General features: G+C 45.0%; 2 protein-coding genes across 4 annotated transcripts; both read right to left on the bottom strand.

The window, feature by feature from the left end:
* Nucleotides 1–2,953: 2,953 nt before the first annotated feature.
* On the bottom strand, nt 2,954–8,444 carry LOC141089253 (leukotriene B4 receptor 1-like). The gene is made up of 2 exons (XM_073575560.1): nt 8,374–8,444; nt 2,954–5,535 (listed from the first exon to the last, which is right to left on the bottom strand). The coding sequence occupies exons 1-2, from the start codon at nt 8,386–8,388 to the stop codon at nt 4,474–4,476; spliced, it is 1,077 nt and encodes a 358-aa protein (XP_073431661.1). The 5' UTR covers nt 8,389–8,444; the 3' UTR covers nt 2,954–4,473.
* A 41,642-nt stretch (nt 8,445–50,086) lies between these two features.
* Nucleotides 50,087–116,940, bottom strand: LOC141089174 (leukotriene B4 receptor 1-like). Of its 3 annotated transcripts, none has more exons than XM_073575499.1 (3): nt 116,760–116,940; nt 57,099–57,147; nt 50,087–52,940 (listed from the first exon to the last, which is right to left on the bottom strand). In XM_073575499.1, exons 2-3 carry the CDS (start codon nt 57,108–57,110, stop codon nt 51,918–51,920), a joined length of 1,035 nt encoding a protein of 344 aa, XP_073431600.1. In that variant the 5' UTR covers nt 57,111–57,147; nt 116,760–116,940; the 3' UTR covers nt 50,087–51,917. The 3 variants fall into 3 exon arrangements, with proteins under 3 accessions (XP_073431600.1, XP_073431601.1, XP_073431602.1); XM_073575500.1 differs by lacking the exon at nt 116,760–116,940 and adding an exon at nt 76,284–76,348; XM_073575501.1 differs by lacking the exons at nt 57,099–57,147; nt 116,760–116,940 and adding an exon at nt 55,058–55,168.
* Between the last annotated feature and the right edge of the window lie 27,239 nt (nt 116,941–144,179).

Here is a 144,179-nt window from a genome sequence, read left to right as displayed (position 1 = left end):
CCTTTACACAGTATGATTTGACTACAACTACCCCTAAACAGAATATAATAGACCCACATCTCCCCAACATCTGTAGGGAAGTGGACTGACCTATGGACCTGCCTGCAGCAGGAAGGTGAATACAAAATGTGCCGTAAAAGTAATTGACGTGAACTGGTGTAGATGTATGTGGGGAGACAGCTAGAGACAGTGGAAGATGGTAAAGTACTGGGTTTTGACCACTAGGGGGAGACCATGAACAGCAGGAGAAAGAGACGGTGCAGTACTAAAGTTTGGCCACAAGATGGAGGCAGAGAACAGTGAGGAAAGGGCTTAAGAGCAGCTTAAGGCTAGGAAACCGCATCGTCATGGTGGGCGGAGTTACGGGGACTCTAGAGGGGAATTCCCAGGGAGGGGAATATAAAAACAGAGAGAGAGTTCAAGAAGGGAGCCAGTCAAGGAGGAAGAGTTCAGGAGAGGAGGAGACTGAAGGAGGAAGAGACAGAGAGGAAGAACTCCGGGAGTAACTGGAAGGAGAAACAGTCAGGGAGGTGGACCTGACAGGAGAGCCGCAGGACAGAGGAAGTCCAGGGGTACCAGATGGACGAACTCGGACAGGTGAAGCACTATGGTGGTGGGCCTAAGGCAGCCACAGTGAAAGAGCCATGAGGGACATCACTGTGAAGGACAGAGAAGAAGGTGAAAGGTACCTAGGCCTATGTGTAGGAGCTGTCGTGTTGCTGTTGTGCTGCTGTGGCCGACGGGAAGACAGCCAATAAAGAGGACCTGTTGAATGCACATCGGTTTCTGTCTCCAGTCTGTTTGCGGCGAAAAAGGGACCACCCCCCAGTTGGCACATGTACCTACACATAAACACCAAAAAACAAGGAGTAACAAACCTTTCAAAAATTATTACAAAGTTTATTAAAAAAAAAATACATATATAGACAATAAATAACATATACATTACATTTGAAGGCAAGGAAATAATGAAGTTCTCAGTGGGAACAGGATGACTAGCTCATCCTAAAAATGCAAAGTAGACATGTAGGCTAGATAATGAAAAAAAGTTCTTCCATATAGTGCAAGTAATACTACTCATAAAGTGCCTGTGCCTCAATGTTTCAGAAACATCAAATATACCCAGAGATATTGCTGGTAAAAAGCTGTAGCCCCCCGAGGAAGCCCACACAAAACGCGTGTTGGTGCTGCTGACTGCCTCATCCTAGTAGGACAACATGGGTACGGATATGGACTAATTGATATGTCATCTCCATATATGCATGGGTCTGCTGTTTGGGATTATGTTCATTTTCCCAGTGTACTTCAACTCAATTAATATGATTGACTTTGATGAATTATCATTTTACCAGCAATATCTCTGGGTGTATTTGGAGTTTCTGAAACCTTGAAGCACTGGCACTTTATGAGTAGTATTACTTGCACTATTTGGAAAAACTTTTTTCATTATCCAACCCCTATGTCAACTTTACATTTTTAGGATGAGCTAGTCGTCCTGTTCCCACTGAGCCCTTCATTATTTCCTTGCCTTCATATGTAATGTACATGTTTTTTATTGTCTATATATATGTAATTTTATTTAATAAACTTTGCAATAATTTTTGAAAGGATTGTTATTCCTTGTTTTCTGGTGTTGAATTGTTATGAGTGTCCTTAATACAATTGTCTTATCTGAGACAGCAGGCCTCAACATTGATGTTTTCATACCATTATGATATCTGTTTTAGTGTTATTGTTTTCAGTAGGCCTCACACTTTTCAATGACACTCACACTGTATAATGGCCCCACAGTAGGTCAAACACTGTTCCACACAGTAGCCCTCACTGTATAATTGCCCCCACACTGTATAATGGACCTCACTCTGTACAATGGCTCCCATAGTAGCCCCCACACTGTATAATTTCCCCACACTGCAAAATGGCTCCCACAGTAGCCCTCAAACTGCATAATGCCCCCCACAGTAGTCCTGAAACTGGATAATGGCATCTGTATTAGGTCTTACAATGTATAATGTCTCCCACAGCAGTCCCCATACTGTATGATGGTCCCCACGGTAGGCCCCAAACTTTTTAATTGGCCCCCTTGCTGTATAATGGCCACCCTACACTTTATGGAGGTCTCACACTGAATGATGGCCCTCACAGTAGTCCCAATGTATGAAGGGCCTTCACACTTTATGATGAACTCAGTTACACCACACATTTTAATTAAAATAAAAAACATCATATACTCATATACTCCAGGATCCTGACGAGTCTACCTGCAAAGCGCCGCTGCATGCACTGAATATCAAGGTCAGCGATGCTGTCACCACGCATGGACTCTGACATCCTGTTTGTGTGCCACAGCTTGTATTACACTACCGCTCTGCATAAAGTGACCTATGGTTTACAGAACAGAGAGCGGTAATGCAGGATGAATCATGTCTCCATGCTCTACCGCAGAGCTCAACTATATCATCGTGCTGCCCATGCCGGTATACTTAAAAGTAGCGTTAGCCCAGGGTAGGCCCCCTATAAGTGTAAGGCCAAGGCAACCACCCAATTTGGTCCCCAGCTGGTTTTTCCAAGAGTGTGAAACAGACACTGCTGCAATATAGCCGCAGGTTTTATTCATGCAGCCCATGGCCCACCATAGTAATTGCTGCTTTGCTGCTTTTTTCAAGGATGCTCAGTCATTGTCCCCTATAAGCTAATAAGTTTTGTGCTCTGTAAATTACTAAAAATTTCACACCGCGCAGACAAGTTAGATAAGTTGTTATGAGGCTGCTTGAACTCATTAGGTGCTCATTCATCAAAATGAGATATTTCATACACAATATTGTTTATCACAAAGAATTGTATGGTTATTTGCATAGTTTTCACATTTCATCTGACTTAACAATACAATATTATATATTTCTTGACTTTTTCCTTACTGGTAACTCATTTTTGACTTATATAAAAGAAAAACAAATAAAAAATCATGAAAATATAGCCAGTTGACAAAAAAGAATTAAAGTGTTAGTCTAAAGTTTAGTCTAAAGTTTTGTGCTGAGCAGCGCATAGCTTTCAAGTCTCCTTACTTTCTTGTTGTTGGAGGGCAGGTACTCTTCTTTAAGTAACAGTTCTCATTCAGTAGCTTTGTCCTACTGCTAGGATAATGGTCTGTCATTGCTTGCTTTGGAATTTAGGTACTGCACACACTTTGCCAGGTTCTCGTGGCCGATCTCCTTGGCAACAAGCTGAACATTATGTAGGATAAAAGCTCTCACTAATTATACCAATTTCATACTATGAGAATACCCTTTTAAAGATGAAGACCCTTAAAATTGTTTAGGATTGTGCTACATGTAGATCCATACCTACATGTCTTCAGTAATGCCTTGCAGCTAACTATATGAATCCATTGCTTTTTAAACCATGACTAAGAGTAGACGATTACAACAAACCTCACCATAGCAAGAAGAATATTATGGTGATCTCCTTGTAATCTTAATAATAATTATGACAGTTAAAAGGCTAAACATTAAATGTTATCGGGAGAAATGTTTACATGGTTCTATAGAAGTTGGTGATATAATAATCCTCTTTAGTTGTTCTATATGTGGTAGTGCTGGTTAAAAGATAGGGAAAACCTGAAGTGCCATCAATATTATATGTGCCAATTTGAAGCTGGTGAGCCTAAAATAATAAGTGTGAGAAGCCATGGCAGAAAAATGCAGAGTGATATAATGAAATCTGATGTGTAGTGTTCGATGGAAAGGTAGCATTTTATACTGAGTTCCTTAACCCGATGTAATTAGCAGATGAGAGAGGCAGTATAGCTTAAACATGTGAAGACACGTGGATTAGAACTTAGATTACTTATTAGTGTAGTAATCATCTAATTGCTGCAGGTCTAACTCTCAGCAGCCCTAGCAAAGAACTGATGATGCCAATCAGGGCCGGATTGGCCATCTGGCAATTCTGGCAAATGTCCAAAGGGCCTGTCTGGTTGTGGGCTGCCTTGTCTGCTACGTTGTTAACAGAATCGGTGTTTTCAAGACACCCATACTGTTAAGAGTTGTGACGGAGCGCAAAGTTGCTGACTCCGTCACTTGCCCCAGCAGGCCTCTGGTATCATTAGAAATATGGGTCTTCTAGTAAATCCTGCTTTCCTCCATCCATGGTAATATTAGTAATATATTCCATCTGGTGCTTGGCGACTGTTACAGCATGGGCCTGTGTGATTTCAAATGCCGTACCTGATGCCAGTGAATTTTGTGGGCAGCCAGGTATTTCTGCGTGTATATGGATAGAACAAGTTTAGCAGAATGGGAGCTTTTCTTCTATTGCATCTCTGTTATTGTTCATATAAGGGCTTCTGAGTCTGACCTTCTCACCTGGAGAGCTATAGACCCACAATTTGCTTATGTTATGAGGAGGTGGCACATCTAAATTTTTAGCTCTTTATATTTTTGCTTCTCTTTTACTTCATGTCTTATTTAGGGTTCACTCTTCTATCGGCTTGTTTAATTTCCCCTGCTCCAATGAATGGTTTCGGCTTCTTTGCTGGAAAACTTGTGAAACCTTTCGTAAACTTCCAGCCTCAGAACCAGTTGCTTCAAATAGTTTGGCCATGAATCCCACCCCAGCAGTCCGAATGAAGTTGCCGCCAGCAAACGCATATAGAATAGGATTAATGCTGCTACTGAGGAATACAAGGGCTGTAGCATTAGGCCTGAGGAAGTTGGTGGCCTCTTTGAGTTTTCTTGAAGAGGATAGTTCTCCTACAACCTGAACTATATTCACCACATGGTATGGGATCCAGAAGAAAGCAAAAGTTACTATTATCATGATGACCAGTCGACTTGTCTTGTGTTTGGTCTGAAACTTTACAGTCCTCAACCTTAGCCCAATGAAGACATAGCAAAACACTATGATGGTGAAAGGTATAACAAATCCCATTATAGTTTCAAAAGTGTATTGGAAGACGATGGGCTGGGAATTCCCATCTACTGCTTCAATGGTAATACATTTTATTACATCACCACTACTTACTGTGCGATTAATTGCTATGGGAATTGCAAGCAACGATGCTACTACCCATACTGCAAGAACTATAATCCTGGCTGCCAGCTTTGTCCTGATTTTCTGAGACATGTAGGGTTTAGCAACAGCTAGGAAACGGTCCATGCTCATGAAGGTAATTAGGAATATACTGGCATACATACTTAAACAGCCAATGTAATGACACAATTTACACATTAAGTTCCCAAAATTCCAGCTTCCACAGGAAAGTAGATGGAGGAAAAACGGGGCTGTGAGAAGGACAATGATGTCTGCCATGGCCAGATGTAAAATAAGGATGCAAGTCACTGTGCGTTTCTTCATTCTTGTCAATATTGTCCAAATGACAAAGGCATTTCCCGGGAATCCAAGGATGAAGGCAAATGAAAGAATTGCAATGCCAAGACTGGCGGATGATTTAGGTGTTGGTGAACTGGAATTTGTAGAGGCAGTAGAGGTAATAATGGAAACATTGAACGTGGTCATCTGTTCTGCCACAGTGTGCTAGAAGAGAAAGAAGCAAAGAACTGTAATAATTATATTAATTGTGACCTTACTTAAAGTAGGCAGGGAAGAGCATACTATAGCTAGAACCTGTGCAGCTGCCTAGGGGCTCGGCAGGCAAAGGGTCCACTGAGGCTGAATGGGAGCCTCAGATAGTGATGAGCGAGCACACTTGAGTGCTAACAGAATATCTTCGGTGTGCTCTAACACTATTTTCGAGGCGCCACGGCTGACTGTCTTGCGGCTGTTAGACAGATGCAACACATACAAGGATTTCCTTTTTGTTAGACAATCCATTTAGATGTGGCGACTCGAAAATAGTGTTAGAGCATGTCGAAGTTATTCTGTTAGCACTCAAGCATTCTTGGAAAACACCTTATCTGAGCACACTCATTCATCACCATCACTACAAACCTGTCATCTCGCTTATGCTGCACTATTGGGGGGCAATGTAACATTCTAATTCAATTTCTGGGTCCCTTACATTTTCTTGTAGTACTTTTCATGAAATCACTTTATATTAGCTGGATAGTTCTCCTTACTAGTGAGCAACAAGTTAGCTCCAGTTTCCTGATGCCGATAGACAGCTTTCTCCTAATATGTGCTGATGGATGGGAGAGCCAGCAACTCGTGAATATCGGGGGCCCCTTCATGATTTTATGAAAAGTACTGCCAGAAACAATGTAAGTGACCCAGCAATGGAGCCAATGTCTCTGCCACCACTTTATGCTTCCCGCAGATAAACAAAGCAGGCTAAACATGGTGAAACATTCCCACTAAGAATCCACACGTTGCATCTGTGATCTGAGCTTCATGTTGGGATTTTATTCTGAAAACTCTTCTGGTACAAAAAATGTTACATTATACACTTTACAACCCCCTAAATAAAGAGTTAAGGTATATTATGCCAATGGAGAATCCAACACTTCTTTGCTGTAGGATCCATGCAGTTTGATGTCTCACAGATTGACATTCAGTGGGGCGAACCCACTGCCTTGCTGTTTGTGCAATTTGCAAAAATGAGCCGCATGCTACTTATTCTGTTGGATTTTTTTCCACATAGTTTTTCCCAAATGACAAAAACACTGTTCACGTGCATTGGCTGCATAGTGTAACCTTTCCATTCTTTTATATAATAAATATCGGTACATGGCTAATATTGACTCTGTGGGTAGAGACTCCTAAATCTAAATATTTCATTTCTGTCTTCATTCCAGCTCTTTTTTGTGTTTTATTTTCCAGTTTATTAATCCTCTGCGAACTGTAGAAAAAAATTGTTGCTGTCTGAAAACTGTTCACATGCTGCGACTGTAAACTTTGTTAAAGGGAATCTGCCCCCCCTTTTTTGAGATGTCATATAATGATATCATTCAATTGTGTGTCACATAAGGATTCTCTTAGTACTTTTGCTTCCCCCTGACTCCGCACCTTTCATGCATAAATACCTTTTTTTATATCGGTTCAGATGTATGTAAACTGCCGCTGTCCGGTCCGCTGGGCGGGGCTTATTCAACTGCTTCCCCCTCCCTGTCTTGCTCTACGCATTTCTTCTTGTGCAGAGTAAGACAGGGAGGGGGGAGCAGTTGAATAAGCCCCGCCCATCGGACCGGACAGCGGCAGTTTACATACATCTGAACCGATATAAAAAAGGTATTTATGCATGAAAGGTGCGGGGTCAGGGGGAACCAAAAGTACTAAGAGAATCCTTATGTGACACACAATTGAATGATATCATTATATGATATCTCAAAAAAGAGGTGACAGATTCCCTTTAAGGCTTTTCTTTCTTTTATTTCATTTATATGACATGGCTACTTTATGCAAACCAGATAAGTAACATATAATCATCCAAGCAACTTAATTAAGCAGTATTGCACATGATGTGATTATTGGTCCATTATATGGAGAGCAGTAATAATGCTCCCAAAGAGGTGTATTGGTCTTCTACTCTGCTTCCATATGCCAATGATTTCCTACCAAATACTGGGATATTGCTACGGTAGAATAGCTCTGTACATAGTACTAGCTGGTGCCCATGTGGCAGCACAGGGAGGCATTGCGGTATAAGTGTCACACATTGGCTCTGCTATGTGCATGGGCTCTTACCGATTATAATATAAACTTGCATTGTGTATGTATGTGCTTCATGCAGGGATATAGGGGGCTTACCAGCTGCTCAGACCCACAGTTTAATTGTATATGGGCTTGCTTACAGTCTGTAGATTCTCTCATCCAAGAAAATCAGGTCAATCATGCTAATAACACTCTTGTAAACTCATATCAGAGATTGATCTGAGTGTCAGTATATGATATGATTCTCTTGGACGAGACAACTGGAACACCGTATGACGAGATGATGGAGAGCAAAATTTCTCCATCTTCTCAATTGTGTGAGTCTACGGAAATCAAACCGCACTCATATGTCACCAGAGTGCAGTCCGATGGTTTACACGCGCCCATAGACTTGAATGGGTGAGTGACATTCAATTTTCAAAGTGAAATTGCAGTGTTCTGTGACTGTCTTCATTGACAGATTCTGTAAGTGAAAAAAAAATCATACATCAGACCTGCCCTATTGATGCGTGTCCTATCTGATAAAAAAATGGGATAGCGCTCGTCTGATGTATATGCTCGTGTGAGCGAGCCCTATGAGACATAAAATAACACATCCATCAACAACAACTTGTTTCCATTTAGTGCATTTTTCTATAATATAAAAATTAAAATCAACTACATATAAGTGAAACATCGAGCAAATAGCTATATTCCAAATATGTTTACTTGATAACTAAATAGTCAAAGTCATCTTTAGCAATCAAAAATTCATGTTGTACTTACATTTTCAGCCATCATGCAGAATTCTTTAAGAGACGACGTTGATGAGTTCAAGTAAAAGGCTGCAGACACCACTTCTCCAAAGTGTGCAGATGAGGATCTATGTGGTGTATTTCAACTGCATCCTTCAAGTATTGCGAGTAAAGCTTCCTGCTGTCACAATCTGCTAGAATAGCATAGTGCCACCTAGTACAGGTAGCATTTCTGACAAACTAGAATCTATATGCATAGTGAGACACTTCCTATAGATGCGCTGATTATTATGTAAGCTCGTCTAGAAGCACTACTCATTGACATGTCCCTCAATAGTCCCTTCAGTGTTGGGCAAATTTGGGAATATATTGTAGGTAATTGATGAAGATCAAAATAATGTCATGAAATCAGCATTAACAATTATTTGTAATGAAAGAAGAACTTAAAGGGGTTGTCCATTACTTAAACTAAATGTTCGGCCCTGATAAAATAATAAATTCTATACTCGCCTCCTGTGGCGTTACCGTTCCCACGGTGTCGACACTCACTCTCCCCTGGGCTGTGATGCGGTACTGTGACACATGATACTGGTGCCCAATCACCTCTGGCGTCAAGGTCCCCACTTATGGACAAACTGAGCAAGAAGAGGAAGACAGAGATCAGCTGCAGCCCAGACTTCCGTCTCGTGTTTGATTTGTCCAAAGGTGGAGACATTGACACCAGCCTTGATTGGGCGCATCACAGCCGCGGGACTGTGAGTGCCGACACCGCTGGAATGTAGCTGGCACGGAAGGTGAGTATAGGCTTTATTATTTTATCGGGGCCAAACATTTAGTTTATGAAGGGGTTGTCGCAGTAGTGGACAACCACTTTAAATCAACCCTCCACCACCCATAATAAATGTGACTATTCGTTTCTAATGTTCACATTTAATATGGATGTGGAGGATTGCTTTCATGAAATAAGTCACAATCACAAGCGAAATAAGAACCAGGTATAATTTTTCACCAAAAAAACATTATTTTGGTAAAACCCAGTATCTGGGTATTAATTTGAATCAGATTAAAGGTCCTCATACAAATTAGATCAAAATCAGCCCAAACTGCCAGTTTCAGTAGGATTAGTCACCTTTTATTGTGTTTGGGGGCAATCTGATTGTCTTCCAACAGATTATTTCAAAGGATGTAAAAATCGGGTAGTTGGACTTCAGTCCTTTTGCTTGTCTTCAGTCCTTTTGCTTGTCTTCAGTCCTTTTGCTCGTCTTCAGTCCTTCTGGCATTGGCTTTCCCATAGACAACAAATGAGCTCCAGCCTGAGCCAAGCCCTTGTATGTATGTAGGAGTGGAGAAAAATAGCTGTCGGTCCAACTATGGAATGTGTATGGCCAATTTTAGATGCAATATGGAGAACAACCTTTGGACTGGCGCTGTCTTTAACCCCTTAATGACAGCCAATAAGTCTTTTTACTGACCTGAGATATAATAGACTAGCATCCCCAAACAGGTGACAATCCAGCTGGTATCGGCTGTACACTATAGCTGACAACTTGCTGTATCACAAACGATCAGTGTTGGCACCGTCCATATCTCTTTAATCCCTTAGATGCTGCTGTCAGTAGTGACTACATCATATAAATGGTTAACAGAGTGAGGGGGCTTCCTCTTTAGACTCATTGGCACCATGAGATCATGATTGTGAGATCCTGATGCTTTCCGTGACAATTCACAGCCAAATAGCGGCCTTAGAGTCTGCTGGCTACAGTGGCCTGTTCAGACGTTAGCGGCATTTAAGTGGTAAAAATACACCTTATCATTCCTATCATGCCACTTTGTATTAATTTCTGAAAAGCACTTGAAGGGTTAATAAAATACCTGACAGCAGTTTTCAATATGTGTGTGGGGGGGTGCTGTTTTTAAAAGGGTATAATTTTTGGAGGTTTTCCAATATCTAGGATCCCTAAAGTCATTTGAAACTTGGACAGGTCCCTAAAAAAAAGTTTTGTAAATTTTGTTGAAAAAATGAAAAATTGCTGCTATTAGAGATGAGCGACTTTGCCTTTTTTCGGGTCGAGTCGGGTTTCATGAAACCCAACTTTCTCAAAAGTCGGGTCGAACGAAATCGGCCGATTATCGTGAAAAGTCGAAGGCCGACTGAAACACAAAACCCAATGCAAGTCAATGGGGAACCAAGGACTTGAGAGCTGCATATGGTGGAACTTGCAGTGGACATGGCGAATTGAGAGAGGGTTGGTGATGGTGTTGGTGGTGTTGCTGATGGCCTAGATTCAGTCTTTCGTAGCAATAACATTTTGATTCCTTGACTGCTTTGCTCTTGCGACGACACCTCGACATTTGCTGCTGGTGGTGTGCTAACCGGTGGGCTTACAGTGGGGAAAGCGATGTAGCGTTGCTGACTACCTTCATTAGGAGCAGGTGCACATGTGGTACGTGAGGTTTGGTAGTCCGTCCACGCTTGCAAGTGCATGGTGGTTAAATGTCTAAGCATGCAACTGGTATTCAAATTTCTCAGATGTTTCCCTCGGCTAAAGGTCTTTGCGCACTTCTTACAGATAACTTTTGCCTGATCATTAGGATTTTGTTCAAAAAAGTGCCACACTGCACTCCTCCTACTATGGAAGACATTTTGAGACCTTGCACGCTGTACTAATTTGACTGTCTGGCCAAGCTGTCCTGCAACTTTTTTGGTTTTTGTAACACTTTTTGGATTGCTACGGTCCTGCCAGATAACAGCTGTGGCGATGTCGTTGCCTGCTGCTGATCCTCCTCCTACTCTTCTGAGCTATTGGCACCGGCACCCTCTTCCCCCAATGGATGCCAAACTGGGTCAACAACTGGGTCATCCATCACCTCCTCTTCAATTTCATGTGCACCTTCCTCTGTGTCACCGTATAAGGTGGTATAGTATGCGGGAAGGGGCACCTGAGTTTCATCAGGGTCTGATTCTGCCTCAGCACACTGCAAGGACAATGTAGTGCTCTGAGTGAATGTACCAGCAGAAAAATCTAGCAGTGGCTGTGCATCAGTGCACTCCATGTCAGATTCATCTTGGACTGGGAAATTCACGATTTGACTTGCTAACCCAGGCATGGTATGTGAAAAGAGCTCCATGGAGTAATCGGTAGTGTGGCCTGCCACATCCTTCACTTTTGGTAGGGGTGAAGGACACAAGGAAAGGTGTTGTTCCTGACCAGGAGCCTCCACTGACTACTCAGTGCTTTTATTTTTTGAAACTTCAGAAGAGGAGGTGAGAGAGCTGGAGGCTGTGTCAGCAATGTAAGCCAAAACTTGTTCCTGAAGCTCCGGCTTTAAAAGTGGTTTACCTACTCTCAGAAAAGAGAGCCTTCGAGGCCTTGTGGAGCCAGACGATGACGCAGGCTCAACACCTCCTGCTTTAGGTGCTATTGTGCTTTTGCCACTACCAACAGATGCAACACAACCACCACTACCATCGGGATCAGCTGGCAACCCCCACCCACTTCCGTGGCGTCTTCCACCATACTTCCTCACTTTTGTGAAAATGTACCCAAAATAACACCAGCTATATGGTACTGTAAAACAAGGTAGAAGGTGTATCTACTATTGGTGAGAATTTGAATCTCACTATAGATTTGAGGACGCAGAACTATTGTCTCAGGCCCAGTAGAGATTACACCTCAATGTAACAGGCTGAAATTGGATGGTGTATGACAAGGTGGAGTGTTGTGAGTTCATTTTCTGGTCTGCCAGTTGTGAGTTCTCCTTCCAGGCTCCCTCAGGTGGTAACAGGAGGTAGTGAGGCTGATTTAATCAGTGGAGATCTGCCACCTGATAAGGAGGATGACGATTGGACCTCAGGAATCTCAGACTGGATTTAAGACAGCCGACGCCCTATTCTGGTGCTGGTGATTCCTTCTGGCTTGTCAGGTCTTGGTTCTCAGCTCTGTTCCAGTCAGCTCAAGCTAAGTTTTTCTGCTAATGTTCACACTTGATTTTGTTGGTCTATTCAGTTTTTTGTGTGGTTAGCCAGCCCCGGCTGGGGCTGTGCTGAATTTCCACTCTTATTTATCTGTATTTGCCAATTTGCTTTTTGTCCCTTATTAGATTGGCCTCTTTTTGCTCTGTCTCAGAATATTTCAGAGTGCTGATATAGTGGGAGAAGTCTAGTGACTTCAGGGTTAATTTTGTTATCAGAAGTGTTGGACATTATTTTTGTAGAGTTTTTGGCAGATTGCAGACAGTGTCTTTCCTTTCCTATCCTTTCTAGTTAGTTTGGGCCCTATCGTTTGCTCAGCCTATTTTCCTGCCTGTGTTTGTGTTTTCATCTTGTTTCACTGTCAATACATGTGTGGGGGCTGTCTTTCCTTTGGGGTCTGCTCTGGGGCAGTTAGTTTTCCCCTTTTCTTGCTTTAGGCTTATTTAGTCCTCCGGCTGTGGCGAAGCGTCTAGGTTCATCGTAGGAACGCTCCACGGCTGCTGCTAGTTGTGTGGTTAGGATCAGGGATCTGCAATCTGCATAGTTACCAACCTCTCTGGTTTTTCTGTGACTTAGCTTGTTTTGTTTTTTCCTCCTCAGTGACCCTTTCATAACAGAATCACCAGCCATACCGCAGATTCTAGGGTACTCAAAAGCAGGAAAAAGATGTTAAAATAGAAGAAAAAAAAAGTGTCAGAATTTTTTTTTTTTTATGTATTTTTTCCTCTTTTTTTTTTTCTGGGGCCGTAGGATGATTTTTTTTTCCTAATGGAGATTAAGCAATTGTCTGATAGTGTGGAGCAACTTGCTGCTGAAGTGAAGGGAATTTCCACCTACCTCATTCAGTCACATGCTGCTGAACCCAAGATTCCTACTCCTGATGTGTTTTCTGGGGATCGGTCTAAATTTCTGAATTTTAAGAATAATTGTAAATTATTTCTTGCCTTGAAACCTAACTCATGGGGGAGCTCTGTGCAGCAGGTTAAAATTGTCATCTTCTTACTGCGCGGTGATCCCCAGGATTGGGCTTTTTCTCTGACACCTGTAAATCTTATTCTGACTAATGTGGATGCATTTTTTCAAGCCTTGGGGTTGTTGTATGATGAACCTAATGCTGCTGATCAAGCTGAGAGAACCCTGTTGGCATTAAACCAGGGTCAGGATTCTGCAGAGTTATACTGTCAAAAATTCTGAAAGTGGGCGGTCCTTACTACATGGAATGATAGTGCATTGGCAGCTCTCTTTCGGGAGGGTTTATCAGATACTGTAAAAGATGTTATGGTGGGATTTCCTGTTCCCTCTGGTCTGGATGATTCTATGTCATTAGCCATTCAAGTTGATCGGCGTTTATGTGAGCGTAAAACTACATGGGAGGTGCTGCCACCTTTTGAACAAACGTCTGAACCTATGCAATGTGATGGGGTTTTGTCTAGGGCGCAACGTCTGGAGTTTAGAAGGCGTAATAAGCTGTGTTTTTTCTGTGGAGACGCCTCTCATACTATTTCTGTCTGCCCTAAACGAGAGAAATGTTTTGCACACACATTTGCTGTGGGCAGTGTACAAACTAAGTTCCTTTTGGCAATTACTCTGATCTGCTCCTTATCCACGTTTTCCTCTAAGACTTTTGTGGATTCAGGAGCAGCGTTGAATCTGATGAATTTGGACTTTGCTAAACATTGTGGTTTTTCTATGACGCCTCTGTGGACGCCTATTCCTTTTAGGGGTATTGATGCTACTCCTTTGGCAGAGAATAAACCTCAGTTTTGGATCCAGGTGATAATGCGAGTTGCCCCAGACCACCAAGAAAATTGTAAATTTTTGGTGCTGCATAATTTGCATGATACTATTGTTCTGGGTTTTCCCTGGTTGCAAACTCATAATCCAGTTTTGGATTGGAAATCTGGGACTGTGATGGGTTGGGGTTGTCAGTGTGTTCTTAGGGACGCTCCTGTTTTCTCCACCTCCTCAGTCTCATGATATTCCTGATTATCTGGCCGATTTTTCTGATGTATTTAGTGAGAGTAAGTCCGCGTCTTTGCCCCCTCATAGGAGTTATGACTGTGCAATTGAGTTGATGCCTGTGTGTAAATTTCCCAAGGGTCAGTTTTTCAACTTATCAGTACCCGAACATGATGTTATGCGATCCTATATTAAGGAGTCGTTGGAGAAGGGTCATAATAGACCATCCTCGTCACCTTTAGGTCCTGGGTTTTATTTTGTGGCCAAGAAAGATGGTTCATTAAGATCGTGTATTGATTATCGTTCCCTTAATACGATGACGGTTAAATATCAGTACCCGTTATATCTGATGTCTGATTTATTCTCCAGCGTTAAGAGTGCCTGCTGGTTTACTAAGCTTGACCTCAGGGGGGCGTATAATCTTATTCGCTTCAAGCACGGGGATGAATGGAAGAAGGCCGTTTAATACTCCGGAGGGACATTTTGAGTACCTGGTGATGCCTTTTGGGCTCACTAATGCCCCTTCTGTCTTCCAGTCCTTTATGAATGATATTTTCCGTGACTTTGTGGATAAGTTTTTGATCATCTATCTGGATGATATTTTGATCTTTTCTAGTGATTGGGATTCTCATGTGGAACACGTCCGGACTGTGTTCCGGATTTTGAGGGAGAATGCCCTGTTTGTTAAGGGATAGAAATGCATCTTTGGTGTACAGAGGATTTCATTTTTGGGATTTATCTTGTCTCCGTCGACTATTGAAATGGACCCGGCCAAGGTACAGGCCATTTATGATTGGGTTCAGCCTACTTCTTTGAAGGCCCTCCAGAAGTTTTTGGGTTTTTCTAATTTCTATCGTAAATTTATAGGTAATTTTTCTAGTATTGTCAAACCACTGACTGATCTGACCAAGAAGGGAGCTCATGTGCTGAATTGGTCTCCTGAGGCTGTCTCAGTATTTCAGGAGCTTAAGCGGAGATTTACTTCAGCTCCAGTTTTATGGCAACCTGATGTCTCACTTCCATTTCAAGTGGAGGTAGATGCTTCTGAGATTGGTGCAGGAGCTGTTTTGTCCCCAAAAGACCCTGTGACTTCTAAAATGAATCCCTGTGCCTTCTTTTCTCGAAAGTTCTCCCCATCTGAACGCAACTATGACGTGGGGAATCGGGAATTGTTGGCCATGAAATGGGCATTTGAGGAGTGGAGACATTGGTTGGAGGGAGCTAGACATCAAGTTGTGGTCCTCACCGATCACAAGAACTTGATTTATCTGGAGTCGGCCAAATGCTTGAATCCTAGACAGGTTAGATGGGCCTTGTTTTGCATGCGTTTTAATTTTGTGGTCTCTTTTCTTCCGGGCACTAAGAATGTTAAGGCAGACGCCCTTTCTAGGAGTTTCTTTGCCGATTCTCTTAATGTGACCGAGCCTACTACCATCCTAGGTGAGGGGGTAGTTCTTTCTGCCATTTCGTCCGATTTGAGACGCGCCCTGGAGGAATTTCAGTAAGATAAACCTGAGCGTTGCCCTATGGGAAAATTGTATGCACCTGACCAGTGAAGAAAGAGAGTGATGTCTGAAATTCATTGCTCCGCATTGGCTGGTCATCCAGGTATTTTTGGTACCAGAGATTTGGTGAGTCGGTCTTTTTGGTGGCCTGACTTATCTCGTGATGTCAGGAATTTTGTACAGTCCTGTGGGACTTGTTATCGGTCTAAACCCTGGACTCGTTCTAGTGGGTTGCTGATGGCCCTGCCAGTGCCTAAGAGGCCATGGACCCATATCTCAATTGATTTTATTTCTGATCTTCCTGTCTCTCAGAGAATGACTGTTATCTAGGTGATTTGTGATAGATTTTCGAAGATGGTCCATCTTGTACCACTCCCAAAGTTGCCATCTTTCGCTGAGTTGGTACCCTTGTTTTTACAACAGGTGGTTCGGTTACATGGGATTCCTGAGAACATTGTGTCCGACAGAGGAGTCCAGTTTGTTTGCAGATTCTGGAAAGCCTTTTGTTCCAATCTGGGAATTCAGTTATCCTTCTCCTCCGCGTTTAATCCCCAGACCAATAGACAGACTGAGAGAACAAACCAGACCTTGTGTCTTATTTAAGATGTTTTATATCTGCTGATCAGTATGATTGGGTCTCATTTTTGCCCTTGGCCGATTTCGCGCTGAACAATAGAGCTAGTTCTGCCACTTTGATGTCACCCTTTTTCTGTAATTTTGGGTTTCATCCTCGATTCTCTTCAGGGCAAGTGGAATCTTCGTCCTGCCCAGGTGTGGACACTGTGGTTGAGAGAATGCAGCAGATATGGGACAAAGTGGTGGATAAGTTGTCACTCTCTCAGGAAAAGGCCCAGCGATTTTCCAACCGGCATAGGACCATTGGTCCCCGGTTTAAAGTGGGTGATATGGTTTGGTTGTCGTCTAAGAATATTCCTATGAAGGTTGCATCTCCAAAATTTAAGCCAAGATTTATTGGACCTTATAAGATGTTGGAGATTCTTAATCCTGTTTCGTTTCGATTGGCTCTTCCAGTTACGTTCAAGATCCATAATGTATTTCACAAATCTCTGTTGAAGAGGTTTGTTGAGCCAGTGGTTCCTATGGCAGCACCTCCTGACCCTGTGTTTGTTGAAGGCAATTTGGAATATGAAGTAGAGAAAATATTGGATTCTCGTTTGGTTAGATGGAGACTCCAGTATTTTGTCAAATGGAAGGGTTATGGCCAGGAGGATAATTCTTGGGTCTCTGCCTCTGATATTCATGCCAATAGATTGGTTTGTGCTTTTCACCGGGCCCATACTGATGGGCCTGGTGGCGTGGATGAGGGTTCGGTGACCCCTCCTCTAGAGGGGGGGTACTGTTGTGAGTTCGTTTTCTGGTCTGCCAGTTGTGAGTTCTCCTTCCAGGCTCCCTCTGGTGGTAACAGGAGGTAGTGAGGCTGATTTAATCAGTGGAGATCTGCCACCTGATAAGGAGGATGACGATTGGACCTCAGGAAACTCAGGCTGGATTTAAGACAGCCGACGCCCTATTCTGGTGCTGGTGATTCCTTCTGGCTTGTCAGGTCTTGGTTCTCAGCTCTGTTCCAGTCAGCTCAAGCTAAGTTTTTCTGCTAATGTTCACACTTGATTTTGTTGGTCTATTCAGTTTTTTGTGTGGTTAGCCAGCCCCGGCTGGGGCTGTGCTGAATTTCCACTCTTATTTATCTGTATTTGCCAATTTGCTTTTTGTCCCTTATTAGATTGGCCTCTTTTTGCTCTGTCTCAGAATATTTCAGAGTGCTGATATAGTGGGAGAAGTCTAGTGACTTCAGGGTTAATTTTGTTATCAGAAGTGTTGGACATTATTTTTGTAGAGTTTTTGGCAGATTGCAGACAGTGTCTTTCCTTTCCTATCCTTTCTAGTTAGTTTGGGCCCTATCGTTTGCTCAGCCTATTTTCCTGCCTGTGTTTGTGTTTTCATCTTGTTTCACTGTCAATACATGTGTGGGGGCTGTCTTTCCTTTGGGGTCTGCTCTGGGGCAGTTAGTTTTCCCCTTTTCTTGCTTTAGGCTTATTTAGTCCTCCGGCTGTGGCGAAGCGTCTAGGTTCATCGTAGGAACGCTCCACGGCTGCTGCTAGTTGTGTGGTTAGGATCAGGGATCTGCAATCTGCATAGTTACCAACCTCTCTGGTTTTTCTGTGACTTAGCTTGTTTTGTTTTTTCCTCCTCAGTGACCCTTTCATAACAGAATCACCAGCCATACCGCAGATTCTAGGGTACTCAAAAGCAGGAAAAAGATGTTAAAATAGAAGAAAAAAAAAGTGTCAGAATTTTTTTTTTTTTATGTATTTTTTCCTCTTTTTTTTTTTCTGGGGCCGTAGGATGATTTTTTTTTCCTAATGGAGATTAAGCAATTGTCTGATAGTGTGGAGCAACTTGCTGCTGAAGTGAAGGGAATTTCCACCTACCTCATTCAGTCACATGCTGCTGAACCCAAGATTCCTACTCCTGATGTGTTTTCTGGGGATCGGTCTAAATTTCTGAATTTTAAGAATAATTGTAAATTATTTCTTGCCTTGAAACCTAACTCATGGGGGAGCTCTGTGCAGCAGGTTAAAATTGTCATCTTCTTACTGCGCGGTGATCCCCAGGATTGGGCTTTTTCTCTGACACCTGTAAATCTTATTCTGACTAATGTGGATGCATTTTTTCAAGCCTTGGGGTTGTTGTATGATGAACCTAATGCTGCTGATCAAGCTGAGAGAACCCTGTTGGCATTAAACCAGGGTCAGGATTCTGCAGAGTTATACTGTCAAAAATTCTGAAAGTGGGCGGTCCTTACTACATGGAATGATAGTGCATTGGCAGCTCTCTTTCGGGAGGGTTTATCAGATACTGTAAAAGATGTTATGGTGGGATTTCCTGTTCCCTCTGGTCTGGATGATTCTATGTCATTAGCCATTCAAGTTGATCGGCGTTTATGTGAGCGTAAAACTACATGGGAGGTGCTGCCACCTTTTGAACAAACGTCTGAACCTATGCAATGTGATGGGGTTTTGTCTAGGGCGCAACGTCTGGAGTTTAGAAGGCGTAATAAGCTGTGTTTTTTCTGTGGAGACGCCTCTCATACTATTTCTGTCTGCCCTAAACGAGAGAAATGTTTTGCACACACATTTGCTGTGGGCAGTGTACAAACTAAGTTCCTTTTGGCAATTACTCTGATCTGCTCCTTATCCACGTTTTCCTCTAAGACTTTTGTGGATTCAGGAGCAGCGTTGAATCTGATGAATTTGGACTTTGCTAAACATTGTGGTTTTTCTATGACGCCTCTGTGGACGCCTATTCCTTTTAGGGGTATTGATGCTACTCCTTTGGCAGAGAATAAACCTCAGTTTTGGATCCAGGTGATAATGCGAGTTGCCCCAGACCACCAAGAAAATTGTAAATTTTTGGTGCTGCATAATTTGCATGATACTATTGTTCTGGGTTTTCCCTGGTTGCAAACTCATAATCCAGTTTTGGATTGGAAATCTGGGACTGTGATGGGTTGGGGTTGTCAGTGTGTTCTTAGGGACGCTCCTGTTTTCTCCACCTCCTCAGTCTCATGATATTCCTGATTATCTGGCCGATTTTTCTGATGTATTTAGTGAGAGTAAGTCCGCGTCTTTGCCCCCTCATAGGAGTTATGACTGTGCAATTGAGTTGATGCCTGTGTGTAAATTTCCCAAGGGTCAGTTTTTCAACTTATCAGTACCCGAACATGATGTTATGCGATCCTATATTAAGGAGTCGTTGGAGAAGGGTCATAATAGACCATCCTCGTCACCTTTAGGTCCTGGGTTTTATTTTGTGGCCAAGAAAGATGGTTCATTAAGATCGTGTATTGATTATCGTTCCCTTAATACGATGACGGTTAAATATCAGTACCCGTTATATCTGATGTCTGATTTATTCTCCAGCGTTAAGAGTGCCTGCTGGTTTACTAAGCTTGACCTCAGGGGGGCGTATAATCTTATTCGCTTCAAGCACGGGGATGAATGGAAGAAGGCCGTTTAATACTCCGGAGGGACATTTTGAGTACCTGGTGATGCCTTTTGGGCTCACTAATGCCCCTTCTGTCTTCCAGTCCTTTATGAATGATATTTTCCGTGACTTTGTGGATAAGTTTTTGATCATCTATCTGGATGATATTTTGATCTTTTCTAGTGATTGGGATTCTCATGTGGAACACGTCCGGACTGTGTTCCGGATTTTGAGGGAGAATGCCCTGTTTGTTAAGGGATAGAAATGCATCTTTGGTGTACAGAGGATTTCATTTTTGGGATTTATCTTGTCTCCGTCGACTATTGAAATGGACCCGGCCAAGGTACAGGCCATTTATGATTGGGTTCAGCCTACTTCTTTGAAGGCCCTCCAGAAGTTTTTGGGTTTTTCTAATTTCTATCGTAAATTTATAGGTAATTTTTCTAGTATTGTCAAACCACTGACTGATCTGACCAAGAAGGGAGCTCATGTGCTGAATTGGTCTCCTGAGGCTGTCTCAGTATTTCAGGAGCTTAAGCGGAGATTTACTTCAGCTCCAGTTTTATGGCAACCTGATGTCTCACTTCCATTTCAAGTGGAGGTAGATGCTTCTGAGATTGGTGCAGGAGCTGTTTTGTCCCCAAAAGACCCTGTGACTTCTAAAATGAATCCCTGTGCCTTCTTTTCTCGAAAGTTCTCCCCATCTGAACGCAACTATGACGTGGGGAATCGGGAATTGTTGGCCATGAAATGGGCATTTGAGGAGTGGAGACATTGGTTGGAGGGAGCTAGACATCAAGTTGTGGTCCTCACCGATCACAAGAACTTGATTTATCTGGAGTCGGCCAAATGCTTGAATCCTAGACAGGTTAGATGGGCCTTGTTTTGCATGCGTTTTAATTTTGTGGTCTCTTTTCTTCCGGGCACTAAGAATGTTAAGGCAGACGCCCTTTCTAGGAGTTTCTTTGCCGATTCTCTTAATGTGACCGAGCCTACTACCATCCTAGGTGAGGGGGTAGTTCTTTCTGCCATTTCGTCCGATTTGAGACGCGCCCTGGAGGAATTTCAGTAAGATAAACCTGAGCGTTGCCCTATGGGAAAATTGTATGCACCTGACCAGTGAAGAAAGAGAGTGATGTCTGAAATTCATTGCTCCGCATTGGCTGGTCATCCAGGTATTTTTGGTACCAGAGATTTGGTGAGTCGGTCTTTTTGGTGGCCTGACTTATCTCGTGATGTCAGGAATTTTGTACAGTCCTGTGGGACTTGTTATCGGTCTAAACCCTGGACTCGTTCTAGTGGGTTGCTGATGGCCCTGCCAGTGCCTAAGAGGCCATGGACCCATATCTCAATTGATTTTATTTCTGATCTTCCTGTCTCTCAGAGAATGACTGTTATCTAGGTGATTTGTGATAGATTTTCGAAGATGGTCCATCTTGTACCACTCCCAAAGTTGCCATCTTTCGCTGAGTTGGTACCCTTGTTTTTACAACAGGTGGTTCGGTTACATGGGATTCCTGAGAACATTGTGTCCGACAGAGGAGTCCAGTTTGTTTGCAGATTCTGGAAAGCCTTTTGTTCCAATCTGGGAATTCAGTTATCCTTCTCCTCCGCGTTTAATCCCCAGACCAATAGACAGACTGAGAGAACAAACCAGACCTTGTGTCTTATTTAAGATGTTTTATATCTGCTGATCAGTATGATTGGGTCTCATTTTTGCCCTTGGCCGATTTCGCGCTGAACAATAGAGCTAGTTCTGCCACTTTGATGTCACCCTTTTTCTGTAATTTTGGGTTTCATCCTCGATTCTCTTCAGGGCAAGTGGAATCTTCGTCCTGCCCAGGTGTGGACACTGTGGTTGAGAGAATGCAGCAGATATGGGACAAAGTGGTGGATAAGTTGTCACTCTCTCAGGAAAAGGCCCAGCGATTTTCCAACCGGCATAGGACCATTGGTCCCCGGTTTAAAGTGGGTGATATGGTTTGGTTGTCGTCTAAGAATATTCCTATGAAGGTTGCATCTCCAAAATTTAAGCCAAGATTTATTGGACCTTATAAGATGTTGGAGATTCTTAATCCTGTTTCGTTTCGATTGGCTCTTCCAGTTACGTTCAAGATCCATAATGTATTTCACAAATCTCTGTTGAAGAGGTTTGTTGAGCCAGTGGTTCCTATGGCAGCACCTCCTGACCCTGTGTTTGTTGAAGGCAATTTGGAATATGAAGTAGAGAAAATATTGGATTCTCGTTTGGTTAGATGGAGACTCCAGTATTTTGTCAAATGGAAGGGTTATGGCCAGGAGGATAATTCTTGGGTCTCTGCCTCTGATATTCATGCCAATAGATTGGTTTGTGCTTTTCACCGGGCCCATACTGATGGGCCTGGTGGCGTGGATGAGGGTTCGGTGACCCCTCCTCTAGAGGGGGGGTACTGTTGTGAGTTCGTTTTCTGGTCTGCCAGTTGTGAGTTCTCCTTCCAGGCTCCCTCTGGTGGTAACAGGAGGTAGTGAGGCTGATTTAATCAGTGGAGATCTGCCACCTGATAAGGAGGATGACGATTGGACCTCAGGAAACTCAGGCTGGATTTAAGACAGCCGACGCCCTATTCTGGTGCTGGTGATTCCTTCTGGCTTGTCAGGTCTTGGTTCTCAGCTCTGTTCCAGTCAGCTCAAGCTAAGTTTTTCTGCTAATGTTCACACTTGATTTTCTTTGTCTATTCAGTTTTTTCTGTGCTCAGCCAGCCCCGGCTGGGGCTGTGCTGAATTTCCACTCTTATTTATCTGTATTTGCCAATTTGCTTTGTGTCCCTCATTAGATTGGCCTCTTTTTACTCTGTCTCAGAATATTTCAGAGTGCTGATATAGTGGGAGAAGTCTAGTGACTTCAGGGTTAATTTTGTTATCAGAAGTGTTGGACATTATTTTTGTAGGGTTTTTGGCAGATTGCAGACAGTGTCTTTCCTTTCCTATCCTTTCTAGTTAGTTTGGGCCCCATTGTTTGCTCAGTCTATTTTCCTGCCTGTGTTTGTGTTTTCATCTTGTTTCACTGTCAATACATGTGTGGGGGCTGTCTTGCCTTTGGGGTCTGCTCTGGGGCAATTAGTTTTCCCCTTTTCTTGCTTTAGGCTTATTTAGTCCTCCGGCTGTGACGAAGCGTCTAGGTCCATCGTAGGAACGCTCCACCGCTGCTGCTAGTTGTGTGGTTAGGATCAGGGATCTGCATTCTGCATAGTTACAAACCTCTCTGGTTTTTCCGTGACTTAGCTTGTTTTGTTTTTTCCTCCTCGGTGACCCATTCATAACAGAGGAGGGTGTCTGTAGGATTGGTGAGAATTTGAATCTCACTATAGATTTGAGGACGCTGAACTATTGTCTCAGGCCCAGGAGAGATTACACCTCAATGTAACAGGCTGAAATTGGATGGTGTATGACAAGGTGGAGGGTGTCTATAGGATTGGTGAGAATTTGGATCTCACTAGAGATTTGAGGACACTGACAATGATGCTCTCAGTCCAAGTATGGATGCAGGCAGCCTAATAAGCAGGACTGCTGCACACACAAAAGAGTGGAAAAATGAACGCTTGGTAACTGTGCAGAAAAGAGGAAGAAAGTATTTTTGCTTTTAAAAAAGCAGTTTGCACAGCAGTGTGCAAACAGCAATGCAGCTATCAGGGAGCCTTATAAGGCAGCCTAATAACCAACAGAGCTGATGCACAAAAATAGAGCCTCCCCTGTCACTGCACACAAAGTTATAAGTGGAAATCGCTAACAGCAGAAGCAGTTTTTTTGTTCTTCTTCCCTGCCTAACGCTCTCCCTACAGAATCAGCAGCAGCAGCGGCTCTCCCTATGCTAAGATCGACATAAGTAAGATGGCGGTCGGCATTCACGCCCTTTTATAGCCCCTGTGACGCCACACCAAGCCAGCCAATCACTTGCATGCCCTTCTCAAAGATGGTGGTGACCAATGCCTATGTCATCGCGTTGCCCACAGTGTGCGTCCTCCATCATTGGCTGAAAAAGAGCGCTGGAAGCATCTTTTGAAACGCGACTTTAGCGCTCTGGTCACCGACCTCATGGCCGACCTCACGCTAAGGTCGGGTTTCATTTCATGAAACTCGACTTCAGCGAAAGTCGCCAACTTTTGAACATGACCGACCCGTTTCGCTCAACTCTAGCTGTTACATTTTAAAACCTTCTGAAAAGCTAACAAAAATATAATAACAATTTACAAATGATACTGATTTAAAGCAGACATGTGATAAATGTTATTTATGAATGTTTTATGTGGTATGGCTATCTGGATTAAAGGGATAATCATTCCAAGTTTGAAAATTGCAATTTTTTTTTTTTTACATTTCTGTCAAATTTCTGATATTTTTTATAAATAAGCACAAAACATATAGAAATAAATGTACCATTAACATAAAATACAACATGTCACAAAAAAACTACCTCAAAATCATTGGGATCTGTTGAAGTGTTCCAGAGTTATCACCATATAAAGGGACACTGGTCAGATTTCAAAAATGTGGCCCTGTCACTAAGTGGCTAAAAATATCTATGTAGAAGCAAGGTGACTACCATCTCTGTAGACACGGCTGCTCACTCACTAATTCACACAACACTATGGAAGGAAACGGTAACTTTGGAATGCTGCATATAAGAACAGGGCTTTGGTAATTTAAGTAGGGAATATCATTTTCTTTAGCTACAACGTTGGTGTGGCGCCCCCAGGAGTATGGCCGCCACAGTGTCTTTGTCTTCCTCCAGGGAGGGTAATGCCAGGCTTGGAAGCAGTGAAGGGTCTCTCTCGCAGTTAACCTATACATGCAACACAGTTCCACTCCAGGCCAGCAGGGGGGGACTCTGAACCGGAATTGAAGGGAGGAGTGCTCTCTGAGGGCCAAGAGGAAGGAGTGGTCAGTTAGTGTGAGGAGGGCCACGTGTGTAGACGTGTGGAGAGAAGCTGGAGGTTGAGCTGAGGAAAGAGAGCTCCCTCACAGTGAGAGCGCATGAACTGGAGCCTGGTCTCCACGGTTGTACGGACACTAATGGTCCTGCAACAGACACCAGAGGAGTAGGAGGTTGTAAATGCCTTACCCCCATCTAAGACTCGGAGGCACAACAGCACGGAGTGAGCCAAGAGAGGAATAGCGGCTACAGCTGTCTGCCATACGAGGAGTGCTAATAGAAGAGAATTAGGAGGAACTTCAGTGTAACTCAGTACTAGGAGTACTTCACTCAAATAAGCACTAGGGAAGGAGACTGCACAGCCCATCTGCTGAGAGAGAATCCTGAGCTGCTTCCAGGCTAGCCTGCTCCGGTACCATATGTAATCAGGACCCTGGACTGCATTTATCAAGTAAAGGTATAGAAATTGCACCCTGCTGTGTCTTTGTCTGCTTCCTACCCTTCCGGTACCATCCCCGTGCCAACCACATCTACACTGTCCTGGGACTACAGCTTCACCTGTGGGGAGCTTTTACATCTTTGCTGCACCATACCATCAGTCCCAGAGGATCTGCATGCAGTGTCAGCTTAACATCTCACTTGCCGAACACCACAGGTGGCGTCACGAACTCTTCATTTAATACATTCCACCATTCAAACGTCCCCTATTAATTGGGCGCCCAGGGCCACGGACCGGATCACTGCTGCTGTGACACATCCCACCGACACCGGCCCAGTACCGAGTACCCCACAGCCCGGGGAGGGTGACCCAACTTGGCGTCATGAACAGGATTACGGAGCCCGGTATCCCTGGGTCCTGTGTGCCACAGACTGTGTTTGTGTAAAAGCCTGTGTTGGTGCCAATTGCCGCCATTGCCGCGCTGCTTGGCGTGTGCGGGAACCCAAAGGAGGCAGGCCTTCATGGGTGGAGCCTGCCACAGAGAGCGAAGAAGTGAAGTGCTGCGCGGGAAGAGAGGACAGCGGGCGAGAAGGGGAGGAGCTGAGGCCTACAGCCCAGAGCATCGGGCCTGTGAAGCGGCCGCCGGTAAGCTCACTCAACCCCCCGACCCTGGCTAACGTTAACTAGGGGGGGAAGAGAATGTCTGTGCCAAGCAGCAATGCAGCGGCGGATGCCGCCGCCATCCCCTCAGCGCCGCAAGGAGTAGCGCCCGCCGCAGCGGTCCCCATAATGCCGCTGTCTGTGCCCTACCTTCCGGGAGCGGCCTGGCTACCGCAGTACTCGGATGAGTCACATACCCTGAGTGAATTTAAAGAGAGACTGTGCAGTTTGCTTAAAGTATACCCTCTGTCTGAAAGCCAGAAAGTGAACATCCTTAATGGACAGCTAACGGGTGCAGCACAGAGAGAGGTGAAAGCCTGGCAGGACACTGACAAAGAGACTGTTAAAAAATTTCTAGCCAAGCTGAGAATCACCTTTGACACACGCCCTGCAGCTTAAATCAAGATGCGATTCTTTGGATGTAAGCAGAGAAGGCAGGACAGTATAAGGGATTATGCTCTTAACCTGCAGGAGGCGCTGCGAGCAGTTAAGCAAGTTGATCCTGACAGTGTGAAGGAGGAAGATAAACTGTTAAAGGAGCAGTTCATTGAAGGACTCCTATCCAGTACCCACAGGGGGGCAGTTGCGCATCATAACCCTGCAAAACCCTGATCTGGACTTTGCTGATTTTAAGAACAGGGCTATTCGGGTCCTACAGGAATCAACTGACAGCTGTCCAGCGCCCCCTAGGCTCTCAGCGATCACCTACCATCAGGAAGCAACATCTTTTCCTTCCATCCCTGTGGAGGCTGATGCACAGACTCTGGATAAAGATCCAACTGAGGAGCTGCGTCTTCAGGTCCAGGAGTTGACCAGGGGTATGGCGGCACTTACTAAAACCATGCAGTCCCTGCAGGTGTCCTCCAAAGAGAAGATCCAGCTTGCTTCCAGTCCAGAGGATGTCCCGTGGCTCCGGAGGAGGAGAACCCCGCCACTCCGAGGAAGGAACAACGACTGCTATGACCAGGATGGACGTCCCATCTGTCATCGCTGCTACAAGGCAGGTCATCTTGCAAGATTTTGTCCTTTAAACGAGCAACCCCTGGGGCAGAGGGCCAACCCCCAGGAGTAGGACCACAAGGCCCAAGGAACTGGCGAGCCAAGTATGTTGGAGGGAGACCGGTCCTTCCTGTGGTGATTGACGGCATCCCCATGAACGCTTTGCTGGACACTGGCTCCCAGGTGACCAATATGCCCTATATCCTTTACAAGCGATATTGGGCTGACTCTGAACTCACCCGTGGCCCAACTGATGAACGGACAGTAGTTGCCAGTAATGGTCAGTCTTTACCACAAGTAGGATGTAAAGAAATTACTGTTAAAGTGGGGAGGGTGAAATTAAAATCTCAAGGTCTGATAGTTGTGGATATTGATCGACGAGAATGTAATCCCATGATGACTCTTGGTTAGTGTTGAGCATTCCGATACCGCAAGTATCGGGTATCGGCCGATACTTGCTGTATCGGAATTCCGATACCGACTTCCGATATTTTTTCAATATCGGAATTCGGCATCGGAATCGGAAGTTCAGTTGATTGACGGCCTGACGTCATCATGATGCGCGGTGTGTGCGCATCATGATGCGCCGTCATTTCGGGCCTTCCGGGGGTCTCTGCCGGCCTGCCGGGGGGCTGTGCCGGCCTGCCGGGGGGCTGTGTGGACTGCCCGGGGTCTGTACCGGCCTGCCGGGGGGCTGTGCCGGCCTGCCGGTGGTCTGTGCACCCTGTGGGGGTCTGTACCGGCCTGCCGGGGGGCTGTGCCGGCCTGCCGGGGGGCTGTGCTGATGTCCGGGGGTCTGTGCAAGCATCGTCCGATGGGACTACAAGTCCCATCGGGCGATGCCTGCTACCATGACAGTGATTGACACATTAGCCAATGATGGGACAGTAGTAGTCCCATCATCCGGCTAATGTGTTAAATGTTAAAAAAAAAAAAAAAAAATACTACATACATACTACATGCATGCTACATACATACTACATGCATGCTACATACATACTACATATATACTACATACATACTACATGCTACATACATACTACATACATACTACATGCATGCTACATACATACTACATATATACTACATACATACTACATACATGCTACATACATACTGCATGCTACATACATACTACATACATACTACATGCATGCTACATACATACTACATACATACTACATACATACTACATACATACTACATGCATGCTACATACATACTACATACATACATACTGCATGCTACATACATACTACATACATACTACATACATACTACATGCATGCTACATACATACTACATACATACTACATGCATGCTACATACATACTACATGCATGCTACATACATACTACATGCATGCTACATGCATGCTACATACATACTACATGCTACATACATACCACATATATACTACATACATACAATACATTCATACAATACATACATAGACATACAGTACATATAACATAGAGTAACATACTTACCAATACTTGTCACATTGTTCCCCGAAGCCATTGTCTTTTCCGGGATAAATATTAACATAACAAACCACAAAAATACTCACCCACGATCCGAAGCAGTCCACGAGTGTGTCCCACGACGATCTTGGGTAGAGAACTGCAGCATCAGATGATGCTGCCGTTCTCTACGGGCTGCAGGAATCCAATGACGGAAGGTAGGTATCCTTCCGCACTGTATTCCTCCGCCACTTAAAAAAAAAAAGTCCCTAGTCTCACTTTATGCCATTGCTGTGTGGGAATTTCCCACACAGCAATGGCATAAAGTGAGACTAGGGACTTTTTTTTTTTTAAGTGGCGGAGGAATACAGTGCGGAAGGATACCTACCTTCCGTCATTGGATTCCTGCAGCCCGTAGAGAATGGCAGCATCATCTGATGCTGCAGTTCTCTACCCAAGATCGTCGTGGGACACACTCGTGGACTGCTTCGGATCGTGGGTGAGTATTTTTGTGGTTTGTTATGTTAATATTTATCCCGGAAAAGACAATGGCTTCGGGGAACAATGTGACAAGTATTGGTAAGTATGTTACTCTATGTTATATGTACTGTATGTCTATGTATGTATTGTATGAATGTATTGTATGTATGTAGTATATATGTGGTATGTATGTAGCATGTAGTATGTATGTAGCATGCATGTAGTATGTATGTAGCATGCATGTAGTATATATGTAGTATGTATGTAGCATGTAGTATGTAGCATGCATGTAGTATATATGTAGCATGTAGTATGTATGTAGCATGCATGTAGTATATATGTAGTATGTATGTAGCATGTAGCATGCATGTAGTATATATGTAGTATGTATGTAGCATGTAGTATGTATGTAGCATGCATGTAGTATATATGTAGTATGTATGTAGCATGTAGTATGTATGTAGCATGCATGTAGTATATATGTAGTATGTATGTATCATGTAGTATGTATGTAGCATGTAGTATGTATGTAGCATGCATGTAGTATATATGTGGTATGTATGTAGCATGCATGTAGCATGCATGTAGTATATATGTAGTATGTATGTAGCATGTATGTAGCATGTATGTAGTATGTATGTAGTATATATGTAGTATGTATGTAGCATGTATGTAGTATGTATGTAGCATGCATGTAGCATGCAGTATGTATGTAGCATGCATGTAGTATATATGTAGTATGTATGTAGCATGTAGTATGTAGCATGCATGTAGTATATATGTAGTATGTAGCATGTAGTATGTATGTAGCATGCATGTAGTATATGTGTTATGTATGTAGCATGTAGCATGCATGTAGTATGTATGTAGTATATATGTGGTATGTATGTAGCATGCAGTATGTATGTAGCATGCATGTAGTATATATGTAGTATGTATGTTGCATGTAGTATTTATGTAGTATGAATGTAGCATGTATGTAGTATGTAGTATGAATGTAGCATGTATGTAGTATGCATGTTGTATGTATGTAGCATGTAATTTTTTTTTTTATTTTTTTTTTTACATTTAACACATTAGCCGGATGATGGGACTACTACTGTCCCATCATTGGCTAATGTGTCAATCACTGTCATGGTAGCAGGCATCGCCCGATGGGACTTGTAGTCCCATCGGACGATGCCTGCACAGACCCCCGGAGCCTGCACAGACCACCGGCAGGCCGGCACAGCCCCCCGGCAGGCCGGCACAGCCCCCCGGAGCCTGCACAGCCCCCCGGCAGGCCGGCACAGCCCCCCGGAGCCTGCACAGCCCCCCGGCAGGCCGGCACAGACCACCGGAGCCTGCACAGACCACCGGCAGGCCGGCACAGCCCCCCGGAGCCTGCACAGCCCCCCGGCAGGCCGGCACAGCCCCCCGGAGCCTGCACAGACCACCGGCAGGCCGGCACAGACCACCGGAGCCTGCACAGACCCCCTGGCAGGCCGGCACAGCCCCCCGAAAGGCCCGTACAGACCCCAGAGAGGCTGTACAAGGGCAGGAAAGGGTTTTTCTTATTCCGATACCGGAAGTCCCATAGACTTGAATGGGACTTCCGGTATCGGAATCGGCGATACCGATACTTTTTTTAAAGATCGGCCGATACCATCCGATACGATACTTTGAAGTATCGGACGGTATCGCTCAACTCTACTCTTGGTACAAATGTAATTGAAAATTGTCTTTCCGAGGTTATTGTCTTGTTGCAACAGGTGGCTGAGACTGCTGGTTCCAGTGAACAACGAGTCCTGCAGAAGGAGATCAAGGCCCTGATGCAAAGACAACAGGTAGAACGCTCTGGCGGAGAAATTGGTAGTGTCAGAGTGAGTGATGCTTTCCCCATTGCAATACCCCCCAGATGTGAAATGTTGATTTGGTGTTGGGCAGCCATAGGCCTTAGAGGAAAGGATTACCAGGCATTGGTAGAACCAGTATATTCTGATAGCAGGCCCACTGTCCTGATAGCCAGAGGGGTGGTTGATATACGTAAAGGGAGAGTACCTGTACGCCTTTTGAATTGTGGGGAGGAGGAGGCCACAATACCTCGGTACGCCACAGTTCCTAAGCTGCTCACTGTTAATAACAACTCTTTGCAGGCAGCAGAGCCCTTGGTCTCATCCGATTAGGTGGAGCACAATGGCTCTGTGAAGCAGATGGAGGAGTGGTGCCAGCAACTGCAGGTGGGGACTGACTCTACACCTTCATACCAGAAAAATGGGGTTTACAGAGTGACACAAGAATATGAGCGGGTATTCAGTAATCACCCACTAGATTTTGGGAAGGCAAAAGGGGTTCAACATCATATCCCCACTGGAGATAATCCACCCATTAAAGAAAGGTACCGGCCTATTCCCCCAACACAATACCAATGTGCCAAAGGTATGTTGAGAGAGATGAAGGAAGCAGGGGTCATCAGAGACAGTTGTAGCCCCTGGGTAGCTCCAATAGTTTTTGTAAAGAAAAAGGATGGTACCATGAGAATGTGTGTTGATTACAGGAAGATTAACAGCATTCCACATAAAGATGCCTACCCATTACCCACAATTGAAGAGTCATTAGCTGCACTTAAAACTGCTAACTACTTTTCCACCTTAGATCTCACTAGTGGGTATTGGCAGGTTCCCGTGGCTGAGGCAGACAAGGAGAAAACAGCATTTACCACCCCAATGGGTCTCTGTGAGTTCAATTATATGCCATTTGGGCTCTGCACTGCCCCAGGAACATTTCAATGGCTGATGGAGTGCTGCCTGAGACACATGAACTTTGAGACAGTCCTGTTGTACCTTGATGATGTCACTGTTTTCTCCAAGACTTATGAAGACCATCTGGAGCACCTGGCTGAGGTGTTTGAAGCCTTGTCCAACTTTGGCCTGAAGGTGAAGCCTTCCAAATGCCACCTCCTGAAGTCTAAGGTACAGTACCTCGGTCATGTAGTTAGTGCAGAAGGTGTGGCACCAGATCCTGACAAAGTCACAGTCATCCAGGATTTGCCGAAGCCCAGCAACCTCCTTGAAGTACGCCAATTTCTCGGGTTGGTAGGCTACTACCGAAGGTTCATCAAAGGCTTCACTAAAATAGCCACTCCTATGCAAAATCTCCTGGTCGGACAGTCCAAGAAAGCCAAACAGAAAAGTTCCACATTTGAATGGACTGAGGAGCTGTAGAGGTCCTTCACCCGGCTGAAGATGGCTCTCACAGGAGATGAAGTTCTGGCCTACCCATATTATGACAAACCATTTGTGTTGTATACGGATGCCAGCAACGTGGGACTGGTAGCAGTACTGTTGCAGGTACAAAATTGTAAAGAAAGAGTGATCTCCTACGCCAGCAGGAAGCTTCGTCCCACTGAAAGGAACCCTGACAACTACAGTTCCTTCTAGCTGGAGTTCCTCGCCATAGTCTGGTGTTATGAATGGGTCACCGAGGAGAAAAAAGCAAAACAAGCTAAGTCACAGAAAACCAGAGAGGTTGGTAACTATGCAGATTGTATATCCCTGATCTTACCACACAACTAGCAGTAGCCGTGGAGCGTGCCAACGATGATCCCAGACGCCTCGTCATGGCCGGAGGACTAAATAAGCCTAAAGCAAGAAAAGGGAAAACTAACTGCCCCAGAGCAGACCCCAAAGGAATAGATAGCCACCACACATGTATTGACGGTGAAACAAGATGAAGGCACAAACACAGGCAGGAAAATAGGCTGAGCAAATGATGGGGCCCAAACTAACTAGACAGGAAAGGAAAGACACTGTCTGCAACCTGCAATAAAAACTACAAAAATCATGTCCAACACTTCTGATAGCAAAATTAACCCTGAAGTCACTAGACTTCTCCCACTATATCAGCGCTCTGAAATATTCTGAGACAGAGCAAAAAGAGACCCAACTAGTAAGGGACTAATAGCCAATTGGCAAAATAATGATAAATAAGAGTGGAAATTCAGCACAGCCCCCAGCCGGGGCTGGCTGACCACACAAAAAGCCGAATAGACCAGCAAAATCAAGTGTGAACATTAGCAGAAAAACTTAGCTTTAGATGACTGGAACAGAGCTGAAAACCAAGAGCTGACAAGCCAGAAGGAATCACCAGCAACTGAATAGGGCGTTGGCTGTCTTAAATCCAATCTGAGAATCCTGAGGTCCAATCGTCATCCTCATTCTCAGGTGGCAGATCTCCACCGATCAAATCAGCCTCACTACCTCCTGTTACCACCAGAGGGAGTCTGGAAGGGGAACTCACAACTGGTGAACCAGAGAATGAACTCACAACAGTACCCCCCCTTGAGGAGGGGTCACCGAACCCTCATCCACACCACCAGGTCAATCAGGATTGGTTCGTGCTTTTCACCGGGCCCATCTATTGGCATGAATATTGGAGGCAAAGACCCAAGAATTATCCTCCTGACCATAACCCTTCCATTTGACCAAATACTGGAGTCTCCATCTAACCAAACGAGAATCCAATATTTTCTCTACCTCATATTCCACATTGCCTTCGACCAACACAGGGTCAGGAGGTGCTGCCATAGGAACCACTGGCTCAACAAACCTCTTCAACAGAGATTTGTGAAATACATTATGAATCTTGAACGTAACTGGAAGAGCCAATCGAAACAAAACAGGATTAAGAATTTCCAAAATCTTATAAGGACCAATAAATCTTGACTTAAATCATAGAATCATAGAATCATAGAATCGTAGAGTTGGAAGGGACCTCCTGGGCCATCTGGTCCAACCCCCTGCTCAAAGCAGGATTCGCTAAATCATCCCAGTCAGATGTCTGTCCAGCCTCTGTTTGAAGACTTCCATTGAAGGAGAACTCACCACTTCTCGTGGCAGCCTGTAGGAGATGCAACCTTCATAGGAATATTCTTAGACGACAACCAAACCATATCACCCACTTTAAACCGGGGACCAATGGTCCTATGCCAGTTGGAAAATCGCTGGGCCTTTTCCTGAGAGAGTGACAACTTATCCACCACTTGGTCCCATATCTGCTGCATTCTCTTAACCACATTGTCCACACCTGCCCACGAAGATTCCACTTGCCCTGAAGAGAATCGAGGATGAAACCCAAAATTACAGAAAAAGGGTGACATCAAAGTGGCAGAACTAGCTCTATTGTTCAGTGCGAATTCAGCCAAGGGCAAAAATGAGACCCAATCATCCTGATCAGCAGATATAAAACATCTCCTATAAGACTCCAAGGTCGGGTTTGTTCTCTCAGTCTGTCCATTGGTCTGGGGATTAAACGCGGAGGAGAAGGATAACTGAATTCCCAGATTGGAACAAAAGGCTTTCCAGAATCTGGAAACAAACTGGACTCCTCTATTGGACACAATGTTCTCAGGAATCCCATGTAACTGAACCACCTGTTGTAAAAGCAAGGGCACCAACTCAGCGGAAGATGGCAACTTTGGGAGTGGTACAAGATGGACCGTCTTCAAAAATCTATCACAAATCACCCAGATAACAGTCATTCTCTGAGAGACAGGAAGATCAGAAATAAAATCCATTGAGATATGGGTCCATGGCCTCTTGGGCACCGGCAGGGGCATCAGCAACCCTCCAGAATGAGAACAGGGTTTAGACCGAGAACAAGTCCCACAGGACTGTACAAAATTCCTGACGTCACGAGATAAGGCAGGCCACCAAAAGGACCGACTCACCAAATCTCTGGTACCAAAAATACCTGGATGACCAGCCAATGCGGAGCAATTAATTTCAGACATCACTCTCTTTCTCCACTGGTCAGGTACATACAATTTTCCTATAGGGCAATGCTCACGTTTATCCTCCTGAAATTCCTCCAGGGCGCGTCTCAAATCGTGCGAAATGGCAGAACTACCCCCTCACCTAGGATGGTAGTAGGCTCAGGTCACACTAAGAGAATCGGCAAAGAGATCCTTGAAAGGGCGTCTGCCTTAACATTCTTAGTGACCGGAAGAAAAGAGACCACAAAATTAAAATGAGTGAAAAACAAGGCCCATCTAGCCTGTCTAGGATTCAAGCGTTTGGCCGACTGCAGATAAATCAAATTCTTGTGATCGGTGAGGACCACAACTTAATGTCTAGCTCCCTCCAACCAATGTTTCCACTCCTCAAATGCCCACTTCATGGCCAACAATTCCCGATTCCCCACATCATAGTTGCGTTCAAATGGGGAGAACTTTCGAGAAAAGAAGGCACAGGGATTCATCTTAGAAGTCACAGGGTCTTTTTGGGACAAAACAGCTCCTGCACAAATCTCAGAAGCATCTACCTCCACCTGAAATGGAAGTGAGATATCAGGTTGCCGTAAAACTGGAGCTGAAGTAAATCTCTGCTTAAGCTCCTGAAATGCTGAGATAGCCTCAAGAGACCAATTCATCACATCAGCGCCCTTCTTGGTCAGATCAGTCAGTGGCTTGACAATACCAGAAAAATTACCTATAAATTTACGATAGAAATTAGCAAAACCCAAAAACTTCTGGAGTGCCTTCAAAGAAGTAGGCTGAACCCAATCATAAATAGTCTGTACCTTGGCCAGGTCCATTTCAATAGTCGAAGGAGATAAGATAAATCCCAAAAATGAAATCCTCTGTACACCAAAGAGGCATTTCGATCCCTTAACAAACAGGGAATTCTCCCTCAAAATCCGGAACACAGTCCGGACATGTTCCACATGAGAATCCCACTCACTAGAAAAGATCAAAATATCATCCAGATAGATGATCAAAAACTTATCCACAAAGTCACGGAAAATATCATTCATAAAGGACTGGAAAACAGAAGGGGCATTAGTGAGCCCAAAAGGCATCACCAGGTACTCAAAATGTCCCTCCGGAGTATTAAACACCATCTTCCATTCATCCCCGTGCTTGATGCGAATAAGATTATACGCCCCCCTGAGGTCAAGCTTAGTAAACCAGCAGGCACTCTTAACTCTGGAGAATAAATCAGACATCAGAGGTAACGGGTACTGATATTTAACCGTCATCTTGTTAAGGGAACGATAATCAATGCACCTTCTTAATGAACCATCTTTCTTGGCCACAAAAAAACAGCACCTAAAGGTGACGAGGATGGTCTAATATGACCCTTCTCCAATGACTCCTTAATATAGGATCGCATAGCATCATGTTCGGGTACTGATAAGTTGAAAAGCCGACCCTTGGGAAATTTACACCCAGGCATCAACTCAATTGCAGAGTCATAACTCCTATGAGGAGGCAAAGACGCAGACTTGCTCTCACTAAATCCATCAGAAAAATCGGCTAGATAATCAGGAATATCATGAGACTGAGGAGAGGTGGAGAAAACAGGAGCGTCCCTAAGAACACACTGACAACCCCAACTCACCACAGACACAGATTTCCAATCCAAAACTGGATTGTGAGTTTGCAACCAAGGAAAACCCAGAACAATAGTATCACGCAAATTATGCAGCACCAAAAATTTTCAATTTTCTTGGTGGTCTGGGGCAACTCGCATTGTCACCTGGGTCCAAAACAGGTTTATTCTCCGCCAAAGGAGTAGCATCAATACCCCTCAAAGGAATAGGCGTCTGCAGAGGCGTCATGGAAAACCTCAACGTTTAGCAAAGTCCAAATCCATCAGATTCAACGCTGCTTCTGAATCCACAAAAGCCTTAGAGGAAAATGTGGATAAGGAGCAGATCAGAGTAATTGCCAAAAGAAACTTACGTTGTATACTGCCCACAGCAAATGTGTGTGCAAAATGTTTCTCTCCTTTTGGGCAGACAGAAATAGTATGAGAGACGTCTCCACAGAAAAAACACAGCTTATTACGCCTTCTAAACTCCTGATGTTGCGCCCTAGACAAAACCCCATCACATTGCATAGGTTCAGACGTTTGTTCAAAAGGTGGCAGCGCCTCCCGTGTAGTTTTATGTTCACGTAAACGCCGATCAACTTGAATGGCTTATGACATAGAATCATCCTGACCAGAAGGAACAGGAAATCCCACCATAACATCTTTTATGGTCTCTGATAAACCCTTCCAAAAGAGAACTGCCAATGCACTATCATTCCATGTAGTAAGGACCACTTTTGGAATTTTTGACAATATAACTCTGTAGAATCCTGACCCTGGTTCAATGCCAATAAGGTTTTCTCAGCTTGATCAACAGCATTAGGTTCATCATATAACAACCCCAAGGCTTGAAAAAATGCATCCACATTAGTCAGAATAGGATCTTCAGGTGTCAGAGAAAAAGCCCAATCCTGGGGATCGCCGCACAGCAAGGAGATGACAATTTTAACCTGCTGCACAGAGCTCCACGATGAACTAGACTTCAAGGCGAGAAATGATTTACAATTATTCTTAAAATTCAGAAATTTAGACCGATCCCCAAAAAACAAATCAGGAGTAGGTATCTTAGGTTCAGCAGCATGTGACTCAATGAGGTAGGTAGAAATTCCCTGCACTTCAGCAGCCAGCTGCTCCACACGATCAGACAATTGCTTAATCTTCATTAGGAAAAAGAAAAAAAAAATCCTCCTACGGCCCCCAGAGAAAAAAAAGGAAAGTATATATATATATAAAAAAAAATTCTGATGCTTTTTTTTTAAACAACTTTTTCCTGCTTTTGAGTACCCTAGAATCTGCGGTATGGCTGGTGACTCTGTTATGAATGGGTCACCGAGGAGAAAAAAACAAAACAAGTTAAGTCACAGAAAGCCAGAGAGGTTGGTAACTATGCAGAATGCAGATCCCTGATCTTACCACACAACCAGCAGTATCCGTGGAGCGTGCCTACGATGTTCCTAGATGCCTCGTCACGGTCAGAGGACTAAATAAGCCTAAAGCAAGAAAAGGGAAAACTAACTGCCCCAGAGCAGACTCCAAAGGAATAGATAGCCCCCACACATGTATTGACGGTGAAACAAGATCAAGGCACAAACACAGGCAGGAAAATAGGCTGAGCAAATGATGGGGCCCAAACTAACTAGACAGGAAAGGAAAGACACTGTCTGCAACCTGCAAAAAACCCTGCAAAAATCATAGCAAAATTAACCCTGAAGTCATTAGACTTCTCCCACTATAACAGCACTCTGAAATATTCTGAGACAGAGCAAAAAGAGACCAAACTAGTAAGGGACAAAAAGCCAATTGGCAAAATACTGATAAATAAGAGTGGAAATTCAGCACAGCCCCCAGCCGGGGCTGGCTGACCACACAAAAAACTGAATAGACCAACAAAATCAAGTGTGAACATTAGCAGAAAAACTTAGCTTTAGATGACTGGAACAGAGCTGAAAACCAAGAGCTGACAAGCCAGAAGGAATCACCAGCAACTGAATAGGGCGTTGGCTGTCTTAAATCCAATCTGAGAATCCTGAAGTCCAATCGTCATCCTCATTCTCAGGTGGCAGATCTCCACCGATCAAATCAGCCTCACTACCTCCTGTTACCACCAGAGGGAGTCTGGAAGGGGAACTCACAACTGGTGAACCAGAGAATGAACTCACAACAGTCTGGGCTGTGACTGAAAGATTCAAGCATTACCTAGCTTCAGCCAAGTTTACCATCTTCACGGACAACAACCCGTTGACTCACAAAACTAGGTGCACTGGAACAGCGATGGATGGCTCGGCTGTCTAACTATGAGTTTACCATCAAGTACAGGGCAGGGCACAAGAATGCCAATGCTGATGCGCTGTCCAGAAGGCCTAATCTGCCAGATACAGGAGAAGACCCTGAGGCTCTTGAAGAAATAGAGTTACCTCCCTTTCACTGGCCACTTGCGGCCCAGCGTGCTCAAGGAGTGAGAAACAGATGGTCTGGCTTAAAAGAGGTCACCCTAAATCCATTGCCCCATAATGACTGGGCAGAAACTCAGGATAATGACTCCGCAGTCCGCCTGGTGAAGGAACTACTGTCACAAGCTGACTCACTCCCAGAGTCGAATGCTCCTGAAGAAACCCTGCAGTTGTGGAAGGAAAGAGGTCGGCTGTTCATTTATGAAGGTAAGCTGTGTTGGAGGAGTATCAATGCCCGCACTCATGAGCGGGTCTGGCAGGTGGTGGTCCCAAAGAGAGAGGCATCAATGGTCTTGGAAGCATACCACAATGGAGCTGGACACTTTGGATGGAAGAAGTTGGAAGCATTGATCCGGGAGAGATTCTACTGGGCAGGTATGAGAAAAGCCATTGAAAGGTGGTGCTGGGAGTGTGTACAATGTAACCTGCGCAGAAAGGATTGAAACAGCCAGAGAGCTCCTCTGCAGCCAATAGTGACCAAGCAGCCACTCGAGTTGGTTGCCCTGGACCATGTGAAGTTGATCCCAAGCCGGTCGGGCTACATCTATGCTCTTACCATCATGGACCACTACTCAAGATTCCTGGTAGTTGTGCCTGTCAAAGATCAAACCAACAGCACTTCTGTAGACCACATGGATATCCTGAGCGAGTGCTTACAGATCAAGGTCCCGCTTTTGAGGCAGAAGTGTTCCAGGAATTCTGTAACTTGTATGGTTGTAAGAAGATCAGGACAACACCATACCACCCACAGACCAATAGCATGTGTGAGAAGATGAACCAGGTGGTGATCGACCTGCTGAAGACCTTGCCTTTGGAGGAGAGGAGTCTGTGGCCAGAAAAGTTGCCAGATCTGGTAGACCTCTACAACCACATCCCTGTGAATTCCACCAGCTGCACTCCAGCCTACCTAATGAAAGCAAGGCCTGGTAAGCTGCCTATTGATTTGGACATGGGAGTCCTTACACCTGAAGTGACGTCACCAGATGCTGACTGGGACACAGAGAGGCAGCAACAGTACAGAAGAGTACAAGAATGTGTGGAAAAGAGTCTAGCTCACGCAAGACAAAAGCAGGAGAGGAACTACAATCAGCATGCACCTGCAGTTCCCTTGTCACCAGGAGAACAAGTCCTCAAGAGGAAAAGAAGACTGCATAAGCTGGATGATCAATGGGAAGCTGAACCCTATACCATTCTACCCTCAAATTTTGACAATACCAAGATGTGCCTTATTAGTAAAGATGGAGGAGAAACCTCAACAGCAATATCAAGAGATCATTTGAAATTATGCCCTGACCAGTTAAGAGAAAGAATGGAAGAACAAGATAACATCCAACCCATAGAAGAAGAAAAGGTCAGCACCATACTTGGAGAATTCCCTGCAAATTGGACTAAAGTAAATGATGCTATAGTGGTGCCAGTGTTGACATTTCCCCAACTGGTAGCACAGGAAGAAGTGACTCAAGAAAATCCTGAAGATCAGGAAAATCAGGCAGCAGATGCCACACCAGCAGTGGAGCCAGAGAACCCTCGCCCTGCCAGTGGTGAACCTGTTATGCCCCTGGTGAGTCTAAGAGTTAGCAGACAATCTAGTATCCCTGTGCCATGCAGAACCACCAGTAGTGTATCCAGTACATTTCACACTACACCAGTATTACACAGGTATACCCGTACTACACAAGGTTTACCACCCATCAGATATCGTATATAGCTAAGTTTATGTGAATGTTGAAATTGTATATATATATGTAACTGTTTTCAAGTTTTGTGCCTACAGGTAATCTGTAAGAGTTTCCTTTGAATTTTCCAGTTTTTACCTTGTTTTATGGACACTGAACCACAGGACTGTGTGTGGTCAAAAACTTTCTTTGTAATTAGTTCACCATTTGCCCAGGAATGGCCATGGACATTGATGCTTGGACTTGTCATCATAGGACTATTTTTGGAGCTTGTGTTTTTTGTAAATTTTTCCCTTTTTCAAATCTTGTAACCTCAATTATTGTTTATTTGTCATTTGTTATATGTTTTTATGTTTTTTTTCATCAGCCCAGGAGTGCTGACTTGCACTAGGAGGGAATGTGGCGCCCTCAGGAGTATGGCCGCCACAGTGGCTTTGCCTTCCTCCAGGGAGGGTAATGCCAGGCTTGGAAGCAGTGAAGGGTCTCTCTCGCAGTTAACCTATACATGCAGCACAGTTCCACTCCAGGCCAGCAGGGGGGACTCTGAACCGGAATTGAAGGGAGGAGTGCTCTCTGAGGGCCAAAAGGAAGGAGTGGTCAGTTAGTGTGAGGAGGGCCACGTGTGTAGATGTGTGGAGAGAATCTGGAGGTTGAGCTGAGGAAAGAGAGCTCCCTCACAGTGAGAGTGCATGAACTGGAACCTGGTCTCCATGGTTGTACGGATACTAATGGTCCTGCAACAGACACCAGAGGAGTAGGAGGTTGTAAATGCCCTACCCCATCTAAGACTCGGAGGCACAACAACACGGAGTGAGCCAAGAGAGGAATAGCGGCTACAGCTGTCTGCCATACGAGGAGTGCTAGTAGAAGAGAATTAGGAGGAACTTCAGTGTAACTCAGTACTAGGAGTACTTCACTCAAATAAGCACTAGGGAAGGAGACTGCACAGCCCATCTGCTGAGAGAGAATCCTGAGCTGCTTCCAGGCTAGCCTGCTCCGGTACCATATGTAATCAGGACCCTGGACTGCATTTATCAAGTAAAGGTACAGAAATTGCACCCTGCTGTGTCTTTGTCTGCTTCCTACCCTTCCGGCACTGCTACATCCCCGTGCCAACCACATCTACACTGTCCTGGAACTACAGCTTCACCTGTGGGGAGCTTTTACATCTTTGCTGCACCATACCATCAGTCCCAGAGGATCTGCATGCAGCGTCGGCTTAACATCTCACTTGCCAAACACCACAGGTGGCGTCACAAACTATTCATTTAATACATTCCTCAATTCAAACTTCCCCTATTAATTGGGCGCCCAGGGCCACTGACCGGGTCACCGCTGCTGTGACACATCCCGCCGACACCGGCCCGGTACCGAGTACCCCACAGCCCTGGGAGGGCGACCCATTGGCATAAAACAAGTCTTAGTATGAAGACCCTGGTATCTGAATGGGGTTCTGGTCTAAAAATGGCTGCTGGTTAATGTGCTGGTATTAATGTAGGTCCCCTCACTAGTTCCACTCTGACCACAAGAATAGTAGCCAATGCATTCAGTGGAGGGGCTATGAACCATGTGTTTTACCAGTCACATTCTCAGTTTTCTCAATATATTGTGTCTTCGTACTTGTGATCAATATACAGGGTAGGCCATTTATATGGATACACCTAAATAAAATGGGACTGGTTGGTGATATGAACTTCTTCTTTGTGGCACCTTAGTATTTGGGAGTGGGGAAACTTTCAAAGACGGGTGGTGACCATAGCGGCCACTTAGAAGTCAGCCATTTTGGATCCAACATTATTTTTTCCAATGGGAAGAGGGTCATGTGACACATCAAACTTATTGAGAATTTCACAAGAAAAACAATGGCGTGCTTGGTTTTAACGTAATTTTATTCTTTCATGAGTTATTTACAAGTTTATGACCACTTATAAAATGTGTTCAAAGTACTGCCCATTGTGTTGGATTGTCAATGCAACCCTCTTCTCCCACTCTTGACACACTAATAGCAACATCGCAGAAGAAATGCAGTGGCATTGAGGTTTCCGGTGAAGAATGGCCCCACTATTTTTGTACCCCATATACCACACCATACCATCAATTATGGGTGTCCCCTCACTTTGTATAATGTCCAGTAGTATTTATGCACTGTAAAAAAAGTTTTTAATATTTATTAATTACAATAAAATATTTTTATGGGTTATACTTTCTAGTGGTTATTTTATTTTATTACCAATCCTTTTTTTTAAGTTTTTTTTTTTTTCAAGTTGATTTTGTGACATAACCAGTAGAGTTGAGCGACTTTGGTCGGATCGGGTTTCATGTAACAAAATTTGTTTCAGATGAAACTGGTCCAACTAGGGCAAAAAAAAGTCGGAGTTTCGTCCGAAACCTGACCCCAATGCAAGTCAATGGGAAATAAAAGTCAGCATTGAGCAGATGACATTCATCCACTCAATGCCGACTTTTTTTCCCCATTGACTTGCATTGGGGTCGGGTTTCGGACGAAACTCGGACTTTTTTGCCCTAGTCGGACCAGTTTCATCTGAAACAAATTTTGTTTCATGAAACCCAATCCGACCAAAGTCGCTCAACTCTAATAACCAATAACATGACCATTGCAGATGACTGACTGCAGCCTTCACAGTTTTGTCTGAGCAAAATAACCGTGCAGTAGTCACATACAGAGGTGTATCAAGGCTTTCTGGCACCCGGAGCAAGAATTCGGTTCGGCGACCCCTCCTTCCCCAAGCACACATGCGATTTGCACACTTAGTCATGTACCGGCGAGCTGCTCTCCCTAATGCTCTCAATGTTCAGTGAAAAACTGAGAGAAGCAGGAAGAGAAGCTCGTTGTCACAGGACCACAAGTATGAAAATCGCATATGATTGAAGTGTCCATGTGAAGACTCCTGGAACCTGCAGAGCTGAATCCTGACAATGCAGGCTTCTGATTTCTCACAACAAATGCATTGCACACTTTTAGGATTCTCCCTTACCGATGGCAAGAGTACATGGTCATGTCAGCACAAGTATGTGATTTATATACAGTACTTCTGGCCAAATTCCAACTAGACGTGCTCGGCCTTGCTCTGTTCATTTTCATTGAGGCCACACATGTCTAGTCAGCGTGTGACCACATGTATGTAAATCACCGGCATGAGAGAATCCTAACAGCTTGCAGTGAGCACTGTGAGAATTCGAAAGTCTGCAGTCACAAGGAATGATTGCAGACTCATCACAAACCTGAACAAGCCCTTTAATGCTCCTAACATAAATAAAAATATGAGAATAAGTCAGTATCACAAATTATATTTACATCCAGATACCTTATAGATGACATCGTCTCTGGAGTCGTTTTCCTTTTCTTTATCTTGTCCAGACCCCATGATGATTTTTCTCATCCACAGCCATCTCTGCAGACTTCCATCTTCTCCGGTCTTCCGCAGCAAATCTCCACATGATGCCTTTTAAGATGGAAGTGTCATAATGCTCCTGAATAAAAATATCAGAAGTACGCTGAGCGCCAGAATAAATAATTGCCCCTCACTATATTGTCTGCACAAAATATGACCCCACACTGTCCCTCTTATGGTACATGCTCTTCACACTGACCTCTCCTTTCCGGACTGGGATACATTTTCACACTGTCCTCTGACACTGTGTCCTCCCTATAGGGCTCAGTCTCTATACTGTACCCTCTCATCACACTCCCCCTCCTTGGCATACTGTCCCCTCCTGGCTGTACCTTTACACTGTCCCCCCATGCTGCACCCCCACTACTCAGTCTCTATTCTGTACCCACTCACTTTTCTCCCCCCATACTGTCTCCTCACACTATTCCCCTCCCTCCTCATACTGTCTCCTCTCACATCCCCCTTGTTCACCATACTGTCTCTCCATATACTAACCCCCTCACTCTCTATTGTGTCTGCTCACACATACCCCTGACTCCCCATACTGTATCTGCACACATCCCATCACCCTCACTCCCCATACTGTGTCCACAAACTTTTTTGCCATCACTACTCATAAGGCCCCGTTACATTTAGCGATGCACCAGCAATCCCGACCACGATATGAACCAGTCAGGATCGTTGGTGCATCGCTAAATGGTCGCTAGTGAGCTGCCAAACAGGCAGATGTCACTAGCGATGCAGCAGCGGTCGGCGGTCGTACTCACCTGTCAGACGCGGCGAGTGTGACCGTCTTCCGCCTGCGTCCATGGCTCGCTCATCAGCGCCAGCAGGAAGCCGACGATGAGAAATGGAGCAGGCCGATCTCGCACGATCAGCGATAACCAGCAGGGAGCAGGGTCCGAGGAGTGTCACATGTAGTGATATCGCTAGTGATATCGCTGCTGCGTCACAAAATCGGTGATGCTTTAGCGATATCGCTATGTGTAAAGTGCCCTATACTGTGTCCACATACTTTCACCCGTTCGCTCCCTATACTATCTACACCCATCCCCCACTCACCATACTGTGTCTGCACCCATCCCCCATACTGTTTCCTCATACATGCCATCATACATACATGCTCCTCATTTTGTGTCCTCAAATGTCCCCACACACATTAAATCCCCCATCACCACTGCAAATCTCCCCACACACATTAAATCACCTCATCCCCACTCCAAATCTCCCCACACTCATTAAATACCCCATCCCCACTCCAAATCTCCCCACAAACATTAAATCCCCCATCCCTACTCCATATCTCCCCACACGCATTAAATCCCCCATCCCCACTCCAAATCTCCCCACACATTAAATTCCCCCCACCCCCACTCCAAATCTCCCCACACACATTAAATCCCCCCCACACTCCGTTAAATCCCCCCATCCCCACTCCAATTCCCCACACACATTAAATCCCCCATCCCTACTCCAAATCTCCCCACACACATTAACTCCCTCATCCCCACTCCAAATCTGCCCACACATTAAATAACCCCCATCCTCACTCCAAATCCCCCACACATTAAATCCCCCATCCCTACTCCAAATCTCCTCACACACATTAAATCCCCTCATCCCCACTCCAAATCTCCCCACACAAATTAAATCCCCCCATCCCTACTCCAAATTCCTCCACACATATTAAATCCCCCCATCCCTACTCCAAATCTCCCCACACATTAAATAACCCCCCACCCTCACTCCAAATCCCGCCACACATTATGTATCCCCCGTTAATCTTCAGTGGTTTCTTTAGTTCCAGAGTGGAGCACTTACTACTGATACCTTTCGAGTTTCTGGGCACCGGCGAGTGACATCAGCAGTGTGATCACATGATCTGATCACGCTGCTGGCATCGCTTTGACCCGGTGGTCACTTAGAGCTTCAATTGTACTTGCGTCTGTAAAGATGCGAGTACAATTAATCCCTGGGAGCCGGCGTGCTGTAGCTTCTCTGTGCCGGCTGACAGCTTGACAGCCAACACAGAGAACAGACAACTCCCAGTCCGTGGGGCGGCAGAATGCCGCCGCCGGTGGAAACACTTCGGACCGTTGCATTAGGCGACCTGACTGCGCCCCCTGCCAGCTGCGCCCGAGGCACATGCCCCGGCTGCCCCCCCCAGAAACCCCTCTGGACACATGGCATTTTTAACTTAAATTACATTGACTGGTGGTGTTGTGACATTGTCTTTGTCATGACACACAGGGCTAAAAGAAGAAAAGGTCCAGAAGGTAAATATAAATTTTTTTTTCTAGCCCCCTTTGACCATAGATGAGTAGGTGGCACCACCATTAATCCCTTTCCTACATTAGACGTACTATTCCGTCCATGTGACCTGGGACCTAAGTTCCAAGGACGGAATAGTACGTCATAACGATCAGGGGAGCGCCGCTGATCACGGCCGGGTGTCGACTGATTATCACAGCTGACACCTGGTACTATGTGTCAGGGGCGGTCACGGACCACCCCCGACACATTAACCCCCATTACACTGCGATCAAAGATGATCGCAGTGTACCGGGGGTTTAGGGAAGCATTGGCAGGGAGGGGGCTCTCTCCGTGCTTCCCTGAGACCCCCGGAGCAGCGCGATGTGCTGCGCTACTCTGGGGACCTCCTTCCCTGCAGGTTCCCAGATCCAATATGGTGACAGGGACCTTCGGGGGCCTGCAGGGAGGCGGCTTCCTCATGCCTGCAGAGCGCAAGCATGAGGAAGCCTGTGCAGCGCCTGTGTCAGATCGCTGATCTGTCACAGCGATCTGTGATGTGTCAGATCAATGATCTGTCACATGAGAGTGATGGCCCCCTGGGACAGTGTAATAAAGTTAAAAAAAGAAAAAAAAAGTGTAAAAATAATTTATAAAAAATTACTAAATAAATAAAAAAAGTAAATATTCCCTAATAAATTCATTTTTTGAAAATAAAAAAAAACAATAAAAGTACACATATTTGGTATTGCAGCATCCGTAATGACCTGCCCTATAAAACTGTCCCATTAGTTAACCCCTTTAGCGAACCCCTTAAAAATAAAAATAAAAAACGAAGCAAAAAATAATGCTTTATCATCATACCGCCGATCAAAAAGACAGATATAAATAACCATGGTACCACTGAAAACATCATCTTGTCCCGCAAAAAACGAGCTCCCATACAGCGTCATCAGGGAAAAAATAAAAAAGTTATAGCTCGCAAAATAAAGCGATGCAAAAATAATTATTTTTTATATAAAATTGTTTTCATTGCATAAAAGTGCCAAAACATAAAAAAATATATAAATGAGGTATCGCTGTAACCGTACTGACCCGAAGAATAAAACTGCCCTATCAATTTTACTGCATGCAGAATGGTGTAAACGCACCCCCCAAAAGAAATTCATGAAATTATAGCTCTCAAAATGTGATGATGCAAAAACTATTTTTACAATAAAAAGTGTCTTTTAGCGTGCAACAGGTGGCAAACATAAAACCCCACCATAAATAGTAAATCAAACCCCCCTTTATCACTCCCTTAGTTAGGGAAAAATAATAAAATAAATTTTTTTTATTTATTTCCATTTTCCCATTAGGGTTCGGGCTAGGGCTATGGTTAGGGTTAGGGGTGTGTTGGGGTTAGGGTTGGAGTTAGAATTGGGGGGATTCCACTGTTTTGGCACATCAGGGGCTTTCCAAATGCGACATGGCATCCAATCTCAATTCCAGCCAAAAAAGTCTAATGGTGCTGCTTCCCTTCCGAGCTCTGCCATGCGCCCAAATTGTGGTTTACCCCTACTTATGGGGTATCAGCGTACTCAGGACAAATTGCACAATAACTTTTGGGGTCCTGTTACCCATGGGAAAATAAAAATTGGGGTGAAAAGATCATTTTTGTGGAAAAAATATGATTTTTTAATTGTACGGCTGCACGTTATAAACTTCTGTGAAGCCCTTGGGGGTTCAAAATGCTCACCACACATCTAGATAAATTCCTTGGGGGGTCTAATTTCCAAAATGGGGTCACTTGTGGGGGGTTTCCGCTGTTTAGGCACATCAGGAGCTCTCCAAACGTGACATGGCATCCGATCTGAATTCCAGACAATTTTGCAGTGAAAAAGTCAAACGGCGCTCCTTCCCTTCCGAGCTCTGCCATGCGCCCAAACAGTGGTTCCCACCCACATATCAGGTATCAGCATACTCAGGACAAATTGCACAATAACTTTTCCAGTCTAATTTCTCCTGTTACCCTTGGTAAAATAAAAAAAATGAACCTGAATTAATTTTTTTTGTGAAAAAAAGTTAAATGTTCATTTTTTTAAACATTCAAAAATTCCTGTGAAGCACCTGAAGGGTTAATAAACTTCTTGAATCTGGTTTTGAGTACCTTGAGGGGTGCAGTTTTTAGAATGGTGTCACTTTTCGGTATTTTCTATCATATAGACCTCTCAAAGTGACTTCAAATGTGATGTGGTCCCTAAAAATAAAATGGTGTTGTAAAAATAAGAAATCGCTGGTCAACTTTTAACCCTTATAACTTGCTAACAAAAAAAAATTTTGGTTCCCAAATTGTGCTGATACAAAGTAAACATGTGGGAAATGTTATTTATTAAGTTTTTTTGTTTGCCATATCTCTGTGATTTAAGAGCATAAAAATTAAAAGTGGGAAAATTGCAAAATTTTCAAAATTTTTGCCAAATTTCCATTTTTTTCACAAATAAACACAAGTTATATGAATGAAATTTTACCACTAACATGAAGTACAATATGTCCTGAGAAAACAGTGTCAGAATCACTGGGATACACGGAAACGTTCCAGAGTTATTGCCTCATAAAGGGACAGTGGTCAGAATTGTAAAAATTGGCCTGGTCATTAACATGCAAACCACCCTTGGGAGTAAAGGGGTTAAATAAAATATATGTTTTGGTGCCCAACATTTCTTTTTCTAAAAAATTTTCAGCTTCAGAGCCCAATATTTTATCAGAAAGAATTTTATCAGTTATAGATTACTGATCAAATGTAAATTCTACTTCACTATTTGTTGAACACATTGCCAAATATTTTCTCCTATTGTCATCTTTTCCTGCATAAATTCTAAGTTTAGTGTTCTGTCAAGGTTAATACCCACTTACTACAGGTAACAAATCTCAAATCTGTAATCACTTTGTAGCTGTATAATGACATGAAAAATTCTGCTTTTATTCTGTCTTGTTAGTTCCATAGATATTGTGGAAAATTAACTTGGGAAGATTACATTATTGCTCTACGTAGAACTGCTATTTTTCAATTTTCTGATGTTTCTAGCCTGGAATTGTATTAACTATGGCAAACCAGATCGAGATCTTTGGAGGATTTTTTTGTGAGTTACTGTATTTGTCTTCATTTACCCATAACTTATGACTAAATTGAAAGCACTCATCTATATAATCTGTACATATGTTTTAAGCTACAAAGCATTTTATATTTTATAAAAATTTCCAAGTAAAGCTTCATGCATATGATCATATTTCAGATAGCACATAAATTCTTCAAGGAAACCTACTAGCTGATACACTCTGCCCTATTCACAGGCAGCATGTACTGTATCAGACACTGACGCTATGATTTCAGCCATATTTGTTTAAAGACTTTGTCCACTACTTTAGCATTGATGACCTATCCTAAGGATAGGTTATGAATGTCAGATCGGTTGGGGTCCAACACCTGCACCTCGCCATTGAGCTGTTATCAGTGTTGGCGCCAGTGGCCAGAAGTACTCACATATGCAGCTGGCCGTTTTCCGGTAGTGGGTAAGGCTGGGTACTGCACATTCACCTCTTATTCATATCAATAGGAGGCAGATGTATAGTACCCTATGGCGGCCACTATCAGAAGGCGGATCAGCTCCGTGAGTGAGTACTTCTGGCTAGCAGCCTCCTGCCGCCGATCCTGACAACAACTGATCAAAAGGGGTGACAGGTGCATGGAAGACTAATTAGAAAGGTGGGTTCTGGCCAACCTCTCTCTGCCCAGGAGTGACAGGTCTACAATCCTTTATAGGGAGAGACCTATCATTCAAGGAGAGCGGCGGCTTGGTGGCCATGAAACTATGTTTTTCTCCGAAACACCGCAACATTTCAGACTTAAACATATATGTATGAAATCATACAGCCATGGTCTGAGACATGGACAGCATGTATTAGGGCAATTATCAGTTTACGGGAACCTGACAGCTAATGAGCATTCCTAAAAACTATCATTAGCTGCATTGACATATCATTGATCAACTAATGAACCAGAAAATAATTGTCCATTTTTGCAGGCAAGATGGCGCCCCATATAAAGAGAGGATAAGTTGCCGATATTATGCAAATTATATGAAGATCAAATGATCAGACTAACAGTCATACCAAAGAAAGCTTGGTCGCCATGCAATTTATATTGACCCATGTAAAGAGCAATAAGCGCGTACCAGTCGACTTGATTTATTGTAGATCGATGCTCATTATGAACAAAAATCTGTCTATGCAATCCCAGCTCTAGCAAGACATTTTATGGGCAAACAAATGAATAGCAAGATCTTGTAGATTACTAAAATAATTGTATTTCTAACATATAATAAACTGCCTGAACACACAGCACAGCATAGAACAGCACATGGTGTGCCAATGGAATAACAGTGCAATATGTAATACAAAACTATGGAGACTCCACTTATCATCACACAGACTATACATATATGTACTTTACTAAAGCTATTTAGAAGTAAATACACGCAGTGAAATCTCTTAAGAAATACTTTGTAAATATCCTGTAGAGAGGTAAAAGGCAAAATCTAAAAATGTTGTAGTATTTATGCATTATTATTGGGATAACAATATGAAATAAATGTTTAAACAGAAAGCACATCAAACACGCTAGGAGAACCATTATAAAAATGTATTTACAATGCATGTTTTGTACATTTTAATTCAAACAAAGCCACATCATAGCGTATTCGCCAGAGATCCTGCAGCTCATTTAACCTAATGATAGAAAAATACCTAAATATGATAGTGGTGTATCATGTAGTGCTGAAACCCATTGAAAATGGAGTGGGAATCTCAGTCTGTGAATATTAATCCATAGATTCAAGTGATAGGGAGCTGCTGAACCTGCATAGTCAGTGTGACTATGAATTGTTGGGGAGGTGCTGAACCTGCATAGTCAGTGTAACTGTGAATTGATTGATCTGTGATGTAGTGAAATAACGACACCTTAACAACAGCATTTGTTTTCTTTTTCACAAACTGCAAACGAGAGGGGAAGAAAAATTCTGAAATCAAAGCTTGTGTCAGAGAAAATGTGCTTCCTCTCTTGTGAGTCATAAGTAAAAAAGAAAACTCTCCATATTCCATAAATTTAATCACAACTGTTTATCTCATAAATAACATGTGTAATATGAAAAAAGGATAATGCCTTTGCACACTTTGCTGTTGTAATAGTAAATATTAGAACTGTACATGCCTTAAGTCTGATATTGTAGTGTGTTGTTAAATATGCTGTTATTATCAGTTACTGTCCATTTTTCCCTCGCCAGATAGGCTGAAGTCACTTGTACATTAATAAGGCTGAATTTGCCTTTAATAGCTCAAAATACAGCCTTAAGAGACCTCAGTGCAATGAGAGGCTTTGCAGCATTGAGATTCACCGCAAATCAAATTTGGCAAAATTCTGCAAAACTGGCGAATCTGAATGTCAAAACATCCGCTTATCTGTAATATTTGCACTGCACAACATCACTTCACAAAAAGACTGTTCGGTTAGACTTAGTAACATAACTGAAATGTCTGTCCACATGAACGTTCACCATGAAAATGGCTGTCCACCAATGTTCACCATCCAACCTGACGGAACTGGAGAGGATCTGCAAAGAAAAATGGCAGAGGATCCCCAAATCCAGGGGTGAAAAACTTGTTGCATCATTCCCAAGAAGAGTCAAGGCTGTACTAGCTCAAAAGGGTGCCTCTACTCAATACTGAGAAAAGGGTCTGAATACTTATGACCATGTGATATTTCAGTTTTTATTTTTTAATAAATTTGCAAAAAATTCTACATTTCTGTTTTTTTTTTCAGTCAAGATGGAGTGCAGAGTGTACATTAATGAGAAAAAAATGAACTTTTTTGAATTTATCAAATGGCTGCAATGAAACAAAGATTGAAAAATTTAAAGGGGTCTGAATACTTTCTGTACCCACTGTATGTATGCTGCAAATATATGTGAGAAAATATTATTGCTTTTTCCAAGTAAAATAAAAACTTTATTTTTTCAAGTTGTTCAACTCCACAGATTCACTCCGACTCTTCTGGTGAATCATGTGGGAGACTTTGCGTAAAGTATGGGAATCAGCGCCAATACCTTCAAAGAGCTTGGCCATAAATTCTGCTCCAGCAGTCTTTACGAAGTTGCCAGCAGCAAATACATATAAAATAGGGTTAACACTGCTACTAAAAAATGCAAAAGCTGTAGCAGTGGGCCTTGCAGCTTTGGCCGCTTTTATAAGTTTTTCTGCTGAAAATAATTCCCCTGATACTTGCATAAAATTCATTACTTGATAAGGAAGCCAGAAGAGGGCAAAAGTTACTACGATCATGATGACCAAACGGCTTGTCCTATGTTTGGTCTGAAACTTTGCAGTGCGTAACCTTAGTCCAATGTAGACATAGCAGGATATTATGATGGAGAATGGAAATGCAAAGCCTGTAATAAACTCAAAAAGATATTGAAAGATCACATGTCCCGAAGAACTATGAAAGGCTACACACAGCTGCTTATTTTTATAGGGCATTACCTCCCGGTAAAGTGGTATGGGGATTGCCAAGAGAGATGCTAACAACCAGAGTGCAAAAATCATATGGTTAGGAGTTGATCTAATCCTTATGGTTAGAGAAGCTAATGGTTTTGCGACAGCAAGAAATCGGTCTATACTCATTGAGGTGATGAGGAGGATGCTGGCGTACATACTCAAGCAGCTGATGTAATGGCACAACTTACAGATAATATTCCCAAATACCCAGCTACCTGTAGCTAATAAATGGATAAACATTGGTGCTGTGAGAATGACAAAGAGGTCTGCAATGGCCAAATGTAAAATGAGATTGCACGTGACAGTCTTCTTCTTCATACAAGTCAGCACGGTCCAGATGACAAAGGCATTTCCTGGAAATCCAATAATCAAAGCAATTGAGAGAATAGCAATGCCAAGACTAGATCCAGCGTCGAGTTCCTTCGTGAAGTTTGTAGGGGTTATATTGCCCGTTACTATCAGTCCAAGATTTACAGTCTGTTAATAAAAAATAAATGTCAGTTATTAATTTACTTAGGCTAGTTTCACACTAGCTTATTTTCCACGCAGCGCTCGGCGCCGCTAAGCCCCGCCCCCTGCCGGCTCCCTGTCCGCCCCATCTGGTCATTGCCGCCTACTATCGCACATGGCTGCATGAGATCTGCACACCCTATCTTTAGCATAGGGTGCGCAGACTGTGCGCTGGCCGTACGCGAGTAGGATTTTAGCGTGCGCTGCGCACTTTTGAAGGTGTGCCGAGCGCGCCAAAATGCAACATGGTGCATTCGGCGCACAACGGCGCACCTTCAAAAGTGCGCAGCACACGCTAAAATCCTACTAGCGCACGGTCTGCGCACAGATCGCATGCAGCCGTGTGCGATAGTAGGCGGCAATGACCAGATGGGGCGGGCAGGGAGCCGGCAGGGGGCGGGGCTTAGCGGCGCCGAGCACTGCGTGGAAGATAAGCAAGTGTGAAACTAGCCTAACTTATATAGCGCTAATATATTCTACAGCACTTTACAATCATTGTTATCACTCTCACCATTGGGGCTCAAAATCATGTCTTTGGAGTGTGGGAGGAAACCGGAGAATGCGAAGAAAACCCAAACAAACACGGGGAGAACATACAAACTCCTTGCAGATATTGTCCTTGGTGGGATTTCAACTCAGGACTGTAAATCTGTAGTGGAAACCATTGGGCCACCATGCTGTCTGCTATTATTAATAGCTATATTAATTACCATTATATAATATTTCACTGGTGAATACATTCTTAATAAATATTAAATGGCATAAGAAAATGTCTTTACTTGAATCTATCTATCTGTCTATCAAGACCTCATTCAAATATCAGTTTTTCTTATGACGTCTATCTGTATTTCACACTGATATAACTCGTACCAATTATTGTCTAAGGAGATGTCGGATGGACGTTCACATGTCTGTGTATTTTTGCTGACTGAGTTAAACTCACCAATGTCTATGGGTCAGTAAAGAAATGTTGGACAACCCTCAGATTCCATCTGCGTGCTCTCTGTTCTTCATGTTTTCACTAATTTTTATAAGTAGCTCGAGAAAACTCCTGTTGCTAATTTTTTCATCTGAGAAAAACTGATGAAACTGTGACTAAATTCTGGTGATAAAAACTGACAGTGGCCAAACTCTGATGAAACACTGATGAACATGACTCACCAGTTGTCCGATGTAAGCACTCTCCGATATGGCAAGCAGAGGCAGCTTTTACTCTGCAGTATCATAGGAGCATTGGGTAACTGAAGCTGGCCAGATCAAGAGATCCGACCTGCTTCAGAACACACTCGTGCTTCTTGCCTAGGAAACTGGCTACCTCTGTTAATCTGCAGAGGTGGCTGGTAAACCAGGCAATGAGCTGTATGCCAAAAAATAAAAAAGTATTTCTGTTTTTGAAAATGGAGAGGATTTTTAAGATAAGGTAAATGAGAAAGTGGCGGGTTTTGTGAAGTTTGTGCTATTTGAATAATCCTGGTCTGAATGGGATGCTGATCCACAGTTGAAACATCCAGAAGTTTCACCTGTGCTGGTATTTAAAAAAACGGTAAAATGTTAAAAAGAATCTGTCGCATTAGAAAATGCTATTTACCTGTACACTTAGGGATAACCGGCAGATAAATAGCTTTACATTGCTGTCCGGCTGCCTTATAGAAAGTGCATCTATCAGGAGAAAATGAACTGATTTCCTCCCAGAAGCCACCAGCTTTCAGTTATGGGAGTATGCATGGAGCAGGTACAGTCAACGCTCACAGCACTGCTCACTATATTGTGAGTGGCGCCTGTAAGTATACAAATGTGCTGCAGAACGAGCTGTCAAAGTGCTGGAGCATGCTGACAGCCATCACTCACAGTATAGTGAGCAGCAGGGGCGTAACTACTATGGTCCCAGCAGTCGTCACTGTGACCGGGCTCGGGGGGAGTCTGGGGCCAGGCAGGCATATCTCCCAATCGTCCCGATTCTCATGAGACAGTCCCGTTTTTGACCCCCCCACCCGCATCCCGCCTGGGAGTCTACTTTTCCCACATGTCACTGAGCCGCCACGCCCCCCCATGCACTCTCTCCTCGCCTTCCCGCAGAGACCCACCACACTGACAGCAGCCCCTCACAGCCTGCAATGACGTCGCTAGCCTGTTTTCTCTAATGTGCGCACAGGACCTGTGATGAGGTCACAGGAGGGGAGGAGTCAGGGTCACATGATCAGGGGCCTCGGTGTCTGCAGGACTCTGCTGTGCTGGTGGTCATGGTGCTGGATGGGGGAAGTTTATGTGTGGCATCAGGAGGGGTTTACAGGGTGGATGTAGCAGAATTGGGTGTGTACAATTTTGGATGGAGCGGAGCAGTGTGTGTACGAGGTGTACGGAGTGGAGCCGCGTGTGTACGAGGTGTATGGAGCAGAGCTGTGTGTGTACAATGTGTACTGAGCGGAGCAGCATGTGTACGAGGTGTACGGAGCGAAGCTGTGTGTGCAAGGTGTATGGAGCGTAGCCATGTGTGAATGAGGTGTACGGAGCGGAGCCGCGTGTGTACGAGGTGTATGGAGTGGAGCCGCGTGTGTACGAGGTGTATGGAGTGGAGCCGCGTGTGTACGAGGTGTACAGAGCGGAGCCGCGTGTGTACGAGGTGTACGGAGCGGAGCCGCGTGTGTACGAGGTGTATGGAGCGGAGCCACGTGTGTACGAGGTGTATGGAGTGGAGCCGCGTGTGTACGAGGTGTATGGAGTGGAGCCGCGTGTGTACGAGGTGTACAGAGCGGAGCCGCGTGTGTACGAGGTGTACGGAGCGGAGCCGCGTGTGTACGAGGTGTATGGAGCGGAGCCGCGTGTGTACGAGGTGTATGGAGTGGAGCCGCGTGTGTACGAGGTGTATGGAGTGGAGCCGCGTGTGTACGAGGTGTATGGAGTGGAGCCGCGTGTGTACGAGGTGTATGGAGTGGAGCCGCGTGTGTACGAGGTGTACGGAGCGGAGCCGCGTGTGTACGAGGTGTATGGAGCGGAGCCGCGTGTGTACGAGGTGTATGGAGTGGAGCCGCGTGTGTACGAGGTGTACGGAGCGGAGCCGCGTGTGTACGAGGTGTACGGAGCGGAGCCGCGTGTGTACGAGGTGTATGGAGCGGAGCCACGTGTGTACGAGGTGTATGGAGTGGAGCCGCGTGTGTACGAGGTGTATGGAGTGGAGCCGCGTGTGTACGAGGTGTACGGAGCGGAGCCGCGTGTGTACGAGGTGTACGGAGCGGAGCCGCGTGTGTACGAGGTGTATGGAGCGGAGCCGCGTGTGTACGAGGTGTACGGAGCGGAGCCGCGTGTGTACGAGGTGTATGGAGCGGAGCCGCGTGTGTACGAGGTGTATGGAGTGGAGCCGCGTGTGTACGAGGTGTATGGAGTGGAGCCGCGTGTGTACGAGGTGTATGGAGTGGAGCCGCGTGTGTACGAGGTGTACAGAGCGGAGCCACGAGTGCACGAAGTGTATGGAGCGGAGATGTGCATGTATTTTGGCATGGGGGGGCCCCATTTGAAAGTTTGCATCGGGGCCCATAACTTTGTAGTAACGCCACTGGTGAGCAGTGTTATGAATGATGACTGTTGCCACTCCATGCTCGCCCTCAAGGAAAACAATGGTTCCCAGTATGAAATAGGTTTATTTTCTCCTGGTAGCTGCACTTTCAGTAAGGCAGCATCGTATTTATCTGCAGCTTAACCTTACATCTGTAGATAAATACATTTTCCGAGGTGACAGGTTCCCCTTCAGCAATCTCGGGGTACGAGTCACTCTTTGCAGTTTTTCATTGCTAACATACATGGTCACAAGTCTAATGAGTCCAAGTGCCCTAATAATGCATGTGGGCAGGGGGTCTCTTCAAGTTCTCTATTATACAGTACACATTAAAGATGACAAATGACTAGCAAAAAATGACTCTCACAAAAATTGCACAACTTTTCATGCAATCATTCCATTTTTACAGGAATACTAATTATTTGGCAATGTTGAATTGTTCCATATTATTTACAGAGAAATCTTCTTTTAATGCCAGAGTTACTGTGTTCATAAGTCAGTCAAAAGTTTGTGAAGCACGTAATGACGATTTGTTGTGAAATCTAGCAAATAAGCTTATAAAGTATTGTTCTTACTGTCTCCGGCATGATGACGTAGTCTTCTGTCAGGTAGTTACAGTATAAGCTGGAGAATAAACGTCAGAAAACATTGTCAGAAACTGAGATGCTGCATATAGTTCTGTGTATAGTAATCATTCCATAAAGTCTGAAATAATAATTTATAGCATTTTTATAGTGTCTTATTACAAACAATATGACTTTACATAGATCTGAAAAATAATTTCCTAAATATATCTGATCGATACTCTGCCCTTTGTGGACAAGACACTTTACCTCACCTGCTGTAGAAAATATGCCCAACAGACAACAGCCAGAAAACTGAATCCTTGAGCTCAGGTGGATTAAAGCCCAGCTTCGACTCTGTCCTAAGGTACTTAGAAAGTGAATGACTTTTACAGTTATCATATAGAAACTTCCACGCTGTGATACCAAAAGGGAATATATTAGATTACTCAGAAACTCCCAGTGAGTGTGAAATACAGATAGTTCAGATAGTTATCAAACTTCTTGGAAAGGAGCAGCTCAAAATCTAAAGGTATTTCAGGCGACCAAGTCAGCTACTAATTGGATTAGGATATAAGTTAGAGATCATGTATGGATGCGTCCATTTCCGGTTGCGAACATAGTAGACAAAGGCCAGATGACTGACTCTCCACTCGTTAAGTCAGCAATTTTATTTCATCCTTGTTAAAACAAATATAGGCAAATGATAAAAAAAACAGTGAAAAGACTGCTGTACTAGTTTTTTTTATTGATAAAATATACATAATGATTTATGAAGCCTTGTACAACAAATATAACCTAAGGGTAAAAAACAAGTCAGAGATTCAGAGATGCTGATCAGAAGGGGACACGTTGGTGTTCAGGGCGCCATCAGAGCATTACTTTCCTTACTGGTGTATGGGGCCCAGTGAGCAAAAGCAAGGGGGGTGGTCCAGCCTCCCCCTCTTTTTGCTTCTGCTCACCTGGCCTCAGGTAATATTTGTTCATTATGTGGTGGTAATATGTGATCTGGACAAGCTGTGACAGTATTTGTCACGTGTGTGGTATTATTCGGTCACTCACTATGTGGTGGGTGGTAATATGTGGACAGGCCATGGTGTGGCAGTATTTGTCTCTTGTATATTGTATAATTCAGTCACTATTTGGTGGTAATACACACGTGGTCAGAATTGTTGGTACCCCTCTTTAATGACAGAAAAACCCACAATGGTCACAGAAATAACTTGAATCTGTCAAAAATAATAATAAATAAAAAATCTATGAAAATGAACAAATGAAAGTCAGACATTGCTTTTCAACCATGCTTCCAAAGAATTTGTTAAAAAATAAAACCCATGAAATAGGCCTGGACAGAAATGATGGCACCCTTAACTTAATATTTTGTTGCACAACCTTTTGAGGCAATCACTGAAGTCAAACTCCTGTAATTGTCAAAGAGACTTCTGCACCTCTCAACAGGTATTTTGGCCTACTCCTCAAGAGCAAACTGCTCCAGTTGTCTCGAGTTTGAAAGTTGCTTTTTCCAGACGGCATGCTTCAGCTATTTCCCCAGATGCTCAATTGGATTTAGGTCAGGGCTCATAGAAGGTCACTTCAGAATAGTTCAGTGTTTTCCTCTTAGCCATTCTTGGGTGTTTTAGCTGTGTGTTTTGGGTCATTATCCTGTTGCAAGACCCATGATCTGCTACTGAGACCAAGCTTTCTGACACTGGGCAGCACATTTCTTTCTAGAATCCCTTGATAGTCTTGAGATTTCATTGTACCCTGCACAGATTCTAGACACGCTGTGCCAGATGCTGCAAAGCAGCCTCAGAGCATAACAGAGCCTCCTCCATGTTTCACAGTAAGGACAGTGTTCTTTTCTTGATATGCTTTATTTTTCCGCCTGTGAACATAGAGCTGATGTGCCTTGCCAAAAAGCTTAATTTTTGTCTCATCTGTCCATATGACATTCTCCCAGAAGCTTTGTGGCTTGTCAACATGTAGTTTGACAACTTCCAGTCTGGCTTTTTTATGATTTTTTCCAACAATGGTGTCCTCCTTGGTCGTCTCTCATGAAGTCCACTTTGACTCATACAATGACGGATCATGCGATCTGACACTGACGTTCCTTGAAGTTCACCTTTAATCTGTTTAGAAGTTTTTCTGGGCTCTTTTGTTACCATTCGTATGAGCCATCTCTTTGATTTGTCACCAATTTTCCTCCTGCGGCCACATCCAGGGAGGTTGGCAACAGTCCCATGGAGCTTACATTTCTGAATAATATGTGCAACTGTAGTCACAGGAACATCAAGCTGCTTGGAGATGGTCTTATAACGTTTACCTTTAACATGTCTGTCTATAATTTTCTTTCTAATCTCCTGAGACAACTCTTTCCTTTGCTTCCTCTGGTCTATGTTGAGTGTGATACACACTGTCACCAAACAGCACAGTGAATATCTGCAGGCCCACTCACTGATTACAAGATTGTAGACACCTATGATGCTAATTAGTGGACACACCTTGACTTAACATGTCCCTTTTGTCACATTATTTTCAGGGGTACCATCATTTCTGTCCAGGCCTAATTCATGAGTTTTATTTAAAAAAAAATTCTGTGGAAGTGTATTGTAAGGGTTCCAATGGATTGTGATGAATAAGAAAATGCTCACACAAGAATTGAATTTACTAAATTGATTTACTTAATAAATGATAAGATTAAATAATAAACAATATAAAACTATAAATACAAATGCATTAATCAGAAACAAGCATTATTCATACGCAGTGGCGGATTAAGTGGACTATGGGCCCGGGGCTGTTCATAAAACCTGGGCCCCTGTACCCCCCTTCCCACCTGAGCGCTGCGGTCCCCGTGCGGGAATTGACAGCCGTACGGACCGCAGCACTTGGTTTGCTGCGGGTCCATACGGAAAACCCGCCACCATTCCACCACGTGTGGACATGGCCTAAAAAGACGTTGCACATCAGCTGTAGGCCTACGGCCAATACGCACAAAATCGCCCAACGTGATCCTGGCCATAGGGGATCCACTTTAATGTCCCCACTTTAATTTGAAGTCCCCTTACTTCATCCATTGCAGTCCCCTATCACCCACTCACTTCATCTGCAGTGCCGCTTCATCATTTGCAGCCCCTTATCCCCCCTTCCATTTTATCATGTGCAGTCCCCTTCCCCCCCAACTTCATGTGCAGCCCCACTCCCCCATCATCATGTGCAGTTAATTTTACCCCCACATCATGTGCAGTCCCCCTTACCCCCAATTCATCATGTGCAGTCCCCATTACCCCCAATTCATCATGTGAAGTCCCTCTTACCCCCTAATTCATCATGTTCAGTCCCACTTACCCCTTAATTCATCATGTGCAGTTCCCCTTACCCCCAATTCATCATGTGCAGTCCCACTTACCCCTTAATTCATCATGTGCAGTCCCACTTACCCCTTAATTCATCATGTGCAGTCCCACTTACCCCTTAATTCATCATGTGCAGTCCCACTTACCCCTTAATTCATCATGTGCAGTCCCACTTACCCCTTAATTCATCATGTGCAGTCCCCCTTATCCCCCACTTCATCATGTGCAGCCCCACTTATCCCCCACTTCATCATATGCAGCCCCACTCACCCCCCCTTCATCATGTGCAGCCCCACTCACCCCCCTTCATCATGTGAAGCCCCCACTCATCCCCCCTTCATCCTGTGAAGCCCCCACTCACACCCTTCATCCTGTACAACCCCAGTCACCCCCCTTCATAATATACAGCCCCCAGTCACCCCCGTCATCATATACAGCCCCCAGTCACCCCCCCGTCATCATATACAGCCCCCAGTCACCCCCCTTCATCATATACAGCCCCCAGTCACCCCCCCGTCATCATATACAGCCCCCAGTCACCCCCCGTCATCATATACAGCCCCCAGTCACCCCCCTTCATCATATACAGGCCCCAGTCACCCCCCGTCATCATATACAGCCCCCAGTCACCCCCCCGTCATCATATACAGCCCCCAGTCACCCCCCTTCATCATATACAGCCCCCAGTCACCCCCCCTTCATCATATACAGCCCCCAGTCACCCCCCCTTCATCATATACAGCCCCCAGTCACCCCCCTTCATCATATACAGCCCCCAGTCACCCCCTTCATCATATACAGCCCTCAGTCACCCCCCTTCATCATATACAGCCCCCAGTCACCCCCCCTTCATCATATACAGGCCCCAGTCACCCCCCCTTCATCATATACAGCCCCCAGTCACCCCCCCTTCATCATATACAGCCCCCAGTCACCCCTTCATCATATACAGCCCCCAGTCACCCCCCTTCATCATATACAGCCCCCAGTCACCCCCCCTTCATCATATACAGGCCCCAGTCACCCCCCCTTCATCATATACAGGCCCCAGTCACCCCCCTTCATCATATACAGGCCCCAGTCACCCCCCCTTCATTGTGTACAGCCCCCACTCACCCCCTCCCCCATTTAATTCATTTTATAAATAAAAAAAAATAAAAAAAGTTCCCCATACTTACCTCACAGCCGGCTCGCTCCCCAGCAGCGCCTCTGCTTTCAGCATCCGGGACATGTCGGCGCGTGCACGATGACGTCATCGCGCACGCCCGACATCTGACCCGGAAGTACAGCCGGAGCTGAGCAGCCGTCAAGGTGACGGCCGTGCACAGCTCCCGGCCCCTCATAGAATGTGACGCGGGTGGCTGTCTGCTGCCGGCGGCGTCACAGCACAGGGCACGGCCGGCCCTGTACAGGTGCTGGGGGAGCGGTCCGGGGGGCATTTGCCTCTCTGCCACCCGGCCCAGCCCGCCCCTGGGCCCCCAAAAAACCTTGGGCCCGGGGCGACCGCCCCATCCGCCCTTATTAAGATCCGCCATTGTTCATACGTTACATTATTCAGATAGACGTCGACCAGTCATCCTCCATGAGCCAAGAGAGCAACAACATGTGTCCTAGTTTTTTTAAAATGTCCAGCTCCAAGGTGTGTCTAGCCCCACCATATGGGGAATGATGTCACAAATCTATTGTCCATTGGCTATAAACACATCCCCTCAATACCTGTTTTAACCAGTATATAATACAGGAAGCTAGAGGGGGCCTCATGTGTGCCACATGGCAGTAATACAGCAAGCTGGAGGAGGGGCTTCGGAGCACAAGATAACATCCATGGGGAAAGTTAACACACCCAATCTAATTAGGGTAGTTGCCTTGAATATCAATGGTCCTTTGTTGATGGATAAACAAATGACCAGTAATTTACATTCCTTTATCTTAAGTAAGTTTCAGTGACCTTTAAGCTTACTCATCTCAGTGTATATTATATTAAACTGATTGAAACCATATAAAAATAATTTGTACTATACATTCCACCCCTGGTTTCAATCACTTTAATTAATTAACCTGCCACTAAACTATACCATTTATCATTATGTGCATTGCTCCTTTATATATATATATATATATATATATATATATATATATATATATACACTCACTGGCCACTTTATTAGGTACACCTGTCCAACTGTGTGTTAAGACTTAATTTCTAATCAGCCAATCACATGGCGGCAACTCAGTGCATTTAGGCATGTAGACATGGTCAAGACAATCTCCTGCAGTTCAAACCGAGCATCAGTATGGGGAAGAAAGGTGATTTGAGTGCCTTTGAACGTGGCATGATTGTTGGTGCCTGAAGGGCTGGTCTGAGAATTTCAGAAACTGCTGATCTACTGGGATTTTCACGCACAACCATCTCTAGGGTTTACAGAGAATGGTCCGAAAAAGAAAAAAAATCCAGTGAGCGGCAGTTCTGTGGCCGGAAATGCCATGTTGATGCCAGAGGTCAGAGGAGAATGGGCAGACTGGTTCGAGCTGATAGAAAGGCAACAGTGACTCAAATTGCCACCCGTTACAACCAAGGTAGGCAGAAGAGCATCTCTGAACGCACAGTGCGTCGAACTTTGAGGCAGATGGGCTACAGCAGCAGAAGACCACACTGGGTACCACTCCTCTCAGCTAAGAACAGGAAACTGAGGCTACAATTTGCACAAGCTCATCGAAATTGGACAGTAGAAGATTGGAAAAACGTTGCCTGGTCTGATGAGTCTCGATTTCTGCTGCGACATTCGGATGGTAGGGTCAGAATTTGGTGTAAACAACATGAAAGCATGGATCCATCCTGCCTTGTATCAACGGTTCAGGCTGGTGGTGGTGGTGTCATGGTGTGGGGAATTTTTTCTGGGCACTCTTTGGGCCCCTTGGTACCAATTGAGCATCGTTGCAACGCCACAGCCTACCTGAGTATTGTTGCTGACCATGTCCATCCCTTTATGACCACAATGTACCCAACATCTGATGGCTACTTTCAGCAGGATAATGCGCCATGTCATAAAGCTCGAATCATCTCAGATTGGTTTCTTGAACATGACAATGAGTTTACTGTACTCAAATGGCCTCCTCAGTCACCAGATCTCAATCCAATAGAGCATCTTTGGGATGTGGTGGAACGGGAGATTCGCATCAGGGATGTGCAGCCGACAAATCTGCGCCAACTGTGTGATGCCATCATGTCAATATGGTCCAAAATCTCTGAGGAATGCTTCCAGCACCTTGTTGAATCTCTGCCACGAAGAATTGAGGCAGTTCTGAAGGCAAAAGGGGGTCCAACCCCTTACTAGCATGGTGTACCTAATAAAGTGGCCAGTGAGTGTATATATATTTGCTACCAATAGAAAACCGCTTGGTAAAAAATAACATCCTGGGCTTAAAACGGAACAAAAACAACATTGGACCAATAGGTAATGAAATATCAAATGTCTGTAGAAATCTTCTTTCTTCGGATCTTCTTGACCGCAATTTTTAAATGGGTCTCTGTTGCAGGGAAAGCACGGGGATTATTATGCCCTCATCACTTTGGGGTGACTTCACTACTTTCCCTGGTTAGCAAAAGAACAGACCATTATCAATGAATATCAATGGTCCTTTGTTGATGGATAAACAAATGACCAGTAATTTACATTCCTTTATCTTAAGTAAGTTTCAGTGACCTTTAAGCTTACTCATCTCAGTGTATATTATATTAAACTGATTGAAACCATATAAAAATAATTTGTACTATACAGGAAGCATGGCTGAAAAGCTATGTCTGACTTTCATTTGTTCATTTTCATAGATTTTTTTATTTATTATTACTTTTGTCAGATTCAAGTTATTTCTGTGACCATTGTGGGTTTTTCTGTCATTAAACGAGGGATACCAACAATTTTGATAACGTGTGTATGTGGTCTGGTTATGGTGTGTTGATATTTTTCCCTGTATATGGTATTGTTCGGTCACTATGTGATGGTAATATGTGGTCTGGCCATGGTGTGGCAGTATTTGTTCCTTGTATGTGGTATTATTCAGTCACTATGTGGTGGTAATATGTGGTCCGGCCATGGTATGATGTTATTTATCTGTTATATGTGGTATTATTAGTCATTTTAAAAAATATAAGTGACAAATTCCCTTAAAGAAAAATAAATAAAAATATACTTAAAAAGTGAATTGGGTATTTTAAGAAATTTTTAGTAGGTAAAAGTAGAGTAGGGCCCTGCCAAAAGAATCTACCTTGTCGTGGTGGCATGCTTAAAAAATCTTTTGGTCAAAACAAAAGCTGATGGCTATGCATATGATATGGTGTTCAATGAGAAGTCAATGCAGCCTAAGTGCCGTCAGCGGTAGTCACTGAGGCTGCGCAGACTCCCCAACTGACCTGCTGTGAACTGACAACGTGGGAAAATGTTCAGAAACTTTCCCACGCTAATGAGTTCATCTCCGGTCAGGCAGGGAGGCTGCACAGGCAGCTTTTCCTTAATTCCTCCGTGGTTTATAGCCGGGCGGGTCACATTAGCACCGCTCCCGGTTGTAAACTATTTAACCCCTTGAGATGGATTGCAGCGTGGGACACGAGTAAATGGCGGACAGGTATGGGATATTGTTGCTTTTTTATTTTTGATTTTTTTTTACAGGAGAATGATGGCTTCGATTGGATTGGGAGTTAAATAAAGATGGAAAAAATGTGCGTTTATTTATTTCATTAAAGGGGTTGTCCACTACTTTAAATTAACCTCCCAATGTATCCCCTGGGGCCCCTAATGAATTTTGTAAATACCTTATGTTGCCTATATTGCCTGTGACCGGTGCTATCCGTGGCCGCTCACAGGCAGCACGTGACCCAGCACTGATGTCACAACAAGTGAGGCGTGACTCCATTCTGGGTCCCTGCAGTGGCTGCTGGGTTATGGGCGGGGTTACCCCCGCGTCACACCTAGCAACCACCGCGGACTTTCTCAATGAATGGGCGCGCGGTGGATGCCGGGTGTGACGCGGGGGGATAACCCCACCCACATCCTGGCAGCCAGCGTGGAAGGAGGAAGAGGAACCCCTGGCTGCTGCCAGCACTTGACGGGACGTCAGTGGAAGCAAGAGCCGGTTGCAGCCGCCCCCCCAGTCCTTTCCTGGGGTGGCTGGGGGCAGATTGTTTTAGCCAGGGGGGACAATAACCATGGTCCTGCTCTAGGCTATTAATATCTGTCCTCAGTCACTCTGGTGGAGAAAATTGCATGGGAGCCCTCGCCAATTTTTTCCATGAATTAATCCTTTAATTTAACACCTACAGCTCCAAAATATTACACACACACACACACTACTAACATTATTAGAGAGGGACATATATAAATCTAATGGATATGCAATGGTTTACAGTATGTAAACCATGTCTCATATCCTGTTGGGTTCTGTATTGATCTTACAGATGCCAACAATTGAATTTTCACCTATTCTGCTATCTATATCTCTATGAAATATAAATCTAATATATAAAGCTCAATGTGTGTGTGCGTGTATGTTTGTATGTATGTGTGTATGTCCGGGATTGGCATGTGCACCGTCGCAGCTACAGCCACAAAAATTTGCACAGTCACACGTCTGGACTCCGAGAGCGTCATAGGCTATGTTGTGAGGCGAAATTTTAACCCTGCGCGTTCCAATTCACCAAACAATTTTGCTTATTATTCTTATTTCTATGGTGTTATCATCCTTCTGTAAAGCTGGAAATAGCAATTTATTACTGTGCCAACACAGACCACCCTCTGACACAGACTGCAGGGGGAGCCCAGTATCACACAGGATAAGATTAGATACACGGCTCAGCAGTCAGTATCACACAGGATAGAATTAGATACACAGCTCAGCAGTCAGTATCACACAGGAGAAGATTAGACACATGGCTCAGCAGTCAGTATCACACAGGATAGAATTGGATACACAGCTCAGCAGTCAGTATCACACAGGATAGGATTAGATACACAGCTCAGCAGTCAGTATCACACAGAAAAGTATTAGATAGATGGCTCAGCAGACAGTATCACACAGAATAGGATTAGATACACAGCTCAGCAGTCAGCATCACACAGGATAGGATTAGATACACGGCTCAGCAGTCAGTATCACACAGGATAGGATTAGATACACGGCAGAGCAGTCAGTAACACACATGATAGGATTAGGTACATGGCTCAGCAGTCAGTATCACACAGGCTAGGGTTAGATACACGGCTCAGCAGACGGTATCACACAGGATAGGATTAGATACACTGCTCAGCAGTCAGTATCACACAGGAGAGGATTAGATACACAGCTGAGCTGTCAGTAACACACAATAGGATTAAATACACAGCTCAGCAGAAAGTATCACACAGGAGAGGATTAGGTACACAGCTCAGCAGACATCACATAGGATAGGATTAGATACACAGCTCAGAAACAGGATGTGCCAAAGGAGAGGACATTTTCATTAAAAGAATTCCACTCATTCCATCTGATTTGTTTTTTGATTTTAAATGCCTCCAGCTTCCAGTTCAACTGCTATTTGCAATGTCCATTAACAATGCTCAGGGACAGTCCTTGAAAGTAGTAGGGATCGATTTGCAATCTCCATGCTTTTCTCATGGTCAACGTTACGTGGTCTGTTCAAGAGTTGGAACTGCCAAAAATCTGTTCATCTTTGCACCGAAAGGAAAAACTAAAAATGTTGTTTATCAAAAGGCTCTTGAATGAGTTGAAAATAAAATACTATCAGTACTTGGGTAATCGTTTAGTTAATTTGTGTTGCAAATCTGCAGTGTTGAATATATGATGTGAAATGTTTTTATGTGCAATATAATCATTATAATTTATTATAAATAACCACAGTTGGTTACTATGCCCAGGCAATGCCGGGCTCTTCAGCTAGTAAATATATATACTGTATGTGTCAGTGACATCTATATATGTGTATAGACCGTGAAGAAGGCGGCAGTTGTTACCGCCGAAATGCGTAGTCTGTTCAGCATTATGTCTGCATCTTGTTACTGAACTCTGGATTTTTTAAATTATCTGCAATAAAAATTCTTGGATTTTATTATACCACCTGAAGTTTCCGCTTGCTGGACTTTTCTGCCTTGAGATATATATATATATATATATATATATATATATATATATGTGTGTGTATACAGTACAGACCAAAAGTTTGGACACACCTTCTCATTCAAACAGTTTTCTTTCTTTTCATGACTATGAAAATTGTAGATTCACTCTGAAGGCATCAAAACTATGAATTAACACATGTGGAATTATATAATTAACAAAAAACTGTGAAACAACTGAAAATATGTCTTATATTCTAGGTTCTTCAAAGTAGCCACCTTTTGCTTTGATTACTGCTTTGCACACTCTTGGCATTCTCTTGATGAGCTTCAAGAGGTAGTCACCGGAAACGGTTTTCACTTCACAGGTGTGCAGTGTCAGGTTTAATAAGTGGGATTTCTTGCCTTATAAATGGGGTTGGGACCATCAGTTGTGTTGTGCAGAAGTCAGGTGGATACACAGCTGATAGTCCTACTGAATAGACTGTTATCTGCTTTCTTCTTGCCATAATACAAATTCTAAGTAAAGAAAAATGAGTGGCCATCATTACTTTAAGAAATGAAGGTCAGTCAGTCCGAAAAATTGGGAAAACTTTGAAAGTGTCCCCAAGTGCAGTGGCAAAAACCATCAAGTGCTACAAAGAAACTGGCTCACATGAGGACCGCCCCAGGAAAGGAAGACCAAGAGTCACCTCTGCTGCGGAGGATAAGTTCATCCGAGTCACCAGCCTCAGAAATCGCAGGTTAACAGCAGCTCAGATTAGAGACCAGGGCAATGCCACACAGAGTTCTAGCAGAAGACACATCTCTACAACAACTATTAAGAGGAGACTTTGTGCAGCAGGCCTTCATGGTAAAATAACTGCTAGGAAACCACTGCTAAGGACAGGCAACAAGCAGAAGAGACTTGTTTGGGCTAAAGAACACAAGGAATGGACATTAGACAAGTGGAAATCTGTGCTTTGGTCTGATGAGTCCAAATTTGAGATCTTTGGTTCCAACGACCGTGTCTTTGTGCGACTCAGAAAAGGTGAACAGATGAACTCTACATGCCTGGTTTCCACTGTGAAGCATGGAGGAGGAGTGATGGTGTGGGGGTGTTTTGCTGGGGACACTGTTGGGGATTTAGTCAAAATTGAAGGCATACTGAACCAGCATGGCTACCACAACATCTTGCAGCGGCATGCTTTTCCATCCGGATTGCGTTTAGTTGGACCATCATTTATTTTTCAACAGGACAATGACCCCAAACACACCTCCAGGCTGTGTAAGGGCTATTTGACCAAGAAGGAGAGTGATGGGGTGCTACGCCAGATGACCTGGCCTCCACAGTCACCAGACATGAACCCAATCAAGATGATTTGGGGTGAGCTGGACCACAGAGTGAAGGCAAAAGGGCCAACAAGTGCTAAGCATCTCTGGGAACTCCTTCAAGACTGTTGGAAGACCATTTCCGGTGACTACCCCTTGAAGCTCTAATGCATAGAAACGTCCGACTTTGTTGGCGGATAATGTGCAATTCTGCAATAGGTTTGAGTCTATCACTAATAAGTTTGCATTTGATATAATGCTGTTGAATATTAAGTTTCTACGTTTAGAGATGGAAACTATCACGAAGTTAATAATGGATCTTGAACAACAATTAACAGCCCAGATGACAGCACAGGAGATGGATTCCTTTAAGACCCAATTGAATGATAAGTTATTGAAGTATCGTGCTGATATTGAGAAGACCAAAAGAAATAAGTGGTTTAGAGATGCAGATGATTATAAAACCGGTCGAGTTTTTTCTTGGCAGATGGGAACCCGCTCTTCCGTTTATAACAGAAGAGAAAGATCTGTACAAACACGGAGAAGAAGAAAGCCACAAAATGGAGAACAGCAGAGATTTGGTTTTACCACGGCTGAATCCGATTCTACTGATGACTCTAACCTTGGCGCTTCTTCATCATCCAGTTTTTTAGGAAATGAAAGGATGGACAAATCAAGAACAAACGGAGGAATCGTCGTGGCGGCAGGAAACACAGGAGAAAAAGGAGACAGTCGGATGCAGGGAACGATGTGCAATTTTTCAATGACGACACGCAACATGGAAGTGAAGAAGAGGGGCATGTGACACGAGACAACCTGGTGGTAAATATTTCATCATATGAGTTGTCTGCTATTGATTATGACATTTTAGCAAAGGGATTGTCTTTTTGCCCTACTAACACACCCGATTGGTTTGAGATCGAATGTAATTTATTTGCTTTCTTCAGAAGATTGCATTTAACATCATATTTTTCTGATAAACAGGGTACTGCTAATAATTCTGACAAATGTGATTTCTCTGGGTTTACGCTCCAAGGAGTGGGTCTGTATAATAAAAGTAATTTCTTACCTCCTGCTAAAAATAATTTTGTAGAATCATATATTAAGCTTGTGGAACGGGATATTATGCAACTTAAGAAGAATTACAGATTTACTGGTGGGGGAACCTCAATGGTATTGAGAAACAGGCACTGTTGCAGTTATCCAAAAATACAGCCATTACCATCAAGCATGCGGATAAAGGTGGGGCAGTGGTGGTAATGGATACTGATAAGTATAAGGCAGAGATAATGAAACAATTATCTGATACAGAGGTATATACCAGACTAGATGGTGACCCAACTTCTCGTTTCTTGAAATAATTACAGCTTCTGGTGGGTGAGTCCTTTGATAATGGACTTATTGACCAGAAGCTTTCTGATTTTCTGATTGTGGATGCTCCCATTACGCCTTTGTTATATACCTTACCTAAAATCCACAAGGATTTGAATAACCCTCCCGGACGTCCTAATGTCTCAGGGAGGGGTTCAATTTTTAACAAAGTGGCTATTTTTTTGGATAGAGCATTGAGGGGCTTTGCTACGTCAGCACGTTCATATATTATGGACACAAACGATTTTTTGGAAAAAATTAAGGATGTCAAGGTTAACTCTAATACTGTGCTGGTTTCTTTTGATGTGGTATCCTTGCATACCTCTATAGCGCATGAGAGGGGTTTACAGGCCGTCGATGTGGTGTTGTCGGGCTCTGACGTGGCCCCAGAGTGTGCACAGCTGCTCCTTTCCCTGTTGGGTTTCATCCTCAGGAGGAATTATTTCCTCTTTGGGGATGATTATTACCTGCAGGTGCGGGGTACCGCCATGGGGTCCAATATGGCCCCTACTTATGCAAACATCTATATGGCGGTATTCGAGGAGCAGCATGAGTACAAGTCCATCTACTGGCGCCATGTCAGAGCTTGGTGGCGCTACATTGATGACATTTTTTGCATCTGGGATGGTACAATTGAGGACATATATGGTTTCCAATCTGAATTGAATAGTGTTTTTTCTGAATTGAAATTCACTTTAACCCATTCGGTGACTCAAGTACAATTTTTAGATACTATGGTTTACAAGGAGGCTGAAACACTTTGTACGGATTTGTTTGTTAAAGAGACTGATAGGAATAGTCTGCTGGTATATAATAGTAATCATCCGAGAAGAATGGTGGATTCTCTCCCATGGAGTCAAATGTTACGTGTACGCAGAATTGTTACGGATGAAAACAAATTGGACAGGAGACTTAATGACGTGTCAAAAATTTGTAAAGAGGGGATACCCGGTTTCTAATATCAGACGTTTTAAAGATAAAGTCAAGGATTTGACTCCGGATGTTATATGTCAGAAGCAGGACAAAATAAATGACAAACGAGTACCTTTTGTATCAACATTTTGCCCGATTAGCAATAAAATTGGGGGTGTTTTAAATAAACACTGGGATCTTTTACATAAAGGTCTGCCTGATGTGCCTGAGTTTACAAGAAGACCTATTTTATCTTATAGGCGGGGGTGGAATTTGAGAGATTAACTTGTCAGGGCTGATGTTGGTCCTGATAGGATTTTCCGACAGTTGACACTTGGTCCATTGAAGTCGGGTAATTTTCCTTGTTTAGGGTGTGCATGCTGTTGTAACATGATTAAAGGTGATAGCTTTAATCATCCACAAACTGGCAAGAAATTTACTATCAAGGTAAGATACACGTGTTCCTCGAATTTCGTTATATATATAATCATATGCCCTTGTGGGCTAATGTATGTGGGTGAGACCACTATGGAAATACGGGCACGAATTAGTAAACATAAAAGTACCGTTAGAACTAAGCTCCTTGAGTTACCAGTACCGAAGCATTTTATTGAGTGTAGACATGCCAAAAATCAGTTGAGATTTAGGGTGATAGATGGGGTCCCTATGTCAAGACGAGGTGGTGATAGGGTTAAACTATTGAAAAAAAGGAATTAAAGTGGATTTCTATTTTGGATACGTTACAACCGAAAGGTCTTAATCTTGAATATAATTTACAGATTTGTTTGTAATTATGCACTGAACCCTTGACGGCATCTCTTCCGTTTTTTGTATATATTTGTTTTTTAATTTTATTTTGTTTTTTCTATTTTTCTAGGTTTGGAACGGCCTGAGGACATGGGGACTGAATAGTCCTGAAGTTTTTGTATATTTCGCCATCTGTTATTGATTAATTTGTCTTTCGATCCCCATGCCCTCTCTCTTGTCTTTCCATCTCTTATGAATATTTTTTCTGATTAAAAATTTTTTTGTTGATATTTATTGGTGTTGGTAGATTATTTATGATATGTATCAAGATACAAGTATATAATCTATGTAAGGGTTTTTCAGTTGTCAAGTTATAGGGTATGTAGCGGTCGCTTTAATGTGATGTGTAATTGCTTTTTGCTTGGGGGTACTAAATTATTTGCATTTTTGTCAGGTATGTTATATTCATTGTTATGTTGCGGTCACATGATTTTGTCATGTGATTGCTACCTTGTTGTGTTCATGGACCTCAGATTATAGCGATATATTGCGGTTGCAGGGTCTGTTAAGCGACTGTTTTTATGATATACCTGCCATATGACTTATATATGAGCGCCAATGTTGTGCTCTTTACAGGGATGCTTATTGATCTGTTGCGGTCACGTGATTTTGACATGTGACTGTCCCCTATGAATACATCTGCTATATGAGTACTATATGTGTATAGATATCGCTCTCTCTCTGTGTGAGCATATAAGGATAGCTGGCTAATATTCTAATATGCTTTTTTCGCTTTTTTAGCTATCACGTTTTTTTTCAAGATATCGCGATATTTGCTGGTTACCGCGAGATTTTTCCCGCGGCGTTATTTAACATACTGATGTGTGGCTCTTGTTTGTGTGCACTATATGTGCACTGATATGGTGCTTCTTGTGTGAGCACTGTTTTATAACTGATTTACATCGCTATGTACTTGTACATGTATGTTATCGTGGGATTTTTAAGTTATCGCGAGATTTGCGTGTTATCGCGGGATTTCGTCCGGTGATGCTTTAGATTCATGTGATCAGATCTGACACTGTGAGTACTGGGGGAGTGTGATCTTTGGTGCATGAGATAGCACTTCCAGGTGAGCGGAGACTCTATAGTATGATAGGTTGTTTTTGGCGCTAGTTTTATAACCCGTATATATTGGCTATTTGGATTATCTGACCCTATTTTTTGCTACAATGCTGGGGATTGGCTGTTAAATTACCATGAAGACCCTGATGCTATGAGATGATTGGTGTAAATACATGTGGGGTTTTGTATTTTATTGTTTACATATGTTTGTTTATATACAAATATGATGTTTCTATACATGTCCAATTATGTTTTGCCACAGTTTATTATGTATGATATTGTGATTGATATTTATATACAATTTTATATGTGATTGTTATTGTAAGGCGGTTCTTTGTTATGGATTGGTTTATCCTCTCTACTGTATATAAAGCCGCCATATTTGTTGTTTGTTATACTTGAAAAAGACCATTGTGGTCAAAACGTTGTATATTTTATCAATGGCAGAATAAATTGTTGTAAGATTTTTTCACCCGGATCGGATGCTGCTTCTCTTTATCATTTGCATGGTACCTCTTGAAGCTCATCAAGAGAATGCCAAGAGTGTGCAAAGCAGGGCTGTGGAGTCGGAGTCGTGGAGTCGGAGACAGTACTCATTTTGGTGGAGTCGGAGTCGGAGTTGGAATCGGTATAAAATGGACCGACTCCGACTCCTAAAATATATAATAAATTGGGTACCGTAGTTCAATGCAGAATGTGCTGAATATTTTTTCATAGGAATTTGGGAAAGTTATGAAATGTCCTATAAATTACTGTTCTATTCCTGATCTAAGGCTACATTCACACTCAGCGTTTTTCCTGCGTTTTTTGAGGATACGTTTTTCAATTGCAAAAGCAGATCAGCTTTTTAAAAAACCGCATCACCTGAAAGGCTTTTGAGCTCATAGATAATGTTTTCAATAGCAAAAGCAGATTAGAAATCTGCTCTATCTACTGTATGTATATATCCATTTATCCATATCTGTCTATCCATATCATACCTGTACCAAAAAGAATGAAAGCCGGGTAGTACACAAACTAACACTCCCTTTTTTTAGCACCAGTCAGGTACACCTCATAGCTGCCCGAAAGGACGCCCAGGACAGGCATTGCTGGTCTTCAGTAACAAATCAATATCAATTGATAGTTGGAATAAATAGACTGCATTCACCACATCTTCTTAAGGTGCAGGCTTTTTTTTCAAGTATAGGGGTGTGCAGTATGAGGTTCTGCAGCAGCTGAGGTGTGCAATATGAAATTCTGCGGAACAGTATGAGGTTCTGCCCCCACCCCTAGGTTTGATCCTGGCTACGCCCATAGTGTGAATGTAGCCTGAGGATCTAGGCTTTATCTAGCTATAAGTCATAGTGTGTGTGTGTGTGTGTGTGTGTGTATATATAAATATATATATTGGGGTGAGCTGGACCACAGAGTGAAGGCAAAAGGGCCAACAAGTGCTAAGCATCTCTGGGAACTCCTTCAAGACTGTTGGAAGACCATTTCCGGTGACTACCCCTTGAAGCTCTAATGCATAGAAATGTCCGACTTTGTTGGCGGATAATGTGCAATTCTGCAATAGGTTTGAGTCTATCACTAATAAGTTTGCATTTGATATAATGCTGTTGAATATTGAGTTTCTACGTTTAGAGATGGAAACTATCACGAAGTTAATAATGGATCTTGAACAACAATTAACAGCCCAGATGACAGCACAGGAGATGGATTCCTTTAAGACCCAATTGAATGATAAGTTATTGAAGTATCGTGCTGATATTGAGAAGACCAAAAGAAATAAGTGGTTTAGAGATGCAGATGATTATAAAACCGGTTGAGTTTTTTCTTGGCAGATGGGAACCCGCTCTTCCGTTTATAACAGAAGAGAAAGATCTGTACAAACACGGAGAAGAAGAAAGCCACAAAATGGAGAACAGCAGAGATTTGGTTTTACCACGGCTGAATCCGACTCTACTGATGACTCTAACCTTGGCGCTTCTTCATCATCCAGTTTTTTAGGAAATGAAAGGATGGACAAATCAAGAAAAAACGGAGGAATCGTCGTGGTGGCAGGAAACACAGGAGAAAAAGGAGACAGTCGGATGCAGGGAACTATGTGCAATTTTTCAATTATGACACGCAACATGGAAGTGAAGAAGAGGGGCATGTGACATGAGACAACCTGGTGGTAAATATTTCATCATATGAGTTGTCTGCTATTGATAATGATGTTTTAGCAAAGGGATTGTCTTTTTGCCCAGTGGAAATCTGTGCTTTAGTCTGATGAGTCCAAATGTGAGATCTTTGGTTCCAACCACTGTGTCTTTGTGCGACGCAGAAAAGGTGAACGGATGGCCTCTACATGCCTGGTTCCCACCGTGAAGCATGGAGGAGGAGGAGTGATGGTGTGGGGGTGCTTTGCTGGTGACACTGATGGGGATTTATTCAAAATTGAAGGCATACTGAACCAGCATGGCTACCACAGCATCTTGCAGCGGCATGCTATTCCATACAGTTTTCATTTAGTTGGACCATCATTTATTTTCCAGCAGGACAATGACCCCAAACACACCTCCTGGATGTGTAAGGGCTATTTGACCAAGAAGTAGAGTGATGGGGTGCTACGCCAGATGACCTGGCCTCCACAGTCACCAGACCTGAACCCAATCGAGATGATTTGGGGTGAGCTGGACTGCAGAGTGAAGGCAAAAGGGCCAACAAGTGCTAAGCATCTCTGGGAACTCCTTCAAGACTGTTGGAAGATCATTTCCAGTGACTACCTCTTGAAGCTCATCAAGAGAATGCCAAGAGTGTGCAAAGCAGTAATCAAAGCAAAAGGTGGCTACTTTGAAGAACCTACAATATAAGACACAGTATTTTCAGTTGTTTCACACTTTTTGTTAATTATGTAATTCCACATGTGTTAATTCATAGTTTTGATTCCTTCAGAGTGAATCTACAATTTTCATAGTCATGAAAATAAAGAAAACTCTTTGAATGAGAAGGTGTGTCCGAACTTTGGTCTGTACCGTATGTATGTAATCGATATTATACAGTGTTTTACATATTTACAATTTATTAGTTTTTTGTGTTCTAAAGTTGTATTCCAATAAATAGATATTATGTTCTATCTAAATATCTTGATTATTGTATCGTAGAAATGATTAAATGTCTGATGTTCAAATTGTACTACAATAAATTTTTCATTTAAATATAAGCAATATATGTGGGAGTCGGAGTCTTGGAGTCGGAGTCGGTGTAAGGGAAATTGAGGAGTCGGAGTCGCAGGTTTGGCTTACCGACTCCACAGCCCTGGTGGAAAGCAGTAATCAAAGCAAAAGGTGGCTTCTTTGAACAACCTAGAATATAAGACAAATTTTCAGTTGTTTCACACTTTTTTGTTAATTATATAATTCCACATGTGTTAATTCATAGTTTTGATGCCTTCAGAGTGAATCTACATACATATACTTTGTGTATATATGTAATTTATCTATTCTATTTTAAAATATCAGGGTGATTTTACAGATTAGCGTACTGAATTGCCGGCTTTTCTAAAGGACACCGGTGTGTACTTCTCTCAAGTCACATGCATGGTTCGTGTGTAATCCGTTTTTTCTCGCACCCATAGACTTGTATTGGCGAGTCTCGGGCGTAATACGGTGCAAATGGCAGCATGCTGCAATTTCACCCGCACGTATAATACAGGCGAGAAAAAAATGTATGATGGGAGCTGCCCCATAGATTAACATTAGTCTGAGTGCTATGAGATTTTTTCTTGCAAAGAACTTGTCCGTTTTTCTCTCTAGTGTGACTCCGGCCTTATGGATATATACTGACAATACAAAAGTCAAACATTCACACATGTACTTAGGAATGGAAATATAGTGGGAACTGTTAATGTGTCATTGATGAGGACGTGGTGCAGAAGTGGAGCTTTTCCAAAAGTGGGCAGTGGGACTTTAGAAGGTTCAAGGGGTGGAGGCAGAGCTGGGGTGGAGCCTGGGCGCAGTCTCAAGGGTCCCCACAAATGTTGCCAGTATGAGGCCCTGAAATTCTTTGTGGCTGCCCTGGGTGCTACATATGAAGCCGCACAGGTTCTCAAGAGGTAAGGAGGTCCATTTCCAAAGCAATAAGCAACTTCTGTCACAGACACAAAAATGGGTACATCATGAAGATTTACTCGATTGCAGAGAGCCCATTTATTCATATTGCACTAAGGCCATCTGCTGTCTGTGTCTGCCTCTAATCCCCACCTATGTGCATTATAAAATGTAATAAATATAAACTTGTGACATCCAAATGGTTACTTTTGTGGAAAGGATTATAAAAATGGTGAAATTTTGTTGCATGCTATACTAGGGGATTGCAGGATTCAGTGCAGGGGGGTAATGATTGTCTCTAAAGGTACTGTCACACTTAGCGATGTACCAGTGATCCCGACCAGCGATATGACACGGTCAGGATCGCTGGTACATCGCTAAGTGGTCGCTAGTGAGCTGCCACACAGGCAGATCTCACCAGCGACATCGCTGGGGACGGGGGTCGCTACTTACTTGTCACACCAGGCGATCCTGACGTCCTCCCGCCCGGCTCAACGCGTGGCTCGTCGTCACATCAGGAAGCGCCGCAGGAAGCTGACGACGAGAAACAGTCCTGGACGTTCTCGCGCGATCAGCGATAACCAGCGGGGGAGCGGGTTGTAGGTAAGTATCAGACACAGCGATATTGTCAGGATTCGTACCGGGGTCTAGTCTGGGTTCCACAGCAAGTTTCGCTGCCTTACTGGCTGTGCCACACAGCCAGTCGGAATATTCAGTTTCTGATCAACTAGTTCTTTTTCGTTCATCATTCTTCCCCGTTCTGGTGATTGGCTGCTTCACTGTTTCCTGTTCGTATGTCCCGCCTTCTTCCTATTTAGCACTCCTCAGGGCTTTCACTCCTTGCCGGTGATTCTTTTGTGGTACGGATTCCTGCCTTCTCCACTGCGCTGCCCGGTACAACCTCTGACAGCCTCCCGGTCTCTCTTTCGTCTGAGTACCTCTGGACTCTAGCTTTCCGCTTTGTCTTTGCTGAAAGTTTAGTACTGTTTGGTGTGTTAGTTTTGGGTTTCGTGGATTAACCCTTCAGGTTCGTTCTCTCTTTAGTATCACTCTTGTAGTCCTCCTTGCTGCTGCTTGTCTCCCTTAGGTTGTCCAGCTTTAATTCCACCCTCGGTTTACCCTCACTGTAGCTCCCTGCACTTACGCCGAGGAAGGGAGCGCGGCCCAGTTGTCGCCCACCGGCTAGGGTGGGACCGGCAAGTAGGTAGGGCCAGCGGGGGGGTGGAGCTCAGTGGCACCTTCTTTCCCCGCCGTGTGGTGGAATCATATCATAATCACCGGCCCCCCAAATGGACGCTATGACCTCCTTAGTCAATCAGATGCAGGGTCTTACTCAGCTGGTGCAAGATCTTGCTGTGCAGGTCCAGCGTCAGGAGCAAATTCAAGCAGCTGCCGTGGCAGGGACAACTAATTCTGAGCCTAGAGTTAACTTACCTGAGCCATTTTTCGGAGATAGAAGCCAATTTGTTTCTTTTAGAGAAAATTGTAAATTATATTTTCAATTACGACCTCTTTCTTCTGGTCCTCCAGCTCAAAGAGTCCGTATCATAATCTCTCGCTTACGGGAGGGGCCCCAAGAGTGGGCCTTCTCTCTGCCGCCAGATTCAAATCTCCGTGTTTCAGTAGACGACTTCTTTCAAGCCTTAGGGAATATTTATGATGAGCCTGACCAAGTAACTCTGGCCGAGGCAAATCTCACCTCCCTGTTCCAGGGTGATCAGGAGGTAGAGATTTATTGCACCCAGTTTCGTAGATGGAGCTTAGCTACCCGTTGGAATGATCCCGCCCTATGGAATCAATTTCAGCGGGGCCTTTCTCCAGCCCTAAAGGATGAACTGGTACATTACACCCTGCCCCAGTCTCTAGAGAAGCTGATGGCCTTAATGGTCAGAATTGATCGCAGGTTAAGGGCGAGGAGATCGGAGCAGGCAGCAGCGCAGGTTTCCGTTTTCTCTAGGGTCACCCCGGCTGTTCCGAGTCTGCCAGCTGCCGAACCCATGGAAGTGGGAGCCATGCAAACTACCACAGAACCTAGTCCTTGCCGTCCACGCCACGCACTTGGAACCTGTTTTTACTGCGGGGATCCTCGGCACTGGATAAAGGATTGCCCGCGGCGCCCTTGCACTCCACAAGAATCTTCTCGGAATACATCACCTAGGCCTGTGGGTGGACAGGTAATTCCTTTAAGTTCTAAGAGACTCTTAGTGCCAATTTCTATCGCTTTCTCCTCCTCTAAGGGAGAAGGAGTGGCCATGATTGATTCAGGGGCTACTGCTAATTTTATGTGTTATGAGTTTGCTGTCTCTTTGGGTATTTCTTTAATTCCACTCGCTCACCCCACTAAATTAGTTGGTATTGATAACACCCCACTAGCTAATGGGGAGATTAGTCTCTGTACTCCATTACTATCATTTCAGGTTGGTGTACTGCATGTGGAACAACTGTCATTTTTGGTTATGCATGACCTCCCAACTAGTGTCATACTGGGGCTCCCATGGCTCCAGCTCCATAATCCCAACATTAACTGGGTTTCTGGTGAATTAGAGAAGTGGGGTGCAGATTGTTCACAGAAATGCCTGTTAACACACGTTTGTGGTATCGTCTCCGTACAAGCTTCTCTTCAGAGTCTTTTGGGCCATTTCGCAGATGTCTTTTCTATGAAGGAGTCTGAGCGGTTGCCACCTCATCACTCTTATGACTGTACTATCAATTTGGTTCCCAATTGTAAATTCCCTAAGGGACGCTAATACAATTTATCTCCTCCTGAAAGAGAAGCTTTACGTATGTACAAGAGGCTCTAAGAAAGGGGCATATTCGTCCGTCCACCTCACCCCTGGCCGCAGGTTTCTTTTTTGTCAGTAAAAAGGATGGAGGACTCAGGCCGTGTGTAGATTACCGAGGTCTTAATGAGATAACTGTCCGTAACCAATATCCACTACCGTTGATTCCGGACCTGTTTAACCAGGTTCAGGGGGCTCGATGGTTCTCGAAGTTGGACCTGAGAGGTGCGTATAATCTCATTCGTGTAAAGGCTGGCGATGAGTGGAAGACCGCCTTCAATACCCCCAAGGGCCACTTCGAGTGTCTGGTTATGCCCTTTGGGCTGTGCAATGCTCCGGCGATTTTTCAAAATTTCACCAATGATATTTTCCAACTTGCTATTGGCCGCTATGTAATTGTCTATCTGGATGATATTTTGGTGTTCTCTCCTGACTGGGACTCACATTTGAATCATGTAAGGGATGTACTCCGCAATAACCAACTTTTCGCCAAGCAAGAAAAGTGTATTTTCGGGGTCCAAAGTCTATCTTTTTTGGGTCATATTTTGACACCCCAGGCCATCACAATGGAGCCGGAGAAGGTAAAAGCGGTTCTTAATTGGGCTCGTCCTGCATCTTTGAAAGCTCTTCAAAGATTTCTGGGGTTTGCCAACTTTTACCTCAAGTTTAAAAAAAAACTTCTCTATTGTGGTGAAACCTCTCACAGATCTTACTGTGAAAGGTTCCGACTTGGTAAACTGGAGTAAGGATGCAGTGGACGCCTTCACGTTTCTTAGGGAGAGCTTTGCCACTGCTCCTGTTCTTACCCAGCCCGATCAGGAGAGACCCTTTGTTGTTGAGGTTGACGCCTCGGAAGCGGGGGTGGGGGCAGTACTTTCACGGGGACTTCGTCTTTGACTCATTTGAAACCCTGTGCATTCTTCTCAAAGAAGTTTTCCCCAGCGGAAAAAAACTATGATATTGGGAACAGGGAACTGCTCGCTATAAAGTTGGCCTTTGAGGAATGGTGGCATTTCCTGGAGGGAGCCAAACATCCTGTTACTGTCCTCACCAACCATAAGAATCTTGAATATCTCAAAACGGCCAAACGGCTAAATCCAAGACAGGCAAGGTGGGCGTTGTTCTTTTCACGTTTTAATTTTGTGATTTCTTTCAGACCCGGCTGCAAAAACGCCAGAGCAGACGCGCTATCTAGAAGCTTCTTGCCTGAACAACCGTCAAACATCCCACCTGTTCCCATTTTACCTGAGAAAGTGTTTTTGGCTGCTAATACCTCTGATTTGTTTGCTGAAGTTAAACAATTTCAACATTTGTCTCCGTCCGGCTCTCCTGATAATAAATGGTTCGTTCCCTGTCATTTGCGTTTGAGACTGCTGAATGAATACCACAACTCTCCTCTTTCAGGTCACCCTGGTATTTCGGGTACTATGGAGTCAATCTCCAGAAATTTTTGGTGGCCGACTTTACGCCGGGATGCCACTGCCTATGTCAAGGCGTGTGACATTTGTGCCCGGTCTAAGATTAACCGCTCACGGCCTTTGGGAGAACTATGTCCTCTACCTGTTCCCTCCAAGCCATGGACCCATCTGTCCATGGACTTTGTTACTGATTTACCTCCCTCCCTGGGAATGACTACCTTGTGGGTTGTGGTAGATCGCTTTAGTAAGATGGCGCACTTTATTCCTTTAACCAAATTACCATCCGCCAAGAAATTGGTCCCCTTGTTTCTAAATCATGTGGTGCGGCTGCATGGAATTCCTTCTAATATTGTCTCAGATAGGGGTACCCAATTTGTCTCCAAATTCTGGAGAGCTTTCTGTAGTAAAATTGGCGTTTCCCTTGCTTTCTCATCGGCCTTTCACCCGGAGACCAATGGGCAGACAGAACGGGCCAATCAAGCCCTTGAACAATTCTTACGTTGCTATGTGGCTGATAAGCGAGAGACCTGGGCATCTTTTATTGCCTTGGCAGAGTTTGCCATAAATAATAGGGTGAACTCTTCCACAGGGATGTCTCCCTTCTTCTGCAACATGGGATTTCACCCTAAATCCAGCTCTTTCTCTGAGGACCCCTCGGACAGTCCTGAGGTAGAGATTGTTTCCTCTGATCTGCGGTCGGTTTGGGAGCAGGTCCAAAGCAACATCAAAAAGGCTCATGAGTCACAGTGACGCTTTGCTAATAGGAAGCGGAGGAGAAGTCCTTCCTTTGAAGTTGGGCAGAAAGTGTGGCTTTCTACTAAAAATCTGAAACTGAGAGTCCCCTCTGGTAAACTGGCTCCCCGGTACATTGGGCCCTTTAAAATATCTCAGATAATCAACTCTGTTTCTGTCAAATTGGACCTCCCCCAGGCGATGAGAGTGCATAGGGTATTCCATGTTTCCCTCCTAAAACCTTATGTACCTCCAGTTTGTCCTGCTGACACACCTCCTGCTGTTGTACTCCTGCTGTTGTACACCCCGAGTTTGAGGTAAGAAAGATCTTGGACTCCAGGAAAGTTCGTGGGGTCCTGCAGTACCTGGTGGACTGGAAGGGGTATGGCCCTGAGGAGAGGTCGTGGGTGTCTCATTCCGAGGTTCATGCCCCCAGGTTGTGTAGGAGGTTCCATGTCGATTTTCCTGAGAAGCCTTCCCCGGGTGAGGGTCCGGAGGCCCCTCATAAAGGAGGGGGTAATGTCAGGATTCGTACCGGGGTCTAGTCTGGGTTCCACAGCAAGTTTCGCTGCCTTACTGGCTGTGCCACACAGCCAGTCGGAATACTCAGTTTCTGATCAACTAGTTCTTTTTCGTTCATCATTCTTCCCCGTTCTGGTGATTGGCTGCTTCACTGTTTCCTGTTCGTATGTCCCGCCTTCTTCCTATTTAGCACTCCTCAGGGCTTTCACTCCTTGCCGGTGATTCTTTTGTGGTACGGATTCCTGCCTTCTCCACTGCGCTGCCCGGTACAACCTCTGACAGCCTCCCGGTCTCTCTTTCATCTGAGTACCTCTGGACTCTAGCTTTCCGCTTTGTCTTTGCTGAAAGTTTAGTACTGTTTGGTGTGTTAGTTTTGGGTTTCGTGGATTAACCCTTCAGGTTTGTTCTCTCTTTAGTATCACTCTTGTAGTCCTCCTTGCTGCTGCTTGTCTCCCTTAGGTTGTCCAGCTTTAATTCCACCCTCGGTTTACCCTCACTGTAGCTCCCTGCACTTACGCCGAGGAAGGGACCGCCGCCCAGTTGTTGCCCACCGGCTAGGGTGGGACCGGCAAGTAGGTAGGGTCAGCGGGGGGGGTGGAGCTCAGTGGCACCTTCTTTCCCCGCTGTGTGGTGGAATCATAACAGATATCGCTAGCAATATCGCTATAACGTCACTAGTTATATCGATATTGCTAGCGATATCTCTTAGTGTGACAGGCCCTTTAGTGTAGAGAAAGTGTTATTTTTGTCACCTTTGGTTGGTTGGTACAAGCTTCAAAAAAATGGACAGATGGACAAACTCTTTGGATATCTCGTATCCTCTATGGTATGTGGAGGGGGATAAAAGAATGTGACCTATTTAATATTCATTCTACTTGGCCAATTATTAACTCCTATCCAGTCATAGACCTAGTAAAATGACGAGCAGTCCTGGAGACCTGAGGCAAGAATTGTGGATATATAATAAAAAATATATTTTTACTCTTGAGAGGGGTTCACATGCCAGGCCCAGCCAGGTGTGAGTGTGTTCCATCGATCTCCTAAATTCAGGCAACCAGAAAAACATCTATAGATTTAAACCTATAGGGCTCATACCATTTGTGAGAAAAAAAACAGTCCGATTTCCGGACCGAAAAAATGGACGAGTGCTATGCTCTCAATGTTCAACAACCAACCTGGAGGAACTGGAGAGGATCTGCAAAGAAGAAAGGCAGAGGATACCCAAATCCAGGGGTGAAAAACTTGTTGCATCTTTCCCAAGAAGACTCATGGCTATACTAGCTCGAAAGGGTGCTTCTACTCAAAGGGTCTGAATTAGGGATGAGCGAGCATAATCATGGGTATTCGGTACTCGGTGAGTTATGCGGTACTGGCGGTACACAGGGCAAAGAGTATTTCACTACTCTTCTCACACAACTCGGATCTCCCGCCCAGCAGTTGTCTATCATAGGAATGCCACAGCCTTCTTGGTTGTGGGCGGCATTACTATGATTGGCTGGCCGCCCAGCGACATAGCCTATGAGTCATCAAAGCCTGGCTCTAAGCCCTGCCACTGTCATTTTCTGCACATTGCATGCAGAACACAGCAAGTGTAGGGAGAGTGTGAGCAGCTGCTAGGGAGAGTTGTGTTTTTTTGTGCAAATCATCTGGAAATCCTCTGTAAAACCCAAAAGCTCTTTTCAGAGCTGAAAGTAAAAGGTCAGGGACTGAGTAGTGACAGTTTTCCCAGCTAGTTTTGGGGTCTCATTTACCCCTGCAGGGCAGTTTTTTTCTGCTGTTGCGGTGCTGCTGCTGTGTTCACAGCGAATAGGACGCACGCACGGTACTGCACAACTGACGCGCAGCCAGCACCGCTGTCTTGTGTGATGACTGGGGCGCGTAATCTCGCCTTAAACCTTAGGGCAATTTTTTTGTGCTGTTGCGGTGCTGTGTTCACAGGGAATAGGACGCATGCACAGTACTGCACAACTGACACGCAGCCAGCACCGCTGTCTTGTGTGGTGACTGGGGTGCGTAATCTCGCCTTAAACCTCAGGGCAATTTTTTTCTGCTGCTGCGGTGCTGTTTGTAAAACACAAAGCAGGACTAGGCTGTGGTGCTACCTTCCACAAAGCACTAACTGTTCCTTGCTCCCCAATATCTGCATCTGAACCTCTGCAACTATGGCATAAAAATCCAAAATTCCTAAAAAGGCTGTTGTGAAGTGACAGGGACGTGGACGTGGGGTCGTTGGTGCCCAACAAGGCACAGAGTCTGGGAGACCGAAGAAGGTTGATGCATCTAGGTTCCTGGCAAAATTTCCGGGTCTGGAACATAAACGGGTCAGGAAGCCAGAAGAACAAAAGCAGATACTGTCTTGGATTGCTGATAAGGCCTCAAAAAAATGTTCTAGCAGCATCCAATTGTAGGGAAGGTGACCGGACGGACGGACTAGTCAGAGTGAAGAAGGAAAGGTTTGCACAGTGTAGGTAGGTGTCAGTTATTACAGTGGGGAAACAGCTAGGAAAGTGTAGTGGACGTGCAGTACCTTGGGTTGACCATTAGATGGCAGGGAGGAGTGTGAGCAAAGGACTTGACAACAGCTTAGGGCTTTAGAAACCGTTGGTCATGGGGGGCGTGGTTACAGTGACAGGGGACTGGGAGAGCTATAAATACTGAGGGAGGGTTCCAGAAGGTTCCAGTCCCCAGGGGGAGCTCCAGTGACAGGAGGACTGCGACACTCTGTGCGCTGTGAGGAGAATCTAAACCAGGGGGACTGAGGAGAGAGAACGTCAGGGGGGTGGTCCTGACAGGAAGAACCGCAGAAGGGACGAGGCACTGGGTGTGAGACACCGTATTTGACACGACGACTGATCAGTGGAAGCGCTGTTGGTTTACGGGCCTAAGGCGGCCACAGTGACGGGCCTGTCAGGAGCGTCGACGAGTGAGGAGGGGACGGTGTGTGCAGACACGTCCCTAGTATAAAGTATGGTGTGAGAAGCGGCTCTGGAAACGGAGGGCCGACAAGGGAAGCGAAGTAGTGTATTGCTTTGAAGTGCGGTATACTGTGGAGGCTGTCAAGTGGACGGCCAGAGAATAAAGCTTGGACCTGTTGCACCCTGAACTTGCCTCTATCTTGTCTCTGTTTCGTCTCTGCGCGGTGAGAAGAGGGACCACCCTCTCCAGCTCGGCCCACCCATCCCTACATTTGGCGTAGTCGGCAGGATCGCCGCCGCTAATACATCATCTTCTGCGGCAGGCCTGCCTTAAAGGATGGAGAAGGACTTGGACTGTGCTGCTTGGAAAATAAATACCTGTGGATTACAATTGGCTTACCTGTGGATTACAAATTGGGAGCGCTGTGGTGACTCTGTGGTGCTGACAGAAGATCCGGGGCGGTATCAGGTGCTGCGCAAGATGGCGGCATTGCTACAACGCAGGGGAGAGGTCCGAGTGTTTGCAGTCGTGTTGAATTGACTGGGGCCCCCTCCAACGTACCCCCGTGGACAGCAGTATGTGCCCGGAGGCCGACGCTCCCATGTACTGGACCCTGGCAGATGGGTGGAAAGGTCTGCCAATGCCCCACCCAGCAGGAGGAGTGGCACAGAAGAAAAACTTGGCTGCGGCTGTCTGACGCCATTCGAGTGCTGCCCAACAGACGGTATGAGATGCTGCGGGTGTCACGGCATCGGTCGCCTAGAGTGGCAATGGTGGCGAGAGATGGAGCTGCACCAGAAGTCATCTTCAGAACCACGGGCAGGCAGCGTGATGCTGAGCCGGGGAGCGGAGCCTGAGCGGAGTCAGCGAGAATGGCCGCCACCAATACCAGCAGAGAACTTCTCAGCGGAGCCCCCGAGTCCGGAGGGAAGGCCCGCAGGACAGTGGAGCAAGGAACGGAGGCTGCGGGGGAAACCGCGTGATGATGGGACGGAGGCCGCAGCGCCGGGGAAGGTGAGAGTACCCCCGGCCCTACCAGTGCCTCCGCAAGCGGCCCCCACCATTCTGCTGCAGCACGCGGCCCCCTGCGCACCGGAAGGCCTAGTTACCATGGGCCCCGTGGTGTATGCGGAGCTGAGCGAGGCCCCCGCTCATGTCCCCGAACTACCCCGCCGGAGTCACCAGTGCAGAGCTCACCAAAAGAAGACGCTGCTGCGCTTCCCCTGCTAATAGCAGCTGCATCGTTGGAACCGTCCGTTACTCCGGCTTCGTTGGAAGTAGTGGATGCGGCCTGTCCTGAGGCCGTGGTTATGCCGCTGCTGGAGTCGGCTGCGGCCGACTTAGCGGGCCCTGTGATTCCAGCCCCCGAGGACCCGGTTGTCCTCATTTGCCACCTGACCCCAGCGGCTGCTGGGCCACAGAAATCTTCGGCCGTTTCTGTCTTGCGGTCTTTTTCAGAGGAGTCCCGCCCACCGGACTCCAGGGCCTGTGCTGTTCCCTCCGTGTGGGTAGCGGAGGTGATCAGGAAGAAGAAGGCCCAGGAGCAGGAAGTGTGGAACCTGCTCCACACTCAAGGAGAGGCCGGCATGGAAAAGAAGAGGACTTGAATGGACACCCTCAGTATCCCCAGAGGCTCCACAGCTGTGGGGTCCCTCACTACTAGCCACTGCGTAGTGAAGTAGACTGTCGAGAGTTCGGTGCACTGTAGTGCAGGTTCTGGAGAACAGTTCTAATTTAAAAAAAAAAAGTTTGATGTGCTGAGTTTGTTTTTAGTATGTTCCTCTTACAGGATGTTATTTGCTGATTTGAAACTTGACAGAACGGGGATACGGAGAAGTGGAGGAGTGTTCAGGTCCAAGGAAGGGGGGAGAAAGAAGACATGCAATGTTTTTTTTTATATGTTGGTTTTAGAAGCAAAAGAAAATGAAAAAAAATAAAAAAATGGGGTACTTGTGATATTGTAAAGTTGTTTTGGTGTACAATATGCACAAGAAAATGCAACAGGTCCGGGTAAGGGAAGGTCTGCGAGACCAAAGGAAAGTGTGAGATTCGGTAGGGATCTAAGAGTTGAGGAGGTCTGGGAGACCGGGACGCCGACCATGACATGTTATTGAAAGAAAGGAAAATGAGTTGGAAGACGTGAGGAAGACAGCCGTCCTAGGTCAGGTCCCCAACACCACGGACACCCCTGAAGGAGGAAGGCGGGCGCTGGTAATGATCTGGAAGGTAAGAGACCTCGATCATGGCGTACTGAATAGTGGAAGGTGACAGTAGGGGAGAGTAGGGGAAGGTACACGCCATAGAGAGAATATGGGTGTACCTAGCCCAATTTGAAAGACGTTGTCATGTGGCGTGCACGCAGGTGAGTAGCAGTAGGCTGCTCAGAGCATAGTGCTCCCAGTATGGTTCGGCCCCCGCAGATAGTGGGTTTGGCTCAACAGCTGGTCCGACAACAGAATGTAGGTGTAGCTTCAGAACGACGAAGGCAGGGATGACGATTGTCGAGGACGACAATGGACAAAGGAAGGGAGAGTGTAGAGAAGGTGACCTGACGGATGGACGGACTAGTCAGAGTGAAGAAGGAAAGGTTTGCACAGTTCAGACAGGTGTCTGTTATTACAGTGGGGAAACAGCTAGGAAAGTGTAGTGGACGTGCAGTACCTTGGCCATTAGATGGCAGGGAGGAGTGTGAGCAAAGGACTTGACAACAGCTTAGGGCTTTAGAAACCGTTGGTCATGGGGGGCGTGGTTACAGTGACAGGGGACCGGGAGAGCTATAAATACTGAGGGAGGGTTCCAGAAGATTCCAGTCCCCAGGGGGAGCTCCAGTGACAGGAGGACTGCAACAGTCTGTGCGCTGTGAGGAGAATCTAAACCAGGGGGACTGAGGAGAGAGAACGTCAGGGGGGTGGTCCTGACAGGAAGAACCGCAGAAGGGACGAGGCACTGGGTGTGAGACACCGTATTTGACACGACGACTGATCAGTGGAAGCGCTGTTGGTTTACGGGCCTAAGGCGGCCACAGTGACGGACCTGTCAGGAGCGTCGACGAGTGAGGAGGGGACGGTGTGTGCAGACACGTCCCTAGTATAAAGTACGGTGTGAGAAGCGGCTCTGGAAACGGAGGGCCGACAAAGGAAGCGAAGTAAAGTGTATTGCTTTGAAGTGTGGTATACTGTGGAGGCTGTCAAGTGGACGGCCAGAGAATAAAGCTTGGACCTGTTGCACCCTGAACGTGCCTCCATCTTGTCTCTGTTTCGTCTCTGCGTGGTAAGAAGAGGGACCACCCCCCCAGCTCGGCCCACCCACCCCTACACAATCATCCATGACAAAACAGTCTACTGTCCATACAGATAATGCTGGATCATCCTATTCTCAACCTGTTCCTAGGTCATCACCCGGTCAGGAGTCACAGGAAACATTTGACCCCAACCTTGGTCACTCCAAGGATCTGTTAGATCCATTTCATTGCATTGCCTCTGGCCTCTCACCACGCGACATTGAAGAGGAACGTGAGGGGGTATTGTCTGTTGATGATGGCCAAATATTTGAAACCCCACGGCCAGAAGAAAGTCACTTTCATCCACGTGATATACCGGGTGAAGGGGTGGAGGCTGATGGTGATGACACACAGTTGTCATCTGGCCAGTTGCCAATATCAACACGGAAGGAGGATGACATGGACGACGAGGTGGATGATGATGAGACCACCGATCCGACCTGGACCGTTGGCACACATAGCCAGCACAGCAGCACAGAGGATGAAGGTGGATACGTAGCACCAACAAAGGCACCAAGGGCTACTGACCCAAATGTTGTCATCTGTAGCATCTGCCATAGGAAGCTGAGCAGAGGCCAGGGCAAAGGCAACCAAAGCACCACCAGTATGCGGAAACACACGGCAGCCAAGCACTCTAGTTGTTGGGCTGAACAAAAGGGTACCAAATCAGTGTCTGCGACCACGGGTCAAACCACTGCCATGTCGCCTGTGATATGTCCTTTCCAGTCTGCTGGGCAGGAAGCAGGTGATCATCATATCTCTTGCTCACAAGCTGCGGTTGCACAGACACAGGCCACAGCAAGCTCATCCACTTGTTTGTCCCAGGAAAGTGTCCAATTGTCCGTGCCCCAGAAGTATGAAAGGAGGCGTAAATACCAAGCCACGCACCTACAAGCACAAATACTGAACGCGCACATTGCCAAGTTGCTAGCTGTGGAGATGTTGCCATTTAGGCTTGTGGGGACACAGTCTTTCCGTGATCTTTTGGCTGTGGCTGCCCCATGATACTCGGTTCCCAGCTGGCACTATTTTTCCCGGTGTGCCGTCATCGCGTTACACCAGCACATCTTAAACAATCTAAAGCGTGCTCTCACCAACGCTGTAATTGGGAAGGTCCATCTTACAACAGACACGTGGACAAGTACTTGTGGCCAGGGACGATACATCTCTGTCACGGCACACTGGCTCAACCTGGTGGAGGGTGGGACAAAGTCTCAAACTGGACCATCAACACATATCCTACCCACGCCACACCTCAATCAGGGTTTCCGCCTCATCATATATGTCCAGTCTCCCCTCTTCATCCTCCGCCTCGTCATCCTATGCTGAATTACCCTCCACATCATTCCTAAGTTGGGAGCTGTGCAGCAGCACATCGGCAAAGCGGCAAAACGCTCTGCTGAAGCTGATCTGCTTAGGTGAAACACCACACACTGCAACAGAGCTGTGGCAAGGAATAAAACAACAGACCGATCAGTGGCTCTCCCCACTGCAACTCCAACCTGGTCTGGTTGTCTGCGACAATGGCCGTAACCTGGTGGCAGCTTTAAAGCTCGGGAAGCTGGTACACATGCCATGCATGGCTCACGTGCTGAACCTAGTGGTGCAGAAATTTATAAAAACATACCCTGACTTGCCGTACCTACTTGAGAAGGTGCGCCGTATTTGCGCCCATTTCTGCCACTCCTCAACCGCTGTTGCCAGTCTTGTAGAGCTTCAAAAGCAATTTAGTTTGCCAAACCACAGACTCATTTGCGACTTGCCAACACGGTGGAACTCAACATATAATATGTTGGCAACGGTAAGTGAGCAGCAGAGGGCACTTTCTGAATACCAGCTTAAACATGCCCGTCACACTGAGACTCAGCTAAGACACATAACAACTTTCGAGTGGGTGTGGATCGCTGATATTTGTGAGGTGCTTGATAACTTTGAGTACTGCTCCAAGCTTGTGAGCGGTGATCAGGCTATTATCAGCGTAACCATCCCTATGCTATGTCTGCTGAAAAAAATCGCTGAAGAATCAAAAAAATGGAATCTTTGCATGCCCAGCAGCTGGGTATGGAGCAAGATTTCACAATGGGTGATCCTACCCAGCAAAAGCCATGATGAAAATGAGGAGGGAGAGGACTTCTTTTTCAGTGGTACCGAGGGGACACCTCATGCTACAGAAGGAAATCCCATCCCCATCTTCATGTCTGTCCAGCATGGGTGGGCTGGAGAGGAGGAGGTGGAGGAGGAGAGTCAGTATGAGGAGAGGATGGGTATTGTTCCTCCTTCAGGGGTCACAGAACATTTGCCTCTTTGCAGCTTGGCACACATGGCACACTTCATATCTGACTGTCTGTGCCAAGACCCTCGCATAATCCACATTTTCAATAGCAACCTATACTGGTTGGCCACCTTTCTAGACCCACGGTACAAGGACAAATTTCCTTCGCTACTGTTGCAGTCACCAAGGGGTTTCACAATGGAATCTTTCAAGAAGGCCATTGTCGATCATTTGATGGCAACAGCACCCTCAGACACCACTGCTAGCAGAGATACCAGCTCTGTGCAACAGCTTGCATTAGTGGGGAGAGATGCGCCAAGCAGGTCCAAAAGAGAAGGTGGTAAAATGTCCACAAACTGGGCCATCTTCAATAAACCGGCTAATCACCAAGGATTAGCTGGAACAGTAGCAATGTCAAGGAGGGAGAAGTTGAACAAGATAGTCAACGACTATCTAAGTGACCATACCTGCATCCTTACTGACGCTTCTGTACCGTTTAATTACTGGGTATCCAAGCAGCATAGTTGGTCTGACCTCTCCTTCTATGCCTTGGAGGTGCTGGCTTGCCCTGCTGCTAGTGTGATGTCAGAGCGTGTTTTCAGTGCCGCTGGGGCAATCATCACAGATACGCGCACACGGTTGACTACAGAGAATGCAGACAGGCTGACTCTGATAAAATTTAACAAGGACTGGATTTCGCAACAGTATTTAAGCCCTCCAGATGACAGTATCCCAACCTAAAGTCACCCAAAACTTTATTTTTTTTAAAATTGATGATCATTTCCATCCCTTCCCATACAAGCCCCTTTTCTTCTTCTTACACATGTTTTCAAAACCTGCTTCTGACACATGTACCTCATGGTCAATAAGCTAAAAACAATGTTACGTTAATTAATATTTCCCATCGGAGGCATTGTGATGAGAGTGAGACCCTTCTTCCTTCATCAACCATGGTATCATGCCCCTTTTGGAGATGCTATGGCTATGCCTGGACACTGGGCACTGCCACCTCTATGCTAGTAGTCCTAGCTTCATCATAATTGCTTGGCCCTTCAGACCTGTCTTGCTTCCTTCATCAACTATGATACAGCCCCTTGGGCTAATTTTTGGAGACACTATGGCTATGCCTGGACACTGGGCACTGCAACCTCTATGCTAGTAGTCCTAGCTACATCATAATTGTTTGGCTTTTCAGACCTGTCTTGCTTCCTTCATCAACCATGATACAGCCCCTTGGGCTAATGTTTTGAAGACACTATATCTATGCCTACACATTGGGCAGCGGCACAACAAGGACAGTAGTCCAAGGTTTATAATTGTGAATCCCTTGTAATGATGATGATGATGGGTGGCTTCTTCCTGCGTTAACCATAAGGCTACTTTCACACATCAGGTTTTCGGCGTCAGGCGCGATCCGGCGTCGTGCCGGAATGCCGGATCCGGCAAATGTTTTGTAAAACCTGAAGTGCCGGATCCGGTTTTCTGCCGGATCCGTCTTGTTCTTGACAGACAAAACCGGATCCGTCTCATCCGGTTCATCCGTTTTTCTATCCGTTTTTCTATCCGTTTTTTGACGGATTACGCCGGATCCGGTTTTTAAAATTTACCCTTCTGGCCTTCCGAACGGGATTGGCTACTGGAAAACTAGATATAGCATGTTCCTACAGCCCTTCTTTGACAGGTTGTAGAGAAGAAAGTGCAGGTTGGAGAGAAGAGCAAGTTACTGGCGAAGATGGATGTTGTCATTGGAAATATTACCACTAGAAGTTCTGTGACGGTTTCAGTAATGAGGGACAATTTTGCACTATACTTTATGTCACCTCAAGGCAGAGTACACTGGCAGGATGACAGAGTGTGAAAGATTTGTGCCCTAACCAAACACGTGTACCTTCTAGACCAACAGTATATACCTTTGCCAACCAAAGTTGGCTATCTTGTCATGGTCTTACTATTTTTACCTTTAGGCCACAGGTGTGTACCTGGTTGTGTTTTATGCAAAGTATTTCACCTTTTAACAAAAGTTGTGTACATTGGTAGGAAATCACCAACAATAAACACAACTTTTTAGGTGAAATACTTTGCTTCAAACACAACCAGGAACACAACTGTGGCAAAAAGCTAAAATTTACCCACAGTTATACCTGGTTTTGAATACCTTTTTACCTTTGAAATACCCTGTATTTAACCTTTTTTTTTAAAACATAGTTCGCCGCAGAAAGAAATGGCAGACAACCATTGTGAAACGATAATTTAACTTTTATTTAAATTTTTTTTTTTTTTTTGTAAAATGTTTTTAAAGTGCAAAAAACTTTTTTAATAAAGGTTTTAAACCCAATGGGCATTTTTATTACAAAAAACACACATTACAAATCTGTGTACTGTGGGGTGGAAATACTGCTGCAGGGGCTGCGGGACACTTCGACACTGGGTGTGTGGAGAGAGGACTGGGATCGTGGTGGGGAAGGAACAGTTAGAGGTGATGGTGTTGAAAAAGCTACAGAATGGGTGGACATGTGGGAGGCAGAAGAGGTGGTGGGCGGTGGAGTGGAGGGTTGGGCAGGGACTGTAGGAGCAGATGATGTTGATGGAAAGTTGTATGGGGAAGGAGTTTGGTACGGGGAAGGAGTTTGGTACGGGGAAGGAGTTTGGTACGGGGCAGGTTGCTGGAAGTGGGGAGATGTCTGGTACTGGGGAGGTTGCTGGTACTGGTGAGGTTGCTGGTATGTAATAGGAGGGGGAGGATGGAAAGTGGCTGGAGGGGGTGCAGATGTAATAGGAGGGGGAGGATGGAAAGTGGCTGGAGGGGGTGCAGATGTAATAGGAGGGGGAGGATGGAAAGTGGCTGGAGGGGGTGCAGGTGGAGGAACTACAGTGGTGGGAGGTGGAGGTTGGGAGGTAACCTGCTGTAGAGCACCGTGGCACGAATGCATTACATGCATCTGCTGGGTAGGAGATAGCGTTTCCATGCGCTCCACAACAGACCTGAAAAAGGTGTGGTTTGGCGAAGATCTTGCTTCTGAATGCATGGTTTGCAGAAGTGTCTTCACCTCCAGAATGCTGGAGTTGATGTGCTGAAAGCCTGCGGAGATTTGCTCTGACAAGACTTTGAGACAGTTCTGGAAAGATGCATTCAGATGCAAGAACTCTTGCGCATAACTCTTTTCCTGACCCCTCTGCCGCTGCCGCCCAGTACCCGCAGGTGTACTAGAGGTGGCAGGGGCAGAAGGGTGGGGTAAAGGGAAAGCGATCTCCTCACCAGCAGCTTCATGTAATGTAGGCGGCCACGATGCTCCTGTGCTGGTGGATGGGACAGATGGGTCAAATGTGTGGGAAGGCTGGGAAGGTGCAGATGTACCGGGGCGGTCGAAGTGTCCCTCGGTGCCGGTCTCCTCAGGGATCGCCTCAGAAGGGTCCAATCGTGCAGGCTCCCGAGTGCTGCTCACCGTGCTGTGTAATAAAGAGAAAAAAAAACAATTAAAATACTGACATGGTATGGCCCTGGCTGAAAAAAAAAAGTTACATCTAACATTCTTTTCACATGTGGTGTGTAATATTTACCTTCTGGTGAGCATTGTTTCCCGGAGGAACGACAGGGCTTGTGCGTACTTGTACTTGCTCCTGCGTCCTCCAGATCCACTCGGGGCCCGCATCTCTTTATTGAACTCCTTCTTGAAACGATCCCTCACAGACCGCCACCGATTCACAATTCTGTTCCCTGAAACGAGAAAGGAGTGGTTAGTATACAACATCAGTGTTTCACAAACTCCAGTCCTCATGGTCCCCAGGGGTCATGTTTTCAGGATTTCCATAGTAAATAGAAATCCTGAACACATGATCCGTGGGGACCACGAGGACTGGAGTTTGGGAAACACTGGTTTACATCAAGCAACCGGTACTGTATATACTTACGCTCTTTAATCTGGGCCCGAGCTTCGAGGTCCTCCCAGCGGCCCACAAGGAGAGAACAGATTTCCTCCCAGAGTCGTCGGGAAACTATCAGGTCAGCGTGGCGGCGGTCAGCCATATTCCATAGCGGCTCCCTTTCTCTGACGAGATCGATGAGGCGGTCCACATCAATCCCTCCATCCTCACCGTCAGAGTCGGGAGCACGCTATGAAGGCTGTTAAAGAAAAAGACAAAAATAACATAATTAGCCTCCACAAAAGAAATGAAATAAAAAGTGCAAAAAAACAAAGCAAAAATATTTATACTTACACGCTGGTGACCGCCGCGTTGCTGTCGCCGACGACCCTGGGAGGCACTGCGAGGACCTCTTGGCCGAGCACCAGATTGGGAATACTAGAGAAGAAAACAAAAAATGTTATGTCTTTGGATGTAGGCATTTGTTTGCTGTGTGTGGTCTGCAGAACATTGTTTTCTATGTGTTGTGTGTAGTGTGATGTTGTGTTTCTGCGTTTGATGCAAAAAACTTACCAATTGTGAGCCCACTCCAGGTGTCTGTCTGTAGGGTCGGTGGGGGGTCGGACGAGCTGGGGGGGTAGGGGGTGGTCCCACTTCTTACCGCGCAGAGATAAAACAGAGACACGATGGAGGCAGATTCTGGGTGCAACAGGTCCAAGTTTATTTCTTCACTTGCTGTCCGACTGACGGCCTCACACCTCGCGGCCCTCCGTTTCCAGAGCCGCTTCTCACACCGTACACTAGGGACGTGTCTGCACACACCGTCCCCTCTTTTACTGTCGACGCTCCTGACAGGTCCGTCACTGTGGCCGCCTTAGGCCCGTAAACCAACAGCGCTTCTACTGCTCAGTCGTCGTGTCACATACGGTGTCTCACACCCAGTGCCTCGTCTCTTCTGCGGTACTTTCCTGTCAGGACCACCCCCCTGACGTTCTCTCTCCTCAGTCTCCCTGGTCTGGATTCACCTCACAGTGCACAGACTGTCGCAGTCCTCCTGTCACTGCGGCTCCCCCTGGGGACTGGAACCTTCTGGAACCCTCCCTCAGTATTTATAACTCTCCCGGTTCCTTGAAACTGTCACTCTGTCACTCCACCCCCCATGACCAACGGTTTCTAAAGCCCTAAGCTGATGTCACGTCCTTTGCTCACACTCCACCCTGCCATCTAATGGTCATCCCAAGGTACTGCACGTCACCTACACTTTCCTAGCTGGTTCCCAATATATTACTGACACCTACCTAAACTGTGCAAACCTTTCCTTCTTCTCTCTGACTAGTCCGTCCGTCAGGTCACCTTCCCTACATGTCCACCCCTTCCTTCTTCTTCTGGGAGCTCCTCTTCATCTTGTGATTCCTGTTTTGAAATAAAAGTCAATGAATAGACATATATTACAGAGATGATGGATTTTGGAAATAAAAACTTACCGTCAAACGCTGACGATGCGAGGGAGGGCTCCCAGAAGAAGATGTGCTGTCCTGTTGATGGCCAGACTCCATGGCTGTGGGTATTGCTGCTGCTGTTGCTGCTGCCAGTGATGCCATTTCTGCTGCTGCTGCTGCATCTCTTTGGCGGCTGTTGAATAAAGAGAAACAAAGGGCCAATGAATATCTTGATATTCCATGGCCCTAGTTTGGAGGAATGGGGGATTTGATAATTACCGTCTCTCATCTGCTTCTGGACTCCCCTCCTCAGCATGTTCCCTTTGCTGCTCCATTTGGGGTGGTGGTGGTGCTGATGGTGCTGCAGATGTCTGCTGCCTTCTCCTGGTTCTTGGCTTGGGTGGCATGTTGGGTGTGGCTGTGGGTCCCACTGTCTTGCTTTTATATATGTCTTGTGGGCAGAGCTACTGAGCATGCTCAGACCAAAAAAAACGGATCCGGCGCATTGCGGCGCTCATAGGCTTTCATTGTGTGAAAAAGCCGGACGCGCCGGATCCGGCGTGTCCGGCTTTTTCGCCGGAGACAAAAAACGTTACAGTAGACGTTTTTTCCAGACGCCGGATCGCGACACATTGCCGGATCCGGCGAAAACCGGATGAAACGCATGGCCATCCGGCGCGATCCGGCGCAAATGCAAGTCAATGGGGGGGAAACCGGATCCGGCATTGCATTTCGCCGGATCCGGTTTCTGTCAAAAGCGCCGGATCGCGCCTGACGGCGAAAACCTGATGTGTGAAAGAGGCCTAACCCAGCCCCTGGGGCAGATTGCTCTCCTTACACCACTTACACACTTAGCTGTCAGAAGATTGCCTCCATTATCACTCGCTCTTACGGCACTTCTGATATATCACTGGCACTGTGTAAGTGGTGTACGACTCCTGCTCTGCCGGCAAAAATCCACAGGACTTCAAATAGTGTTTGTACATTCTATTGAAGCAGTGGTGTAAAACCACTCTTGCAGCCCCTGACCAGGTGCCCCCATGTTATATACATTTGTTTACATCATACATTTATTTTAACATTTACACATTTTTTAGCCTTTTCCTGAGCCCCCAGACCGCTTTGTAGGGTCCAGCAGACAATTACTCGCATTTTCCATTGACTATCATTGGACTCGCTACTCGTACCGAATACCCAAGTATTATAGTATATTCGGTACGAGTATAGCGAGTCCGAATACTTCACTACTCGCTCATCCCTAGTCTGAATACTAATGATCATGTGATATTTCAGTTTTTCTTTTGAATTTGAAAAAAAATTACATTTCTGTTTTTTTCAGTCAAGATAGGGTGCAGAGTGCACATTAATGAGAAAAAAATAAACTTTTTTGAATTTACCAAATGGCGGCAATGAAACAAAGAGTGAAAAATTTAAAGGGGTCTGAATACTTTCCGCACCCACTGTACATCTGAGGTACGCATGTCTAAAAACTGTTTTGTAACTGATCCCATAGCTGAACTCTATTTAGGAGAGTCATGGCAATTTCTGGACCTTCTTGGATACTCTGCCTTTTTCATAGAAATTGAGCCTCTCTCTTTGAAGTTCTTTTCAATGCGATAAATTGTTGATGTAGGGGAAATGTTGCAAACAGCAATGTCCTTCCCTATAAAGCCCTTTTGATGTAACGCAAATAAGACTGCATGCTTTTCTTTGAAGGTAACCATGGTTAATCGAACAAGACAATTTAAAGCAACTAATATGCTCTTATAATTCAATCAGAATGACAGCAATAGGAGATGTCTTGTTCTCCTTAAAGGGAATCTGTCACCTATTTTTAGCCCTATCAGCTGCCGGCATCACCATCAGGGGCTTATCTACAGCATTCTGTAATGCTGTAGATAAGCTCCCGATGTAACCTGAAAGATAAGAAAAACAAGTTAGATTATACTTACCGGGGGGCGCGGTCGGGTGCGGTGGGTGTCGCGGTCCGGTCCGGCGTCTCCCATCTTCTAGCGATGATGTCCTCCTCCTTACGTCTGCCACGGCTCCTGCACAGCTGTACTTTAGCTTTCTTGTTGATGACAGAGTAAAGTACTGCAGTGCCCAGGTGCCGGGAAAGGTCAGAGAGCACTGCAGTACTTTACTCTGCCCTCAACAGGGCATAAAAAGTACGCCTGCGCCGGAGCTGCGGCAGAAGTAAGAAGGAGGATGGCATCGCTAGAAGGGAGGCGCCTGTGGGTCGCCCTCCCAGGGCTGTGGGGTACTCGGTACTGGGCCCGATGAGCTTCAATGGGAAATGTCACGGCAGCTAGGACCCGGCCAGTGGCCCTGGGCACCCATTGTAAAAAGGGGAAAGTTTATAAGTGATTCATGACGCCACCTGTGGTGTTCGGCAATGTAGATGTAAGCCGACGCTGCAGATAGATCCTCTGGGACAGATGGTGTGGTGCAGCAGTGATGTTATAACCCTCCACAGGCAGGGCGGTAGTCCCAGGGCAGAGTAGGTGAAGTGACACTTAGATGGTGTAGTGTCGGGCGCAAGGGATGTAGCCGTGCTGGGCGTATTGGTGCGGGAATAAGTGGAGGACACCAGGGCATGTAGTTCCAAAGCTTTACTCACCGTCTGTTGTGGTACAGGTGCCCGCATCCGTGCCGTGTCCTCCAGGTCAGGAGCTCAGCCAACCTCCAGGCAAGATGAAGTACTCCTTTCCAACACTCCGCCAACATATGTGCCTTCTCTGAACGTCTCTTCTTATAGCACCTTTGAGTGAAGTACTCACAGTACTGAGTTACACTGGAGTTCCTCCTGTCAGATGTTCCTATGAACTCTACTTGTACGGCAGACAGCTGTAGCCTGCTTCGGGGACTCCTTACTACCTAGTCCCAGCTCACTATTGTTGCTGTTGTGCCCCCAAGTCTTGTGTGGGAATAAAGTGGTCACTACTTCTATTCCTCCGGTGTCTGCTGCAGGACCATTAGTATCCATACAACCTCAGTGACCTGACCCCGGCCTTGCGCTTAGAACTTGGGAAGGGTTCTCTCTTCCAACCCTGATCCTTAGTCCTCCTATTCTCCTTACGTTCCGTACTAATCCTTCTTTCCAATGGAGAATCAAGCTTCCTTTCTCTGTCTCTTTCCTGTGCCAGCAGACCCAGATCACTGTGGCCTGCTGCAGCACTTCCTTCTTCCATCCCTCTCCCGGGGATCTTCTCTTTCTCACTCTCTGTCCTTCTACATCCTCACTCACTGACTGAATGAAAGACTAACTGAATGACTCAACTCTTCCCGCTCTTTTATGTGAACTAAACTCCACCCACCTCCCAGCACATTTCATGTTTCAAGCAGGGAGCCACCAAGGGGTGCTATGCTACACTCCAAGCAGGGAGCCTCCGAAGGTGCTTTGCTACACTACTTTGTGGTGTGGGGTGCAGGTGTTTGAGTGTGGTCAGGTGTCTCCACCCTACCTGGATGGTGCGGCACCACACCTCAGGAGGAGGTGCAGTACCTCTGTGGCGACTGAACCCTCAGGGGCGCCACACCTGACCGGACCGCGACACCTATCGGACCGGATCGGACGCCCACGTGAGTATAATCTAACGTGTTTTTCTTATCTTTCAGGTTACATCGGGGGCTTATCTACATCATTACAGAATGCTGCTGTAGATAAGTCCCTGATGGCAGTGCCGGCAGCTGATAGGGCTGAAAGTAGGTGACAGATTCCTTTTAATACTTTGTCTTAAGTTAAAAAAAAATCACTGAAATTATGTAATCAGTTAATTATATAGCAGGACTAAAAAAATCAGTAGAATTGTGGGTTTTTGTGAGTAACTTAATTTTCTTGGCAAGAAATGACTATGTATTATTTTTCAATTCATCCTGTCACTCTTCATAACAATCTTGCCACTATACAAACTACAGCAGAAACTTAGTGAAAAACAAAATTTTTGTTAGTGTCAAAACTTTTGATTACAACTGTATATATTGTGTAATATCTAGTTGAAAACAGGTGCAAGGAATAGCTCTTCTGTGAGCATAATCCGAGTGTCATTTTACAGAGAACTTAATTTCTCCATCTTCTCCATTCTGTGAGTTGATGTAAATTAGACTGCACTCAGAGGACATCTGAGTGCAGTCCAAAGTTTTACATGCACCCATAGACTTGTATGCTAACTCGATGTGACAAAAAAACCCTAGTCGGCACTGCTCCATAGTATAACATTGAAGCGAGTGTTATCGAATGAAACATTGGATAGCACTCGTCTGAGTCATGCGCAGGCTACTCAACAGTGTGCACGTACTCTCAAAAAGTAGGTCTATGTAGCCTTGGTGAGTATTTTAACATACTGTCAATACACTAATATTTACAAAGGGAAAAAAAGTTTAGGGAATAAACTTAATGAGAGTTCTCTTGTAAGTGGATGTCAGATTCTGTATTCTCTGGAAGAGAGGTTACCCTTCAGTTATTAGTTGAATGACTTCAGAGCTCTATTGCAGAGAGAAAATAAAAAAGGAAGAATCTGATTTTAAAGACAAAAATTCCTTTTCTCTGGAAGGACAGGCAGGAAGAGAACACTGACATATCATCAAATATTGATTTTTCTGATTCAGGAAAAGCACAAAAAAACAGCATCAGCACTGTAAGTAACAGACTGCATGGTAGGTGACAGACAGCTCTGATTTCACTGCAGAGATATTACAAATTACCATGAGTACAGAAGACCCGAGTGTGATTACTAACAGCTTTCATCTCTGGACAGTAGGTGGATGTGCAGTACAGTTGAGCTGGCAGCACTGTAGAGCTGCTAAAAGTGTTTGTATTGTGATACAACTCTATTGTACTTCTGCTAGAAGTGTTTGTGTAATGTGGCAATAAAAGATAGAAGCTGTTAGTAATCACACTCATGTCTGCTGTACTCAACTTGTAATAACTCCATAGTGAGATCAGGGCTACCGTCATCATTACTACAGATGGGCGAAATCGAACAGTAAAGTTCGACGTCCGTACCGATCGCCTACTGTTTGGGCATGGACACCGAACACTGACTTCACTAGGAAGTCCATGTTACTGTTCATGTCAGCGTAGCAAAATCATCATCGCGAGACAGATAGCAACGCTTCCCAGGCTGTCAAATGACAGCATGAACCCACAGCTATGATCGGAGGTATAAAGTCTACCTCCGGTCATTGGCGTCGGCTAATGGGACTACTGCTGCCATCAGCCGACCCCTGCTGCCACTAATAACTGAGAGCAAGAGCGGCTGATAGGTGTATTCATCAGCTGGCGCCTATGCTGTAAATAAATAATAAAAAAACAAACCGGCATGGTTTCCTTTTTATTTTTGATAATAAGCTAGGCAAAACTGACAGCGAGGGGCTGCAACCCTCAGCTGTAAGATTCAGCAAGGCTGGTTATCAAGAACAGAGGGACCCCCAACTCCAATTTTTGTAATTATTTAAATAAATAATTAAAAAAAAAACGGCAAGGGGTCCCGCGCATTTTTGACAACCAGCCTTGCTAAAGCAGACAGCTATGTCTGGTATGACATATGACTGGTATTCTCAGGCTGGTAAGGGGCCATGGATAGTGACCCCCCATCCTAAAAATAGCAGCCCACAGCTGCCCAGAAAAGGCGCATCTATTAGATGCTCCAATTCTGGTGCTTTGCCCGGCTCTTCATCAGTGGCTCTCAGCCTGGACAGTCGCATCTTGGCACCGTCCAGGTTGAAAGCTGTTTATCCTCAGACATGGATTACGGCATGGGACAGAACGATGGACTGGTGAGGGATATAGTTGTTTTTTTTTTTAATTATAGGAGATGAGGGATTCAATGGTATATGGGTATTAGGTGAGTATAACTGTGTTTATTATTTTTAATTAAAAATGGACATGTGTGTTTTGTTTTATTTCAAATAAAAGACTTTATTATGGCTGTGTCTTTAACTACCATACAACTATAGGGTTAGTAATGGATAGGCATCTTATGGACGCCTCTCCATTAGTAATCCATGTGCTTGATGTCACCGGACAATACAAAGGTTATAGCAACCCCACAAATATGAACCCCACTTGCCACCGCTACAGAGCAAATGGGAAGAGCCGGGCAAAGTGACAAAATTGGTGCATCTAATAGATATGGCTTTTCTGGGCAGGTGCAGGCTTTCATTTTTAGCCCCGAACTGTGAGTTTGCCTGGCTGGTTATCAAAAATACAGGGGAATCCACAACTTTTTTTTAAATTATTTTACAGCACAGGCGCCAGCTGATGAACAATCCCATCAGCCACTCTTGCTCTCACTGTTAATAGCGACAGCAGGTGTCGGCTGATGGGAGCAGTAGTCCCATCAGCCGACACAGTAACCAAAGTTAAACTTTATACTTCCAATCACAGCTGTGTGGCGCCCCTGAGGCTTCAGTCGCCACAGAGGTACTGCACCTCCTCTTGAGGTGTGGTGCCCCACCATCCAGGTAAGGGAACTCCTAACCACGCTCCAACACTCTTATCCCACACAACATGCTAGTTCAGCAAAGCCACATTGCGGCTCCTTGCTTAGAGAGTAGCAGAGCACCTTTGGTGGTCCCCTGCTTGGAACACGAAACGTGCTGGGAGGCGGGTGGAGTTTAGAATACCTAAAGAGCGGGAAGAGTTAGTCAGTCTGTCAGTCAGTGATTGAGAAAGAGACAGTCACTCAGAGAGGAGTGAGGATCCCTGGAAGAGGGATGGAGGAAGGAGTGCTGCAGCTGCCTCAGTGATCTGAGCCAGCTGGCACAGGAAAGGAAAGAAGGAGAAAGACATTGGACTGAAACCTGACCTTCTATGAGAGAGAGGGATTAGTACGGAACGAATGAGTAAAAAGGGAACAGAAAGGACGTGGGTTAGAGGAGAACCCTGCCTAGAAGTTCTAAGTGCAAGGCCGGGGCCCGGTCCCCGAGGTTGTATGGATACTGAAGGTCCGGCAGCAGACATCGGGGGAGTAGTGGGCTGTAAATGCACTACTCCCATCTAAGACTTGGGTGCACAACAGCAACTTGGATAGTGAGCCGGGACTCAGGAGTAAGGAGTCCCCGAAGCAGGCTATAGCTGTCTGCCATGCAAGTAGAGTTCCTGGGAACATCTGTCAGCAGGCACTCCAGTGTAACTCAGTACTAGGAGTACTTCACTTAAAGGCGCTATAGAGGAGACGTTCAGAAAGGTACATGTTGGAGGAGTGTTGGAAGGGAGCATCCTATCTTGCCTGGAGGTTGACTGAGCCCAGGACCCGGAGGACAGTGCATGGAGGCAGGCATATGTGTGAGCTGCAGACTGTGAGTAAAGCTTTGGAACGACATGCCCTGGTGTCCTCCACTTATTCCCGCATCACTACACCCCGCACTACTACATCTGGGCACCGGCCTCTACACCGCCTGTGCCTCTCCTCCATTGCTACTTCTACACTGCCCTGGGACTACAGCTCCACCTGTGGGGAGCTTCACCATCTTGGCTGCAACCCACCACCAATCCCAGAGGATCTGCATGCAGCGTCGGCTTAACACCTCACTTGCCGAACACCACAGGTGGCGTCAAGAACTATTCATAAACTTTATTTCATTGTTCATTCATCCCCTTTTTGCCATGGAGCTCCAGGGCCACGGACCGGGTGACAGCTTCCGTGACAACTCCCATTGAGATCAACGGGCCCGGTACCGAGTACCCCGCTAGGCCCAGGTAGGGCGCTCCAGCTGCGCGCTCACGCTGTCTTTTGACAGCGTGGGAACCACGGCTGTGTGACCGGCAGTGAGGATTTTATAACCAATCAGAAGCGTCGTTTGCCATGCTGTCATGCACATGACAGCGAGGCAAACTCTGGATGTTCTGGCCCACCATTCAAGTAAATAGGGTCCGAGTTTGGGTTTGGATCCGGGTACAGTTCTGGTACCTGAACACAAACTTTTTGTAACTGATTGGCCGAACGCGCCGGTCCCGAACATACAGGGGCCTGCACCTCTCTAATCATTCCTCATATAACTAAGAAGAAAGCTAGTTCTATGCTATTGTGGGGGCTTTTTCTTTATCCCCTGTCTGTTGATGTTTGGTTATGATTGGTTAATATCATATAGAAAAGAAAGAAAACGCCCCCAGTGAAAAATAAATGCTAACGTCCCTCTGGACTTAGCAAAAATTCTTAGCAGCACCTATTACATCCTGTATCCAGTTAAACATGAAAAATTTGACAAAAAGGTCCTATTTAAATATACTAGAAAAAGCTAGTGCAAACATGCAGTATTTATCTAGGTTATATTCTCTAACGTTCGCTTCTGTACTGTTGTATTGCTGTGGTGTTTGATTAATTTTTGTCTACATGGTGTTCTTATAGAGTTGAGCGAAACGGGTCGAAAAAATTCAAAAGTCGCCGACTTTTGGCAAAGTCGGGTTTCATGAAACGAAACCCGACCCTAGGATGAGGTCGGCCACGAGGTCGGCGACTTACGCGCCAAAGTCGCGTTTCAAAAGTTTGTTTTGCGCTCTTTTTCAGCCAATCAGGATCCATGGACACTGTGGGCAACGTGATAACCTAGGCACGGGTCACCACCATCTTTCAGAAGGGCATGCAAGTGATTGGCTTGCTTTGGTGGGCGTCACAGGGGGTATAAAAGGCCGTGCACGCCGACCGCCATCTTACTTCTGCCGATCTTAGTATAGGGAGAGGTTGCTGCTGATTCTGTAGGGAGAGCGTTAGGCAGGGAAGAAGACAAAAAAACTGCTTCTGCTGCTAGCGATTTGGCCTGCACAACACACAATTCACTGTGTGTGCAGTGCAAGGGGAGGCTATATAGTGGTGTATCAGTGGTGTTGGTTGTTGGGCTGCCTTTTAAGGCTTCCTGACACGCTGGCATTGCTGTTTATCCACTGCTCCGCAAACTGCTTTTTTAAAAGCAGTCCAATCTCCCTTATCCTCTAGTCACTTTTGTCACAGCTGTGCCATCGAGCGTGTCACATAGCACTCAGATATCAGTGGGCCTCACACAATCCACAAGTGTCCAGTGTCCAAAAGTGTGCGCAGAGATTCAAAATCTCTATTATCCTCTCGTCACTTTGGTCACAGGCAGCTGTGCCATCGAGCGTGTCACATAGCGCTCAGATATCAGTGGGCCTCACACAATCCACAAGTGTCCAGTGTCCAAAAGTGTGCGCAGAGATTCAAAATCTCCATTATCCTCTCGTCACTTTGGTCACAGGCAGCTGTGCCATCGAGCGTGTCACATAGCGCTCAGATATCAGTGGGCCTCACACAATCCACAAGTGTCCAGTGTCCAAAAGTGTGCGCAGAGATTCAAAATCTCCATTATCCTCTCGTCACTTTGGTCACAGGCAGCTGTGCCATCGAGCGTGTCACATAGCGCTCAGATATCAGTGGGCCTCACACAATCCACAAGTGTCCAGTGTCCAAAAGTGTGCGCAGAGATTCAAAATCTCCATTATCCTCTCGTCACTTTGGTCATAGGCAGCTGTGCCATCGAGCGTGTCACATAGCGCTCAGATATCAGTGGGCCTCACACAATCCACAAGTGTCCAGTGTCCAAAAGTTTGCGCAGAGATTCAAAATCTCCATTATCCTCTCGTCACTTTGGTCACAGGCAGCTGTGCCATCGAGCCTGTCACATAACGCTCAGATATCAGTGGGCCTCACACAATCCACAAGTGTCCAGTGTCCAAAAGTGTGCGCAGAGATTCAAAATCTCCATTATCCTCTCGTCACTTTGGTCACAGGCAGCTGTGCCATCGAGCGTGTCACATAGCGCTCAGATATCAGTGGGCCTCACACAATCCACAAGTGTCCAGTGTCCAAAAGTTTGCGCAGAGATTCAAAATCTCCATTATCCTCTCGTCACTTTGGTCACAGGCAGCTGTGCCATCGAGCGTGTCACATAGCTCTCAGATATCAGTGGGCCTCACACAATCCACAAGTGTCCAGTGTCCAAAAGTGTGCGCAGAGATTCAAAATCTCCATTATCCTCTCGTCACTTTGGTCACAGGCAGCTGTGCCATCGAGCCTGTCACATAGCGCTCAGATATCAGTGGGCCTCACACAATCCACAAGTGTCCAGTGTCCAAAAGTGTGCGCAGAGATTCAAAATTTCCATTATCCTCTCGTCACTTTGGTCACAGGCAGCTGTGCCATCGAGCGTGTCACATAGCGCTCAGATATCAGTGGGCCTCACACAATCCACAAGTGTCCAGTGTCCAAAAGTGTGCGCAGAGATTCAAAATCTCCATTATCCTCTCGTCACTTTGGTCACAGGCAGCTGTGCCATCGAGCCTGTCACATAGCGCTCAGATATCAGTGGGCCTCACACAATCCACAAGTGTCCAGTGTCCAAAAGTGTGCGCAGAGATTCAAAATCTCCATTATCCTCTCGTCACTTTGGTCACAGGCAGCTGTGCCATCGAGCATGTCACATAGCGCTCAGATATCAGTGGGCCTCACACAATCCAAAAGTGTCCACTGTCCACAAGTGTGTGCAGAAATTCTAAATCTCCCCTGTCCTATAGACAGCTTGTACCTTGTTTTACATTACTATATAGTTTGTTGGATTTTGTCTACATTTCTACCAAAAATGAGGAAGGCTGGTGGAAGAGGCCGTGGAATTGGGCGGGGGTTGGCAGCTGGTAATGATGGTGTTGGTGGTGGATCTGATGGTAGTGGCAAGAGCAAAATAGGACCGAATGCAGGAGGTGCTGACCCTGCGTCATCGTCTGTCTACATAAGGCCTCGAACGCTTAGTTTTCTAGGAGTTGGCAAACCGCTTTTAAAGGCAGAGCATCAGGAAAAAGTTTTGTCTTACATTGCTGACTCAGCCTCCAGCTCTATCGCCTCCTCTTCTTCAGTTATAAAAAGTAAAAGCACTGAGTCGTCATTGGAGGCTCATGTTCATGAACCACACCTTTCCTTGTGTCCTTCACCCCAACCAAGATTGAAGGATGACGCAGGCCATACTACTGATTACTCCATGGAGCTGTTTTCACATACCATGCCTGGATTATCAAGTCAAATGGTGAATTACCCAGGCCAAGATGAATCTGACATGGAGTGCACTGATGCACAGCCACTGATGGATGATTCTGCTGGTACATTCACTCAGAGAACTACATTGTCCTCACAGTGTACAGAGCCAGATTTTGACCCTGATGAGACTCAGGTGTCCCTTCCCGCACACTATACCACCATACACGGTGACACAGAGAAAGGTGCACATGACATAGAAGAGGAGGTGATGGATGACCCAGTTGTTGACCCAGATTGGCATCCATTGGGGGAAGAGGGTGCTGCTTCCAATAGCTCAGATGAGGAGCATCCACAGCAGACATCGACATCGCAACAGCTGTTATCTGGCAGGCCCGGAGCACTCCAAAGACAGGTTCCAAACATCAAAAGAGTTGCTGGACAGCTTGTCCAGAGGGTCAAAAGATCACAGCGTGCTAGGCCGCAAAATGTCTGCCAAAGTAGGAAGAGTGCAGTGTGGCACTTTTTTGAACAAAATCCTCATGATCAGGCCAAGGTTATCTGTAAGAAGTGCGCAAAGACCTTTAGCCGAGGGAAAAATCTGAAAAATTTGAATACCAGTTGCATGCTTAGACATTTAACCAGCATGCACTTGCAAGCGTGGACACAACACCAAACCTCAAGTGCCACATGTGCAACTGATCACAACGAAGGTAGTCAGCAACGCTACATTGTTTCCCCCACTGTAAGCCCACCGGTTAGCACAGCAGCAAATGTTGAGGTGTCGTTGCAAGGCCACAGCAGTCAGGGAATCCCACTGTTATATCAACGAAAGACTGATTCTAGGCCATCAGAAAGAACACCAACTCCATCACCATCATCAACCCTCTCTCAGTCCGCCCTGTCCACCGCTACTTCCACCATATGCAGCTCTCAAGTCCAGCTCACCCTCCCAGACACTATGAGTAGATCAAGAAAGTACTCAGTCTCTCATCCGCGTACACTGGGTTTGAACGCCCATATTGCCAAACTAATCTCGTTTGAGATGATGCCCTTTCGGTTGGTGGAAAGAACAGCTTTCCGCGAACTCATGGCCTATGCAGTACCACGCTATGACCTACCCAGTCGCCACTTCTTCTCTCGCAAAGCCATCCCAGCCCTCCACCATCATGTGAAAGACCGCATTGTCCATGCACTCAAGCAGTCAGTGAGCGGAAAGGTGCACCTCACAACTGATGCATGGTCCAGTCGGCATGGCCAGGGCCGTTACGTGTCCATCACTGCGCACTGGGTTAATGTGGTGGATGCAGGGTCCACAGGGGACAGCGGTGGTGGGATAGTGCTGCCTAGCCCACGGTATAGGAAACAGTTGGCTGTAGGCGTTCCACCCTCCTCCTCCTCCTCCAGAAGCGAAAGCTCGTCCACAGAGCGCAGTCGTATGAGCACTCCATCTGCAGCTGCCACTGTTGCACACGATGTGTCCCCCTATCGAGCAGCTAGTGGAAAGCGTCAGCAGGCTGTGTTGCAGATGATGTGTTTGGGCGACAGACACACCGCCGAGGTGCTGGCCGAGTACTTGAAGCGACAAACTGAGTCATGGCTGGGCAGTGTACATCTTGAGGCAGGCAAGGTAGTTAGTGATAACGGGCATAATTTTGTGGCAGCCATAGCCCTTTCAAAACTCAGCCACATATCTTGCTTGGCTCACACCTTGAACCTGGTGGTGCAGTGCTTCCTCAAAAATTATCCGGAGTTAACAGCCCTGCTCCAGAAGGTGAGAAGACTGTGCGCGCACATCCGCCGGTCGCCTGTACACTCCGTTCGTATGCAGAAGCTGCAGCGATTGCTCCACCTTCCCAACCACCGCCTCATTATCGACATTGCAACAAGGTGGAACTCCACCCTGCACATGGTGGAGCGGCTGTGCGAGCAGAGGCAGGCCATAATGCATTTGTGGGAGGATACACGGCCAGGCACTTTGAGAACAGACATGGAGTTGACAGGCGTGCAGTGGTCGAAGCTGAAAGACCTTTGTAAAGTCCTTCAGTGTTTTGAGGAATGCACACGGCTGGTAAGCGCAGACGACGCCATCCTAAGCATGAGCATCCCACTTATGCGTCTGCTCATGCAAACTTTGACGCACCTTAAGGAGCAGGCGTCTGCAGCCAATGTTGATGAGGAGGAAAAGGAGGAGGGAATCCTTGATGACATTCAGCCATTGTCTGCTCAGGGACCTCTCCTGGACGAGGTGGAGGAAGAAGAGGAGGAGGAGGAGGATGATGGGGATGATTACTTAGGGGAGGAGGATGCATCTCGTGGGACAAGTGAAAATGTTGGCGTGGCAAGGTCTGGTACAGGGTTTGTGCGTGACTGGAGGGATGTGGATTTGCCAGAAAGTGCTCCTCCACCCAGCACTCGCAGTGCATCATTGACACCGGGAACATTGGCCCACATGTCAGATTATGCCTTGCGGATCCTGAAAAGGGACCCCCGCATTGCCAAAATGATGAACGATGACGACTACTGGTTGGCCAGCATCCTGTATCCACGCTATAAAGGCAAATTACAAAACATCATGCCACAGGAGAACCTTGACCTAATATTGGCTAATAAACAAGCAACTCTGGTAAATCGGTTGCTTGAGGCATTCCCAGCACACAGCAGCGGTGATGGTTCTCACACGAGCCGTACGGGCCGGGGGCAGCTTGACAGAGGTGTTCGTGGTGCACACAGCAGAAGTGGCGTTGGAGACAGGGGTTTCATGACAATGTTGTGGACTGATTTTTCAAATACCGCTCACACAACTGGTAATACTGCATCGATGGAAAGTGACAGGAGACAGCAGTTGTCAACTATGGTTACAAACTACTTTTCCTCCCATATCGATGTTCTCCCACACAGGTCATTCCCCTTTGACTATTGGGCCGCTAAACTGGACACCTGGCCTGAATTGGCCCAATATGCCTTACAGGAGCTCGCTTGCCCAGCTGCAAGTGTGCTATCGGAAAGAGTCTTCAGTGCAGCTGGATCAATCCTGACAGAAAAAAGGACCCGTCTGTCAACCCAAAATGTGGATGATCTAACCTTCATTAAAATGAACCACGCATGGGTTTCCAAGGATTTTGTCCCACCTTTCCCTGATGACACATAGGGTGACAGAAAAATGGCTTGCTTTGGTCCACCTCTTCCTGGTACTTCACCTATTTCGCCTTTTGCATCAGCTGAATGTCCAACATCAACATATGCCACTTTCTAAAACTCCCTAACTGTGCTGCCTCCCCCCCCATGGCCGGGGTCACCACCTAGCGCACGACACCGTGCGAGTGCCGTTGCCCTGGACAGGTGGGTAGGCCGACTCTTGGGCGCGGGCACTGGCACATGGTCCCTCATAGTGCAATCAAGTGTCTCTGACGGTGGTGGTGCACACCCGCCGTCAGACACACCGCTGTACTATGAGGGGCCCAGTGCCAGTACCGACGCCCACGAGTGGGCCCCCCTTGCTTGGGCAGGGCCCCAGCATTTGCAATCTTTACCTCTCCCTGCTCCTCCGCTGTGTAATCTGGGCCGTCAAATCCATACTGTGCCTGACACCGTCTGAGCCTGCCTCCTGAGACATATATTTTGAATGTGTACGCTATCCATACATGTTATCCGGGGATACGGTACCCTTTCTAACCTTTGTGCAATCACGTGCAATCCATACTGTGCCTGACACCGTCTGAGCCTGCCTCCTGAGACATATATTTTGAATGTGTACGCTATCCATACATGTTATCCGGGGATACGGTACCCTTTCTAACCTTTGTGCAATCACGTGCAATCCATACTGGGCCTAACACCGTCTGAGCCTGCCTCCTGAGACATATATTTTGAATGTGTACGCTATCCATACATGTTATCCGGGGATACGGTACCCTTTCTAACCTTTGTGCAATCACGTGCAATCCATACTGGGCCTAACACCGTCTGAGCCTGCCTCCTGAGACATATATTTTGAATGTGTACGCTATCCATACATGTTATCCGGGGATACGGTACCCTTTCTAACCTTTGTGCAATCACGTGCAATCCATACTGGGCCTAACACCGTCTGAGCCTGCCTCCTGAGACATATATTTTGAATGTGTACGCTATCCATACATGTTATCTGGGGATACGGTACCCTTTCTAACCTTTGTGCAATCACGTGCAATCCATACTGGGCCTAACACCGTCTGAGCCTGCCTCCTGAGACATATATTTTGAATGTGTACGCTATCCATACATGTTATCTGGGGATACGGTACCCTTTCTAACCTTTGTGCAATCACGTGCAATCCATACTGGGCCTAACACCGTCTGAGCCTGCCTCCTGAGACATATATTTTGAATGTGTACGCTATCCATACATGTTATCCGGGGATACGGTACCCTTTCTAACCTTTGTGCAATCACGTGCAATCCATACTGGGCCTAACACTGTCTGAGCCTGCCTCCTGAGACATATATTTTGAATGTGTACGCTATCCATACATGTTATCCGGGGATACGGTACCCTTTCTAACCTTTGTGCAATCACGTGCAATCCATACTGGGCCTAACACCGTCTGAGCCTGCCTCCTGAGACATATATTTTGAATGTGTACGCTATCCATACATGTTATCCGGGGATACGGTACCCTTTCTAACCTTTGTGCAATCACGTGCAATCCATACTGGGCCTAACACCGTCTGAGCCTGCCTCCTGAGACATATATTTTGAATGTGTACGCTATCCATACATGTTATCCGGGGATACGGTACCCTTTCTAACCTTTGTGCAATCACGTGCAATCCATACTGGGCCTAACACCGTCTGAGCCTGCCTCCTGAGACATATATTTTGAATGTGTACGCTATCCATACATGTTATCCGGGGATACGGTACCCTTTCTAACCTTTGTGCAATCACGTGCAATCCATACTGGGCCTAACACCGTCTGAGCCTGCCTCCTGAGACATATATTTTGAATGTGTACGCTATCCATACATGTTATCCGGGGATACGGTACCCTTTCTAACCTTTGTGCAATCACGTGCATTCCATACTGGGCCTAACACCGTCTGAGCCTGCCTCCTGAGACATATATTTTGAATGTGTACGCTATCCATACATGTTATCCGGGGATACAGTACCCTTTCTAACCTTTGTGCAATCACGTGCAATCCATACTGGGCCTAACACCGTCTGAGCCTGCCTCCTGAGACATATATTTTGAATGTGTACGCTATCCATACATGTTATCCGGGGATACGGTACCCTTTCTAACCTTTGTGTAATCACGTGCAATCCATACTGGGCCTAACACCGTCTGAGCCTGCCTCCTGAGACATATATTTTGAATGTGTACGCTATCCATACATGTTATCCGGGGATACGGTACCCTTTCTAACCTTTGTGCAATCACGTGCAATCCATACTGGGCCTAACACCTTCTGAGCCTGCCTCCTGAGACATATATTTTGAATGTGTACGCTATCCATACATGTTATCCGGGGATACTGTACCCTTTCTAACCTTTGTGCAATCACGTGCAATCCATACTGGGCCTAACACCGTCTGAGCCTGCCTCCTGAGACATATATTTTGAATGTGTACGCTATCCATACATGTTATCCGGGGATACGGTACCCTTTCTAACCTTTGTGCAATCACGTGCAATCCATACTGGGCCTAACACCGTCTGAGCCTGCCTCCTGAGACATATATTTTGAATCTGTACGCTATCCATACATGTTATCCAGGGATACGGTACCCTTTCTAACCTTTGTGCAATCACGTGCAATCCATACTGGGCCTAACACCGTCTGAGCCTGCCTCCTGAGACATATTTTGAATGTGTACGCTATCCATACATGTTATCCGGGGATACGGTACCCTTTCTAACCTTTGTGCAATCACGTGCAATCCATACTGGGCCTAACACCGTCTGAGCCTGCCTCCTGAGACATATATTTTGAATGTGTACGCTATCCATACATGTTATCCGGGGATACTGTACCCTTTCTAACCTTTGTGCAATCACGTGCAATCCATACTGGGCCTAACACCGTCTGAGCCTGCCTCCTGAGACATATATTTTGAATGTGTACGCTATCCATACATGTTATCCGGGGATACGGTACCCTTTCTAACCTTTGTGCAATCACGTGCAATCCATACTGGGCCTAACACCGTCTGAGCCTGCCTCCTGAGACATATATTTTGAATGTGTACGCTATCCATACATGTTATCCGGGGATACGGTACCCTTTCTAACCTTTGTGCAATCACGTGCAATCCATACTGGGCCTAACACCGTCTGAGCCTGCCTCCTGAGACATATATTTTGAATGTGTACGCTATCCATACATGTTATCCGGGGATACGGTACCCTTTCTAACCTTTGTGCAATCACGTGCAATCCATACTGGGCCTAACACCGTCTGAGCCTGCCTCCTGAGACATATATTTTGAATGTGTACGCTATCCATACATGTTATCCGGGGATACGGTACCCTTTCTAACCTTTGTGCAATCACGTGCAGTCCATACTGGGCCTAACACCGTCTGAGCCTGCCTCCTGAGACATATATTTTGAATGTGTACGCTATCCATACATGTTATCCGGGGATACGGTACCCTTTCTAACCTTTGTGCAATCACGTGCAATCCATACTGGGCGTGAGAACGGCTGGCGAGCTGTTAAGCAAGCTACAGCACCTGTCCAGACAAGTACAGGGATTCCCTAGCGAGGAGACTTATTTGATTGTTTTCAATGTTGGGACAGCAATTTTTGGGGAGCACTATACTCTGGAGAATGATAGATGGGGCCCACCATACACTGGAACATTCCAAAGGTGGACATCAGACACTGGAGCAGCATTTACAGGGCCCATTATACACTAGAGCATTAGAAATGGGGCCCATTATGTTTGGAGCATTATTTGGGCCCATAAGACAGTGGAGCTTCATCCATGGGGACCAACATATACTGTAGCATTATGTGGAGCTCATCATATACTGTTTCAAACATTATATGGGACCAATGATTCTGTATGGAGAAATAGATGGGCCTCGTCATGAGATGTAAAAAGTGAGGTATTTTTCATTGTACTATACCGCTATTTATCTGCCGTATCGGAGCATGATGAGTTGTGGTATGTGTTAAAGGGGCGCTCTTTCGCTCAGGGCACATGAAAACCTGCAGCCAGCCCTCCCCCCCCACAACTTTAGCCAAATAACCCCCATTTTTCAGTGCGTAACTTATATTATGAAGTTAATTAAGGTTGACAAGCTTAATTAAGAAGAATTGATGCTTTTGGCATTCAAATGGGCACTGTAGGTGTGTTTCCTGTCCTCCTCTCACTGCCGACTTTTATTCCCCATTGACTTACATTGGGTTTCGTGTTTCGGGACGACCCCGACTTTTCCCTATAATCGGACGATCTTGCTCGACCCGACTTTTGGAAAAGTCGGGTTTCACGAAACGAAACGCGACCCTAAAAAACCAAAAGTCGCTCAACTCTATGTTCTTATTTTTGTCTAAAGGTTCCACATGATGAGGGTAATGCTATGATTAAGTGCGCAATAGAAACGTATCAGAATGTGGCTTACCAATAGAATGTGGAACCTTTTAACCTTATGGACATAAATAAAGCTTGAAGATTTTATTTGGATGTACCTATCCTCCTTTATTTTTCTTTGAATAACATAGTGCATGATCCAGTCTGCTCTTAAGAGCAATTTTTTTTCCCTTCTGATCAAAAGTGTTGATTAATTGGATCAACATTAAAGGGTTAAATGAAATCTGTTGTTTTTCTATGTAATCTGAAGACAGCATGATGTAGGGGCTGTGACACAAATTTCACCGATGTGTCAGTTATTAGGCTGTTGCTGTTGTTTTTATTTTATCACCAAGAGATTATCACTTCCTGGACAACAAGGCATATGAGCCCTTTTCTGACCATGCCCCCTCCTGTGATAAGCAGCTCACTGTCGATAGACAATATACATAGAGTGGGCGGGGTTAGCTTTCTGAGCTCTGCTTCATGCTACATGTAAAAACTCTGATTGTGTCACAACTACTGCACCCAGTAAACTAATTGATACATCGTTGAAATCAGGGTCTCTTTTCCTACATTATGCTGCTCTCTGAAAAGGTAGCAAAAACTTGGTGACAGATTCCCTTTAAGAAGAAGGCTTTTATATATACACATATTCGTATTTATGTTATTTTCATCTACAAAAGCATGTAATCTGTTTGAAAAGTATTGATGGTTCACACTGTGACCAGTTCCTGAGGTAGTCTATTCCACAAGATTAATAGTTCTTATCTTAAAGAAGCCTTTTCTCTTACGGAGATTGAACCTTTTTTTCTTCAGACAGAGGGAGTGCCTCATTTGTCTTTTAAGGGAATTTCACATATATGTAGTTTTAGCTTTTTACCATACTTTTTGTATGGACTAGTTATGTAGTTATACAAGTTAATCATCTTCTTAAGACTAAATACATTTTTATGCTCATTATACTAAAAAAAGTGCACTTTAGTTGATATCTTTAACTAACGGTCCGTTTCCATGTACCGACCAGTGATCATTTATTAGCTTGTTTACACAGGCAGACTGTGGTAAAGGATCCACATTGAATGATGTATAATAGATTGTCAGTGCGCATAGGCTGTCATTGCTCTCGTCATCGTGAGTCCTGTTTACACAAGATGATGCACATCCAAAAACGATGATCTTTTACGCTGCACAAAAGATCATTTCACCTGATGAACGAGCATCTTGCTAGTTCATCGGGTGATCGTCAGCCTGTTTACAATGCAAGATAATTGTGAAATGACCCTCTTTAAGAACTCTCATTCACAATAATAACCTGTCAGTGTAAATGCAGCTGACCTGCGTGTTTCTTCGGTCTTGTTGATTTTACACAGTGCTTTTGCGTTTTTTTTTTATCACATTAGAGATTGAAAACAAAGAATAGCGCGTGTTATGTTAGTTTCAGCGAATAATCTACTGGTGGTTTTCTATGATCTGACATATCAATGGAATAGCAAAGAGGGAAAACATCTGATCTTTTAGCTTGATAAAAGTTAGTCGGGTCCTACCATAAAAGGTTCAGTTTGTATATTTCTCGCTATACATGAAAAATATGAAGATTTTTCATAAGAATATCACTAAGTTACATTGTCAATATTTCATTACAGATATCTCTTATCTATATACAGGGTATACCTTTCTCTTTTGGTATACTAGAAGCATTATTTGACAAATGTTATGGTTTTTTGCTACCTGATACTGAAGGGTATAGGGCAGCGAAAAATAGTTGCAAAATAAATTGTGAAATCTACGGAAATAAAGAGTAGCTACTTACTCAAGACCGCATTACAAAACTTGCAATTACTGTAATAACTGTCAGTAATCCACACATAAGAACTGAAAGTACAGAACAACATGACATAAATACTCACTTTTACTGTAATTTGCCCACTGTGTGTTGTAGTGTCAGAAGGTATCCGAGCAGTCATACGCCGCTCTCCCATGTCTGCCTGTGATATCTCGGAATCAGACTCCAACACATTGCGTTCTACCCCACCCTCCTCTAATGCATAAGATGACTAATACTGGGGCACCTAAAATGTTCTAGTACCGCTGCCATCCACGCCTCACAAGTGTCCCTGACTAATGCACTTCAAATATCCCCAATGAATTTTGCTTCAATATTATTCCACAGCTTGCGCAACCCTTTGATAATTCCTTCCATGGAAGATACAGTAGCTGCAGTATTTTTTTCTACTATTTACATTTCTAGGTGAGCTTTTACTGCTCTCAGCTGATGTGCATCCTCATTTAGACCCACAGCACCCCCTACTGACTATAGTGTTAAATACAGAATAATATTCAGAAGACCTTTTTTTTTAAACAAAAATGATGCTCAAGCAACTTGTTTCCATGATTCATTTACCAGCAGAGAGGTTAATGCAAATAGAAACAGATCTAAGTGCAATTATGGTCATAAACTAAATGCAGTACAAATGCACGATGCCAGATATTTGCTTTTATGACAACACTAGCTGAAGAGCCCGGCGCTGCCCGGGCATAGTAACTAACAACGTTTAGTTATAGCAAATTATAATGATTATATCTATATATATAAAGCTGAGTGTAGAGCCCCACCCACTCCGCATAGCCACATTCACTATAATATCCCACATCATCCCGTCAGCCAGAGCCACCGGACAACTACCAATAATATCCCATATGATCCCATCACCGCCGCTGGAATACTACCCCTAATATCCCACATCATCCCATCAACCAGAGCCACTGGACTACTACCCTAATATCCCACATCATCCCATCAACCAGAGCTACCGGACTACTATCCCTAATATCCCACATCATCCCATCAGCCTGGGGTCAGAACCAGAGTGTTGAGTGGAACTGTCCTAACTTCCATACCGGGGATCCCTTTAAGAGAGGCCTGGCGTCAGAACCAGAGCACCGAGTGGATTTGCCCTGACTTCAGTACCAATGATCCCTTTAATAGAAGCCTGGGGTCAGAACCAGAGCGCTGAGGGATTTGCCCTAACTTCAGTACAGGAGATCCCTTTAAGAGAGCCTGGGGTCAGTACCAGATCATTTGAAGGCAATTGCCCTGACTTCCATACCGGGGATCCCTTTAAGAAAGGCCTGGGGTCAGTAGCAAAGCGCAGAGTGGATTTGCCCTAACTTCCATACCAATGATGCCTTTAAGAGACCGTGGGGGCAGAACCACAGAGCTGAGTGGAATGGTCCTAACTTCCATACCGGAGATCCCTTTAAGAGGGAAGATGTGCCTATGGGATGGAAGATGTGTGATGTGTATATGGGCAGGGAGGGGGGATTCATTTCTGTCATGTGCTCTCTGCTCCTTTCAGGGGGGGCAGACAATGGCTGGGAGCTTATTTTGCCTGGGATGTTAGATTTCTCCCACACGGTCAGTGTCTGCTGAGGTGTTGTGAAGTGGGAAAACTTGCTCATAGCAACCAATCACAGCTCAGCTTCTTTTAACCAGCTCTGGTGAAATGAGAGATGCTTAGTGATTGGTTGCAAGGAAAACTGTTGCTCATAGCAACCAATCACAGCTCAGCTTCTTTTGAACAGCTCTGGTGAAATGAAAGATGCTTCATGATTGGTTGGTGATACACATGTACACACATTCAGTTTTATATATAGAGATGCTACTGATGTGTTTTTAAAAGAAGCTATATATGCGAATGTGTAATATTTTTAATATTTTAACTTTCATTTGTTATATTTACTAGGAGGAGTATACAGCTATCCCTCATGACTGAAATGTTAAGTAAATAAAGTCAAAGATTGTTATTGTGATAAAGATGATCAATTTAATTTTTGTTGAATTTTTAGAAATTTTCAAGGCCTGGCGAATCCAAACATTATGCCATTCTTTTCACATGAATCGCCTCAGGGCTGCCACTAGGAATTTCAAAGCCCCATACTGGCAACATTTTCAGGGCCCCCTTGAGACTCTGTCCAGGCTCCACCCCAGCCCCGCCTCCACCTCTCAAACTGTCCACAGTCCCACCGTCCTCTCTTGGAAAAACTCCACTTCTCACCAATCACACATTAACAGTCCCCGTTACCAGATCACACATATAGCCGGCAGCTTTTGTTTTGGCCAAAAGATTTTTTAAGTCGACATCACAACACTGTAGACACTTTTGACTGGGCCCTAATCTACTCTAACCTATTAAATATTTGTTAAAATATGCAATACGATTTAGGTATATTTTTATTTATTTTTCAATTTTTAAAATGACCAATAATATCACATACAAGGGACAAATACCACCACACCATGACCAGACACAATATTACCACCACATAGTGACCTATAATTAATACCGTCACACTAAGTCCAGACCACATTTTACCACCACAGTGACTGAATAATATCACATACAAGGAACAAATACCGTCACACCAGGACCAGACCACATATTTCCACCACAGTGAACGAATAATACCACATACAAGGAACAAATACCACCGCACCATGGCCAGACCACATATTACCACCACAAAGTGACCAAATAATAGCACATACAAGGGACAAATACCACCGCACCATGGCCAGACCACATATTACCACCACAAAGTGACCAAATAATAGCACATACAAGGGACAAATACCGCCACACCATATCCAGACCACATATTACCACCACATAGTGACTGAATACTACAATACTGATCAGTAATAAAAAAACAATAATATCACCATAAGTGCCATTATATACAGGGGATCTGTACTTTGTATGCAGTGTCTGTGTACAGGTAATACAGTGATCAATGAAATTATACACAGGAGCTCTGTATATAATGTACAGGTAATAAAGTGATCACTGGTGACATTATACACAGGACCTCTGGATATAGTATACAGTGTATAGTGTCAGTTTATAGGTAACACACTAACTCACAAGTGACGTCTCTAGGTGAAGTCCTTCATCCTTGCTTTTCATCTTTCATCCAGCACAGATCGCCATCACTTCTTCCAGCCAGGGCTCATCTCTGCAGGAAATAACACAATTATCTAGAGCTCCGCTTGCAGAACATATTACTTTTTTTTTTTCTCAACTTCTACATCACATCACAAAAAAGGCAACATAGTATCACTCTACACAGTAACAGGACCACCCCCCATTTAAAACAGTATTCTCAAAAAATAAAATAAATACATCACTGCAGTAATAATATCCCTTAATTAGCCCCTATGGTAATAATATGCCCCATCCTGGCCCCAGTGTGTCTCATTCCTGGCTTCAGCCATATGTTCTACCATCCCACCCTCATGAGTATCCATTGTTCCCCATATGATCTCCCCATCTGTCTCCATCGTATCCATCCTGCCCCTTGATCCTGCACGATCCGTCTCCAATCCTGCGCGATCTGTCTCCAATCCTGCTCCCTCTGTCTCCAATCCTGCCCCCTGTGTCTCCAATCATGCCCCCTGTGTCTCCAATCATGCCCCAATGTCTTTCATCCTGCCCCCTGTGTCTCCATTTTACCCTGTCTCCAATCATGCCCCTTGTGTCTCCAATCATACCCCTTGTGTCTTTCATCATACCCCTTGTGTCTTTCATCATGCCCCTTGTGTCTTTCATCATGCCCCTTGTGTCTGCAATCCTGCCCCCTGTGTCTGCAATCCTGCCCCCAGTGTCTCCAATCATACCCCCTGTATCTCCAATCCTGCCCCCAATCCTGCCCCGTCTCTATCTTGCCCCCAATGTCTCCAATCCTGCCCCATCTCCATCCTGCCCCCATCTCCAATCCTGCCCCATCTCCATCCTGCCCCATCTCCATCCTGTCCCCAATGTCTCCATTCTGCCCCATCTCCACCCTGCCCCCAATGTCTCCATCCTGCCCCGTCTCCAATCCTGCCCTATCTCCAATCCTGTCCCATATCCATCCTGCCCCCAATGTCTCCAATTCTGCCCCATCTCCATCCTCCCCCTGTCTCCATCCTGCCCCGTCTCCATCCTGCCCCCATCTCCACCCTGCCCCATCTTCATCCTGCCCCCATCTCCACCCTGCCCCATCTCCATCCTGCCCCCGTCTCACCTTTTGCAACAATAATAATAATAAAAAACAAAAAAAGAACTTTCTTCTTACCTTGCAGCGCTCCAGCGTCGAACGATCTACACCCCAGCCTGCATGCGCACACTTGCCGGCAACTGATAATGATGTCAGATGCCGGCAACGTGCGTGCTGACGTCAGCTGCCAGACTCTGATTGGCTGGCAGCTTTAACTATTGCCATGCGTGCACGCATGGCAATAGAGTAACTGAACCTGCATCCTGGATGCAGGTTCAGTTACTTGACTGGCAGAAACCTGCCACTGGGGATGGGGCAGAGGGGCCCTGTTATGAATGGGTCACTGAGGAGAAAAAAACAAAACAAGCTAAGTCACAGAAAACCAGAGAGGTTGGTAACTATGCAGATTGCAGATCCCTGATCCTAACCACACAACTAGCAGCAGCCATGGAGCGTACCTACGATGGTCCTAGACGCTTCATCACAGCCGGAGGACTAAATAAGCCTGGAGCAAGAAAAGGGGAAAACTAACTGCCCCAGAGCAGACCCCAAAGGAAAGACAGCCCCCACACATGTATTGACGGTGAAACAAGATGAAAGCACAAACACAGGCAGGAAAATAGGCTGAGCAAACGATGGGGCCCAAACTAACTAGAAAGGATAGGAAAGGAAAGACACTGTCTGCAATCTGCAAAAAACCCTACAAAAATAAAGTCCAACACTTCTGATAGCAAAATTAACCCTGAAGTCACTAGACTTCTCCCACTATATCAGCACTCTGAAATATTCTGAGACAGAGCAAAAAGAGGCCAATCTAATAAGGGACAAAAAGCAAATTGGCAAATACAGATAAATAAGAGTGGAAATTTAGCACAGCCCCAGCCGGGGCTGGCTGACCACACGAAAAACTGAACGGACCAACAAAATCAAGTGTGAACATTAGCAGAAAAACTTAGCTTTAGATGACTGGAACAGAGCTGAAAACCAAGACCTGACAAGCCAGAAGGAATCACCAGCACCAGAATAGGGCGTCGGCTGTCTTAATCCAGTCTGAGATTCCTGAGGTCCAATCATCATCCTCATTATCAGGTGGCAGATCTCTACTGATAAAATCAGCCTCACTACCTCCTGTTACCACCAGAGGGAGCCTGGAAGGAGAACTCACAACTGGAGGACCAGAAAATGAACTCACAACAGTACCCCCCTTGAGGAGGGGTCACCAAACCCTCATCCACGCCACCAGGCCGATCAGGATGGGCCCTTTGAAAAGCATGGACCAATCTATTGGCATGAATATCAGAGGCAGAGACCAAAGAATTATCCTCCTGGCCATAACCCTTCCATTTGACCAAATACTGGAGTCTCCGTCTAACCAAACGAGAATCCAATATTTTCTCTACCTCATATTCCACATTGCCTTCAACCAACACAGGGTCAGGAGATGCTGCCATAGGAACCACTGGCTCAACAAACCTCTTCAACAGAGATTTGTGAAATATGTTTTGGATCTTGAACGTAACTGGAAGAGCCAATCGAAACGAAACAGGAGTAAGAATCTCCAAAATCTTATAAGGTCCAATAAATCTTGGCTTAAATTTTGGAGATGCAACTTTCATAGGAATATTCTTAGACGACAACCAAACCATATCACCCAGTTTAAACCGGGGACCAATAGTCCTATGCCGGTTGGAAAATCGCTGGGCCTTTTTCTGAGAGAGTGACAACTTATCCACCACTTGGTCCCATATCTGCTGCATTCTCTCAACCACAGTGTCCACACCTGGACAGGACGAAGATTCCACTTGCCCTAAAGAGAATCGAGGATGAAACCCAAAATTACAGAAAAAGGGTGACATCAAAGTGGCAGAACTAGCTCTATTGTTCAGTGCGAATTCGGCCAAGGGCAAAAATGAGACCCAATCATCCTGATCAGCAGATACAAAACATCTCAAATAAGACTCCAAGGTCTGGTTTATTCTCTCAGTCTGTCCATTGCTCTGGGGATGAAACGCGGAAGAGAAGGATAGCTAAATTCCCAGATTGGAACAAAAGGCTTTCCAGAATTTGGAAACAAACTGGACTCCTCGGTCGGGCACAATGTTCTCTGGAATCCCATGTAACAGAACCACCTGTTGTAAAAACAAGGGCACCAACTCAGTGGAAGATGGCAACTTGGGAGTGGTATAAGATGGACCATCTTCGAAAATCTTTCACAAATCACCCAGATAACAGTCATTCTCTGAGAGACAGGAAGATCAGAAATAAAATCCATTGAGATATGGGTCCATGGCCTCTTGGGCACCGGCAGGGGCATCAGCAACCCACTAGAACGAGAACAGGGTTTAGACCGAGAACAAGTCCCACAGGACTGTACAAAATTCCTGACATCACGAGATAAGGCAGGCCACCAAAAAGACCGACTCACCAAATATCTAGTACCAAAAATACCTGGATGACCAGCCAATGCGGAGCAATGAATTTCAGACATCACTCTCTTTCTCCACTGGTCAGGAACATACAATTTTCCCATAGGGCAACGCTCAGGTTTATCCTCCTGAAATTCCTCCAGGGCGCGTATCAAATCGGGCGAAATGGCAGAAAGAACTACCCCCTCATCTAGGATGGTAGTAGGCTCGGTCACATTAAGAGAATCAGCAAAGAAACTCCTAGAAAGGGCATCTGCCTTAACATTCTTAGTGCCCGGAAGAAAAGAGACCACAAAATTAAAACGCGTGAAAAACAAGGCCCATCTAGCCTGTCTAGGATTCAAGCGTTTGGCCGACTCCAGATAAATCAAATTCTTGTGATTGGTGAGGACCACAACTTGATGTCTAGCTCCCTCCAACCAATGTCTCCACTCCTCAAATGCCCATTTCATGGCCAACAATTCCCGATTCCCCACGTCATAGTTGCGTTCAGATGGGGAGAACTTTCGAGAAAAGAAGGCACAGGGATTCATCTTAGAAGTCACAGGGTCTTTTTGGGACCAAACAGCTCCTGCACCAATCTCAAAAGCATCTACCTCCACCTGAAATGGAAGTGAGAGATCAGGTTGCCTTAAAACTGGAGCTGAAGTAAATCTCTGCTTAAGCTCCTGAAATGCTGAGACAGACTCAGGAGACCAATTCAGCACATCAGCGCCCTTCTTGGTCATATCTGTCAGTGGTTTGGCAATACCAGAAAAATTACCTATAAATTTACGATAGAAATTAGCAAAACCCAAGAACTTCTGGAGGGCCTTCAAAGAAGTAGGCTGAACCCAATCATAAATGGCCTGTACCTGGGCCGAGTCCATTTCAATAGTCGATGGAGACAAGATAAATCCCAAAAATGAAATCCTCTGTACACCAAAGAGGCATTTCGATCCCTTAACAAACAGGGAATTCTCCCTCAAAATCTGGAACACAGTCCGGACGTGTTCCACATGAGAATCCCAATCACTAGAAAAGATCAAAATATCATCCAGATAGATGATCAAAAACTTATCCACAAAGTCACGGAAAATATCATTCATAAAGGACTGGAAGACAGAAGGGGCATTTGTGAGCCCAAAAGGCATCACCAGGTACTCAAAATGTCCCTCCGGAGTATTAAGCGCCGTCTTCCATTCATCCCCATGCTTGATGCGAATAAGATTATACGCCCCCCTGAGGTCAAGCTTAGTAAACCAGCAGGCACTCTTAACTCCGGAGAATAAATCAGACATCAGAGGTAACGGGTACTGATATTTAACCGTCATCTTTTTAAGGGAATGATAATCAATACACGGTCTTAATGAACCATCTTTCTTGGCCACAAAAAAAACCCAGCACCTAAAGGTGACGAGGATGATCTAATATGACCCTTCTCCAACGACTCCTTAATATAGGATCGCATAGCATCATGTTCGGGTACTGATAAGTTGAAAAGCCGACCCTTGGGAAATTTATACCCAGGCATCAACTCAATTGCACAGTCATAACTCCTATGAGGAGGCAAAGACGCAGACTTGCTCTCACTAAATACATCAGAAAAATCGGCTAGATAATCAGGAATATCATGAGACTGAGGAGAGGTGGAGAAAACAGGAGCGTCCCTAAGAACACACTGACAACCCCAACTCACCACAGACCCAGATTTCCAATCCAAAACTGGATTATGAGTTTGCAACCAAGGAAAACCCAGAACAATAGTATCATGCAAATTATGCAGCACCAAAAATTTATAATTTTCTTGGTCGTCTGGGGCAACTCGCATTGTCACCTGGGTCCAAAACTGAGGTTTATTCTCTACCAAAGGAGTAGCATCAATACCCCTCAAAGGAATAGGCATCCGCAGAGGCGTCATGGAAAAACCACAACGTTTTGCAAAGTCCAAATCCATCAGATTCAATGCTGCTCCTGAATCCACAAAAGCCTTCATGGAAAACGTGGATAAGGAGCAGATCAGAGTAATTGCCAAAAGAAACTTAGGTTGTACACTGCCCACAGCAAATGTGTGTGCAAAACGTTTCTATCGTTTAGGGCAGACAGAAATAGCATGAGAGGCATCTCCACAGAAAAAACACAGCTTATTACGCCTTCTAAACTCCTGATGTTGCGCCCTAGACAAAACCCATTCACATTGCATAGGTTCTGACATTTGTTCAAAAGGTGGCAGCACCTCCCGTGTAGTTTTACGTTCACGTAAACGCCGATCAACTTGAATGGCTATTGACATAGAATCATCCAGACCAGAGGGAACAGGAAATCACACCATAACATCTTTTACGGTCTCTGATAAACCCTTCCGAAAGAGAGCTGTCAATGCACTATCATTCAATGTAGTAAGGACCGCCCACTTTCGGAATTTTTGACAGTATAACTCTGCAGAATCCTGACCCTGGTTTAATGCCAACAGGGTTCTCTCAGCGTGATCAACAGCATTAGGTTCATCATACAACAACCCCAAGGCTTGAAAAAATGCATCCACATTAGTCAGAATAGGATTTTCAGGTGTCAGAGAAAAAGCCCAATCCTGGGGATCGCCGCGCAGCAAGGAGATAACAATTTTAACCTGCTGCACAGAGCTCCCCAATGAGTTAGGCTTCAAGGCCAGAAATAATTTACAATTTTTCTTAAAATTTAGAAATTTAGACCGATCCCCAGAAAACACATCAGGAGTAGGGATCTTAGGTTCAGCAGCATGTGACTGAATGAGGTAGGTGGAAATTCCCTGCACTTCAGCAGCAAGTTGCTCCACACGATCAGACAATTGCTTAATCTCTATTAGGAAAAAAGAAAAAAAAATCCTCCTACGGCCCCAGAGAAAAAGAGGAAAAAATGTAAAAAAAAAAAAAATCTGACACTTTCCTTTTCTTTTTTTTTCTCGTTAACAACTCTCTCCTGCTCTTGAGTACCCTAGAATCTGCGGTATGGCTGGTGATTCTGTTATGAATGGGTCACCGAGGAGAAAAAACAAAATAAGCTAAGTCACAGAAAACCAGAGAGGTTGGTAACTATGCAGATTGCAGACCCCTGATCCTAACCACACAACTAGCAGCAGCCGTGGAGTGTACCTACGATGGTCCTAGACGCTTTGTCACAGCTGGAGGACTAAATAAGCCTGAAGCAAGAAAAGGGGAAAACTAAGTGCCCCAGAGCAGACCCCAAAGGAAAGACAGCCCCCACACATGTATTGACGGTGAAACAAGATGAAAGCACAAACACAGGCAGGAAAATAGGCTGAGCAAACGATGGGGCCCAAACTAACTAGAAAGGATAGGAAAGGAAAGACACTGTCTGCAATCTGCAAAAAAACCCTACAAAAATAAAGTCCAACACTTCTGATAGCAAAATTAACCCTGAAGTCACTAGACTTCTCCCACTATATCAGCACTCTGAAATATTCTGAGACAGAGCAAAAAGAGGCCAATCTAATAAGGGACAAAAAGCAAATTGGCAAATACAGATAAATAAGAGTGGGAATTTAGCACAGCCCCAGCTGGGGCTGGCTGACCACACAAAAAACTGAATAGACCAACAAAATCAAGTGTGAACATTAGCAGAAAAACTTAGCTTTAGATGACTGGAACAGAGCTGAAAACCAAGACCTGACAAGCCAGAAGGAATCACCAGCACCAGAATAGGGCGTCGGCTGTCTTAAATCCAGTCTGAGATTCCTGAGGTCCAATCGTTATCCTCATTATCAGGTGGCAGATCTCTACTGATTAAATCAGCCTCACTACCTCCTGTTACCACCAGAGGGAGCCTGGAAGGAGAACTCACAACTGGTGGACCAGAAAATGAACTCACAACAGGGCCCGATGGGTAGGTGACGGGGCCCGATGCAGGCTCCCTCTGCTGATCGGGCCATATACACCAGTCAGGGCTGTAATGCCCTGATGGCTGCCCTGAATCGCCTAAAATGGCCTTGGCACTTTATCAGTCAGAGAAGGATCATATGAATTCAGGTGGACTTCATAATAATATGTTGCTGCTATCATATCATGTGTTATAGCACAGTCAATTAGGAAAGATTATAATAGTCAATATAAAATAAGAAGAAAGGAAATGCAGCACATTTTTTGGTTGATCCTGATAGTGAGAAAACGTCACTAGTGATGAGCGAGCGTGCTCATCACAATTCATTACTTGCTAGAGCATCAGTGTACTCATAATGCTCTTTACTCATATTTTTTGAATGCTAGTGGGAACTCGAGTCCTCGCCCCGCATGTTTGAAGCTTTTCAGACAGCCAATAAACATGCAGGGATTGTCTGCCAGTCACTGTAATGCTGTAGCCATCTTGGTTTTGGCATTACTGTGACTGACTGGCTGGCTGCATGGCATAATTGGGTCTATATAAGTACTGTCACCCGGAAACAGGCAGGGCAGGGAGAGGTGCTGCTAAAAGAGGGACAGAATTGTAGCTGAGTATAGACAGGGATTCAACCACATTTATATTTTTTTTCAACTACAAAAACAATCCTTCTTAGGGGTAATTATAATCAATAATAATACTGCTGTCAACAGCACATAGGGAGAAATTGTGCTGAAGGGATCGTGTAGGACAGGGTAGGGTGACTTGTTATGAATGGGTCACCGAGGAGGAAAACTAAACAAGCTAAGTCACAGAAAACCAGAGAGGTTGGTAACTATGCAGATTGCAGACCCCTGATCATAACCACACAACTAGCAGCAGCCGTGGAGCGTTCCTACGATGAATCTAGATGCCTCGTCACAGCCGGGGGACTAAATAAGCCTAAAGCAAGAAAAGGAGAAAACTAACTGCCCCAGAGCAGACCCCAAAGGAATAGACAGCCCCCACACATGTATTGACGGTGAAACAAGGTGAAAACACAAACACAGGCAGGAAAATAGGCTGAGCAAAGGATGGGGCCCAAACTAACTAGAAAGGACAGGAAAGGAAAGACACTGTCTGCAATCTGCCCAAAAAACCCTACAAAAATAATGTCCAACACTTCTGATAACAAAATTAACCCTGAAGTCACTAGACTTCTCCCACTATATCAGCACTCTGAAATATTCTGAGACAGAGCAAAAAGAGGCCAATCTAATAAGGGACAAAAAGAAAATTGGCAAATACAGATAAATAAGTGTGGAAATTCAGCACAGCCCCAGTCGGGGCTGGCTGACCACACAAAAAGCTGAATAGACCAACAAAATCAAGTGTGAACATTAGCAGAAACACTTAGCTTGAGATGACTGGAACAGAGCTGAAAACCAAGAACTGAAAAGCCAGAAGGAATCACTAGCACCAGAATAGGGTGTTGGCTGTCTTAACTCCAGTCTGAGATTCCAGAAATCCAATCGTTATCCTCATCATCAGGTGGCAGATCTCTACTATTTAAATCAACCTCACTACCTCCTGTTACCACCAGAGGGAGCCCGGAAGGAGAACTCACAACTGGTAGACCAGAAAATGAGTTCACAACAGTGAATTGTGCGTCTTTTATGCTGCAGACTGAAACTCATACCAAAACCCCTTCTCAGGGATAATATTCTTTTTGCTTTTAATCCTGAAAATTGTTCTGAGCAGGTAAATATTATACACCGTTTTTACTGCAGCAGTTGTGCATCAAAATCATACTGTCTTATAGATGCCTCTCCATTACTAAGCCATAGGCTTGATGTTACTGGACAATACAAAGGTGACATCAACCCCAGAAATATGAACCCCGCTTGCCGCCATAAACAGGGCAAGTGGGAAGAGCTGGGCACTTGCACTGATGTCAATGACTTGAACAGAGGTTCATTGGCTGTGTACTCCCAGTACCTTTCTGAAGGTACCATGAGTGTGAGAACTTTCTCACACTCGCAGTGATGTAATTCAGGTTACAGGAGTTTGTTGCAAGACACTGAGCAGTACTAGCACAACAAACACACACATCATGTTGATCTAGCTTCCTTTCCTACTTTGTAGGGGGGAGCGAACACCATTCTTGAAGCCAGGCCAGTGTGAAAAGGTTGTTGGATATATAGCAGAAAATGCCTCCAGTCATTTTGCTAGCACCACCCTTTCTTCCATTCAGTTCAGTCTCATTAGTCGTGCTTCTGGATCACATAATCCTCATCCTGATGCTCCTTCCTTCGACTATGTCAAGTGCCCAGATACAAGTGATCCCAATCTTGGATACTGCGAAGAGCGAAGTTCACATTTTCATTTATAGATTCTGGCCTCTCACTCTGCCCATTTCAAGCGGGACATGAGTAGATCACATGTTGCAATGCCCAAATATTTTATCAGACACACTCACGAGAAGGGGACGGTGGGAAAATGCAATTACTGTTACAAGTGCTGGATGAGGATGAAACACAATTGTTAACAAGTGATCTTATTACGTCAGCAAGTCTTGATGAGTCAGGTGGAGGACCAGGGTGCAGAAGTGGAAGACGAGGGGGTGGACTATGAAGTCACTGACCAAACCTGGGAAGGTGACATGCAGAGCAAAGAAAGCAGTGCACAGGGAAGAGATCCACAGGAACACAACAGGCAGGAAGAGGCAGTGGGCTGGCCAGAGACACAAGGTGGTCAACTGTTCCCAAGAGCACCAACATGGGTGAAGTTGCCAGGTCAAGGTTTAGGTGTTCCCAAGTCTGGTGCTTTTTTAAAGAGAGTCCAGTTAATCCAAAAAAAGCCATTTCCAACAAATGCCATGCGAGCATCAGAGAAGCAGCACAACTACCAGACTGACCACCACCTGCATGCTCAGGCACATGCAAGCAAAGAACCGAACTACTTCGGACGAACGCCAGCATACAGAAACAGTGTCTGCAGGTGACAGCACTGCCTCTTCCCCTGTTCTATGTGCACGCCAATCCCCTGCTCATGATGAACACAAAGATACCTTCCACCCTACACCTGTTGTTGCACACTTGCAGCTATCATCAGCAACCATGTCCATGTCCTTGTCCCTGTGCAGTGTTCAGTTGTCCCTACCATAGTCCTTGGAACGCAAGCATAAATACGCAGTCACCCACCTACAGGCCACAATACTAAGTGGCCACATTTCCAGACTACTTGACCTGGAAATTTTGCAGTTTAGGCTTGTGGAGACAGAAGCTTTCTGCAACCACATGGCAGTGGCCGTCTCTTGGTGCTCGGTCTCCAACCACCACTATTTCTCCCGATGTGCTCAACTCGCCTTACACAAGCACGTGTCCCATAGCATCAGACATGCCCTAACCAACAATGTTACTGGGAAGGTCCACTTAACCACGGACACCTGGACAAGTGCATGTGGCCAGAGACACTAAATTTCCCTAATGGGGTGAACATTGGGTGAACATTATGGAAGCTGGAACTCAGTCAAACCCTGGGTTGGAACACTTGCTGCCAACACCAAAGATTGCGGGCCCTGGTTCAATCAGGGTTTCCCTCACCTACTACAGTAGTTCCTGCACCTCATTCTCCTCCTCCTCCTTACCCGCCATCTCCAAAATGTCAACATCAGTCGGAAAAGCTGGAAGCACTGCAGCACTGCCTCGGCCAAGTGGCAGCAGGCTCTGCTGAAGCTAGTCTGCTTAGGTGACAAAATGTACACTGCCCCAGAGTTGTTAAAAGGTCTAACAGACCAGACATATCTGTGTCTCTCACACCTGAACCTACAACTAGGCATGATTGTGTGTGACAATTATCATAACCTAGTGGCAGCTCTGAAGATTTGCAACCTCGCACACATACAATACCTGGCCCAGGTGCTTAACTTAGTGGTTCAGCGGTTTCTCAAAATCTATCCAGATATGACTGAGCTACCTGTGAAGGTATGCCACGTGTGCCCATCTCAGCAAGTCAGCTACAGCCACTGCTGCCCTGGCAGGGCAGCAGCAGCATTTTCTACTTCCAGCTTACCAACAGGTGTGTGATGTCACCACATGTTGGAACCCAACGTTACATATGTTGGCAAGGTTTTGTGAGCAGCAGAGAATAGCAAATGTTTGGAAATGTTTCATCCAGGCGTCATAAGTTACTCACTGCAAGCCTCTCTGCTACATTCAGTTCTTTCTCACTCACTTCCCAGAAACAGATTGTGAAATTGGCCTTCTGTGGCTGTAAAGACAATCTCCACGCTAAACCTCCTCTTCAAGATCAATTCTGACTCAACACTGCATATGGATGGTTGACTACTTCTTCTCAGTGGGGATTGTCTTACAGACCTTGGGTCAATGGGTGGTGGGAAGTAACTTTGGTTATCTGCATTGAAGCACTGGTACACTCACAGTCACTACAGCTCCCAAAACCTGTAGCTGAAATGTCAAAGATTGTGCTTCAATTGCCCCGTACCAAATTTCTAGCCATTAGGGGCCTCTGCAGAGTTCCCTTCTCAGGCACCTCACTTTTACAAAACAGTGTCTATGATAACCAAAGTATCTCCTGAATGCCCTCACGGTAGCTCCAGCACCCCTCCAAGTTGCAGTGCTCCCTATAATAATGCTTTTATGCCATTAACAATTCCCCATTATAGCAGTAATATTATCTATTACAGCTACAATGCCCTATGCTAATTACAATGCCTCCATGCTTGCGGCAGATTGACTTTGATAGTCACTATGCTGTTTGACAACCTTAATGTCCCTCATTATTCATCGCAGCCACTGCTTTCATCCAGCGGATATGTTTCTCTCATAGTCTAATGTGTGGCACTCGCATGTTAGTTACTTAGAAACAAGCTAGCAGACATGATCTATTAATTAAATACACTTATTACTGCCAGGGTCCTAGCAACGACAAAGGCCTGAGGTCACAAATTCTACCAATGTCCTATTGTTACATAAATCTACAGTAGGAAATTTAAGCTTACTATCATGACTGGATTTCCTCTTTCATATTTCTTCTGAACTGTTACTGGTAACAAGTGAAATGTGATGATCCTTGGTCGTCAGATTTTGCAAAGAGTGTCCCTCTCTCTGGAAAAAAAGAGCATAAAAACTATTAAACTCGAAGGTAGAACAGGTAACGTGGTATCATTGTCAATGTGTTTCGAAGGGCACTTCTTCCTCAGGAGAACCACAAATCCCATGAATGTCATTTAACAGCATTGCTGTTTTATCTGATATCAAACTTACTTCCCTGCAGCTGAAGGGCTGAATACACAAAGGTGTGTAATGCTGGCAGAGAATATCGTACTTCTCCAAGGACATGGTCCAGAAAGATTGCAAAGAAGACAAGTAGAAACAGATGCCAGGATGCATGATACATTTGTTCATGGCCTCCTGAGCATTTATTAATCATAAAAGCAAAGGTCTAAATTGCCAGAGTTTAATATTGTAAGATTAGTAAAATCAGTATTTGCTACAATCGGAAAAGATTGACACAATGGGGCAGATTCATCAAAGTGTTTACGCAAAAATTCATCAAAGGCGCGCGTATTTTGTGCAATGCGGTTTTGCCATTTTCACGCCGGTCATAGCCAGCTTTGCTAAAGAATTCATCAAACGTTTTGTGATTACTTGTAGTGCCCCCAAGTTGTAGTGGTAGTTGCCTTTAAGGTGTAGCAGAGCTGTCAGCTACCTATGTTTGCACTATGTTTGCAGATAGTGTACAGTACATGAGGATTCAGTTCATAGAAGCGTTTTATATCTGCACGAAATGATAGACTTATTCTGTTCTGCCATTAGGAGATTGTTAAGGGTTAATAAAGCAGCCCCGCTTTCCATATATGGAAACTGGTCACATGGTTAGACTGCATGACCAGGCTCTGGGCCTAGCAGTAAAGGGAAAGAGACATTTTGTGAGAGGGAGTTATCCTGGATAACCAGAAGGGAGCAAGTTGGAGAGCGGCCATAGCTCCTATATATGAGGAAGCAGGTAGCAGAGCAGCCATAGCTCCTATATATGAGGAAGCAGGTAGCAGAGCAGTCATAGCTCCTATATATGAGGAAGCAGGTAGCAGAGCAGTCATAGCTCCTATATATGAGGAAGCAGGTAGCAGAGCAGCCATAGCTCCTATATATGAGGAAGCAGGTAGCAGAGCAGTCATAGCTCCTATATACAGTGGGGCAAAAAAGTATTTAGTCAGTCAGCAATAGTGCAAGTTCCACCACTTAAAAAGATGAGAGGCGTCTGTAATTTACATCATAGGTAGACCTCAACTATGGGAGACAAACTGAGAAAAAAAAATCCAGAAAATCACATTGTCTGTTTTTTTTTCATTTTATTTGCATATTATGGTGGAAAATAAGTATTTGGTCAGAAACAAGCAATCAAGATTTCTGGCTCTCACAGACCTGTAACTTCTTCTTTAAGAGTCTCCTCTTTCCTCCACTCATTACCTGTAGTAATGGCACCTGTTTAAACTTGTTATCAGTATAAAAAGACACCTGTGCACACCCTCAAACTGTCTGACTCCAAACTCCACTATGGTGAAGACCAAAGAGCTGTCAAAGGACACCAGAAACAAAATTGTAGCCCTGCACCAGGCTGGGAAGACTGAATCTGCAATAGCCAACCAGCTTGGAGTGAAGAAATCAACTGTGGGAGCAATAATTAGAAAATGGAAGACATACAAGACCACTGATAATCTCCCTCGATCTGGTGCTCCACGCAAAATCCCACCCCGTGGGGTCAGAATGATCACAAGAACGGTGAGCAAAAATCCCAGAACAACGCGGGGGGACCTAGTGAATGAACTGCAGAGAGCTGGGACCAATGTAACAAGGCCTACCATAAGTAACACACTACGCCACCATGGACTCAGATCCTGCAGTGCCAGACGTGTCCCACTGCTTAAGCCTGTACATGTCCGGGCCCGTCTGAAGTTTGCTAGAGAGCATTTGGATGATCCAGAGGAGTTTTGGGAGAATGTCCTATGGTCTGATGAAACCAAACTGGAACTGTTTGGTAGAAACACAACTTGTCGTGTTTGGAGGAAAAAGAATACTGAGTTGCATCCATCAAACACCATACCTACTGTAAAGCATGGTGGTGGAAACATCATGCTTTGGGGCTGTTTCTCTGCAAAGGGGCCAGGACGACTGATCCGGGTACATGAAAGAATGAATGGGGCCATGTATCGTGAGATTTTGAGTGCAAACCTCCTTCCATCAGCAAGGGCATTGAAGATGAAACGTGGCTGGGTCTTTCAACATGACAATGATCCAAAGCACACCGCCAGGGAAACGAAGGAGTGGCTTCGTAAGAAGCATTTCAAGGTCCTGGAGTGGCCTAGTCAGTCTCCAGATCTCAACCCTATAGAAAACCTTTGGAGGGAGTTGAAAGTCCGTGTTGCCAAGCGAAAAGCCAAAAACATCACTGCTCTAGAGGAGATCTGCATGGAGGAATGGGCTAACATACCAACAACAGTGTGTGGCAACCTTGTGAAGACTTACAGAAAACGTTTGACCTCTGTCATTGCCAACAAAGGATATATCACAAAGTATTGAGATGAAATTTTGTTTCTGACCAAATACTTATTTTCCACCATAATATGCAAATAAAATGAAAAAAAAAACAGACAATGTGATTTTCTGGATTTTTTTTTCTCAGTTTGTCTCCCATAGTTGAGGTCTACCTATGATGTAAATTACAGACGCCTCTCATCTTTTTAAGTGGTGGAACTTGCACTATTGCTGACTGACTAAATACTTTTTTGCCCCACTGTATGAGGAAGCAGGTAGCAGAGCAGCCATAGCTCCTACAAATGAGGAAGCAGGTAGCAGAGCAGCCATAGCTCCTATATATGAGGGATCAGGTAGTAGAGCGCCTATAGCTCCTATTTATGAGAGAGCAGGTAGGAGAGCAGCCAGAACTCCTATACATGAAGGATCAGATAGAATGTCCATATCTATTATGTATGAGGAAGCCGATAGGAGAGCGTTCATAGCTCCTATACATATGAGGGAGTAGATAGGAGAGCAGCCATAGCTCCTATACATGAGGGAGCAGGTAGGAGAGTTTCCATAGCTCTAATATAAGAGGGGGCAAGTAGGAGAGCTTCAATAGCTCTTATATATGAGGGAGCAAGTATGAGAGCGTCCATAGCGCCTATATATGAGGGAGCAAGTAGGAGAGCTTCCAAAGCTCTTATAAATGAGGGATCAAGTATAAGAGTGGCCATAGCAGCTATATATGAGGAAGCAGTTAGGAGAGCATCCATAGCTCTTATACATATATGAAGAACCACAGCCTCAGCTGCACACAGTTATGTGATAAGGATTTTGCACACAGTCGGAAGGTGAAGCTCTAGAATCACTGCACCTGATATATATCTGCATTACTACACTGGATAGTAACTATGATTGCTACATAGGAATGGAGTCTGAATTTGAACATTAATCTGTATATACCTGTGTAATCTTGCAACAAGTAAATGTTATCAACTGCCTATCTGGCCTCTGTTTTCTGTACTATTCGGCGTGCACCACATTACACCACACTACCAAAAACAGAGGATAATTAAGTGCACCCTGACATCATGATCTCAGTTTTCTTTTCTTTTTGCCACTGCCATGGCGAAGTGGTAACTTTCGCACACCACATGGCATTCTGGCATGACAGATTACCTTGCTAGTATTTAAGCCAATATTAATGTCAAGTGGAGATTGGTGCCAGAAAGATAGTTAATTGATGACAAGATAGAGTGGACATTTTTGTGATGAAGTCATGTTGACATAGGCCTCTCTGATGGAATAAGTTCTCTAGGCACGCTTAAAATCAGGAATGTTTGGAGTATGTTCAGTGTTGATGAGTTTCACAGGATAGTTGTAGTACAGAAAAAGTTTTGAGTGTATGTAATAAGGAAAGATAAGCGTTAAAGGAGAATGTCTGAAAGGAGTGGGTTGATAGACAGAGATGAAAACATAGATGTAAGGCAGAGCAGCAATGTGGAGAGTGTGTAGACTAATAGAGTTCTAAATTTAAATGTGCAAGAAACAGGACCAATGTAAAGCGCAACAGAGCACAGTCATTAGTTTAAGTGCTAACCAGAAGGATCATCCTTACTACTCCAGACGGTACGCGGTACATAGCGGCGAGACAGAGGCGTAGCCAGAGAGTCCGAAATCGCGGCAAACAGCACAGGTTCAATAAACATAGCTGAAGTCAGGAACAGAGAGGTTAGGCAAGATGGGTAAACAGGCAGGGTCATTAACGGGAAGCGGAATGCAGAAGAGAGCATACACGTGTGCTACCAAAGCAGAGACCAACATTTGGGCTGGGAGTGGTAGTTGAAGCTGCCTAATAAAGGCCCTGCTAGCAAGGGATAGGCTGGGGAACCTAATCTCTGCAGGACTCAGAAGGGTTAAATTCCTGCAGAGTCCGGACATGCCTACCTAAGGCTAAATGCAGATGCAGCAATGCTGCATGAGGCACACTAGCAGAACATGCAGGGAGAAACTGCATGATGAGTAGAAGGACACTGAGGAGGCATGTGAGCTACTGCAGTGACAATGCCTTTTTCCTTAGGCCCCCTCCTTTTTAGGCCAGACAGTCGAAGCAACTTTTCGAGAATGGCAGGGGCGCTGATGTTACCAACAGGCTCCCAAAAACTCTTATCGGGATCAAAACCCCTCCCGTTAACCATATAAAAGTTCTTTCCCCGAACCTTCTTAGAATCCAAAATGGAATTGGTCACATCAAAGGAGTGAAACAGGGTATCTGCCGTAACATTTTTCTCCTCAGGAAGGAAGTGCAATTCGAAGTTAAAACGAGCGAAGAGTGGCCACTTTGTTTTGAGAGGATTCAACTGCTGAATGGACTGCAGGGAGGTCAGATTTTTATGGTCAGGGTAAATTATCGTCAGAGTGCTGGCATTCTCCAAAAGATATTTCAACTCCTCAAGTGCCATCTTGATAGATGATAAGCATTTTAGAGAAAAAAACGCACGAGATAGACCTACCGAAGAAGTTCTTTGTAGAGGCACTCTGTCCCATCACCGACAGAAGAGGCATCTATCTCTAAAAGAAACTACTGGGATCGGTATCATGTATCACAGGAGCACTCACAAAAGCCTCTTTGAAATGCTGGATGGCCAACTCTGCCAATCTCAGGCATTGACCCATGGTTAACCCCTTTAACCCCTTCACTACCAAGGGTGGTTTTAACTACCGGGCCAATTTTTACAATTCTGACCACTGTACCTTTATGAGGTCATAACTCTGGAACGCTTCTATGGATCCCGGTGATTCTGACATTGTTTTCTCGTGACATATTGTACTTCATGTTAGTGGTAAAATTGCATTCAAATAACTTGCGTTTATTTGTGAAAAAAACGGAAATTTGGCGAAAATTTTGAAAATTTCGCAATTTTCCAACTTTGAATTTTTATGCCCTTAAATCACAGCGATACGGCACACAAAAAACTTAATACATAACATTTCCCACATGTTTACTTTACATCAGCACAGTTTTGGAACCAAAATTTTTTTTTGTTAGGAAGTTATAAGGGTTAAAAATTGACCAGCGATTTCTCATTTTTGCAACACCATTTTATTTTTAGGGACCACTTCACATTTGAAGCCACTTTGAGGGGTCTATATGATAGAAAATACCCAAAAGTGACACCATTCTAAAAACTGCACCCCTTAAGGTGCTTAAAACCACATTCAAGAAGTTTATTAACCCTTTAGGTGCGTCACAGGAATTTTTTGAATATTAAAAAAAAAATGAACATTTAACTTTTTTTCACAAAAAAAATACTTCAGGTTCAATTTTCTTTATTTTACCAAGGGTAACAGGAGAAATTGGACTGCAAGACTTATTGTGCAATTTGTCCTGAGTATGCTGATACCTGATATGTGGGGGGAACCACTGTTTCGGCGCATGGCAGAGCTCAGAATGGAAGGAGCGCCGTTTGACTTTTTCAATGCAAAATTGGCTGGAATTCAGATCGGACGCCATGTCACGTTTGGCAAGCCCCTGATGTACCTAAACAGTGGAAACCCCCCCAAGTGACCCCATTTTGGAAACTAGACCTCCCAAGGAACTTATCTAGATATGTGGTGAGAACTTTGAACCCACAAGGGCTTCACAGAAGTTTATAACGTACAGCGGTACAATTAAAAAATCATATTTTTTCCACAAAAATGATCTTTTCACCCCCAATTTTTATTTTTCCAAGGGTAACAGGACCCTAAAAGTTATTGTGCAATTTGTCCTGAGTACGCTGATACCCCATATGTGGGTGTAAATGACTATTTGGGCGCATAGCAGAGCTCGGAAGGGAAGCAGCGCCATTTGACGTTTTTGGCTAGAATTGAGATCGGACACCATGTCGCGATTGGAAAACCCCTGATGTACCAAAACAGTGGAAACCCCCACAAATGACACCATTTTGGAATCTAGACCCCCCAAGGAACTTATCTAGATGTGTGGTGAGAACTTTGAACCCCCAAGGGCTTCACAGAAGTTTATAACGTACAGCAGTACAATTAAAAAATCATATTTTTTCCACAAAAATGATCTTTTCACCCTCAATTCTTATTTTTCCAAAAGTAACAGGACCCTAAAAGATATTGTGCAATTTATCCTGAGTACGCTGATACCCCACATGTGGGGGTAAACCACTATTTGGGCGTATGGCAGAGCTCGGAAGGGAAGCAGCGCCATTTGACGTTTTTGGCTGGAATTGAGATCGGACACCATGTCGCGTTAGGAAAGCCCCTGATGTACCAAAACAGTAGAAACCCCCCACAAATGACACCATTTTGGAAACTAGACCCCCCAAGGAACTTATCTAGATGTGTGGTGAGCACTTTGAACCCCCCAGTGCTTCACTGAAGTTTATAACGTCCGGGCGTGAAAATAAAAAAATCGTATTTTTTCCACAAACATCATCTTTTAGTCCCCATTTTTTATTTTCCCAAGGGTAACAGGAGAAATTGGACCCCAAAAGTTGTTGTCCAATTTGTCCTGAGTACGCTGATACCTCATATGTGGGAGAAAACTACTGTATGGGCACACGTCGGGGCTCGGAAGGGAAGTAGTGACGTTTTGGAATGCAGACTTTGATGGAATGGTCTGCGGGTGTCATGTTGCGTTTGGAGAGCCCCTGATGTACCTAAACAGTGGAAACCCCCCACAAGTGACCCCATTTTGGAAACTAGACCCCCTAATGAACTTATCTAGATGTGTGGTGAGCACTTTGAACCCCCCAGTGCTTCACAGAAGTTTATAACGACCGGGCGTGAAAATAAAAATATCGTATTTTTTCAACAAACATCATCTTTTAGTCCCCATTTTTTTTATTTTCCCAAGGGTAACAGGAGAAATTGGACCCCAAAAGTTGTTGTCCAATTTGTCCTGAGTACGCTGATACCTCATATGTGAGAGAAAACTACTGTATGGGCACACGTCGGGGCTCGGAAGGGAAGTAGTGACGTTTTGGAATGCAGACTTTGATGGATTGGTATGCGGGTGTCATATGCGTTTGGAGAGCCCCTAATGTACCTAAACTATTGAAACTCCCCACAAGTGACCCCATTTTGGAAACTAGACCCCCCACCGAGCTTATCTAGATGTGTGGAGAGCACTTTGAACCCCCAAGTGCTTCACAGAAGTTTATAACGCCTGGGCGTGAAAATAAAAAAAACATTTTTTTCCGCAAAATTATATTTTTGCCCCCAATTTTTTATTTTCCTAAGGGTAACAGGAGAAATTGGACCCAAAAGTTGTTTTGTAATTTGTCCTGAGTAGGCTGATACCCTACATGTGGGGGTAAAACACTGTTTGGGCACATGGCAGAGCTTGGAAGGGAAGGAGCACCATTTGACTTTTTCAACGCAAAATTGGCTGGAATTGAGATCAGACGCCATGTTGCCTTTGGAGAGCACCTGATGTGCCCAAACAGTGGAAACCCCCAATTATAACTCCAACCCGAACCTCAACACACCCCTAACCCTAATCTGAGCCCTAGCCCTAACCCTAGCCCTAACCCTAGCCCTAACCCTAACCCTAGCCCTAGCCCTAACCCTAGCCCTAACCCTAACCCTAGCCCTAACCCTACCGGGAAAATGGAAATAAATACATTTTCTTTTAGTTTTATTATTTTTCCCTAACTAAGGGGGTGATAACGGGGGGTTTGATTTACTGTTTATGGCGGTTTTTATGTTTGGCGGCTGTCGCACGCTAAAAGACGCTTTTTATTGTAAAAATAGTTTTTGCATCACCACATATTGTGAGCTATAATTTTTCCGTATTTTGACCCACCGAGTCATGTGAGGTCTTATTTTTTGCGGGACGAGTTGACGTTTTTATTGGTACCATTTTCGGGCACATGACATTTTTTGATCGCTTTTTATTCCGATTTTTGGGACGCAGAATGAACAAAAACCAGCGTTTCATGAATTTCTTTTGGGGGGGTGCGTTTACACCGTTCCGCGTGCGGTAAAATTGATAAAGCGGTTTTATTCTTCGGGTCAGTACGGTTACAGCGATACCTCATTTAGGTTGTTTTTTTATGTTTTGTCGGTTTTTTGCAATGAAAACTATTTTATATAAAAAATAATTATTTTTGTATCGCTTTATTCTGCGAGCTATAACTTTTTTATTTTTTTGCGGATGATGCTGTATGGTGGATTGTTTTTTGCGGGACAAGATGACGTTTTCAGCGGTACCATGCATATTTATATGCGTCTTTTTGATCGCGCGTTATTGCACTTTTTGTTCGGTGGTATGATAATAAATCATTATTTTTTGCTTCGTTTTTTATTTTTATTTTTTAAGGGGTTCGCTAAAGGGGTTAACTAATGGGACAGTTTTATAGGGCAGGTCATTACGGACGCGGCGATACCAAATATGTGTACTTTTATTGTTTTTGTTTTTTTTTATTTTGAAAAAATGGATTTATTGGGGAATATTTTTTTTTTTTTACTGATTTATTTAGCGATTTTTTTTTAATTATTTTTAACACTTTTTTTTTTTTTTTTTTACTTTATTACCTTGTCCCAGGTGGGACATCACTGTCCTGTGACAGATCGCTGATCTGTCACATCACAGATCACTGTGACAGATCAGCGATCTGTCACAGGCACTGCTGCAGACTTCCTCATGCCTGCGCTTTGCAGGCAGTGAGGAAGTCAGCTCCCTGCAGGCCCCCGTCGCCATCTTGGATCCGGGGGCCTGTAGGGAAAGAGCCCCCCGCAGCAGCGCTGCACATTGCGCTGCCGTGGGGGGCTCAGGGAAGCACGGAGGGAGCCCCCTCCCTGCCGATGCTTCCCTTTAACCCCCGGTACACCGCGATCGCGTTTGATCGCGGTGTGCAAGGGGTTAACGTGTCGGGGGCGGTCCGTGACCGCCCCTGACACATTGTGCCGGGTGTCAGCTATGATAATTAGCTGACACTCGGCCGCGATCAGCGGCGCTCACCACGTGGGCGCCGCTGATCGCGATGACGTAATATTCCGTCCATGGTAATTAGGTCCATGGACACATGGACGGAATATTACGTCAATTGTAGGTAAGGGGTTAACCCCAAGGGTGGTTTGCACGTTAATGACCGGGCCAATTTTTACAATTCTGACCATTGTCCCTTTATGAGGTCATAACTCTGGAACGCTTCGATGGATCCTGGTTATTCTGTCATTGTTTTTCTCGTGACATATTGTACTTCATGACAGTGGTAAAATTTTATTCATATAACTTGCGTTTGTTTGTGGAAAAAAATGGAAATTTGGCAAAAATTTTGAAAATTTCACAATTTTCCAACTTTGAATTTTTATGCCCTTAAATCACAGCGATATGGCACACAAAAAACTTAAGTAACATTTCCCACATGTTTACTTTACATCAGCACAATTTTGGAACCAATTTTTTTTGTTAGGAAGTTATAAGGGTTAAAAGTTGACCAGCGATTTCTCATTTTTACAGCACCATTTTATTTTTAGGGACCACATCACATTTGAAGTCACTTTGAGGGGTCTATATGATAGAAAATACCCAAAAGTGACACCATTCTAAAAACTGCACCCCTCAAGGTGCTCAAAGCCACATTCAAGAAGTTTATTAAGTCTTCAGGTGCTTCACAGGAATTTTTTGAATGTTTAAAAAAAATGAACATTTAACTTTTTTTCACAAAAAAATTACTTCAGGTCCAATTTTTTTTATTTTACCAAGGGTAACAGAAGAAATTGGACTGCAAAAGTTATTTTGCAATTTGTCCTGAGTATGCTGATACCTAATATGTGGGGGGGGGGGACCTCTGTTTCACCGCATGGCAGAGCTCGGAAGGGAACGAGCGCCATTTGAATTTTTCAACGCAAAATTGGCTGGAATTGAGATCGGGTGCCATGTCACGTTTGGAGAGCCTCTGATGTGCCTAAACAGTGGAAACCCCCACAAGTGACCCCATTTTGGAAACAACACCCCCCAAGGAATTTATCTAGATGTCTGGTGAGCACTTTGAACCCCCAAGTGCTTCACAGATTGATGATATTTTTGTCCCTGATTTTTTTTCCCAAGGGTAACAGGAGAAATTGGACCCCAAAAGTTGTTGTGCAATTTGTCCTGAGTAGGCTGATACCCCATATATGGGGGTAAACTACTGTTTGGGCACATGGCAGAGCTGGAAGGGAAGGAGCACCGTTTGACTTTTTCAACGCACAATTGAATGGAATTGAGATCAGATGCCATTTTGCGTTTGGAGAGCACCTGATGTGCCCAAACAGTGGAAACCCCCCAATTCATACCCCAACACACCACTAACCCTAGCCCTAATCCTAACCCTAATGGGAAAATAGAAATAAATAATTTTTTTTAATTTTATTATTTTTCCCTAACTAAGGGGGTGATAAAGGGGGGTTTGATTTACTATTTATGGCGGGTTTTTATGTTTGGCAGCTGTCACACGCTAAAAGGCGCTTTTTATTGTAAAAATAGTTTTTGCATCACCACATTTTGAGAGCTATAATTTTACCATATTTTGACTCACAGAGTCATGTGAGGTCTTATTTTTTGGGGGACGAGTTAACGTTTTTATTGGTACCATTTTTAGGCACGTGACATTCTTTGATAGCTTTTTATTCTGATTTTTGGGACGCAGAATGATCAAAAGCCAGAATTTCATGAATTTCTTTTGGGGGGGAGGAGCGTTTACACCATTTCGCGTGTGGTAAAATTGATAAAGCAGTTTTATTCTTCTGGTCAGCATGATTACAGCGATACCTCATTTATATTTTTTTATGTTTTGGCACTTTTATACAATAAAAACAATTTTATATAAAAAATAATTATTTTTGCATCTCTTTATTCTGCGAGCTAGAACTTTTTTATTTTTTCGCAGATGCTGCTGTATGGCAGCTCATTTTTTGAGGGACAAGATAACGTTTTCAGCGGTACTGTGTTTGTTCATATCCGTGCGGGTCATTACAGATGTGGCAATACTAAACGTGTATTTTTATTGTTTTGATTTTTTTAATTTACAAAAAAAAGAATTTATTAGGGAATATTTATTTATTTTTTTTAATTATTTTTACATGTGTTTTTTTTAATTTTTTTTACTTTATTATTTTGTCCCAGTGTGGGACATCACTGTGGAGTGTCAAATCGCTGATCTGACACTTTGCAATGCATGTGTCAGATCAGCGATCTGACAGGCACTGCAGTTAACTTTCTCAGTGCCTGCTTTCAGCAGGCACAGACAAAGCTGCCTCCCTGCAGGACCCCGAAGGCCCCCCCCGTGGCCTTATTGGATCCGAGGGTCTGCAGGGAGGAGACTCTCAGAGCGACGCAGCACATCGCGTCGCTCCGAGGATCTTAGGGAAGCACGTATGGAGCCCCCTCCCTGCGCGGTTCTTCCCTAATCCCCCAGTACACTGCGATTATGTTTGATGGCAGTGTGCCAGGGGTTAATGTGCCAGGGGCGGTCCGTGACTGCCCCTG

Source organism: Dendrobates tinctorius, unplaced genomic scaffold, assembly GCF_039654945.1.
Source record: "Dendrobates tinctorius isolate UK_male_01 unplaced genomic scaffold, ASM3965494v1 ptg000044l, whole genome shotgun sequence".
Lineage (NCBI taxonomy): Eukaryota > Metazoa > Chordata > Amphibia > Anura > Dendrobatidae > Dendrobates > Dendrobates tinctorius.
Note: the sequence above shows the minus strand (reverse complement) of the source record. Positions and strands in the feature narration are given on the sequence as shown.